A 144,179-nucleotide genomic window follows, 5' to 3' on the forward strand; every position below is an offset into this window, starting at 1 on the left:
GTTGCCCTGGCTTCCTTAGTGCCATAGTGTGGTCTAGGAACCTTCACTGTTATGCTCTGCCTGAATTTACCTTCCCAAGGAAAGTTTCCACTCTCAAAACTTTTCCCTATATGTGGAAAAGAAAAGGGAAAGAGGAAATCTCTAAGATACTATAGAGTAAAAATTGGCAGAAATTATTGACTTTCAGATACTTGGACTATTAGAGGGTTAATAATAGTGGAATCTTGGAAAAGAATATCTCTCACTCCTATATGCTCAAAATATTTCAATTGTTTGGATGGCAGCTTACTCTATCTCTACCTCTCACTGTTCCTATCTTCTTGTCCTTGTTGTTCTGAAAACAAAGACTAGCTACCTGGGGGACTAACTCTTGTTGCCAGATAATGTGGACAGCTGAAAATAATGTCTCAGCTTACTAGAAGGGACAGCATTTAAAGCGAACAAGCATGTCTGGCAACCCTGCAGTAAAATGAGCTACTATTCCTACATTAGTAATTTCCATCAAATTGAATTAGTGCTATATCATATTAGTACTCTTCTCCACTAATGTAACATGAGAGTTGTTAATATGATAACCCTTTTGTATTGTATTAGACAAAATGAATACTCATTGGGTATGAAGGAACACTGTTAATATGATAGAAAACTGCTAAGATGAGCAAAAAGAGCTCATGAAAACTTAAATATAGCTCATTTGGCATTTTTCCCCTCTTTGAATACCTGTCTGCTCTGATCAGAAGAAGAAAAAAGTAGATTGTGCCTTAGAGACCAGGCAAGACATAATCCCAATTCACACCAGAGTCAGGTTTTTGCCTCCTGGGTTCAACATCGTTCCAGTGAATCATTTCTAGATTTGTTTATGCAAGAAGGCAATGCTTCGGTGAGCATGTCTGTAATGTTTCAATTTAAATGGTTTGTCTCCTGATCGATTTTTATTATTTTAGCTTTCTTCAGTCTCTGTAGCCTAACTTTAGGAAGAAGATATTAATGACTTTAACTCCCTGAATCTTCATGAGCTCTGAGTCAACAAAATGATGACACAAGATTCACATTCTTATAATGCCACAGCTGCTTCATCAGTCAGAAGAATTATAACCATTGCTCTGAAAGAGCCTTAATGACACAAACCAAATCTTAATAGATTAGTAACTCAGAGGAACAAACTGTTCTTTTTCATGCATATAGAGAACACTGGTTTAATTGGTGCTGAATTGGATTGTATGCTTAATTTTGTTCATCATCACAATTTTATTTAATTTGAGAATAATAAGATCAGACATTTCTGAAGAGAAAAATAAGGCAAATATTAAAGGTTTTTCATAAGAATATGAATTTCAAAAAAACCTAACTTCTAATCTGCTTCCAATTCTGACTGAAGTAAATCAATTGTCACAGTCCTACTGGACTTCAATAGGTAATAATAAAAAAAAAAAAACCAACAACAGCAATATGGTATTTTATAGTACTTTAAAGTTTGTTAATATTTTAATAAATAATAACAGAATACAAAATTTGTGGGACATTTAAAACTTTAAAAGTTTATTATCTAACTTGGTTCACATGATTACACTATAAGAGAGTGCTATTATCACTCTAATTTCTTCCAGATAAAGAAATCAAGACTGAGGAAATTTAGTGAATTTCTCAGGAACTCGCATTTGGTAAGTGTCTGAGGAGATATTAAAAACTAGGTCTTTCTGATTCTACATCCAGTACTTTATGTATTTTACCATGCTGCCTTTTTCATAATGCCATGAACTGATAGGAGCCAAGATGGTGGATTAGAGGAAACCCAGCTGAACTCTCTCAATATTCCCCTCCAAACAAATATAAATAATACCTCAAATCAAATTTTGGAGTGGCATAACTAACAAAAGGTCAGGGGGAGACATTTTTACAGCCTAAAAATCTTAAAAGGATAGTGAAAGAAGATTTGAACACCAGGTTGGAAGCCTATCAAGAGCCCGCATGTGGAAGCAGCAATATTAGCCAAAGCAACAGCTTTGAGAACTCTCAGACCAGAGATCATAATGGAGTCAGACTACTGGTCAGAAAGTGATTATAGGGGACAATTTACTGGCATTGATTGTAGCTGGCACTGATCAGCATCTCTGTTGCCAATACACAGTTCTGACTCATGGTTCTATGGTAGAGAGGAGCACTGGGGCTCAGTTACAAGGGACTGTGGGCAGATTTCCCAGGCAAAGAGAATATTAGCTCTTATGGTTTCAGGGGACCAGGCCCCCTTCTTGGGTAAGGACAAGAGCACAGAGGAGGAGAAAAGTGACCATACCTCTCTCAGGATCCCACCATCTTAGAAGCATCAAAAACTTGCAGATCCCCAGGATAAGCTCTGAAAACAGGAGGACCAAAAAGCTAGAAGCTTGAGACAATGGCCCCCTATCCCCAGTCAAGCAAAGCCCAACTTTAACATAACGTTCCAAGTTAAAAATTACAACGTGAAAAGAGTAAACAGGAAAAAAAATTGACCAGGAAAAGCTACTATGGTGGCAGTGAAAATGAAGACAAAGCCAAAACAAGATAACAATGTGAAAACAGCTACAAACCCTCAAAGAAAAAATTCTAATTGTACCTAAGTCCAACACGAATTCCTGGAAGAGTTAAAGAAAGAGATAAGACAGGTACAAAAAATAGCCAAAGAAATGAGATTGATGCAAGAAAATTACAGAAAAGAATTACCAGTTTGGTAAAAGAGGTATAAAAAATACTAAAGAAAATAGTGTCTTAAAATGCAGAATTGGCCTAATGGTAAAAGAAACACAAAAATTCACCAAAGTAAAGAACTCTTTGAAAAAACAGAATTGGCCAAGTTTGAAAAAAAAAAAGTACAAAATTTTACTGAAGAAAATAATTCTGTAAAAATTAGAATTGTGTAACTGGAAGCTAATGATTCCAAGAGACATCAAGAAACAATACAACAAAGTCAAAAGAATGAAAAAATGGAGGAACATGCTAAATGTCTCATCAGAAAAAACAATTTACCTTGGAAATAGATCAAGGAGAGATAACATAAGAATTATTGGACTACCTGAAAGCCTTGTTCAGAAAAAGTGACTACACAGCATATTTAAAAAAAAATCAAGCAAAACTTCCCCAATATCTTATATCAATATTATGAAATAGAAATTGAAAGAATCTACCAAATACCTCCTAAAAGAGATCCCAAAATGAAAACTCCCAGGAATATCATAGAAAAATTCCTGAGCTCCCAAGTCAAAGAGAAAACATTTCAAATAGCTAGAAGGAAACAATTCAAATATTGTGGAGTCACAGTCAGTATTACACAAGATTTAGTATCTCCCATGCTAAAGGAGAGAAGTGCTTGGAATATGACATTCCAGAAGCCAAGGGAATAAGTATTCCAAACAAGAATAACCTACCCAGCAAAACTGAGTATACTCCTTCAAGAGGAAAAAAAAAGATATTTAATGACGTAGAGGATTTTCAAGCATTCCTGATGAAAATATGTAAGCCAAATAGAAAATTTAAAAAAGAATTCAAGAGAAATATAAAAAGGTAAACATGAAAGAATAATCACAAGTGTGCCAATAAAGTTAATCTGTTTGGATTCTTCTGTGGGAAGATGATACATGTCACTCCTAAGAACTTTATCATTATTAGAGTAGTTAAAAGGAGTCTACATAGACAAATGCCATGGGTTTGAGTTGATTACATTAGAACAATCTCCAAAAATAACGAGTGGATGAGAAAGAGTGATGCATTGAAGGAAGGAAGAAGGGAGGTAGAATAGTGAAGAAATTTCTCCAAAAGAAATGTGCAAGTAAGGCCTTTTACATAAGAGGGGAAAATGCAGAATGGGGTGTAGTTTATTCAATAGAGTGATAAAGGGGCATTTGAATTAAGAGAGGCAATTATTAAAAGCAAAATAGACAATTTAGGAGGGATGGAATAAAAGAAGAGAGAGTAAAAGAAATTGAAAAAAAATGGGATGGAGGTAAATACACAGTAATCATAATTGTGAATCTAAATGGGATAAGCTAACCCATAAAACAGAAACAGATACCAAAATGGATTAGAAAGAATCAGACAATATATCATTTACAGAGATATACTTGAAATAGAAAGATACACACAGCTAAAATAAAAGGCTGGAGCAGAAACTAATATACTTCAGCTGAAGTAAAGGAGGCAGGGGTAGCAATCACGATCTCAAATAAAACAAAAACAAAAACAAACCTGAATAAGGAGATAATCAAGGAAACTACATTTTATTAAAATATACCACAGACACACGAAAAGTTTTCCTGTAACAATCAAACTGGGATGTCTCTCTTAGTCAGTACCAGCAAGATTCTTTCCAGAGGCATTCTTAATAGGATAAGCCTAAACCTGGAAGATAGTGATCTACGTGAGAGCCAGTGTGGCTTTAGAATGGGCTGAGGAATGGTTGATATATTTGTTACCTGACAACTCCAGGAGAAATTCCAGGTGTAGAACAGAGGTATGTACACCATGTTCATTGATCTGACCAAGACCTTTGATACCATCAATCTTGAGGGCTTGTGAAAGATTATGTCAAAATCTGATTACCTAGAGAAGCCATAGGAATTGTACACCAGTTCCATTATGGCATGTTTACATGGATTCTAGATAATGGACAGTGCTCTTGCAACTTCCCAGTCAGCAATGAAGTGAAGCAGGGCTGCATGCTTATTCCCTTTTTAACATAATGTTTTCAGTGATGTTGGATGCCTTCGATGAGGATGAAAATTGCCTCAGGATCAGCTACGACACTGATAGTAACTTATTCAACTTGAAAAGGTCGAAAGCTAAGACCAAAGTGGAGGGAGAGTTTGCTGTGCAACTTTTTGTTCACAGATGATTTTGCACTCAATGCAGCCTCTGAGGCTGAGATTCATCAGAAACTGGATTGATTCCCACATGTGCTAATTTGGGCCTCACAATCAACACCAAGAAAATAGAGGTTCTCCACCAGCCATCACTGTACCATTCATGCATGGGACCATCAGTTACAACAAATGGAGAAATTTTGAATAGTGTGGATAAGTTCACTTAACTTGGCAGTATACTTTCCAGGGTTGTACACATAGATGATGAGGTTGACACACACATTGCCAGAACTAGCTTAGTTTTGGGAAGGCTCTGAAGGAAAGTGTAGAAGAGAAGAGGTATTAGGCTCCCTACCAAAGTGAAGGTCTAAGGAGCTGTTGTGCTGACCTCATTGTTGTATGCTGGTGAAATATGGACAGTATGCCAGCACTGTGGCAGGAAACTGAATTGCTCCCATTTGTATTGTCTTGGAAAGATTCTGAAGATCACCTGGCAAGATAAGATACCAGACACTGAGGTCCTTTCTTGAGCTATACTACCAAGAATTCAAACCCTAATGCAGAGAGCGCAACTCTGATGGACTAGATACATTGTTTAAATTCTAAATTTATGTTCATCTGAAAAAACTATTTCATGGAGAACTCACAGAAGGCAAGTACTCACATGGATATCAGAAGAAGTGATACAAGGATATTTTCAAGGCCTAACCAAAGAACTTTGAAATCAGTTGGTAGACCTGGGAGACACTAGTAAAGGATCACCCCTCTTGACATGCCCATCTGAAAGAAGACCCTATTCCCTATGAGCAAAGAAGAATTTCAGTAGCTTACAAGAAATATGAGATACTCAAATTTAGAGACATCTCTATTCCAAATGTTCGTATGGACTATTTTTGTCTGACCTGTGGCAGTTTTTTGAGCTCTCATTGGTCTAATCAGCCACAATTGAGCTCAATTGACCTCAACTCAGTGATGTCATTTTTAATTATGAAGAACAAACATCAAAAATTTGACAGCAAGTTCTTTTCTGATATATTTCTCAAATTTGTATTGAGTTTGTAACTGAGTTAAATGCATAAAAAAATAAGTAATTCACCAATTAATAAATGGTCAAGAATATAGACAGGAAGTTTTCAGAAGAATACATCAAAGCTATAGTCATATAAAAATGCTCTAAATGCTTACTAATTAGAAAAAAGCCAATTAAAACAACTCTGAGCTACTACCTCACACCTATGAGAAATGAAAAATTTTCTGGAAAAGATGAGGGAAAAATGGGTCCAGTAATGAACTGTTTGTGGAGTAGTGAATTGGAGCAACCATTTTCGAGAAGAATTTGGAACTGGACCCAAAGGGCTATAAAATTTCATACCCTTTGACCAAGCAATACCATTACTAGGTTTATATCCTAAAAGGATCAAAGGAAAAGGAGACCCACATGTACACAAAATATTGATAGCAGGTCCTCTTATGGCAGCAAAGAATAAAAAATTGAGGGGATGCTCATCAATTAGGGAATGGCTGAACAAGTTGTGGCGTATGATTGGAAAGAAAACTATTGTACTATAAGAACTGATGAAGGAGAGGTCTAGAAAAACATGACAAGACATATATGCATTTATGAGAAATGATGTGAGAAGAACTGGGAGATCATTGTGCATAGTAACAATGTTTTAATGATGATCAAATGTGGAAAACTTGGCCTATTATGATCAATACAGTTATCTAAGAAAATTTCAAAGGACTCATCATAAAAAAAAATTTTATTCACCTGCAAAAAGTGAACTGATGAATTTTGAGTACAAGCTGAAGTATAATTTTGTCATTTTATTTTTTTGAAATATGGCTGACATGGAAATGTTTTGCATTGTTGATATATTACTTGCCTTCTCACTGTGTGAGAGAGAAGTATGAGGAAAAGAATTTGGAATTCAAAATTTAAAAAGAAAGATAATTTTAAAATAAATATTTTTTATTAAAAATTAATGGTATGACCCTATTTCATTGTCTTATGTTAGTGGGGTCCAGAAAATTGCAATGAAATGTGCCATAAGTAGTTTGTAGTTCCTGATTGTCAGAGATAGATATAAAGCAGAACTATGCACAGGGCCCAATTCCCTACCCTGGGCAACCTGAATATACCCTTGAAATGAACTGTGCAAAAGTTCCAATGTTGAGAAGGGTCAGCTGCGCAGATAATTAAATCACAAAAAAAAGAGATACAAGAAAGAATAATGTGTTTGGCTCATTCTGTTATAGATATAGAGATGAAATGGACTTTCAAAGTCATGCAGTCCAATCCTTTCAATTTACAAATAAAACTGAGGTCCAAGGAAGTGAAATAATTTGGCTAAGGTATCTTATGTTGTAAATCACAGAGGAGGGATTTGAACTCCGGTCCTCTGATTCCTAATATATCACTATTTCTACTCCACAACACTATGAAAATTCTTTCTACCTCTTGCATTCTATTAATGTGAACCATCACACAAATAATAAAATAACATCCATTAATGACATTTATAGGGTACTGCAATGATTTAAACTTGCTCAACTAGGTTGCGCAGTGGATAGACTACAAAGCTTAGAGTCAGAAAGACTCATCTTCATGAGTTCAAATCTGGCCTCAAAGACTTACTAGTTGTGTGACCCCGGGCAAGTCACTTAACCATGTTTGCCTTAGTATTCTCATCTATACAATGAGCTTGAAAAGGAGATGCCAAACCATTTCGATATCTTGGTCAAGAAAACCCCCAGTGGGGTCACAAAGAGTCAGATATGACTAGTCAACTAAACAGCAACAATAACAATATAATATTCTTAAAACTCTAGTTGGTGACCTTGACTTGGATTCTAAGATGTGGAAGAAGATGTTTAGTCAACTCCTAGAAATGGAAGCACTGATGATAAAGAGCCAACATGATAAGAAAAGGGTGAAAAGTGGAGAGAGGTGAGTGCCTTCCAGATGATTCATTTAATAAGGGTGCTAAGCCCAGCCATCTTATTGATTTCCCAGCAGATTGCACTCTTCTGGACTTCATCATGCTACCCCAAATCTCATCGTCTTGTATGATCACATCAACCCTGAAATTTCTTTATTACTACTTGCCCCTTGGGGTCCTTCATTGCAGTGATTATAGAAAGTGGCGAGCTCTTCCCAGTACTGCCGTCTATTAATTTCCTACCCAGCTTCATCACTCTTGACTTTGTCATGCTCCCAAGATGAGTAACCTTTGCCCTTCCCCCTTATTCCCACTTCTAGCTCTGCTTTTTAGCTTGTTTTTGCATCATCTTGCTTCATTAGAGTTTGAGCTACTTGAATCAGTAATGTCTTTTATCTTTCTTTGTATCCTTAGCACTTAGCACAGTGCCTAACACATAGTAGGTGCTTACCACATGTTTCTTGCCTAATTCACCATGAATAACTGGTCATGTCAGACTAAACATATCTCTTTTTGACAAGTATAATAAATATTTAGGGGGAAACTATAGGGGGAATATCACTGAAGATGTCAGTATCGATGTCTATATGTGTGTGTGTGTGTGTGTGGTGTGTGTGTGTCTGTGCAGACACACACAAATACACACACATAGAGACATAGAGAGTAAATTTTAGCAAACTCACAAGACAAAAAAAAAATACTATAAAAGCATGGAAAGGACTCTCAGCAAATAATATACCATTAATTCAGTTAGACATAGCCTTTTTCAGCTCTATAGAAACATGCCCGGTCAGAAGGGTGTGTTGGATCAAAAGAATCTGGGATGTGCTGACTTGTATGACTGTGGGCACACTTAACAAGTTTGAGGGACACTTGCTCTTCACACACCTAAACAGCCCAGTAAATGTGGCAAGGGTTTAGGAATTATTGTTCCTATCAAAAGATTGATGGGCAAAAGCTGTGATGTAACTTTATATTGGTGAATCGTATATTCATGACAAAGCAACTCCAGTATCTGGAGGTCATTAAGGCCTATCAGGGAAGTTTGCATTGGTCAGGGTAGTTGGAGAATGAATACATAATGGATACTATGCTGTACTTCCATTACTTTCACTTATATATGATTATAGAGGAGAATTGTACAGTTAAAGTTGTACTGTCAAATAAAAGATTTTTCATTTAGCATTTGGGATCTAGGTGTTCACAAGTAACAATCATAAATTATTAATGTAATAGTAAAATCAGGCAGAATTCTGCTAACATGAAGAGATGAAACTTGTAGATTATACTATCTTCATCCAACTCCCTTTTCTTGAGGATGAAGATAGTTGGGAAAACTTTTGTCACTATATTTAATACACACCTAAAAATAGATGACAGACATAAGCACATACAAATTTAACCCATGCTATGTATATATGGAGAGGAATAAGTCCAGACTTTTGATTTCATTAGTCCAAGGAACTCCTGATGTTGGAATTCTTCACTGATAGTCAAATTGTCTGTAATTTAGAGTAAGAGAGTTTAAGAACAAACAGCCAGAATATGTCATAAGCAGTATTTTGAATCTAGGTTTCCCTGAAACAAAAGCTGGCCTTGTGGCCACTACTCTATGATACCTCTCATATGGGTATGTGCATGTCTGTAAATATACATTGACATATGTTTATAGATACATGCATGTACGCATATAGTATATATATGTATATATACATAGATTTTGAAAAATAAGAATGTTTTCTGTCTATATGATTAACATGTAATATAAAATGTTATGATTTTATGATATAATGACATACTAACATATACTCAATATATGGGATATATTGATTCAAGTTAGAAGTTACCTCAGAAAACATCTACACCAGGTATAGGTGTCATGAATAACACATCTATACCATCACCAGTGGGAAATTATCTAGTCTCCATTTAAAATAACTTCAGGAATTGGGAAACCACTAAACTGCTGAAACAGCATATTCTATTTAGTGATATGTCTAATTCAGGAATTATTGAACTTTTTTTGTATCATGGGCCCCTTTGGAAGTCTGATAAAACTTAGGAACTCCTCAAAATGTTTTTACATGGATAAATTAAAACATATAGGGAACCTATTACTTGAAATAGTCTGTAGACTAAAGGACTATAATCATGTGCTACCTAATAGTAGGTCTAAAAATTACAATAATTTCAAACTTATATTGAAAATAAATGACATATACTAGTATCATTTGTAATATTATATGGAAGTATCTTTGATATCAATAGGTGACAACACCAAAAACACTGTTATTACTACTAAAGTTTCTCCTCTACATTCATAATTGAAGAAAATGCTAAATTTCAGATAAAATATAATGAAATTTAAGATGCAATTTTTATTATCCAAGTTCATGAACATCCTGAACCTTACAGGACCCCTTACAGGAGTGAGGATCCCAGGATAAGAAGCTCTAATTATTATAATTGTATATTTTTCCCTTTTGCAAATCTAATATTTCCCTCCTTGTAACTTTTCCCCATGTTTACTTTCCCTAAGCAAAAAAATACCGTATCTGATCTCGCTTCTACATGATTATATAAATATATGTATGTATGCATATAAAGAAATATATGTATATACACATGTGCTTCAAATCACACGTCTTTTGTATGTGATATACAGAGATACATATATCAATGCATATTTTCAGTCGAAAACTAAAGTCAAAGCTTTCCCTTTTCCCTTTTCTGTTATGAATATAGCATAATGTTGCTCTATTCATGTACAAGTGTCATAATAAACAGCAATACAATATGAATAAAAATGAAATCAAATATCAGTTAGTAATGACATTGTTACTGACTGATTTCAGTGCTTTCAGAATTCATATAAGGGTTGTCTTTATTCTCTTGTGAAACATGAGGTTATCAAAAATCTTTTACCTAAAAAAATAAAAATAAAATAAGCACAACATATGGCATAGAAGTTCCAATGCAAAAAGGAGCATATTGCCTATTAAGTACTGAAGCCAGCTCTTCACTGATTATACATATATAACATACTCACACACGTGTTTATATTTTGCCAAGCAAACAAAAAATAAAAACTGCTGCTAAAGGAACTGGAGAAAAAAAAAACATACAGCAGGTACAGGCCTCCTACTATGACCCAAGCTTTACAACCCACATATATACCATCCTTTCTGCACATGGAATTTCTTTATTGAAAATGTGCTAATAGAGAAAAAAAAATGAGTTAGATTATATTGAGAAGATTTATGTAATAAACTCAGCATTCAACTCTTAAGCCCCTGTTCAATACAAAGCATTAGAAATACAAAGATGAAGTAAGACACATATTCTACCTTCAAAACTCTTTTTATTTTTAATAATTTTATTTTTTTTCAATTAACAAGTCTTTGTTTTCTCTTTCTTTCACCTATTCCCAGCCCATCGGGGGGGAAAAAAGACATTTGTAACAAATATGCATATTTAGGGAAAAACAAAATTTCTTTTGGCGTGTCCAAAACTGTATGTTTCATTTTGGATCTTGAGTCTAAATTTCTGTTAGAAATGGGTAACATAGTTCACCTTTAGACCTCTGTAATTGTGGTTGGTCAGTGCATTGATCAGAGCTCTTAGTACCTTTAAATTTGTTTTTCTTTACAAGTTTTTTTTAATGAAAATAGTGTTTATTTACTTCCTTAAACATCAGTTCAGTGAGGTACAGCAGATCTTATGTTCAAAAAAGGAGTTGTGAGCTATGGACAAAGATAAATACTATGAGTGGCAAATATGTTCAATGCAAAGGAGAGGTTCCAAGTGCTTTACCAAATATGACAAGGGAAAGTTGATATCTGAAAGGGTCTTTGCTGTTTTTGTAAGCTTTCTTTAGGTAGTCAATAATATCATAAGTGCCCAATGGATTATCAATCATATTTTATTCATATTGTCAAACAGATCACTTCTCATCCCATATCTACTCGTGATGAATAACATAATGAAATTTCTATTAATTTATCATTTTCAAAATGTTTACTGTCAGTTTTCCAGTGCTCCTAAAGTCAATGCCAACCAACTTCTTTCAAGAGTTATATATACACATGTGAACCATTGGTTTATATTCCTCTTTTCATTTTCACAGAAATATTACAACAAAGTCAAGAACAAATATTATTTCTCCTTCCTTATGGTGAACTTATTATTAAGGTACAAATCACATCACATTTATGAATTCAAGAATATGCCTTTAAATGTAACTTTAAACTTTAAAAAAAAAAACAATTGCCCCCAAAGAAGCTAGTACCTTGTTTAAGCATTTGATCTAACATTTACTCAAGACACAATATATGAAAAATAGTGGAAGCAGTAAAGATAATTCTTATTCAAAAATTTATGTATTACTGAGTTTACTCCTTCTCAGTGTTTATTGTAAGGAGTCTATTGTGAGAAAAATTGTGCTAATTAAACTTTGTAGTGAGGCAATGAACTCAAAAGAAGATTTTTGTTTACTAATATTAATAACTAATAACAAAGTTCTCTACTGAAGTCTCTTTTCCAATATCCCAATGAATTAGAGTTATTGAAGACTGAGGCAACAGAATGAAAATTTTGGTAGTTCTAAAAGGTTGAAAAGATTTTTAGCATAGCCCCAGTGATGGATTGTTTGTCTTCTATCTGGGAATGAACCTAGTTATACTTGAAGCAGCAAATCTTTATTGGTCATTAAAATGACCAATGGTTGGAGAAATTTTTGATCAAAATACCTATCAATGAGTATTGTAATCAACTGAGAGATTTGGATAATCATTGGTGAAGGGTGTACTCACAATGATGAAATTACAAATCCTTGAAGTAAAACTGGTGATGACCTCTTTGATAGTGATAAGCATCTTATAGTACGTTTCTTTTAAATAAGTTTTATCAAGATGTATATATCTTATATGTGCAATATTGTTATTTTGATCATTTATTTATGGAAAGCTGCTGCTCTAACAGCAAAGTGTAGCATCTGTGTTCATTTGTGGTTCAGAAGCAAAGTGATTACTGTATTATGAGGCAAATATACTCAGAGGTATTACAAAACATGAAATACAACTAAGTTGAGTAAGTTCTTATTTTCCAGGGATGTGATTATCTCAGAGGAGCCACATCTTGTAGTTACCAGATGTTCCACAATAACAGTAACTCTAGAGTTGCTTCGTTGTTATAACAAGAAGATTTTACTGCACAGGGAAAGATTGGCATTTTCTCTGCTGGAAGAAAATGAAATTGCCAATTTAGAACAGCCATTTCAACTGAGCTATGTGGTTTACATTGATTAATCTATCTCATTAGAATATTAACCAGCCAATCAGAACTTAGTTCTAGTCATTTTCTAATCTGTGCCATATGTCTGGGTCATAAAACAACATTTCCTTTCATTCTAGCTCCTATGGAATCTACATTAGAAAAGAAGCTGACCTTTTCCATGAACCATCAAAAGTTCTGATCATGAGTTTGTTATTATTTCTGGAAATTATTTTGGTCTTCTTTTGGTGCAAGAAGGGGACAATGGGTCTAAGTAAAACTAAATTATCGAATTTCCTAAAAAGATTAACAACCCGTTGTCATTTGCTTTTCTGGGTTGGTCAGATAGTAATAATAATACTGATGATGATGATGATGATGATGTTGATGGTTCTATTAATCAATATGGCTGTGACTACCACATAGTAGAACAATTTCCACATTTGTGTTGTTCAGTCATTTCAGTTGTGTCTGACTATTCATGACACCATTTGGGGTTTCCTTGGCAAAGATACTAGATTGGTTTGTCATTTCCTTCTTCAGTTTATTTTACATGTGAGGAAACTGAGGCAAACAGAATTAAGTGACTTGACCAGCATCACACAACTAGTAAGTCTCAGGGGCCAGATTTGAATGCAGGAAGATGAGTCTTTTTAAGTCAAGGCTCTGAGCTCTATCCACTCTGACACCTAGCTTCAAAGGTTGCTGATAGCAATGGGAAAATAAATATAGGCCAGGAGGATTTAAAACAGGAACCAAGGGTAGGCAACAAAAAGGAATGGATAACATGGGGCCTGAAGTAGAATCCAAGGTCAGAATGTATGATTTTAGGCCACTCCATAAAGTATAGGAAAGGTTTAGGATTAAAGAAGATTGAAACTGTAGTTTATCAGCTCAAACAAGGTAGAAGACATTAGAAGGGAAATGGTCAGGCAATTGAGGTCACACATCAACATCCAGAAATACAAGAAAAATGAAAGGACGCAAAAGGAAGAAAAATTAATCAGTTTAATATTCAGCTTAGAAATACGAGACATTGACACAACACAACTGAGGCAGAGCTTTTGCTCCTGGGTAGGACTTTTTCCCCTTACTTTTAAGGAGCTTTTTAAATTATGACCAGATGAAGATCAGGAAGAAAGTACAGTTTGATTGTGGCATGGGGGTTCTGTTCTATAGGCATCTGTGATTTTAACAAAAGAGAGAAAGCTACAACACTTCCAACTAAGTAAAGGGAATAATCAATTCATTGTCCCAGTGGTTATACTTCAACTGCATAGTTCCACGCAAATACATTTTCTGGGCAAAATATTGGAAAATTAGATCTGTCAGTTTTGTCCATTTCCTTCCAACTATATGCAAGATCTTTCATTTTTGTATCTAAAGCTCAGTATACATGAAAGAGGACAGTCAAGTCTGTACTGAACATTCTATTCCTGTGGTGCGGATAATGGGAATAGGTTTCATTATCCCCTCTGAATAAGCTTGCATTATTCATCACTGTCTTCATGATAGAACTACCATTTTCCTCTCCTCATGACAAGAATAAAGTCCAGCTAACTAAAGTTTGGTTAGTTATATGAAGTAGTGATATAGGAGTTCTACTTTCCCTTCATAACCTCTTGCTTATAGGTTACTTGGGGGAAAGTTTGAAAATATATGCAATTTGCCATTCATTTTAGTTTGTGACACTTTTGTGACACTTATTTATACATAAACTTGTTCCCAAACAAATAAATGATGGGCAGTGTGGTTAAGCAGCTCTGAATACTAGAATCAATGAATCTTTTTTTTCTGTTTTATATCTTTCTCTATGCAGATTTGCAATGATTTACCAATGTTCTATAAATTCAAAAAATTCATCATTTTTATTCTTAAAATTTATCATCTATTTATTTTTAAACATTCTTTCGTTTGCAAAATTCATGTTCCAAAGTATCTCTGCCCCTCACACTCCTCCCCCACCTACTAAAAATGCAAGGGGGGTGGGGCGGAGCCAAGATGGCAGTTGAAAAGCAGGGACTAGCATGAGCTCCCCACTGAGACCCTCCAAAAACCTATAAAAAATGGCTCTGAACCAATTCTATAACTGCAGAAGCCACAAAATAACAGAGGGAAGCAGGGCTCCATCCCCAGGACAGCCCGGATGGTTGCTGGGTGAGGTCTTTCTCGCATGGAGCTGGGAGTGGAGCAGAGCCCAGCGTGGGTGGCATGGACCAACCAGACCAGGAGCTGGGCGGAGCATGCTCTAGCACCCTGAATCAGTGAGCTGCAGCAGTTACCAGACTTCTCAACCCACAAAAACCAAAGACAACAGAGAAGGTTAGTGGGAGAAGCTGAAGGAGTGGAAGGAGTTCACGGTTCGGCTACCACCCTAGGGGCAGCAGAGGTGGGGCAGCTACAGAACTAGAGCTGCAGTTGCTTCTGGCCCCAGGCCCACCTGGTGGGAGGAATTAAATGGCAGATCAGAGCAGGAGTGTAGAGCCTGCTAAAGATCTAGGTCCAGTCCGGGTTGGGGGTTCTTGGGGAAGGAGGAGTGCTGGTGTGGCAGAGCTGGCGCATCCACCCAAGCTTGGAACATAGAAATCTTTAGTCTACAAGCAGTCATACCCCACTGAAAAACTCAAGGGTCAAGTTAGTTGGTTGGGACTATGACCAGGCAGCAAAACCACACCCAGATTAAGTCTCAGACTTTGGAATCTTTCTTTGGTGACAAAGAAGACCAAAACATACAGCCTAAAGAAGTCAAAAAAGTCAAAGAGGCTACAACAAAAGCCTCCAAGAAAAACATGAACTGGTCTTAGACCATGGAAGAGCTCAAAAAGGATTTGGAAAACCAAGTTAGAGAAGTAGAGGAAAAATTGGGAAGAGAAATGAGAAGGATGTGAGAAAACCATGAAAAACAAGTCAATGACTTGCTAAAGGAGACCCCAAAAAAGCTGAAAAATATACTGAAGAAAACAACACCTTAAAAAATAGAGTAACTCAGAAGATGGCGGCTGGTAAGCAGGGACTAGAGTGAGCTCCGTACCCGAGTCCCTCCAAAAACCTATAAAAAATGGCTCTGAACCAATTCTAGAACGGCAGATACCACAGAACAGCAGACGGAAGCAGGGCTCCAGCCCAGGACAGTCTGGATGGTCTCTGGGTGAGGTCTATTCCACACGGAGCTGGGAGCTGGGAGCTGGGAGCTGGGAACGGAGTGGAGCAGAGCCCAGCCTGAGTGGCGTGGACCATCCAGACCAGAAGCCGGGCGGAGGGGGCCCTAGTGCCCTGAATATGTGAGCTGCGGCAGTTACCAGACCCCTCGACCCACAAACACCAAAGACTGCGGAGAAGGTTAGTGGGAAAAGCTGCAGGAATGGAAGGAGTTCACAGTTCGGCTTCCAGCCCCAGGGGCAGCGGAGGTGGGGCAGCTACAGCTGTTGTTACTTCCGGCTCCAGGCCCACATGGTGGGAGGAATTAAGTGGCGGATCAGAGCAGGAGTGCAACAGCCTGCTGAAGATCTAAGCCCGGTCTGGACTGGGGGTCCTTGGGCAAGGAGTAGTGCGGCTCTGACAGAGCTGGCACCTCCCCCCCAAAGGTGGAACATAGAACTCGTTAGTCTACAAGCAGTCATACCCCACTGAAAAACTCAAGGGTCAAGTTAGTTGGTTGGGAATATGGCCAGGCAGCGAAAATGCACCTAGATTCAGTCTCAAACTTTGGATTCTTTCTTTGGTGACAAAGAAGACCAAAACATACAGCCTAAAGAAGACAACAAAGTTATAGAGCCTACAACAAAAGCCTCCAAGTAAAACATGGACTGGCCCCAGGCCATAGAAGAACTCAAAAAGGATTTGGAAAAGCAAGTTAGAGAAGTAGAGGAAAAATTGGGAAGAGAAATGAGAAGGATGTGAGAAAACCATGAAAAACAAGTCAATGACTTGCTAAAGGAGACCCAAAAAAATACTGAAAAATACACTGAAGAAAACAACACCTTAAAAAAACAGACTAACTCAAATGGCAAAAGAGCTCCAAAAAGCCAATGAGGAGAAGAATGCCTTGAAAGGCAGAATTAGCCAAATGGAAAAGGAGGTCCAAAAGACCACTGAAGAAAATACTACTTTAAAAATTAGATTGGAGCAAGTGGAAGCTAGTGACTTTATGAGAAATCAAGATATTATAAAACAGAACCAAAGGAATGAAAAAATGGAAGACAATGTGAAATATCTCCTTGGAAAAACCACTGACCTGGAAAATAGATCCAGGAGAGATAATTTAAAAATTATTGGACTACCTGAAAGCCATGATCAAAAAAAGAGCCTAGATACCATCTTTCAAGAAATTATCAAGGACAACTGCACTGATATTCTAGAGCCACAGGGCAAAATAGAAATTGAAAGAATCCACAGATCGCCTCCTCAAATAGATCCCAAAAAGAAATCTCCTAGGAATATTGTCGCCAAATTCCAGAGCTCCCAGATCAAGGAGAAAATATTGCAAGCAGCCAGAAAGAAACAATTTGAGTATTGTGGAAACCCAATCAGAATAACCCAAGATCTGGCAGCTTCTACATTAAGAGATCGAAGGGCTTGGAATGCGATATTCTGGAGGTCAATGGAGCTAGGATTAAAACCTAGAATCACCTACCCAGCAAAACTGAGTATCATGTTCCAAGGCAAAATATGGATTTTCAATAAAATAGAGGACTTTTAAGCTTTCTCAGTGAAAAGACCAGAACTGAATAGAAAATTTGACTTTCAAACACAAGAATGAAGAGAAGCATGAAAAGGTAATCAAGAAACGGAAATTGCAAGGGACTTACTAAAGTTGAGCTGTTTTGTTTACATTCCTACATGGAAAGATGAGGTGTATGATTCATGAGACCTCAGTATTAGGGTAGTTGAAGGGAATATGCATATATGTATATATATATATATATACATATATATATATATATACACACACACATATATATGTTTATGTATATATATAAGTGAATGTGTATGTATGTATATATCTATGTGTATGTGTATGTATGTGTGTGTATGTGTGTGTATGTGTGTATATATATATGTGTGTTTTATATATATATATATATATATATATATATACATATATATGTAAAAGAGAGAGAGCAGACACAGGGTGAGTTGAAGATGAAGGGAAGATATCTAAAAGAAATAAAATGAAATTAAGGAATGAGAGAGCAACACAGTGAGAGAGGGAGATAGGGAGAGATAGAATGGGGTGGATTATCTCGAATAAAGGTGGCAAGAGGAAGCAGTTCTGTGGGAGGAGGGGAGAGGGCAGGTGAGGGAGGAATGAGTGAACCTTGCTCTCATCAGATTTGGCCTGAGGGGGAATACCATACATACTCAGTTGGGTATCTTACCCCATAGGAAAGAAGAGGGAGGAAGATAAAAAAAAATAAAAGGGGGGGATGATGGAGGGGAGGGCAGATGGGGATGGAGGTAATCAAAACAAACACTTTGGAAAGGGGACAGGGTCAAGGGAGAAAATTCAATAAAGCGGGATGGGTTTAGAAGGAGCAAAATGTAGTTAGCCTTTCACAATGTGAGTATTATGAAAGGGTTATACATAATGATACATGTGTGGCCTAGGTTGAATTGCTCGACTTCTTAGGGAGGGTGGGTGGGAAGGGAAGAGGGGAGAGAATTTGGAACTCAAAGTTTTAAAATCAGATGTTCAAAAACAAAAAAGTTTTTGCATGCAACTAAAAAATAAGATACACAGGTAATGGGGCGTAGAAATTTATCTTGCCCTACAAGAAAGGAAGGGAAAATGGGATGAGAGGGGAGGGGGGTGATAGAGGGGAGGGCTGACTGGGGAACAGGGCAACCAGAATATAAGCCATCTTGGAATGGGGGGCAGGGTAGAAATGGGGAGAAAATTTGTAATTCAAACTGTTGTGAAAATCAATGCTGAAAACCAAATATGTTAAATAAATAAATTTAAATTTAAAAAAAAATAGACTAACTCAAATGTCAAAAGAGCTCCAAAAAGCCAATGAGGAGAAGAATGCCTTGAAAGGCAGAATTAGCCAAATGGAAAAAGAGGTCCAAAAGACCACTGAAGAAAATACTACTTTAAAAATTAAACTGGAGCAAGTGGAAGCTAGTGACTTTATGAGAAATCAAGATATTATCAAACAGAACCAAAGGAATGAAAAAGTGGAAGACAACGTGAAATATCTCTTTGGAAAAACCACTGACCTGGAAAATAGATCCAAGAGAGATAATTTAAAAATTATTGGACTACCTGAAAGCCATGATCAAAAATAGAGCCTAGATATCATCTTTCAAGAAATTATCAAGGAGAACTGCCCTGATATTCTAGAGCCACAGGGCAAAATAGAAATTGAAAGAATCCACCAATCGCCTCCTCAAATAGATCCCAAAAAGAAATCTTCTAGGAATATTGTCGCCAAATTCCAGAGCTCCCACATCAAGGAGAAAATATTGCAAGCAGCCAGAAAGAAACAATTTGAGTATTGTGGAAACACAATCAGAATAATCCAAGATCTGGCAGCTTCTACATTAAGAGATCGAAGGGCTTGGAATATGATATTCCGGAGGTCAATGGAGCTAGGATTAAAACCAAGAATCACCTACCCAGCAAAACTGAGTATCATGCTCCAAGGCAAACTATGGATTTTCAATAAAATAGAGGACTTTCAAGCTTTCTCAGTGAAAAGACCAGAGCTGAATAGAAAATTTGACTTTCAAACACAAGAATGAAGAGAAGCATGAAAAGGTAATCAAGAAAAAGAACAAGAAAAAGAAATTTTAAGGGACTTACTAAAGTTGAACTGTTTTGTTTACATTCCTACATGGAAAGATTATGTGTATGATTCATGAGACATCAGTATTAGGCTAGCTAAAGGGAATATGCATACACACACACACACACACACACACACACACACACACACACACATATACAGTTTATATATATATGTGACTGTGTATGTATGCATATATGTATGTGTATATAAACATATATATACATATATATATATATATATATAGAGAGAGAGAGAGAGAGAGAGAGAGAGAGAGAGAGAGAGAGAGAGTGAGTACAGGGTGAGTTGAAGATGAAGGGAAGATATCTAAAAGAAATAAAATAAAATTAATGGATGAGAGAGGAATATATTGAGAGAGGGAGATAGGGAGAGATAGAATGGGGTAAATTATCTCACATAAAAGTGGCAAGAAAAAGCAGTTCTGTAGGATGCGAAGAGAAGTCAGGTGAGGGGGAATGAGTGAATCTTGCTTTCATCAGATCCGACCTGAGGAGGGAATACCATACATACTCAATTGGGTAACTTACCCCACAGGAAAAAAGGAGGAAGAAGAAGATAAAAAAAGAGGGGATGATAGAAAGGAGGGCAGATGGGTGTGGAGGTAGTCAAAAACAAACACTTTTGAAAGGGGACAGGGTCAAGGGAGAAAATTCAATAAAGGGGGATAGGTTAGGAAGGAGCAAAATATAGTGAGTCTTTCACAACATGAGTATTGAGGAAGGGTTATACATAATGATACACATGTGGCCTATGTTGAATTGCTTGACTTCTTAGGGAGGGTGGGTGGGAAGGGAAGAGGGGAGAGAATTTGGAACTCAAAGTTTTAAAATCAGATGTTCAAAAACAAAAAACAAAGTTTTTGCATGCAACTAGAAAATAAGATACACAGGCGTAGAAATTTATCTTGCACTGCAAGAAAGAAAGGGAAAAGGGGATGGGAGGGGAGTGGGGTGACAGAAGGGAGGGCTGACTGGGGAACAGGGCAACCAGAATATAAGCCATCTTGGAGTGGGGGGGAGGATAGAAATGGGGAGAAAATTTGTAATTCAAACTCTTGTGAAAATCAATGCTGAAAACTAAATATATTAAATTTAAAAAGTACATGAGATTAAAAAAGGGAAAAAAAGAAAATGCAAGCAAAATGATATCAATTATATATGTGAAATCATGAAAAACATATTTCCATATTAGCTATATCACAAAAAAGCAAAAAAAAATAAACATGGAAAATTATTCTTCAATTTGCAATCAGATTTCATCTGTTCTCTCTCTGAAGATGAATTGCATTTTTTCATGATGAGTCTTTTGGAATTGTATTTGGTCATCACACTGATCAGAGCAGCCAAGTCGTTCATAGTGGATCATCATTCCCACATGGCTGGTACCGTGCACAATGATCTCCTATTCTGTGCACTTCATTTTGCAACAGTTCCTAAAGGTCTTGCCATTTTTTTTTTCTGAAACCACCCCCTCAATAATCTACTATAGCACATAGCACAATAGTACTCCATCTCAATCATACGCATAACTTGGTCAATCATTGCTTAATTGATGGGCATTTCCTCAATTTCTGATTCTTTGCCATCAAAGGGAAAAAGAGCAGATATAAATTTTTGTCCACTTAGGTCCTTTTCCTTTGTCTTTGATCACTTTGGGGTACAGGCCAGTGATATTGCTGCGTTAAAGGGTTTGAACAATTTCATAACTTTGGGGGCATACTTTCAAACTGTCTTGAATGGTTGGACAAGTTTATTGTTGTTATTTAGTCATTTTCAGTGATGTCCAACTCTCGATAACCCTTTTTGGGGGCTCTTCTTGGCAAAGATACTGGAATGGTTTGCCATTTCCTTCTCTGGTTCATTTTATAATAATAAGAAATAAGAAATATAATAAGAAAACTGAGGCAAAAAGGGTTAAGTGACTTGCCAAGGCTCACATATTAAAGCCAAATTTGAACTGGAGGATTTTTTACTTTAGGCTCAACAGTATATGCACTGCACCATCTAGCTTCTCTGAACAGTTCTTCAGTGTATCTATTTTTCTTCATCCCTTCCACAATTTGTCATTTCTGATAGCTATGAATTGAACCTGAGAGTTGTGTTAATTTGTATTTCTACAATTAATTGTGATTTAGGGCATTCTATATGACTATATATAGTTTTGATTTCTTCTTCTGAAGACTATCTGTAAGACTATCTTTGACCATTTATCAATTGGAGAATAACTTATTTTTATAAATTTGACTCAGTTCCTTATAGATTTGAGAAATTAGGCCTCTACCAGAGAAATTCACTGTAAAAATTTTCAACATAATACCTTTTAGAAAAATGTAGTTTCCCTGATTATCTGTTTTAATTAGGTGTATTTTTGCTTTTGTTTTATCTGAGATTATGATAGTTACTTCTGTCTTCTTTACTTCAGCCTAATCTACTCTAGCCCTTTATTTTAACTCTGTGCATCTTTCTATTTCAAGTGTGTCTCTTGTAAACAACACATTGTTGAATTCTGGTTTCCAATCCATTCTGCTATCCATTTCCATTTTATATTTGAGCTTATCCCATTCCCATTCACAGCTATAACTACAAACTGTGTATTTCCATCCATCCTGTTTTCTTTTGTTTACCCTCTCTCTCTCTTTTTATTCTGTTCCTTCTCAAAAATCTGCTTTGTTTCTGACCATTGCCTCCCTTAATCCACCTTCTTTTTCATTATCTCCACTCTTTCTTTGCTTCTCTACTCTTTGTATTTCCCTATTTGGAAGAGTGGATTCATATACCCATCTGAGTGTGTATAGATTTTCTTCCCTCTTTGAACCAATTCAAATAAGAGTGAAGTTCAAACACTGCCCATCCACCTCCACTTTTCCCTCCAAAATAAAAGTTCTCCCTTTTGTGTTTCTTTTATGTGAGAAAAATTTTCCTATTCTATTTGATCCTTCCCCCTTCTCCCAGTGCGTTCCTTTTTCTCACTCATTTTTTTTTGGAGATCATTCCAACATAATCAACTTGCATCTATTTCCTCTGTCTATGTAAACTCCTTTATCTATTTCAATAAAATTCATAGGAGTTACAAGTCTCATCTTTTCATATAGGAATGTAAACAGATTAACTTTATTGACTCCCTTACACTTGTGTGATCCTAACTCTGGCTCCACAATATTTGAATGGTTTCTGGCTGCTTGCAATGTTTTCTCTTTGACCTAGGAGCTCAGGAATTTGGCTAGAGTATTTCCAGGAGTTTTTTATTTTGAGATCTCTTGTAAGAAGTGATTGGTGGATTCCCTCAATTTCTATTTTACCATCTGGTTCTTAGAGGACAGGGCAGTTTTCCCTGATAATTTCTTGAAATATGATTTCCATGGTCTTTTTTTTAATCATGGCTTTTAGGGAGTCCAATAATTCTCAAGTTATCTCTATTTGAACTATTTTCTAGGCAAGTTGTTTTTCTGATGAGACTTTTCATATTTTCTTTTGTTTTTCATGCTTTAGAGCTTGTTTTGTTGTTTCTTGATGTCTCATGTAGTCTTTAGCCCAATTCTAATTTTTAAGGAATTAATTTCTTCAATGAAATTTTACCTCTTTTCCCTTTAGACAAATTCTTTTTTTAAGGTTTTATTTTTTCAGTATTTTATATGCCTCATTTACCATGTTGTTAATTCTCTTTTCATAATTCTCTTGCATCTCTCTCATTTCTTTTCCCAACTTTTCAACTACCATTCTTATCTCTTTCTTTAAATCTTCCAGGACTTTTTGTTGGGCTTGGATACAGTGAGCATTTTAATTTGAGGCTTTGCTTGTAGCTGTTTTCACATTGTTGTTTTCTTCTGAGTTTATGTCTTTGTCTTCCATACCACAGTGGTAGCTTTTTTTCTGTTTGTTCATTTTTCCAGGATATTGCTTTACTTTGAACTTTAAATTAAATTAAAGTTAGGCTGTGATCACCTGGTTCTGAGTGCACTTTCCCACACTTCAGGTTTTTTAAGCTTCTGTTTTCATAGCTTTCTCTAGAGGTCTGAGAGTTTTTGGTGCTTCCAAGGTGGTGTGATCCTTAGATAGATGTGATCAGTGTTCTCCTGGTCTGTGCTCTAGTCTTTAGCCAGGAAGAACCTCTATTCCCCTGCAACTGCAAGCATTAGCTTTCCTCTTGGCCCTTGATCTGTTACCACGTCCCCTGCTCTCCTGTAGTCAAAAGCTCCATCACTCCTCTAAGCCTTGGAACAGCAACCAGGGCTCCTAATTCCTTTGCATTGACTACAAGCACTCCTTTCTACCCTGGAACTGTCACTCAGAACTTCTTAAAAACAATAGAATTGAAAATTAGCACCAGTTATCTAGGGTGCCAGCAAAGGATCCCTTGCACCCTCTGTCTGAGAAGTTATCCAATCGTCTGATAGTTCCTAGATTCAGAGCTCCTAAAGTTGGTGCTCATGCTGCTGCCACTATTGTAGAAGCCTCCAAAGCCCACCATTACAGTGGCTTGCTACTGTGTTCAGGGATGACCTCCAGCAATTGTTGCAGACATTTGCTGTCAACTTCATAAGTTGTTTCACCCTGGAAAAATGTCTCACTTTGACCTTGTGTTGGCTCTGCCTCTTCAAAATTTGATTTGAGAAGTTTATTTTAAAGTTGTTTGCAAGGGAAAGTTGAGAGAGTTCAGCTAGGATGCTGCCTGTACTCCACTATCATGGCTCTTGATTTCACAAATATTACAGCTGCAGAATCTCAGAGTTAGAGGGGACCCCAGAGGTCATGTAGTACAACTTACACCTAAACAGAACTTTTTCCTAAAACTTTCCCCCCAAATGGTCACTCAGCTTCCATGTGAAGACCTTTAAGTGATAAAGAGCTTATTTCTCCAGAGTCATTTCATTTCCCTTTTGGACAGTTGTATTTTGAGGTTTTTCATTATATTCAACCTGCCTCTGCTTTTCCACAATTCCCATTGCTGCTAGTTTATCTAGTTTACCAACTTAGTACTTGCTATGGCATTTTACTTTGTTCTTTTCAGATCTTAGTTTCCTCATCTGTTAAATGAAGATATTGTAGTAGACAACCTCTGAAATCTTTTCCAATTCTAAACATGTGATCTATGACTTAAGCTTATAACACCATGTTGAACAAAAGAGTGCCAAGGTGGAGCTTCACGGCCCTTACTTAGAATTCTCTTTTTGGTATAACAGTGAACGAGCAATCAAATTTCTTTGGAAATAATTTTTCAATAATTTCTAAATCTACCTGATTGTATCTTTTTTAATCAATGAGTCTACATCTTTGCATTTTATTGAAAAGGATATCATGGGAGAACTTATCAAATGCCTTGCTGAAAGCAAGGTAAATAATATATGGCATTACTCTGATCTACTAATTCAAAGAGAAGGAGAAAAAAGAAGAGATATTACAATAGTTCTTTTTGATAAAAGGGGTAATGGTGAAAACCATGAGGAGAAATTTTCTGATAAATATGATTCCTAACAAATAGAACTGTCCAGAAATGGCAGTTCTAAATGACCTCTGAGATGCCTTCACATTCTCTGACTCTGAATCTATGGTGTCATTTTTCTAAGACAAACAGAAAGAGATAAAAAGAAGTGGAATAAAAAAGAAAAGATCTATAGAGTACCGATTCAAAGCTAGCCTATATCAGAAGTACAATATATTTATCGTTAATTCTGAAATTATTGGATTAAAAAAATCATTAGTATCATTTCATTCATTCAACATAGTGACATTTCTTAGCATTGACATAAAAATAAAATAGACAATGTTTCAGGACTATAATCAAATAATCTCTATTTCACAGAAAAAATAAAATAAATATCAATGTGTCAAATATATGCAAGAAAGTTTTATAATATTTCATTTTTATTCATGGATTTTTAAAACTGCATATCTAACAGCAAATATGCTCTAACCTTGAACATTTCCTTCAATGGGAGCCACTGAAAAATATGTTCTTACTAAGTGAGAACATTTTTACAAAGACTACCAAATTGATTTGCTATTTGCCATTGATCTTGCTGTCAGTCAACGCTTTCAGCTTAACACAGATGAAAAAGGTCTTCAGAGACTGGCCAGGGGAAACAAAATTGACAATTAAATAGCTCCTGTACACGTATGACCTGAAAATGTAAGCAAAATCACCAAGGGAATCATAGAAAGTGATTGATATGGTTTACATTAACATCCAATTTAGAGGGAAAGAAGACAGGCAGAGTAGGAGCATGCCCAGAAGGACATGAATAGACAGATGATGAAAAAGGAGACATGGATCTTTACACAGTTGAAGTATTCAAGGATTTAGATGAAGGACAGGAATTCATGACATTGCAGTAAGCTAAGGTATCGCATAAGAGGAAACAAGACCCCGTAGAAAATCAAATCGGAATATATCAGGCAACTAAAACTACACTTCATACTTAAAGCGGCAGAAATCCTTTTTACTGCAATCAATCAGGTTGGAGTTTTAGATTTGTCAGGTATCCACTTACTCGGGAATATTTCCATAATCCAGTACTGTATTTATGGAGGAATAGAGGCACTTGTTTGATGTAAAGGATATAAGGGTCTCCTTAGCCACATGTACAGAAAATTGACCCAGTAATAATGCATCTAAGGCAAGAAAATTGGAATAAAATAAAGTTTGTAGAGCACTCTTAAATTAAGAACATTTGCTGATCTTAAAATCAGCCCAGTTTCAGGGGCTCAAAAAAAACTTGGCAAGCGTTAGTTCATTCTTCACACCACCAAACTGAAGCAGCTGACAAATCTATGGTTTCTACTTGATAGTGAAAATGAAATGAGACTTACTGAATATTCTTATAAGTTTAAAGAAGCTGAAAATATAGATGATCACTCAGACAATATTTACATTTTGAACAGAGTGTACTAATGATTGATTATGCTATTAAGAAAATACCTGAGATTGAAAAGTAGACAAGGTCATACTTAATAATTCTGTTTAAATCACACTCTTAATTATTGAAAAGGGGGTCTACACCTGTAACTTTGCTTTTGTAGGGCAGTTCTTATATATGAAGTATCCATACTGTGCACATTGTGATATGCTATTTGATGGACAACTTATGAAACCAAACAGTAAACATATGCTGGACTGACACTGAAAATGGACAATGAATTTGGGCCTAAGGATAACTTAATAGGAACTAGACAGCTTAGATGTACTTTTGCAAATTGCAGTATTTTCTAGATGCTAATCTTATTCTTGAAACAAAGGCCAGACAGGGCAAAGATGGCTCAATAGAGGAAGCAGCCAAGGTCTTCCAACATTACACTTCAAATACCTTTAAAATAATGCTTACATTGAATTCTGGAATAACAGAGCCAACAAAAGGATGAGGAAAGGCATTTTTATGGCCTAAGATAACTTAGGAGGTAGGAAGGAGAAGTCTGTGACATGGGGGAGTGGAGAGGAAGGCCTAGAACCTACACAGCAGAAACACCACCTGTGGACCTTGGAAATACTAACAGCAGTAGCAAAAGCTTTGGGAGCTTACAAACCAAAGATGATAAGGAAATTGGGAAACTGGTGAGAAAACAACAGAGGACACCTGTGCTAGCAATGGGCACAAGAAAAGGCTCTGCTTGGCAACTCTATTGTCTATACTCATTTCTGGGTCACAGTTCCAGGGTGGAGCAGAGTACTTGCTGTCCCAAAGGAATAAGGACATTGAAAAGCAATATCACTTGCTGTCCCAAGGGAATAGGGGCTTGAAAATCAGTATCACTTGCTTTCTCAAAGTATCAGGTACAATGAGGAACAATATTGTATCAGTTCACAAAGAAGCAGGCACCCTTAGGAGTAGTAACCCTTTAAGTCACAAGGAAGGATTAACTACATCTCTCCCCAGATCACACCACTTTAGAAGCACTTAAAACTTCCAATCCCCACCCCCTGAACCAGCTCTGCAAACAGCAGTGCAGAAAAAGCCTGAGACTTAGGACAGTATTATAGTACTGCTCCTCCAGAACATAGCCTAACTTTGTCAGAAAGTTCAAAGTCAAGAAACAGGCTAAGAAAATGGATGCACACACACACACACACACACACACACACACACACACACATGAAAAAGGTCAAAAGAGCTATAGACAAAGCCTCAAAAAAATAATGTAAATTTCATACAAGCCCAACAAGAATTCCCAGAAGAACTAAACATTATTTTAAAATTCAAATAAGAATGATGGAGAGAAAATAGGAAAAGAAATTAAATGGATACCAGAAAATAATGAAAGAACAATTAATGACTCAGTAAAAGAGGCATGAAAAAATATTTAAGAAAACACACCTTAAAAACAGAGTTGGCCAAATGAAAAAAGGGGCACAAACTTTCATTGATGAAAATAACTCCTTAAAAAGCAGAATTGGGCAAATAGGGAGAAAAAAAGAGGTACAAAGCTCACTAAAGAAAAAACTCCTTCAAAATTAGAATTGGGCAAGAGGCAACTAATGAATCCAGGATACCTCAAGAAACAATAAAACAAAAGAATGAAACAAAAAACAAATAGAAGAAAATGTGCAATTTTTCATCAGAAAAACAACTGGCCTAGAAAACAGATCAAAAAGAGACAGTGTCCTCAAAACCATGATCAAAGAAAAATCATACTTCAAGAAATTACAGAGAAAAACTGCACTAATATCTTAGAACTTGAATGAAAATGTAAATTGAAATAACCCACTGATCACTTCCTAAAAGAGATCTCAAAATGAAAACTTCCAGGAATATTATACACAATTTCGAGACCTCTCAGGTGAAAAAAGAAAATACTTCAAGCAATCAGAATGAAACCATTAAAATACTGGTGAACCACAGTCAAGATCACACACTATTTAACAGCTACCATGTTAAAGGAGCAGAGGGCTTTCTGAAACATTGATACTCCTTAAGAAACTAGGATTACAACCAAGAACAACCTACTTAGCAAAAGTGAGTATAAATCTTCACAGGAAAAAAAAGAATATTTAATGAAATAGAAAACTTTCAAGAATTCCTGATGAAAAGAGATGAAGAGGACATCTGAATTTCAAATAAAAGACTCGAGAATCACAAAAAGGTAAACACAACTTAGGGTGGAGCTGAGATGGCACAATAAAAGCAGGGACTTGCTTGAACTCTCCCCCAAACCCCTCCAAATACCTGTAATAATGATGCTAAACAAATTTTAGAGCTATAGAACCCAGAAAATGACAGAGTGAAACAAATCTCCAGCCCAAAACAACCTGGAAGGTTGACAGGAAAGGTCTATCACACCCGGCTTGAGTGGAGCACAGTCCTGCATGGGCCACACCAGCACAGACAGGGCTGGAACAGGCCTCAGGGGACTGAATCACTGGCAGCTGTGGTGGTTTCCAGACTTCTTAACCGAGAAACACCAAACACGTTGTAGAAGGTCAGTGGGAAAACTGTTTAGGACCCAGGTGAGAGAGAAGCCCCAGCCCCAGGGTGGCAGAGGTGGTGAAAGTGATTACTGCAGCAGCAGTGGCTGCTTCTGGAGCTCCAGGCCCATAGATGGTGGGGGGATCAAGTGGCTGATCAGAGGGAGATATCAGGGATCTCTTTGCTGGTGTTGAGGAAGTATTCTCTTACTTTGACTTGCTTTGACCAGGTTACAGTCCTGGGTGGCGGTCCAGGGGTGAGGAGGAGCACTGGCATGGCAGAGCTTGTGGTGGCTATGGAGAGGGAATTATAATCACATTTCTGAGTCAGAAAAGAGTGCTTGTAGTGGCTCTCAGACTAGAGCACAGGCCAGGAGAGGAGTGGACATTTCTCCTTTGATCATACTACCTTAGAAAAACTGAAAATTTACAGGTACCTAGCAGTATCTCTGAAAACAGCTTCACAAAACCCCTGAAGCTTAGGACGGAGCACTATCCACTCTGGAAGCAGAGTCCTACCTTGACAAAGAGCACAAAAGTCAAATAATTGTCTGGGAAAATGGGCAAACAGTGGAAAAAACACAGACTATAGAATCTTACTTTGATGACAAAAAAGATCAAAACACACAGCCAGAAGAAGACAACAGAGTCAAAACTCCTACATCAAAAGGTTAAAAGAACAAATATGAAGTGGACACAGGCCATGGAAGAGATCAAAAAGTATTTAGAAAACCAAGTAAGAGAAGTAGAGGAAAACTTGGGAAAAGAAATGAGAGTGATGCAAGGAAATTATCAAAAACGAGTCAATAGCTTGTTAAAGGAGACCACCCAAAAAATACTGAGGAAACTTACACCATAAAAAGTGGACTAACCCAAATCATGAAAGAGCTTCAAAATGCCAAAGAGGAGAGGAATGTCTTAAAAAGCAGAACTGGCCAAATGAAAAGGAGATCCAAAAGATCACTGAAGAAAATCATTCTTTAAAAATTAGAATGGAGCAAATGGAAGCCAATGACTTAATGAGAAATCAAGAAATTATAAAACAGAACAAAAAGAATGAAAAAATAGAAGACGATGTGCAATATCTCATTGGAAAAACCACATGACCTGGAAAATAGAGATATAATTTAAAAATTTTTGGACTACCTGAAAACCTTGATCAAGAAAAGATCCTAGACACCATCTTTCAAGAAATTATCAAGGAAAACAGCCCTGATATTCTAGAACCAGAGGGTAAAATAGAAATTGAAAGAATTGACTGATCACCTCTTGAAAAAGATCTCAAAAGGAAAACTCCTAGGAATATTGTAGCCAAATTCCAGAGTTCCCAGGTCAAGGAGAAAATATTGCAAGCAGCCGGAAAGAAACAATTCAAGTATTGTGGAAACACAATCAGGATAACGTAAGATCTAGCAGCTTCTACATTAAGGGCTAGAAGGGCTTGGAATATGATATTCTAGAGGTCAAAGGAGCTAGGATTAAAACCAAGAATCACCTACCCAGCCAAATTTAGCATAATACTTGAGGGGGAAAAGTAGACATTCAATGAAATAGAGGACTTCCAAACATTGTTGATGAAAAGACCAGAGCTGAATAGAAAATTTGACTTTTGAATAAAAGAATCAAGAGAAACATGAAAAGGCAAACAGGAAAGGTAAACCATAAGGTACTTACTAAAGATGAACTGTTTATATTCCTACATGAAAAGATGATATTTTTAACTCATCAGACCTTTCGCAGTATTAGGAATACACACACATATGCATATGTATACATATATACATAGATAGAGAGCACAGGGTGAGTTGAATATGAAGGGATCATATCTAACAAATAAAATTAAGAGGTGAGAGGGGAATATATTGGGAGAAGGAAAAAGGGGGAAATAGAATGGGGTAAATTATCTCACATAAAAGAGGCAGGAAAAAGCTGTTACAATGGAGGGTAGGAGGGGAGAGGTGAAAGGGAATGAGTAAACCTTACTCTCAACAGATTTGACTTAAGGAGAGAATAACATACATATTCAATTGCATTTCTTACCCTACAAGAAAGTAGAGAGGAAGGAGTGGGGGTGGGGGGTGAGGATAGAAAGAAGGGTAGATTGGGTGAGGGTGTAGTCAGAAGTAAATACTTTTCAAGAAGGACAGGGTCAAAGGAGAAAATTAAATAAATTGGGGGGCAGGATAGAATGGAGGGAAATATAGTTAGTCTTTCACAACATGACTATTATGGAAGTGTTTTGTGTAACTACACATGAATAACCCATATTGAATTGCTTGCCCTTCATTGAGGGTGGGTGGGGAGGGAAGAAGGGAAAGAATTTGGAACTCAAAATTTTAAAAACAAATGTGAAAAAATTGTTTTTACATGCAACTGGGAAATATGCTATATAGGCAATTGGGTATAGAAATCTATCTTGCCCTACAAGAACGTAAGGGGGAATTGGGTGGGGGGTGGGGATGGAAGTGAGGGCAGACTGGGGGAAGGGACAATCAGAATACATGCTATCTTGGGGCTGGGGGGAGGGTAGAGATGGGGAGAAAATTTGACACTCAAAATATTATGGAAATGAATATTGAAAACTAAAAGTAAATTCAAAAAAAATGATGAGCAGAGTGGTTTCAGGAAAAATCTGGGAAGAGGTATAATGAATTTATGCAAAGTGAAGTGAGCAGAACCAGGTAAACATTGTACATGGTACCAATAATATTGTCAGGATGATCAAGACTTAGCTACTCTGATTGATCCAAGATAATTCCAAAAGATGAATGATAAAAAAGGCATACTAGAGAGAGAGGAAATGAACTCTGAGTAAAGATTAAAGAATTCTGTTTTCACTTTCTTTATGCTTCTTCCCTTTTGTTATTATTTTTGCAACTTGGCTAATAGAGAAATATGTTTTGTATGAATTAATTTTTATGATTTATATCATATTCTTGCCTTCTGAAGAGGTGGGTTAGAGATGGTCAGGAGGGAGAGAATTGGAAACTGATTTTTAAAAAAATAAATGTGAAAATTAAATTAATAAATGAATAATAAAGTCCCACATTTAGAATAATTATATACTATTTTCCATGATGTTTTAAGTTGGTGAGTAGGGATGCACCTTAGATATAACAGAACAGAAGTTGAAGTTTACCACAAAAGGGATGTGGCAAGTAAGAGCAGGCTGCTACACATTTATAAAAGGAGTAATGAAGGAGAAACATCATGTAATGTGTCATCAAATAAAGATATGATAAAAATGTACTAGTCTGGTCCCACAGCAAGAACCAAGGATAATTAGCTTCTAACAATCCTATGAAGTGGGATAATTTTACAGAAAGGGAAGATTAGATAAAAGGGGATTAAATGATGATCCAGGGTCACAGAGCTCTTAGGCTTCTGAGACACAATGTGAGCTCAAGTTTTTTTTTTTTTACTCTATGTCCAAAGATTCATATGTCCATTCAAAAACCAGAGAAACAAAAAAAAAAAAAAACTTTTCTTGAGCCTACCATCCCTGCTACTTACACATGCATTGATATTTCTTTGTGTCTAAATTCCTTGAGAAAGCCATCTATGATTGGTGTCTCCACTTCCTGTCCTCTCAATTCCAAACCTTCTGAAATCTGGCTTCTGTTATCAACATTCTAACAAAATTGCTCTTTTCAAAACTGCCCATCATTTTGTTCTAGGTGGTACAATAGGTAGAGTGCTGGGCCTAGAAGAAGACTTGAGTTCAAACCCCATTTCAGGCATTTAACAGCTATGTAATTCTGGGCAAGTTACTTAACATCTGATTGCTTCAGTTTCTGCATCTGCAAAATGAAGGTAGAAATAGCACCTATCTCCCATGTTTATTCTGAGAATTAAATAAAATAAGATCCAAATTTCTAACATATAGGAAGTGCTACAACAGTGCTAGCTATTACTATATTTAGTTTTAAATCATCTAAATTTTCCTCTGTATTTTCATCCCTCCTAGAAAGTCATCCTCTATAACAAATAATATGTTTAAGTAAAAAAAAACTACAAAAACAATCAATATATTTTAAAAAGTTCTGAAAATATTGACAATGTTCCATTATCATATAACTTCTCAAGTCTTTGAGGAGGGTGGGATTGTCTTCTCATGTCTATTCAATAAGACTGTTCTTGTTCTTTGTAATTTTGCAAGATTAATTTTTGATGATTTTTAGTTGTTGTTCTTTCCATTTTCTTTGTGCATATTTTCTTTGTTCTCCTTAATTCACTTGGGAACAGTTCATATAAGATTTTCTGTACTTTGCTAGAGTCAACATATTCACATTTTTTTAACCAAATAGTAATATTCAATTAAATTGATGGACCACAATAAGTTTAGCTTTCCCCCAATCTATGAATAGCTACTTTGTTTTCAATTCCCTGCCATGACAAAAAGGGTTGCCATAAATGTTTTTGTGCATATGAATCTTTTTTTAATTAGTGATTTTCTTGTGGAATGTGACTGGTAGCAGAATATCTATGTCAAAGAGCCACTTTGTTTACATAATTCCAAGTTTCTTTCTGGAATGGTTGTACTAACTCAGTTCCACTAACAATGTATTAGGGTACCTATATTACTAGAATACCCCTCCATGAGCTAATACCATCTTTTGTCATCTTTTTTTTTCACTTTTCCTTGAGTGAGATAAAATTTGAAGGTTGTTTTGATTTATATTTATCTTATCATCAGTGACTTAGAGAATATTCTTCATACGGCTATATTTATTGGAAAACTTCATTAAAAAATTCTCGACCATGGAAAGTCACTTGGTTCTGTGTTGTCTATAAATCTTTAAACTTCTATTTAACAATTCCAATACATTTGCCCTTTCAAAAGCATTTCTTCTTATCCTCAATGCACTCATTTTGTTTGTATGTGTGTGTGTGTGTGTGTGTGTGTGTGTGTGTGTGTGTCTTTATACATATATATATATATATATTTAATTGGGGTAATAAAATTTATTTCATTATATTTTTTTCTATCCCCTTTTTGGCTCAGAAAACATCACCAATCCATGTCTGTGAAAATTATAAGATCAGCTTCTCTTCTATTTTTGTAACATTTTGATCTTTAATATTCACTTTTAGTATCTGTTTTTAATTCATTAGTGGATATTATATAAAATGTTAGTTTAAGCCTAATTTCTTTCATATTGATAAAGTTTTCTCAGCAATTCTTAGCCAATAGAGTTGTTTCCCAAGTAATTGCTATTCTAGGTTTTATAAAATACTGAAGTATTTAGTTTTTTTTTAATTTATGATTCTTCCTCAACTAATCCATTTCATTTATCTACTTTACTAAATTTTCAACTAATACCAAATATTTTGGGTGACTGGTGCTTTATAATATAGTTTGAGTTGTGGAAGCACTATTCTCCATTCATTATGCTTTCTTTTCTTTTTTTAGATCTTTTGTTGTTCCAAATGAATTGTCATTATTTTCTAAAATTTTATAAAACATCCCTTTGAAAGTTTGGTTGGTATAGGATTAAAAGTAGTTTTTGTTATATTGGTATAGCCAAGTCATGTGCATGAACTATTCCTTCAGATATTTACATTGTTCTTTCATTATAGAAAAAACTTGTGATCATAATTTGTTCAATTCTGAATTCATTCTTTTGCTTAGGATTCCATTGGTTTTCTTCATATCTGAGTAGGTTATTGAAATTTCCTCCCATTATTGTGCTACTGTGTTCCTATTCTAGTAATTGACATTTTTTTTCTTTTTTTAAATTTAGATGCTATGGTATCTGGAGCATATAAGTTCAATATAAACATGAATTTGTTTTCAATGATTCTTTCAGCATAATGTAATCCTCTTAATTATATCTATTCACATTGTGAATGTGTGTTTTGATTTCGGTTTTTCAGCTATCATAACAGTGATCCTTTATTAGATTCACTTGAGGCATAGTGATTTTTGTTGTAGTTCTATTATTCTACATATGGCTCTGCTTTTTAGATGTGATTAATGTAAATAACTAATTATGGGGTATAGTTTTCTTATTTAATCTATCACATTTTAAAATTGTATTGTTTAATCTACTCACATTTTAAATTATGAAAGACAGGTTAATATTTTCCTCTATTTGTGTCTCCACTGTAGGATGTTTAAAATTATGATTTTTTTTATTTCTCTTATTCTTTGAAGATAGTAAGTTTTGCTGCAATTTTCTTCTTTAATCTATCATAAGGCAATCTTATGCTCATGACTCTCTTCCCCTTGCTTTTTAACACCCCCTCACATTCTTTGTCATCACTTAGCTTTAGTTATTTTGATTCCTTTTATTTTCATTTTATTTAAATATTGAATTTTCTTTTTTGTCCTTTTCCCTTCTGGTTAAATAGTTAATAAAATCTCTTCTCCCTGACTCTCCTTCAACTTCTTTGTTAGTTTTTTTTTTTTTTAATTTCTAAATCATTTTCTAGGAAAAAGTTTTTTTTTTTACCTTGTTCTGGTCTTTACTTCACCTCCTAGATATTCTAAACTTTTATTCTATTCATGCTTTATCTTTATGTATTCCTTCTTTAATCTCTTTCTGCTGCCAATGTAATCGAAGCTTCTGGAATACAATTTTTAAGTTCTTTTTCTAAACAATTTCTATCTTATTGCCTTGTAGATCTTGCTATCTCTCACCATTTTCCCATGGTTCCTCACTCTTAAGAAAATCAATTTCTGTAAATATTGTTCATCCTTCATTTTTAAAGAGGACCAACGACATCACAATGTTGGGGTCAGTGTATAGTGTGTTTAGCTGTGGTAAATCAGTCTAATATGAGTTCAATAGGCTGTACCACAGGTCAGGCATGAGTAGTCTGTTGGGACATTTGAGATGGAGATGTCTTTGGATTTGTGTAGCTCACCTTTCCTTTCCCCATGCTAGAAACTTCATTGTGACCCTGAATATGTCTCATGTCTAGTCATGTTCACATTCTCATTCTTCAAGGAATATCTCTGAATCCACACCCTTCTGAAACTCTAATTTGCTTTTTCTGTAGTAGAATGTTTTCCTTGGAAACATAAAACATGTCAAAAGAAGTTGTCTCTCCAAGTAACAAATTACTGCGGATTACACCCATTCTAATGTCTCCATTAATCAGGACACATTACATCTCTCCTCCCCAGCATGAGAGTGTTGTTCAGTAGGACCCTTCACACCACTAAAGTGATCTCTGTCCCTTTCTTCCCTCATTTCAGTCCCTTAGTTTGCTACTTCAGCCATTCTCCGTAAGCCCTTTATCTTGCTGTGAGACTTCAGAAGCTATTTTCTTTTAATTGTTTACTGTTGACTTAATTATAACACAACACATATAGCTCTATATTTTCTAGCTTGGTCTTTAATCTTTGCTTTTATGCAACTTCCCATTTTAATCCCATAAAATGTATTGACTCATCTTTGGAGTTGGGGTTGTGAAGTTTATTCCATGGTGTTTTAGGTTTTTTTCTTCTAATGTCACTTTACCTATTTATTTACTTTCTGCTTTCATCTTGATGCCTTTGTATATTTTTAGAAAGAAAGAATAGATGTAAAGAGAGAGGATAGGCTTGGATAAGCAGATCAAGGAATCAATGATATGTGGATAATTAAAATCAGCTTAGAGATGATTTTCTAAATGTTAGAAAGTTTTCTCTACTAGGAAAATTAAAATTTCCTCTCATCAATATCATCTTTATACTTTTAGTTCTGCATTCCAGATTTAAGCAGACTAACTTCAAAAATTTTGTTTACATGACTGGATTTGAAATACTTTAATTATTTTGCATGTTACAGTAGCTACAAACACTGGCATCTACTATATTTAAAAAATACAGAAGTTACATATTGGTAAAAATAAGTTAAAGAGATGTAAAGGTGCTTTAAAAATATCAAGTGGCAGAGAGACCTATTATTTAATATGTCTGGATAAACTGCCTCAGTTTCTCCACTTGTCAAATGAGAAGTTGGACTTAGCTGCTAACACCCCTTCTTACTTTCAATTGATGATGCTATAATCCTTTGATTTGTAATCTCTCTGAGGTTGGTATGTACTGAAATTGTGCAAATTGCAACCTATCCACAACTTCTCATCTGTTCTCATGTCCTCCTGTAAATTCTCCCCAGGATGTCAAACTAAAGTCAATATGATGAACAGTTTCCTCTAAACCTCTTGAGTTTTGTCAATAACAATATAGCATTCAACCTACTAATCTATTATCCTTTACTTTCAGTATGTGATTACTTCAACTCCTTTTCTCTTCATATATCTCTTTAATGGATATATTTTGCACTACTCTATGTGGAAATTTAATCACTGTTAATACACTGTAGCCTATTTTATGCCTACTGTGCATCTATTCATTTATCTATGGTGACATACAATCCTAGCCACATAGCACCACCAGAAGAATATTTGACTTTTAAAAAGATGGAATTTAGTTTCAGGTAGAAGCTTTAGATCAGGGAAAGTGCTATGCATTTTCCAAAATCATATCAAGCCTGCACTTTTTCTTCTGTTCATGTTTGCTTGTTCAAGTTTGGGGCATGTAGATTACCCATCTTTTCTTCTGTCCAATATCCACATTGTAATATAGAAATTCTTTGAGTTGGCTGTCAATTTGACTGTATCTTATGATAAACTTATATAGTATTAAAGGTATCATTTTCATATTTACTTCATTGCTTAAAATACCCATGACATAAATGAAATAATGTTACTCCCTCAACTGATGCAAATCATGACCTTCTGATTGCTGTCTTCATGAGTTCTGTTTAAAATGCTGATAATAATAGTGAGTGCAATAATCTGGTATTCAATAACTTTAGTTAAGTTGGGCCTCACAGAAAAGACATAATACATTGCTGGGCCCATATCTGAAGATTTTTTTTTTCAATTTGTTAGGTCATACAACAAGGGGGAAAATAATGGTATACTGCATAGATGGCTTGTCTTGGAGTCCGCAAGGACTAAGTTTAAGCCCTGCCTCTAACATATCTGTCTTATCCTGGAAAAGTAACTTAGCCTCTCGTTATCCCAGACAACTTTCTAAGGCTAGAAGACCCATGGTGCATGAATTGGTAGAGACGGTTTCTACGTTGGTGATAACCTATAGGAGTACAGTCTGAGATCTTAGAGATTCATGGTTTTGGAGAAGATATTCTAAAGCTTGTATTCTTTGGACATAACTTTAAAGAACCAAAGGTTACTTAGCTTCCCCATGACATGATGAGAACTTTGGTGACTGCAAACTGTTAGCAGTAGATGACAAAAAAGATAAACATACCACATTAACTCTAGAACAGAGAATGTAGTCCATGTGGTTACCTGAAAAAGGTGACATGATATGTGCTGGATGAGTGAGAGTCCACAGGAAACTCAGATATCTTCAGCTAGAGATAAGTAGGAATATACAAAGATCTGAGAAACTATGGATGTATGAGACAAAGTTAGACTAAAGGGAAAGAAAGAGAAACACAAGGGAATTAAGAATGTACATACCTGTGTGGCTGCCAGCAAATCACTTAGTCTCTCTGTTCTTCAGTTTCCTTATTTTTAAAATGAAGAGAATTGGACTAGATGGACTTTAAGAGTTTTTTTCCTGTCTCAAGATCTCAGATCCTATGAAAAATGGTGATTTAAATACAGAAACATTATAGACTTTTTGCTAAGTTCTGGGAAGGTTCAAGAAGACTTCCTTGAAATCTTATAAATTTTGGAAGAACACCCCAGATTTGGAAGACTTTTCTGGGATGATAGATCATTCTTGGGTTCAAGGGGAATTCAGGATACATTAGCTTATTTTAGCATTCCAATGACTTTCTGTGCATCCCAAATTCTAAGTGTGTCACACAAGAGAGATAAGAGTGAGATGCAAGAGCAGGGCTGTGCTTATTACATAATGAGAGGAGAAAAGTCAGGAAGTCACAGGAGTGGACTGGAACCAAAACCAAGACAAACTGGCAGGTGTAAAATGCATTTGATAGCTCTTATCTTTCACCTTACTTCCCATGGTACAATTCTAGGAAAGTTTTCATGCAGGGTTTAAATTTTAAATCCCTTCTTTAGCAAACTCTCCTGAGACCAGCTAGAAATAACAAAGAAAGAGGTTACTCTGTCTGTGAGGCCCACTAAAACCATCTATATTGTGTGTGTGTGTGCATATAATTCATGTTGGATAATGTTATTAATAATATTATTCATGGTATAAGAAGCATTATGACCATTAGCTATGATTTCATCTAAGTCTATAAATTCAGTCCTAGATAAATAGACTGAAAGCTAGCCCATGAGAGAAGATATTTTCCTGGTGTACTAGGAGGGAGAATTTTGGTGGAATATTCCAAGTTCCTGTCCTAACCATTGTAGTGTTTTAAAATTGGTGTCAATTACTTGGAGAAAATTTAAAATGACTTGCCAATAAAATGTGTAAATGGCAATGTTGGGAAGGATAGCTGCCACATTAGAAGAAAGGGTCAGGATGTAAAAAGATCTTGACAAGTAAGGCTAAATCTAAGGTTAAATAGGGATAAATAGGACAAAAGAGCTATCCTCAAAGAGCACCCCCTATAGTAGAGGATTGGGTAAAACCAAAGGGGAACTCCAAGAAAGCCTACATTTAATAAATAAAATTAAATTTAATTAAACAGCATAGAAACAAGACAGAAGAATATGTAGGCAATAATTAATATGAAAACATATGGAAACTTTAGGGAATTGCAAACTCAATATGAGTCAACAGTGTAGAATGGCACCCCTTAAAAGCTCATGTGTTCTTAGAATACATTCAGACAAAATGCAGTGTCCAGAGTATGAGAGTTAATTATCCTGCTGGACACTTTCCTGGTCAGACTACAGCCAGAGTAGCAGTGTGCTTAATTCTTATTAGAACAATATGGTAAAGACACTTTTAAAATGTAAGGCATCCAGGGATAGTTAAACTAGAGAGTGAAGAGATGGAAAACCATGTGCATCAATATTGGCTAAAGGAAATGGATGTTTTTAAATAGGGGAAAAAAGAAATTTGGGGGCAGGCACATGATGGTAGTCTTCAAGTATTTGAAAGGATGCCATATACATAAGGCATTCATTCTGTTCTGCTTGGACACAGAGGGCAGAATAAGGATCAGTGAGTAAAATTCACTAAACATAGATTGAGCCTTGATGCAAGAGGGAAGGGAGGATAGAAACTTCCTAACAATATGACTTGTATAATAATTAGATGGGCTGGTTTGGAATGGAGGTAGTGTATTTCCTCTCATGGAAAGTCTTCAGTTGGAGCCTGGATGACCACTTGTCTGCATGTTGTTAAGTGGTTTCCTATCCTCTTACATGCTGTTTTAGATAACTTCTGAAGTTCCTTTCAACTCTGAGAGGATATCATTTTGAAAAAAGTATACGTATTTAATTTAATAACAATTAAAATAGCAAGGGATTTTTGTCTTCATAAAACTAGAGAACTAGACAAATATAAAGAGATATATTTGTGTGTACATGCATATACATTTGCCCATTTTAAATGGGCAAGAATATCAAGGTTCATGCTAAAGAAGTAAGGTGATGGCGATTTAGCATAAATAATCTTTAAACCCTATCCAAGTCTAGTAAAATCAAAACAATCTGGTGCCAGGAAAAGTTGAGAAATATATCAATGGAAGAGAATAGACATACCAGACAACTAATTAAATATATAAAAGGTTAGTTTTTGATAGATTTATAAAAAAAATCTGAAGGAGGGATAGATTATTTAACAATTATACTTATGAATAATATTTGGCAATTTGAAAAGCGATTTAGACCAATGTCTTAGATCATACATTCTATGAAATTTCAGATAAAGGAAAAAAGGTAATTTCCATATTGGGAAGTATGAACTATTTTCAGTTCAGGTAATAAAAGGAATTATTATTATCTAATAGAAAAATAGTAGATGAAGAATATGTTCATGGCAAATATGACATATTAAAATATGAACATCAAAAATATATAAGAAATTGTGGTTTTTTTAAACTTTGTCCACTATGGATGAATCATCAAATGATATAGAGAATTTACAAGAAAAAATAATTATTTGATTGCTTGTAATATGTTCATCATCACTAATAATAAATTTGAAAAGATGCTCATTACAACAATTTTGTGCTGCTTTCTCATACATATAAAATAGACAGCAAATGAAGGAACTTATCTCTGAAGAGGTTTTAGTATAGGAATTATACTCACCTATTGCCATTAAAATAGCATGTTTATCAAAACATTTTCAGAGGAATCAGGCAGTAAAAATAATATAAATGATCTTACCTTTTGACTTAATTTCAGTGTTAATATACTTTGGAAGTGTTATAACAAGTTATATATACATGATTACCATAGCCTTATTATGAATGAATGAAGCATTTATTAAGCACTTACTATGTGTAAAACACTTTGCTAAATTCAAGGGATATAAATAGATAAATAAAATATCCCTGATCTCAAGAAATTCACATTCTAATGGGAAAGATACCACATATGGAAAATTTCAACTGCAAGTGACATGAAAAGGTCTTATTTCCCTTATAGTATAATAGCAAAATAGATACTAATACTGATTGTTTAATGTTCTTTCCCTTGATATATCCATATCAGCTTCTTATGTCAAATCATTTGACAATGTCAAAGAATTTGGAGACAAGAACTTTTTTTATTCTAGGACTTCCATAAAGCATGTGCAGTCACAGAAGTTGGAAAATAATCTATATGTCCGATGAGAAAAAGTTGTCTAAATAAGTTGTGGTACATTAATGTAATAGTGTATTAAAATGCAATTAAGACCAACATATATGAGCCATAAAAATTGAAAATATTTATATGAAATAATGCAAAGCAAAAAAAATCAGAATCATTAATATGAAGTAGTATGTTGGTAAGCAAAGTGAGCTCTTAGCACTCAGTTCAACCAAGTGCCCTTGAAGAGTTTGGCTTTTGTTTCCTTTGATTAATTCGGTATATTTCATTGGGTCTTACTAGGTGCTAAGCCCCAGGCCCCAACCCTTATTAGGTGCTAAGCCTATGTGGGTATGAAGCTCCCAGGGTACTAAGGGGAGGTGCTAACTCAGGAGCCAATCATAGGAGCCTAAGTTCTGGTCATTCAGATGATATTTGATGATGTCTGAAATGGTATAAGAAGAGAAGACAGAGCTATTTGCGCAGGGCTCTCACTCTTGGTGGTGTGGAGACTCTGGGCAGCTATAGCTAAGAGCCCTCTAGCTTGTAAACCTGGACACTAGGAATTTGTTAAACTCTGGTAACTATATAATATATATATATATATTGGGATTTGAAAGGTCTGTCTGTCAATATTTTTAATTTGTTTGTATTTGTTCTGAAGTTCAAGATGCTAGCTTTTTCCCCTGAACTAAGTGAATGGTATTTGTATGCTGAATTAAAGTAAGCTTGTCAACCCCTTATCATTGCTTTTCTTATGAAGGCAGATCAAAAGAACCTGGGCCTTTGCAGCATGCTAGTAGTGTGCTTGTTGTTGGGCTTGTGTTGGTCTTTCACCCCCACAACAGCTGATAGCCAGATTGTTGAAACAAGTAGGACAAACCAAAAGAACAATAACAACAAAAAGAAAAAGAAGGAGGAGGAGGGGGAAGAGGAAGGGGAAGAGAAGGAGGACGCAGAGCAGAAGAAGGAGGAAGAGAAGAAGAAAAAAGAAGAAAAAGAAGATGATGAAGAAGACAAGAAGAAGAGGAAGAAGACAACAACAAGATGAAGAAGAAAAAGAAGAAAGAGGAGGAGGAGAATGAGGAGGAAGAAGAGAAGGAAAGGAGGAGGAGGAGAAGAAGATGATGATGGTGATGAAGATGATGAAGAAGATGAAGAAGACAAGATGATGATGAAGACAAAGTAGAAGACAAAGAAGACAAGAAGAAGATGAAGAAGGCAAGAAGAAGATGAAGAAGAAGACCATAAGGCTACTGTGTCCATTATAAAGAAAATGATGAGAACAAATAAATAAACACAAAATCTTCCTGAAGATTTAGAGGAAATGACTAAACAATTCTAATTCAATACACTTCAAAATTAATTTATTTGCCAATAATTATTGAATATGTTTATTTGGCCTTCTTGATGTTTAATTAATGTTGCTCCTTTAATAAAATAATTTTAAGACAATGATTCGATTTGAAATGAATACTCATACTTACCCTACTATGATCTGCTCTGATATGAGGTCATGTAGACTTTGTAACTCATAGAAAAGAGAAAAGTCATCAATGAGCATCTATTAAGTACCTGTTATATGTCAGGCATTGAGCAAAGTAATAGGAATACAAACAAATGGGAGAGGGGGAAAGGGGAATGAATATTTGTTGCCTATCCTCCCGAAAAGAAGAAAACAGATAGAGACAGACAGGAAGGCAAATAGGTAGTCAAATAGACAAATGATAGTAAATATATCTTCTTTGTTTAGCCAATTGTGAGGGAAGAAGCAAGGCTATTGTTATAAATTCCTATCAAAGTAAGATTAGGCTTTGGCTGACATATCTATGGTGATGAATTTAGCATCTCTCACACAAAAATCAGACTAGTTAAATCTGATATTATCATCATCAGAAGGTTGATGACCAAATAATATTTTAAACTACGGCACCTTATAGAGAGCATCTGCTAAGGTATACAAGGATTTTTATCTGTGATGATTACAGGAGTATCCACATAGATGAAATGTGGGATCTTTGTAGTTGTAATAAAAACAGGGATGGTTTGACTATATTATGAGTATTTTGAAATATGATGCATTTAGAAAGTGAAAGCAGTGGAATTTTTCTTTGAAACTGGTGGGGGTGCAGAAGAAGATTTCATTTACTTAAGATATTTAGTCTTGTTGAAACTTTGAGAAATTTAAGTTATGATGCCTCTGGAGCCATCTGTATTTGAATCAAGTATGTTGCTTAAACAAGAAGAGATAAAGTGTTCCTCCTAAAACATCTTCCATTTGTCTAACTGTTGTCTCTTTTCATTCATTGTAACTAAGTACAACTGCCTATCTGGAAAATCATCAAATTAATGCACAAGACATTAAAAGAGAAACAGCCTTTTAAAATCTATTGAAGAATAAAACATTAACATTTATACATTCTTAAAAAACACTAATTAGAATTTTGCTGATGAATATTTTTCTGCCTCTAAGTCAACAATAAATTAAAAAGTGAGCACTACTTTAAAGGAAATTAGGATACCATGTAACAATAAAAGAAAATAAATACCGACTGATTGCCTCCTGCCTTTTGGTGTTTCTCTATCACATTCTGTCTTTTCACATATAGCAAGATGTAATGAAATGGTTTATTTCTTGTGTGATTAAAGTCACAGCTGTTACATCTTATTGGATTATTTTAACAGTCACATTCTTCCATTCACACCTCCTACCCCATTCTTCATTGTAAGGATATGACACTTTATCTACAGGACCATCTCAAAGGTAGTCCAAAAGAAAAGTCAATAAAACTACTTTAAAGAAGGTAAATTAAGGACTGATGGTGATGATAATGACAGGCAGTTTATAGCAAGGATAATTTGTATAATGCTCCACATCATTTTGAATAAATGTTTCTTTCATATGTCTTTGGAAAAATTGAATTTCTAATTCTACCATATAATCTAGGAAATAATTCATTTTGTAATTACTTCTTCACATTAATCAGTATTATGTAATTTTGGTTTATTAGGTATTCTAACAGATTTGAATAATAGAATCTTAGGTCTGGAAAGGATCAAAATCATTTATTCCAAACTTCTCATTTTAAAGACAAGGAAACTGAGACTCAAAGACATATTATAATTTTTATGAGTTCACACAAGAAGTTAGAGACAGAAAGATGCTTAAAATCCAGAACACTTGATTCCTAATATAGAACATTTACAAGATGACATCATTAGCTATGTCTATGTTTATAATGGTTGAAACTAAGGGTTTTCTTTCTCAATTATCATGTGCCCACTTTTTGGAGGGGGGAAGGTAGAGCAATTGGGGTTAAGTGACTTGCCCAAGGTCACACAGCTAGTAAGTGCATCAGGTGTCTGAGGCTTGATTTGAACTCAGGTCCTCCTGACTCCAGGGCCAGTGCTCTACTCACTGCACCACCTAGATGCCCATGTGTACCCATTTTAAAGGAAAGTATGGCTTTATCACCTGGCATATTCCTCTTTCTCCATAATACTTTTTTAATGAGTAATCTGATTTTGTAAACTTATATTTAACCTCTCAGTGGCCAAGGCAAGTCTAAAATCATTTCAGATAATTTACTAATGGGCATTGTTGGAGGGAATTTTTATAGGGAATCCCCAAAATTGATGAAATCAGATAGATTTTAGTAGACAGATAACTGGTCCTAGGGTCAGAGAATCTTGGTTCATATCCCACCTTCTGACAATATTTTGTGAACTCTAATAGTCATTTAACTTTTATCACCTGAAAATGAAGGGTTGGCAGATCATCTGAGAAGTTCCTTACAGCTCATAAAAAAACCTACTTAAAATCTCATCTGAAACAGGTATATAGTAATAGTCTAGGAACTTCCTTTTGTCACAGTGGTGTGGTGGTGGTGGTGGGTGTGTTGTTGTTTTTGTTTTCTCCCCCCATGACATTTTCACAGATGAATAAGTGATCAATAGTGGAGAGAGTTTCCACACATGAATTACCAACATTCATGAAATCAGTCAATATGGAAAGAGTTATCAGATCAGGACTTGGAGGAGCTGTATTCAATTTCCCCCTCTCAAAACTGTGTGATCTTGGGCAAGTCATTAATATTAGCATCAATTTCTTTTTCTGTGAAAGAAAGTTAGACTAAATGCCCTCTGAGGTTCCTTTCATTACTATATCCATTATCCTAAACTATTCATGTTTGAGGAAAAGTCTTCTAGAACAGAAAATGTTGATGTAATTCTCAAAGTCATACATAATTTTTAGTATACACAGTCACATAGTTTTGTTTTCCAAGTAATGACATCTGGAAGCTATTTATCAATAGTAACTCATCAAGAAAAGTGTCTTATCTGAGGAAATAGAAAAATATATATATATATATGTGTGTGTGTGTGTGTGTGTGTGTGTGTGTGTAAAGCATGACTCAATAGGGTAGGCAGCTGCCTGGAATTCGGAGGATCTAAGATTTTATAGTGATAGTAAAGATTATTACCATCATGATTACTACTGAAACCACAGCTAAGCTCACAGTCACTTCAAAGAAATGCATTATTCTTGCTTCCAGTTGGTAGTGCAAAGGATTCACTCAAATATATAGGCCTGGAAAATCATACAATCACAAGAGTATTACCATTTGTATGTATTTAAAAGCTTATTTTGGGAGGAGTCTTAAGAGAAAAGAAATAAAAAAATCATATTGCCAATTGTTTACTTGATGGGCAGCAGTTTGGAGAAAGAACAATAAGAAACCAAGAGAGCTATTACCTGATTGAAAGGAGACTTCATTCTTCTAGAACAGATACCCATGGGATCTTGGATAATGAATGATGAGGATCAGGGTCTGATCCTTCAGGATGAAAGGTTTTTGTTTGTTTGTTTGTTTGTTTTTATGGTCGTTAGTACAAAGTTGCAATAAACTTCAGAGCCAGATTCCAGCTCATCGGATTTTTTAGTATGTGAGAATCACCTCCTAGTACCTTTAATTATTTAGGCCATTTCCTGCTTGAGCATTAATCATGAATTGGAGAAATTAATAGATATATAACATAATGAATAATTCATGGCCTAAGATATATTTTGCTACCTGTGTTTCTATAAAGCTGGAGCAATGAAGTAAGCCAAGTCACTTAGAACATTTATGTGCCATCTAATGTTGACAGCACTCTTACCCAATGCTGCTTTGCAGGTAATTTTGTATATATGTTTGATAGCTTGGATTTTAAGTAAAATAACTTAAAATGCAAGCTGACTTCATTAAAGTGGCAACATACTAGTTAAAGAAGTAAGGTTTTGATACCAAAGTGTATTCTGTACCAGTAGGCACATATGAGCAAGTGTTTACTAAGCAGCTGAAAACAGATGGCTTTTTTTTTCAAGGAAAAAATTCTTGGAGGCCATTTTGAAGCAGTGTAAGATTACATTTCTGTGTTATCTTTCAGATGTCATAATTCCAAAGGTGAGCACTATGAAGATCAATATTAGTTCACTAGAAGGCCATAATAAGTTTAAAATATAACTGAATCATGCTAGATTTTAATGCATTATAATGCTGTTATTCTAGGCATTTCTCTTTTTTATTGAAATAGTATTTCTTTTTTTCCCAACTGTATGTCAGGACAATTTTTCGCATTCATTTTTACAAGATTTTGAGTTCTAAATTTTTCTCCCTTCCTCCTTAGCTCTCTTTTTCCAAACACGGTAGACAATTTGATATGAGTGATACATATGCTATCAGGTAAAACACTTCTATTAGCCTGTATTAGTTGTGAAAGAAGAAACAGATCAATAGGAAAAAATAAGGTAAAAAAGTTTTAAAAAGTATGCTTTGATTTGCATTTAGTGTCCATCAGTTCTTTTTCTGGATGTGGATAGTATTTTCCTTCCTGAGTACTTTGTATTTCTCTTACATTATGTGGTGCTGTGAAGAACTGGGTCATTCAAAGTTAATCATCACACAATGATGCTGATAATGTATACAATGTTTCCCTGGTTCTGCTCATTTCACTTTGCATCACTTTGTACAAGTCTTTCCAAGATTTTCTGAAAGGGCTACTATAAATGTTTTTGCACATATAGGTCCTTTCCCCTTCTTATGGTCTCTTTGTGATACAGACCCAATAGTGGTAATCCTGGATCAAAAGGTATGCACTGTTTGTTTGACCTTTGGGCATAATTCCAAAGTAGTCTCCAGAATGGTTAGATCAGTTCACAAGACCAATGATGCATTAGTGTCCCAATTTTCCCACATCCTTTCTAACATTTATCATTTTCCTTTTCTTTGTCATATTAGTCAATTTGGTAGGTGTGTGGTGGTATCTCAGAGTTGTTTCAATTTGTATTTCTCTAATCAAAAGTGGTTTAGAGAATTTCTTCATATGTCTATAAATAGCTTTGATTTCTTCATCTGAAAACTGCCTGTTCATATCCTTTGACCATTTATCAACTGTGGAATGACTTGTATCCTTATAAATTTGACTTAGTTCTATATTTGAGAAATGAGGCCTTTATCAGAGAAACTTACTGTAAAGATTGTTTCCCAGCTTTCTGCTTTCTTTCTAATCTTGGTTGCATTGGTTTTCTTTATGCAAAAACTCTTTAATGTAATCAAAATTACCTATATTATGTTTTGTAATGCTTTCTATCTCATGTTTGATCATGAACCTCTAACTCATTTAACTGGCTCTTTAAGAATTTGGATGCTAGTTTTTTTGTTTGTTTTGTTGTTGTTGCATTTTGTTTTGCTTTGCCTGGGACTTCTGGGAGCCAAGATTCTGGAGCAAGCAGTAGATCACTGTCCCTCTCCATTCTTATCACCCAACATTCATAAAATAGTGCCCCAGAAGAGATCCTGGAACTGTGGAGCCAGCAGAAAAAATGGGGTAGAATGGTCTTTTTGTACAGGAGACTTAGAGGTTTGGCAAAAGAGGTCCATATCATTTGGGTAAAAGAAGAGCACAGTCTGGAACTGGCAGTGGCCCAGGAAGCTGGTGGCAGTCTCCACCTCAGCAAACCAGTGGGAGATCCTGAGCCTCAGAGTGGTGGAGCAGGCAAATGGCAACACTAGGACCCCTCCCTAAGCCCTACCATGTGCCTTAGCCTAGCCAGGGGAACTGGCAGACTCCAGCTCTGAGAGCCACCACATGCTTCAGTCTAGCCCCTGACAGGCATGTGTCTTCCAGGAGCCAGACTTTCCTGCGCTTCTGCACAGCCCCAAATGGGCAGGCTTTCTCCAGTAGAGGACTTCCATGTGTCTCAGTATAGCCATGGGAAACAGAGAAAAACCCCACCTGGCCTCTCCAGACACCACCACTACAACCCTGTAGCTCAGCATCAGAGATGTTGCTGTATAGGTAATTAAGGTGGGACTCTTTTTATTGTTGTCTCTTTTAGAATGCTAAAGTAATCAAGTGCCTTTGATTAAGTGTTACTAGATGCAAAGCCCTAGATCCACACCTTTTTGCTGATTAGGTACGAAGCCTTCAGGCCCTAAGAAGGGTATATAAACTCACAGGTTAGCATTTTGTTTGGGGGCTCTCACTCATTGGAAGAGTATTAGTGTGGAGACTCTGGATAGACATCAAGGAGCCCCCTAGCTTTGAAGAAAACTCAGATTTTGGTGCTTCTCTTTTTGGTAACTATGTATATGATGTCTTGATCAGACAAAGCCTGTCTGTTGAATTGTGTTATTTGATCTGTTGATGTTTTGTTTGTAATTTCTATTTGTATTTGCTCTGAAGTTCAGGGTGATGGCTTTTCCCCCTGAACTAAGTGAATGATATATGTATGTTTGATTAAAGTGAGATTGTAAACCCCTTAAAGTTGCTTCCCTTAGAAAAGCAAATCAAAGAACCTGTGCTGGCAACTCTTGTTGCTGGTCTTATTGGGTCTTACTCCACTACAACAGCTGCTAGCAACATTGTTGCTACAGTTTCTAGATCCCTACACCCTCTAGTGGCCAGCACCTGAGGCCCCAGGGCACAAAGCTTGTGACCAGGTCCCTGGTTCCCACACAAGAACTTTGGGATAGTGCTTCCTGTGCTTCAGCAGGAGAGCTCAATTTTAAAAGTCAGGAAATAGGCAAACAAGATGAACAAGAAGCAAAAATGAGCATTGACCCTCAAGAACTTTTATGATGACAGGAAAGATCAAAATACATACTCAGAGGAGGACAACACTGTCAATGTACCTACATCTGAAACCCCAAAGAAGAATATGAATTGGTCTTGAGCCCAAAAAGTCTTCTTAGAAGAGGTCAAGAAGGATTTTAAAGGTCAAATAAGAGAAGTAGAAGAAAAATTGAGAAAAGAAATGAGAGGTATGCAAGACAGAGTCAATAGCTTGGAAAAGGAAGGACAAAAATAGAAGAAAACAACTCCTTAAAAAGTAAAATTGGCCAAGTGGAAAAGGAGGTACAAAAGCTAACTGAAGAAAATAATTTCTTCAAATTAGAATGGGCAAGTTGTAATATCAATTAGGGTGGGACTTTCTTACTGTTTTAAAATGATTAATTAAGTATCTTTGATTGAGTCTTGCTAGGTGCTAAGCCCCAGGCCCAAACCCCTATTAGGTGCTAAACCTATGTGGGTATGAATTGATAACTAAGGTGGGGCCCCAGGTGGAGCTAACTAAGGGAGGCCTGATTAGATCTTTGCTTCTAAGCTTGCCCCAAACCCCTAATTACTAAGTGCTAAGCCTATGTGGGTGTGAAGCTCCCAGGGTCCTAAGGGGAGGTACTAACTCCAGAGCCAATCATAGGAGCCTGACTTCTGGTCACTCAGATGATGTTTGATAATGTCTGAAACAGTATAAAAAAGGGAAGACAAAGCCATTTGTTTAGGGCTCTCACTCTTGGTGGCATGCTAATGTGGAGACTCTGGGCAGCTGTAGCTAAGAGCCCTCTAGCTCATAAACCCGGATGCTGGGACTTTGTTAAACTCTGGTAATTATGCATTGGGATTTGAAACAGACAAGGTCTGTCTGTTGATGTTTGTAATTTGTTTGTATTTGCTCTGAAGTTCAGGGTGCTGGCTTTTCCCCTGAACTAAGTGAATGATGTCTGTATGCTGGATTAAAGGAAAATTGTTAACCCCTTAATGTTGATTTCTTTAATAAAGCAGATCAAAAGAACCTATGCTGGCAGCATTCTTGTTGTTGGGCTTGTGTCAGTTTTTCATTCCCACAGAGCAGCTGCTAGCTGGATTGTTGAAATACAAGTAGAAGCTAATGATTCTATAAGACATTGAGAATCAGTCAAACAAAATCAAAAATGAAAAAATAGAAGAAAATATGAAATATCTCTTTGAAAATCAACTGATATGGAAAATAGACCAAGTGATATAAATTAAGAATTACTGAAATGCCTGAAAGCTGCAATAAAAAAAGAGTCTGGACAGCATCTTTCAAGAAATTACCAAGGAAAACTTCCTTGAGGTCCCAGAACAAGAGGGCAAAACAGTGATTGAGAGACTCCACCAATCATCTCCTGAAAGAAATCCCAAAATGAAAATTGCAAGGAATATTATAGCTAAATCCTGCATTTATCAAGTCAAGAAGGAAATACTGCAAGCAGCCAGAAAGACATAATCTAAATATCATAGAACCACAGTCAGGATTATGTAAGATTTAACAGATTATGAAATGAACAGGGGGCTTGCAATATGATATTCTAGAAGGCAAAGGATCTTGGATTATAACCAAGAATCAACTACCAAGCAAATTTTTAGTGTAATCTTTTAGAGGAAAAGATGGATGTTCAATAATTCCTGATTAAAAAACAAACAAACAAATAAAAAACCTAAACAAGCCAGAACTGAACAAAAAATTCAATCTTCAAATACAGGACTCAAGAGAAGCATAAAAAGGCAAACAAGAAAGAAAAAATGTTATTCAATAAGGTTAAATGGAAAGATGAGACTTGTAATTCTTGAGAACGGTATTTTTATTGTGGCATTTAGAAGGGGTATACATAGACAGAGGGTATGGATATAAGTTGACTTTGATGTGACAAAAAGTAATTAAGGGGTAAAAAACAGGATTGTACTGGGAGAAGAGGAAAGGAGGAGACAGAAAAGGGTAAATTACATCACCAGAAGAGGTGAAAAGACCTATTGCAGTAGAGGGAAAGAAGGGAGGGAGCTGAGCATTGTTTTAGCCTTACTCTCATCAGATTTGTCTCAAAGAGAGAATTAGATACATACTCAATTAGGTATAGAAGTAGGAGGGGAAAGGGAAAAGAACAGGTAGGGGATGGATAGACTGGAAGTCAGAATATAGGGAAAAAGTAGTAGGGGAAGGAGGAAAGAAAAGGGAGAGGAGCTGATAGAAGAAAAGGCAGTTGAGGGAAGCAGTGGTCAGAAGCATAACACTGTTGAGGAGATAAAGGGGGAAAGTAGAGAGAAAAGCATAAAAGGAGGCGGAAATAGGATGGAGAGAAAGACACAGATATTAATCAGACTGTGAATGTGAATGCGATGAACTCTACTATAAAATGAAAGTGGATAGCAGAGTGGATTAAAAATTGTAATACTGCAATACGTTGAGATGCACATAGAGTAGAGGTAGAATGATGGAGCAGAATATATTATGCTTTAACCGAAGTTAAAAAAAAGTGGGGGTAGCAAACATGATCTCAAACAAGGCAAAGACAAAAATAGATCTAATTAAAAGATATAAGGAAGGAAACTACATCCTGCTAAAAGGTACCATAGACAGTGAAGTAATATCAGAACTAAACATCTGTGCACCAAGTGGTATAGCATCTGAATTCTTAGAGAGGTTAAGTGAGTTACTTGAAGAAATAGAAAGCAAAACTATCATAGTAGGGGACCTCAACCTCCGTCTCTCAAAAGTAGATAAATATAATCACAAAATAACCAAGAAGTTAAGGAGGTGAACAGAATTTTGGAAAAGTGAGATATGGTAGACCTCAAGAGAAAACTGAATGAGGACAGGAAGGAATCTACTTTTTTCTCAGCAGTACATGGCACCTGAATGAAAATTGACCATGTACTAAAGCATAAAAACCTCACAATCAAATGCAGAAAGGCAAAAATATTAACTGCATCACTTTCAGATCATGATGCAACAAAAATTACATCTAATAAAGGGCCATGTAAAGATAGACTAAAATTAATTGGTAACTAAATAATCTAATGCTAAAGAAAGAGTGGGTCAAACAACAAATAATAGAAACAATAAATAAACTTCATCCCAAGAGAATGACAATGATGAGAAAACATACTAACACTTCTGGGATACAGCTAAAGGATTTCTTAGGGGAAATTTTATATCTCTCAATGCTTACATGAATAAAGTAGAGAAAGAGAAGATCAATGAATTGGTCATGCAACTAAAAAAAGCTAAAAAAAGAACAAATTAAAAATCCTCAATTAAATAACAAGTTAGAAATTCTGGAAATCAAAGGAGAGATTAATAAAATGAAAATTAAGAAAATATTGAACTAATAAATAAAATTAAGAGCTGGTTTTATTTTTAAAAAATCATAGAAAAACTTTTGGTTAATTTGATTTAAAAAAAAAAAGAAAGACAAAAACCAAATTACCAGCATCAAAAATGAAAAGGGTGTGGGGCAGCTAGGTGGCACAGTGAGTAAAGCACCAGCCCTGTAGTCAGGAGGACCTCAGTTCAAATCTACCCTCAGACACTTGACACATTCACTAGCTGTGTGACCTTGGGCAAGTCGCTTAACTCCAACTGCCCTGAATTTCCCCCTCCAAAAAAAAATAGGGTGAATTCACCACCAATGAAAAGGAAATTAAAACAATTAGTTGGAGCTATTTTGCCCAGCTGTATGCCAATAAACCTGACAATCTAAGTAAAATGGATGAATATTTACAAAATACAAATTGCCCAAATTAAAAGAAGAGGAAATAAAATACTTAAATAACCCTAAGAAATTGAACAAGCCATCAATGAACTCCCTAAGAAAAAGTCTCCAGGGTCGGATGGATTTACAAGTGAATTCTACCAAACATGTAAAGAATAATTAATTCCAGCATTATATGAACTATTAAAAAAACAAAGAAGGAGTCCTACCAATTTTTTATGATAAAAATATGGTGATGACACCTAAACCAGGAAGAGAAAAAAGAGAGAAAGAAAATTGTATACCAATCTCCATAAAGCATATCCATGAAAAAAATTTTAAATAAACTATTAGCAAAGAGATTATAGCAACTTATCATGAGGATAATAAACTATGAGTAGTTGGTGTTTATACAAGGATGCAGGGCTCTTTCAGCATTAAGAAAACTAACAGTTCAGGAGCCATGATGACTGAGTAAGTGCTCTTATTATACCTCCCTTGCTGACTTTGAATAATCCAGAGAATAATGCCCTAGGAAAAACCCTGGAATAGAGGAGCCAGAATTGGGGGTTCAAAAGTCTTTCAGCTTGGGAGGTAGGGAAATGGGCCCCTCTTGTGGTGGTGGAAAGAGACCAATGCAGGAAGGGAGGCATCCCAGCAAGCCCCACCTCAGCAGACTAGCAGGAGTTCCTGACCCCCAGGTAGGGGTGGAGCCAGCAAGCACCATCACCAAGACCCCAGGAGTGCCTTTGCACAGCCAAGGGAATTGGCAGACACCAGCACAGACCTACAGCTGAGACCACCCATGCTATATAGCTTAGCCCTAGGAGAAAAGGAGACTTCCAGCAGCCAGACCACCCCTTCCCCACAACTCACTCTGTGACCCCCTGGGGGAACTCAAAAAGATTTCACTGTACCTTGATCCTTGGCACACACCAGCCAGCTTCAGATAGGCAACAGCAGTATATAGCTTCTAGCTGGCAAAACCAGAGGCCACAGCACACAAAGTCAGTAACCAGGCCCCTAGATCTCAACAAAAGAAGTTTGGAACAGAACCACCTGGGCCACAGAAGCAGAGATCCACTTAAAAAGCCAGGAAAAAAAGGGAACTATGAAGAAGCAAGATAGAAAAGTAAAAAAAAAAAAAAAAAAAGACCATTGGATCATATTATGGCAACAGAGAAGATTGAAATGCAACTTCAGAAGAGGACAGCATTGACACTATACCCACATCTGAAACCTCAAAAGGGAATATGATCTGGTCTTAAGCCTAAAATGCATTCCAGGAAGAGCTCAAAGAGGATTTTAAAAGCCAGATTAGAGAGGTAAAAGAAAAACTACAGAATAAAACAGGAGAAAGTGATTCTTTGAAAAGTAAAATTGAACTAATGACAAGAGAGATGCAGAAGCCATCAGAAGAAAATAATTGGTTAAAAACTAGAATGGGGTGGGGCAGCTAGGTGGCACAGTGAGTAGAGCACTGGCCCTGTAGTCAGGAGGACCTGAGTTCAAATCCGGTCTTGGACATTTGACAGACTTACTAGCTATGTGACTTTGGGCAAGTTACTTAACCCCAATTGCTTTGCCTTCCCCCCTCAAAAAAAAAATTAGAATTGGGCAACTAGAAGTTAATGGTTCTGTGAGGCATCAGGAACCAGTCAAACAAAATCTAGAGAATGAAAAAATTGAAAAAAACATAAAATATCTCAATGGAAAGACAACAGACAACTGGCCTGGAAAATAGATCCAGGAGAGATAATCTAAGAATTATTGGTCTTCCAGAAAGCCATGATGAAAAATAAAAATAGAGGCTGGACTGTATCTTCCAAGAAATCATCAAAAAAATAAAACTGCCCCGAAGTCCTAGAACCAGAGGGTAAAATAGTCATCAAAAAATTCCACCAATCAAGTAAAAACTCCTTGAAATAATAAATAACTTTAGCAAAGTTGCAGGATATAAAATAAACCCACATAAATCCTCGCCATTCCTATATATTACTAACAAAGCCCAACAGCAAGAGATAGAAAGAGAAATTCCTTTTAAAATTATTGTAGATGCAATAAAATATTTGGTAGTCTACCTGCCAAAACAAACCCAGGACCTATATGATCACAATTACAAAATGCTTTTCACACAAATAAAGTCAGATCAAAATAAATGGAAAAACATCAGTTGTTCATGGTTAGGCTGAGCTAATATAATAAAAATGACAATTTTACCTAAATTAATTTACTTATTCAGTGCCATACCAACCAAACTACCAAAACTTATTTTACAGAGCTGGATAAAATAATAACAAAATTCATCTAGAAGAACAAAAGGTCCAGAATATCTAGGGAATTAATGAAAAGAAATGGTAGGGAAAGTGGCCTAGCCATACCAGATATTAGACTGTATTATAAAGCTGCAGTCATCAAAACTGCTTGGTACTGGCTAAGAAATAGAGTGGTAGATCAGTGGAATAGGTTAGGTACACAAGACACAGTAGTCAATGACTATAGCAATCTCCTCTTTGATAAACCCAAAGAATCCAGCTTCTGGGTTAAGAATTCACTATTTCACAAAAGCTACTTGGAAAACTGGAAAATAGTATGGCAGAAACTGGGCATAGACCAATATCTTACACTATTTGCCAAAATAAAGTCAAAATGGGTTCATGATTTAGGCATAAAGGCTGATACTATAAGCAATTTGGGAGAACAAGGAATAATTTGTCTGTCAGATTTATGGAGAAGAGAAGAATTTATGACCAAACAAGAGAGCATTATGAAATGCAAAATTGATAATTTTGATTATGTTAAATTGAAAAGTTTTTGTATAAAAAGCCAATGCAACTAAGATTAGGAGGGAATCACAAAATTGGGAAAGAAGTTTTACAGCCAGAGTCTCTGATAAAGGCTTCATCTCTAAAATACACAGGGAACTGAGTCAAATTTATAGGAATACAAGTCATTCCCCAATTGATAAATGGTCAAAGGATATGAACAGGTAGTTTTCAGAGAAAGAAGTTAAAGATATCTATAGTAATATGAAAAAATGTTCTAAATCACTATTGCTTAGAGAAATGCAAATCAAAATAGATCTTAGGTACCACATCTCTCCTGTCAGATTAGTCAACATGACAAAACAGGAAAATCATAAATAATGGAGAGGATATGAGAAAATTGGAAAATTTCTACATTGTTGGTAGAATTGTGAACTTATCCAGTCATTCTTGAAAGCAGTTTGGAACTATGACCAAAGGGCTATAAAAAAAATGCACACCAGGGGTAGGTAAGTGATGCAATGAGTAGAGCACTGGCCCTGGAGTCAGGAGGACCTGAGTTGAAATCCAGCCTCAGACACTTGACACACTTACTAGCTGTGTGATCTTGGGCAAGACATTTAACCGCAATTGCCCTACCTTCCCACCTCCAAAAAAAAAAAAAGAAAGAAAAAAGTGCATACGTTTGACCCAGCAATACCACTTCTAGAGGTGTATCCTAAAAAGGTCACACAAGTGGGAAAGGGACCTGAATGTACAAAAATATTTATAGCAGCTCTTTTCGTGGTAGCCAAGAATTGGAATCAAGGGGATGCCTGTCAATTGGGGAATGGCTAAACAAGTTGTGGTATATGAATATAATGTAATAGTAATATTCTATAAGAAATGGGGAGCAGACAGACTTCATAATAACCTGAAAGGGCTTACATGATCTGATGTTGGGTGAGGGAAGCAGAAGCAAGAGAGCATTATACATGATTACAGACACACGGTATCTGTGATGACTAATTTTGATAGACTTAGCTATTCTCAGCAATACAAGGTTCAAAGACAGCTCCAAAAGACTCATGATGGAAAAAGCTATCCACATCCAGAAAAAGAATTATGGGGTCTGAATGCCGATCGAAGCAAACTATTTGCTTTTTTTTTCTCTTTTTTTCAGTTGTTTTTCTTCTTATGATTCATTCCATTGGTTATAGTTCTTCTTTACAACTGTACTAATGTGTAAATAAGTTTAATGTGAATATATATGTAGAACCTATATCAGATTAAGTGCCATCTTGGGGGGAAGGAGGAAGAGATGGAGGGGGAGGAAATTTGGAACTCAAAAACTTGTAGAACTAAGTGCTGTAAACTAACAATTTTTTAAAAATGAATTAATAAAAAGAAAACTAGCGGCATAATTGACAATATCAATAACAAAATTGACAGAAATAATATGATTACTTCAATAAATGAAAAAAAAATCTTTTGACAAAATACAACACCCATTCCTGTAAAAACACTAGAGAGCATAGGAATAAGTGGAATTTTCCTTAATATAAGTAATATCTACCTAAAACTATAATCAAGTATAATATGTAATGGGGATGAGCTAGAAGCATTTCTGATAAGATAAAGGGTGTAACCAGGATATCACCACTGTTATTCCAAATTGTACTAGAAAGATTAATTTTCACAAAAAGAGAAGAACAAGAAATTGAAGGAATTAGAATAGGCAATAAAGAAGGAAAACTATCACTGTTTGCAGATGATATGATGGTATACTTAGAGAATCCTAGAGAATCAACTAAAAAAAATACTTGAAATAATTAATGACTTTAGCAAAGTTGAGGATATAAGATAAACCTACATAAATTATCAGCATTTCTATATATTACTTACAAAGCTCAGCAGCAAGAGATAAAAAGAGAAATTCCATTTAAAGTAATTGAAGACAGCATAAAATATTTGGGCGTTTACCTGCCCAGACAAAGCTAAGAATTATATGAACACAGTTACAAAATACTTTTCACACAAATAAAGTCAGATCTTAATAATTGGAAAAATATCAATTGCTCATGGGTGGGTCAAGCTAATACAGGGTGTCCCTAAAGTCTGGACACATAGAAAAATTGATGACAATGTGGAGTTATTGCATTGAGTTCACAGGAATCTTGCAAATATCATCAACCTTTGCATCACAAATGGTGGAAATCATATTGAAGATGTTATTTGTTAATATGCCAATTAAATAAAATGTTGTTGAAAATTTCATTCATTTCATTTCTTGAAAATATTCAATTCCACCTAAATTAATTCACTTATTCAGTGACATACCAATCCAAAAATTGTTTTATAGAGCTAGAAAGAAATAATAACAAAATTCTTCTGGAAGAACAAAATGTCCAGAATATCAAGGGAATTAATAAAAAGAAATGCAAGGGAAGGTAGCCTAGCCATACCTGATCTTAAATTGTATTATAAAGCTGTAGTCCTCAAAACTACTTGGTACTAGCTAAGAAACAGAGTGGTGGAGACTTCCAGGAACAGAACCAAAATGGCAGCTGGAAAGCAGGGACTTGTGTGAGCTCCCAACCACGTCCCTCCAAACACCTATAAAAAATGGCTCTGAACAAGTTCCAAAACTACAGAACACACAAAATAGCAGAGGGAAGCAGGGATCCAGCCCAGGACAGCCTGAATGGTTGCTGGATGAAGTCTATCGGACACGGAGTGGAGGGGAGCAGAGCTCAGTGTGGGTAGCGGCAGCACCAACCAAACACGGAGCCAGGCAGAACAGGCCCTAGTGCCCTGAATCAGTGAGCTGTGCCAGTTATCAGACTTCTCAACCCACAAACACCAAACACAGGGGAAAAGGTTAGTGGGAAAAGGTGCAGGGGACAGAGTTCACAGTTCAGCCACTGCCCCAGGAGCAGCGGGGGCGGTGCAGCTACAGAATTACAGTTGCAGTTGCTTCTGCCCCAGGCCGACCTGGTGGGAGGAATTAAGTGGCAGATCAGAGCAGGAGTGCAGAGCCTGCTGAAGATTTGCATCAGGTCCAGGTTGGTGCTTCTTGAGGAATGAGGAGTGCTGGTGTGGCAGAGCTGGCTGTATAGAAATAGCTCTGAAATCAACAGCGCATCCCCTCAAGCTTCGTACTCTTTGCTCAACAAGCAGTCATACCCCCATGAAAAACTCAAGGGTCAGGTAAGTTGGCTGGGAACATGACCAGGCAGCAAAAACGCAATCAGATTCAGTCTCAGACTTTGGAATCTTTCTTTGGTGACAAAGAAGACCAAAACATACAGCCTGAAGAAGTCAAGAAAGTCAAAAAGCCTACAACAAAAGCCTCCAAGAATTTTGAACTGGTCTCAGGCCATGAAAGAGCTCAAAAAGGATTTGGAAAAGCAAGTTAGAGAAGTAAGGAAAAATTGGGACAAGAAATGAGAATGATGCAAGAAAACCATGAAAAATAAATCAATGACTTGCTAAAGGAGACCCAAAAAAATACTGAAAAAAGTCAGTCTTTATTACTAAATCATGAACCCATTTTGACTTTATTTTGGTATATGGTATAAGATATTGGTCTATGCCCAGTTTCAGCCATACCATTTTCCAATTTTCCCAGCAGTTTTTGTGAAATAGTGAATTCTTAGCCCAGAAGCTGGATTCTTTGGGTTTATCAAAGAATAGATTGCTGTAGTCGTTGACTTCTCTATCTTGTGTACCTATCCTATTCCATTGATCCACGACTCTGTTTCTTACTCAGTACCAGGTAGTTTTCTAGTACCAAATTGAATAGTAGGAGTGATAATGGACATCCTTGTTTCACCCTCATCTTATTGGGAATACATCTAGCTTATACCCATTACAAACAATGTTGTTGGTGTTTTTAGGTAAATGCTACTTTTAAGGAAGACTCCATTTATAACTGTGCTTTCTAGTGTTTTTAATAGGAACAGGTGCTGTATTTTGTCAAAGGCTTTTTCTGCATCTATTGAGATAATCATACGGTTGCTAGTTTTGTTGTTGATATGATCAATTATACTGATAGTTTTCCTAATACTGAACCAGTCTTGCATTCCTGGAGTAAATCCTACCTGGTCACAGTGTATTATTCTCATGATAAGTTGCTGCAATCTTTTTGCTAATATTTTATTTAAAATTTTTGCATCAATATTCATTAGGGAAATTGGTCTATAATTTTATTTCTCTGTTTTGACTCTACTTGGTTTGGATATTAGTACCATATTTGTGTCATAAAAAGAATTTGATAGGACTCCTTCTTCCCCTATTTTCCCAAATAGTCTATAAAGTATAGGAATTAATTCTTCTTTAAATGTTTGATAAAATTCACATATGAAACCATCTGGCCCTGGAGATTTTTTCCTAGGGAGTTTATTGTTGGCTTGTTCAATTTCTTTTTCTGAGATGGGATTATTTTGAAATTTTACTTCCTTTTCTGTTAACCTGGGCAATTTATGTTTTTGTAGATATTCATCCATATCCTTAAGGTTGTCAAATATATGGGCACACAATTGCGCAAAATAATTCCTAATTATTGTTTTGATTTCCTCTTCATTAGAAGTGAACTCACCCTTTTCATGTTTGATAGTGATAATTTGATTTTCTTCTTTCTTTTTTTTAATCCAATTGACCAAAGGTTTATCAATTTTATTGGTTTTTTCATAAAACCAGCTCTGTTTTATTTATTAATTCAGTAGTTTTCTTGATTTCAATTTTATTAATCTCGCCTTTGATTTTCAGTATTTTTAATTTGGTATTTAATGGGGGTTTTCAATTTGTTCTTTTTCTAGCTTTTTCAGTTGCATGCCCAATTCATTGATCTCTTTTTTTTCTATTTTATTCCTGTAAGCATTTAGAGATATAAAACTTCCCCTAAGAACTGCTTTTGCTGCATCCCATAAGTTTTGGTATGTTGTCTCATTATTTTCATTCTCTTGAATGAAGTTATTAATTGTTTCTATGATTTGGTATTTGGCCCACTCATTCTTTAGAATTAGATTACTTAGTTTCCAATTAATTTTTACTTACTTTTCCATGGTTCCTTATTGCAAATAATTTATATTACATTGTGATCTGAAAAGTATGGTTTGACTACTTCTGCCTTTCTGCACTGGATTGTGAGGTTTTTATGCCCTAGTACATCATCAGTTTTTGAGTACGTGCCATGTACTGCTGAGAGGAAAGTATATTCCTTTTTATCCCCATTCAGTTTTCTCCAGAGGTCTATCATATCTGCCTTTTCTAAAATTCTGTTCACCACTTTAACTTCTTTCTTATTTATTTTGAGGTTAGATTTGTCAAGTTCAGAGAGGGGGAGGTAGAGGTCTCCCATTATTATGGTTTTGCTGTCTATTTCTTCCTGTAACTCCTTTAGCCTCTCCTCTAAGAATTTGCATGCCATGCTACTTAGTGCATATATGTTAAAAAATGATATTGTTTCATTGTTTATGGTGTCTTTTAGCAGGATGCAGTGTCTTTCCTTATCTCTTTTAATTAAATCTATCTTTACTTTTGCTTTGTCTGAGATTAGGATTGCTACACCTGCTTTTTTTTACTTTAGCTGAAGTGCAATATATTTTACTCAAGCCTTTTACCTTTACCCTGTGTGTATCCCTCTGTTTCAGATGCGTTTCTTGTAAACTGCATATAGTAGGATTATGGTTTTTAATCCATTCTGCTATCTGCTTCTGTTTTATGGAAGAGTTCATCCCATTCACATTCACAGTTATGATTTCTATCTGTGTCTTTTTCTCCATCCTATTTCCCCCTGTTTATGCTTTTATTTCTCCTTTTCCCCTTGCATTCTTCAACAGTTTTGCTTTTGACTGCCGCCTTCCTCAGTTTACCCTCCCTCTTGATTCCCCTCCCTTATCTTACCATTTTCCACTTGCTACTTCTTCCCTCCCTTCTGACCACCCCACTTCCTTTTTTCCCCCTTTCCCTTACTACTGCCTGTAGGACAAGTTAGATTTCTATACTTATCAGGGTATGTTATTGCCTTCTTGAACCAGATCCGATGACAGTAAAGCTCAAATACTGCTTTTCTCCCTCCCTTCTTTCCTTCTATCATAATGCATTGTTGTGCCTCTTCATTTGATGTAATTTACTCTTTTCTACTACCTCCTTACCTCTTCTTCCATAACCCTCCCTTTATATATCTTATGTTTTTTATCCTTACATCAGTTATTTTGTACAGACATCCACAGTCTATGCATATTCCTTTCAATTGTCATTATAGCTGTACTATTCTCAAGATTGACATATATATACATATATACATATATATATACATATATATATATGTAACATACATAAGATAATATTATCCTATATAAAGATGTAAATAATTTGCCCTTGTTGATTAATAAGGTTTGTTTACCTTTCTATGTCTCTCTTGAGTTTTGTATTTGGAGATCAAATTTTCCATTGAGCTCTGTCCTTTTCATCAGGAAGGTCTGGAATTCCCTTATTTTGTTGAATGTCCATCTCCTTGCCTGAAAAATTATGCTTAATTTTGCTGAGTAGCTGATCCTTTGTTGTAGTCCCAGCTCTTTTGCCTTTCAGAATATCATATTCCAATTTCTCCTGTCATTCAATCTAGAAGCTGAAAAATCCTGTGTGATCCTTACTATAGTTCACGATATTTGAATTTTTTCTTTTTGGCTGCTTGCAGTATTTTCTCCTTGACTTTGTAATTCCAAAATTTGGCTATAATATTTCTTTGTGTTTTCAATTTGGGATCTCTTTCAGGGAGTGATTGGTGGATTCTTTCAATGACTATTTTACCCTCTGGTTCTAGGACTTCTGGGCAGTTATCGTTGACAATTTCTTCGAAGATACCGTCAAGGCTCTTTTTTTTCGTATTGTATTTCCGGTAGACCAATAATTGTTAAATTGTCTCTCCTGGATCTATTTTCCAGGTCAGTTGTTTTTCCAATCAGATACTTAACATTTTTTCTATTTTTTCATTCTTTACATTTTGTTTTACTACTTCTTGATGCCTCATAGAGTCATTAGCTTCCACTTGCTCAATTCTAATTTTTAACGAGTTGCTGTCTTTGTTTTGCTTTTGTGTCTCCTTTTCCAATTGGTTGATTTTACCTCTCAGGGTGTCATTTTCTCTATTTAGATTCTGAATCTCCATAGCGATTTCACCAATCTTATTCTTTAAGGACTTGATTTTGACAGTGTTTGTTTTTTTTGTTTTCTATTTTTTCATTTTTCTTTTACCTCCCTGATTTGGTTTTTAAAATTCTCCTTTAGCTCTTCCAGGAATGCTTTTTGGGCTTGAGACCAGTTCTCATTCCCTTTTGAGGTATCAGATGTGGGTACAGTGTCATTGCTAACCTCTTCCAAATTGGTGTTTTGATCATGCCTGTCTCCATAAACAGAATCAATAATCCTTGTTTTTTTTTTGTGTTCTTCTTCATGTTGGTTAGCTTTTTCCTGGCTTTACAGTGAATTTCTGCTTCTGGAACTCAGGGCTCTCTGTCCTAGGTTTCTTGTTCTGGGGATTGTGAGTCTAGTTACTGGCTTTGTGTATTACAGCCTCCAGTCTCCTGAGGTGTGGGGGAGGGGTCTGGCTGCCTGGAGTCTCCTCTTCCCCTGGGGCTGCTCTCCAGAACTGTTGCTCTTCAGCAATGGTCTCAGCTGTTTGTTGTTTGTGCTGGTGTCTGCCACTTCCCCTGGGGGTGCAAGGGTATGTCTGGGCTCCTGGTGTTGACCCCTGCTGGCTCTTCCCCTCTGGGACTCAGGAATTCGAACTACTCAGCCACTGAAGCCCCACTTCGATATCCTCTATTCCAGTGTTTTTTCCCTAGGAATTCTCTGGGTCAGGGTGGGGGGGGGGGGGAGGGATTAGAGCCATTTAGCTGGCCTTTATGTCTCCTGGAAGTTCAAGAAGATGCCTCTCATACCTTGGGCTCCAAGCCTCAGGAGTTGATGTCTTACAGCTGGTGGCACTGTGCTGCTGCCTCTTGTCGCTTCCACAGACTCCCGTAGGGAGGCCTGGGGATCTCCACCGGTTTTGGGCACCCAGCTTTCTCCCAGCCTGTCTCACTGGCTGGCTTCAGCAGCTGTTTCCACTTTGGTGCCATCTGGAGCAGCTTCGCACACCAAGCACTCTCCCAGCCTACAGATTCCTTCCATTGTCCTTTCAGACTCTCCTGGCTTGGAAATTTGCCCCACTCAGACTGCTCGTGGTTTCTAACTCTCTCAAATCTGTTCAGATTCACTTTTTTATAGGTATCTGACAGAGCTGGTGAGAGAGCTCCAGTAAGATGCTGTTTTCACTGGCCATCTTGACTCTGTCTCCCAGTGGTAAATAATTTGAAAGTATTATACTTAATTTTGCTGAGTAGATAATTCTTGGTTGCAGTCCTAGCTCCTTTGCCTTCCAGAATATCATGTTTCATGACCTCCAATCCTTTAATGCTGCAGTTGCTCAGTCCTATGTAATCTTGCTCGTGACTCCCCAATATTTGAATTGTTTGCTTGTTTGTTTTTGCTGGCCACTTGCAATACTTTTTTTTTTCCCTTGACCTGATAGTTCTGATATTTGGATATAATGATCCATGGAGTTTGTATCTTGAGATTTCTTTCCTGAGGTGATTGGTAGATTCTTTCAATGACTACTTTGCCCTCTGGTTCCAGGGTATCAGGGCAATTTTCTTTTATAATTTCTTGAAAGATGCTGTCCAGATCCTTCTTTTGATTACAGTTTTCAAGTACTTCAGTGATCCTGACATTTTCTCTCTTGGATCTATTTTCCAAGTGAATTGTTTTTCCCATGAGGTATTTTATATTTTCTCCTATTTTTCATTCTTTTGATTTTTTTAATAGATTCTTTATTTCTCATAGTCTTTAGCTTCTCTTTTCCTAATTCTTTTAAGGAGTTGTTTTTCTCTGTTATATTTTGTACTTCCTTTTCCATTTGGTCAGTTGTACTATTTGAGGAGTTGTTTTCTTCAGTGGATTTTTGTATTTCCTTTTCTATTATTCTCTTGTATCATTTTTATTTCTTTATTATTCATTATTTTTTCATTATTCTCGTATCATTTTCATTTCTTTTCTCAGTTTTTCTTCTACCTCTCTTATATGATTTTAAAGCTCCTTTTTGAGCTCTTCTATGAATTCTTTCTGGGCTTGAGACCATTTCCTGTTTTTCTTTGGTGTTTTGACCATAGGTGTTTTTACATTGTTGTCCTCTTTTGACTTTGTGTCTTGGTCTTCTCTGTCACTATAATAGCTTTCTATGGTGTTTATTTTTTTCTTGGGCTTTTTTTTTGTTTTGTTTTTGTTGATCTTTTTTTCTTGGTCTTTTTCCTTTCTTTTAAAATTGATCTCTGCTCCCAGAGTGGACAGGCCTCTATCTCAGGCTTCTTGTGCCAGTGACTGCAAGCCCTCCTGTTTACCTGAAACTGTGCTTATGTTGCCCTGAGGCCCTCCTGTCTGGTGTTTCAGTGGGGTGGTTCACACTGCTGGAGACCATAGGGGCCTGGCGGCTTACCTGGTGCTAAGCCAGGGTCTTATAACTAGTGTCTGGCTTGTGCTGAGGTCATTGGGGTGTTTTTTGCATTTTCCCAGCATACACTGAAGCACATGGTGGTCTGGCCACTGGCTACCTGTTTGCCTAGGGTTATGCAGAAGCATGTAGAGGTCTGGCCACTGGAGGTTGCCTATTTGCCCAGGGCTAAGCTGAAGCTAGTGTTTTTTTTTTGTTTGTTTGTTTTTTTTATCTTGGAGCTGCTGTCTGCTCTTTCCCTTGACTATAGTGAAGCAAGTGGGGGCTCTGGTGTTGGTATTTGCCTGCTCCACTGCACTAGGGTTCACGATCGCTTGCTGGACTTTTGAGGTGAGGCTTGCTGCTGACTTGCTGAGATGCCTCCTGTCCAAGGCTAGGTTTCTCTTTTACCCAAGCGAGACTGAGCTTTCTTGTCAATCTTCCAAGTTTCTTGGGCTAAAAGATTATTTCACCCTTTCTTTTTGCTGGTTCTACTGTTTCAGGATTTGTTTTGGGATGCTTTTATGGTTGTTTGGAGGTGAATATTGGAGAATTACAGCTATTGACTGCTTATGCCAACATCTTAGTTCCTGGAATTTGAATTATTCTGGGTATCTCTTAATAGGGTACATGGGACCCTCATTCTAGTTGCCTAAACACCAACCTACTTTGTGACTTAGAATAACTTACCATAGATAAGAGTAAACAGAAGAGTTTAGCAACATGGCTAGAGAGTGCAAAGAATACATGAGGAGACAAAACAGCATGGCCTGATCATGAAGTGATGATTCCAAAGCCAAATGGAAAGAGAAATCCACTTAAAAGTGTTGGTTATTGGTCTCACTTGCCACTGTGGGGCAGAAGAGAAAGGTACTGAAAGGGCAGATGATTTCAAAAGGCTCTTTCACCACCGACTAACTTCAACAGAGTCTGAACTGGTCTTTGTGTCCACCTTTAATATCTCTTCTGAGCTCTAGTCTTGGATCAAAAAGTCCATGTTCCAATAACCTGTTTCAAATGTTTTCAAAGCAGAATTCATTTTTTACCCCCAAACCCACCCCTATTCTGGACTTCTAGAGCCATTCTTGATTCTTCATTCTTCCTCACCATCCTTGTCCAGTCAGTTGCTAAATGGCATTGATTGTACTACCACAATCTCAATTGGATCCATTGCCCTTTTCTACAGCATTATAACTACCCTAGGTCAGTCCCCTATCACTTCTATCCTCTATGATTTCAGCAGCCTAATAATAGTTATCTCTAACTCAAATTCCTCCCTTTGTAATCCATTATCCACACTTTTACCAAAATGATGTTTCTAAAACATAGGGTTGACATGCCACTGCTCCACTCAAGAAGTTCCAATGCAAGAAGCTGTTGCCTCTAGGATAAAATACAAACTCCTCAGTGTGATATTTAAAGTCCTTCACAGCCTGTTGCTAGCATATATTCCAGGCTTATTGTGCCTTATCCTTTACACACTCAGCATTCCTGAGCTAGCCTAGTAGTTATTCTCCATACATTATAAATTCCCCTTTTCCTTCTCTGGCACTGTCACTCCATTGGAGCAGGTCCTCACCACTTCATACCTGCACTATTAAAATAATCTGCTGGTTTGTTTCCCTCAAGTCTCTCACCACTGCAGTCTATCCTCCATTCACCTTTCAAATTAATCTTCCTAAAATAGAGTTTTGAATATATCACCCCCTACTCAATGAACTCCTGTGGCTCCCTAAAACCCTCAGCTTCAAATATAAAATAATCCATTTGAAAGCCAGAGATCTTTACATAATTTTATTTTGTTTTTATATTAATTCCAATAGACTATGAGCTCCTTTAGAATATGAATTGTCTTTTGCTCTTTCTTTGTATCCCCAGTGCTTAGCAGAGTACCTGGCACAGAGCAGTTGCTTAATAAATATTTATTGATTGTATTCTGCCCAGCTATCTCAGGGTAGCAGAGGGATTAAAGTGTAATTTGATTAGCACTGACATAGGGGTGAGAAATATGATATTCATTTTGTATGAGTGCAAAAACATTTTACAACTTTATTCATATTCCTTTTTTTTTTAGTTTCCTGTTGTATCTTTATTAAATACTTTTCTTGCTTTTAGATTCATGTTTATTTGTTTTGTATGGTCTAGAATAGAAGTGACCTTGGTGGGAATTGGGCCAATAGTTTGGATAATCAATTATCTAAAACAGTACTCTGAAAGTAATAATAGCTTCCAGCATCACATGGAAATCTGTAGAAGCTCAAGGACACATTTGTAGAGGCTCATTCAGAAATGGGTTATTAGATAAACCATAATAGCACAGTGAATGTAGAATTTAACAAAGTTTGGATTTGTATGGAGACCTGTGGGGTCCATTAAAAATGTGCAATTCTGTGTATGGTGGGGGGAGTCATCCAAAAGCAAGAAGACGGATTCAATTTATGCCTCTGACACATACAGCAGCATAAGCCCCAGCACATCAGTTAACCACTCAGCAGAGAAAACAACTGTCATTTGCATAGGAGGTACCAATACACACTGCAGAGAAATTTCCTCATCTAGAGTCCCCTATGGTGATGAAATGACAGGCTCTTTCTCTCTCTCATATACACACACACATACTTACATATAACACATATATAAACATGCATACACATATGCATACATATATTAGTATGTGTACTTGCATATGTTCAAATGCATATTTGTATGTGTTCACGTGTACCTGTATGTGTGTAGACCTACCTATATTTGTCATTTGTCCATCTGTGAAAGCAGGATTCTGATTATATAACACAAAACCCCAGGTTATTTTTTTGGCTAGGTATTTGGTAGATGTTAAAAATTGTATCATCTACAGTGATGTGTGGCATCATTGCTACAGGCAGATGATGGATAGATAGAGTGATATAGACAGACAGGTAGATAGGTAGATAGATAGATAGATAGATAGATAGATAGATAGATAGATAGATAGATAGGTGGAGGTAGATAAACATATAAATAAATGAACAATTTGGTGGTTATAGCCCAGAAGTTGTATAAAGAAGTTGCTTTTCTAAAACAAGAATGGAATATGTATACTAAGGTTTGGGGTGTGTGTGTGTGTGTGTGTGTGTGTGTGTATGTGTGTGTCCTAATGGGTATGACAGTTTTGCATTTACTTAACCATGAGTTCTTACTCAGTAAGTTACCTGGAATTCTAAGTCAAGTGCTCTCACCATTATGCTCTCTATCAATTCAAACTTCTCTATAATCCTTAGCGATCCTGCTTTCAGATAAATAATGTCCCCCACTACTGTAGAAAAAACACAGGCAATGCTTTCTAGGAATTCTTGAGAAGCATTAGACAATAGATCTAGATGTCATTGTATTAGCAACAGGTAAGTACAGCATAGGACATGAACTTCCGAGTGGTATAGTGTGACACTGCCCAATCTGAGTTCAAAGCAGCTTCCATACAAAGCAGCACACTGTATTATGGTGGTTACATATTTTATAGCATTTGGAACTTTGATAGTGATTAGCTTTAATATAGTACTTCATATTTTTAAGAGCTGATATTAACAAATATCCTCTCATAGTAGCGCATAGTTTTCTAGTCCTTCAAAGATGGTTTAACATAAGCTCACTGGATCTTGACAACAAAAAGGGCATGATGAGAGGCTCTGAAAACCCCCTTGAACTCTCCTTGAATCTTTCCACTTGATCTGGCATTCACCTGAGGTTATAATCTCTTCAACTGGCCTTTCATTTTTGCTATGCCCAATTCTCTGTTTCCCTTAACCTAGCCCAGGCCTCCATTGTCTGTTATCTCCTGGGCACCTTCAACTATTTCCCACCCTTGATCCTATCTAAACTCCATTCTCTTGGTTCCTAGGGTCCAACCTGTAGTCACCCCAGCCTACTGGCCATTCTTGTCAAGATCCTCCCTAAACCCCTCCTCCGATCACCCCAGACTACTTGGCCAACCCTAGGTCCCTCCCACAGTTTTTCCCATATAAAAGATCCATCTTGCTCCCATGAAAGTGTTCAGATTCAATCTGGCTGGCTTGCCAATACAAGCATCACAAATGCTCAGATTCCTTAAGAGTCTAGCCGACATGACAGATTTTTAATAAATCTTATTTTTCTTTGTCTGAAAGAAGGCTTGGGTCAAATTCATTCTTGCAGGACCCTCGTGTCACTATTTCAGGGTCTCAGCACCCCTAAACCTCAACATGCGAAGGAGGGCTGTTATTATTACTGTCTTCATGCCATAGATAAGGACACATGTGAAATCAGAGTCAATGTCATCATGGTCCTCTTCAAGAACAAAGAACAAACCACAACCTGTGAGTAGTCTGAGCTGCCTGAACGGGGACCCAGCTAGCCAGTTCCAGTTGGGTAACTCAGTTTGTCCTCTCTTGTCCTCTCCTCTACTCTCCTCTCTTCCTCTCTTCTTCTCTCCTTTTCTCTCCCCTTACTTGAGAGTGTTCTGCCCAAAGGAAGGGAAATTTTTGGTGGTTAAAAGCTACTTAGTTAACTTGGGGTTTACTGGCTAGGTTTCCTTCTCAATAACCAAGCTTTAAACCCTCACTCTGGATTTCATGGTACCATTTAATGGTGATTTTTTGGGTCCTTCTGGCTCAGATTGAATGTAAATTGTAACTCTTTCTCTTTTGGGCAGCAAGCCTGAACCCTTCCCCTCCCAGTTTGATTTTTATTCATTTTTTATTAAAGAGGCCATCCCTTGATTTACTTCTTAAAGAGGTCTATTCATTGAATGAGCATTGCCTTACTCAAAAAGAGCACTTGAAAAGACCTTAGCTTAAAAGGGCCAAGGTCTCGCACTGCATCCTGGGCTATCTCCAGTCATCCTGATTAATATCTGATCACTGGATCCAGATGGCTCTGGAGGAGAAAGTGAGGCTGGTGACTTTGCACAGCCCTCCCTCACTCAAATCAAAGTCAATTACAAGTTATGTCATCACCTCCCTGATGCCACAGTCCTCTTTGTGAACAAAGGACAAACCACAAGGTTGCATGCTCAGAGAGTTTTCTCTTCCCTCCTCAAGGCTCCATATGTATTCCTTCCCCAATTCCAGTCTTCACAATTGAGGCCTTTGCCTCATAATTTACAGAAAAAAGCAAATAATAAAGAATACTCATTGATAATTTACATTTCTCCCCTCCTTCTTGACAACTATCATTCATCACATCCAAGTCTTTTGACTTCAGCTTCCACCATTCCACCATTTCCTCCTTCCCTCCATTCTCTGATGAAGACAGAGCCCTTCTCCTCACAAAGGTCAACCAACCCCTGTCCTTTCACCTTTATCCCATCCCTTCACCCTTTTCTAGCAGGCTGATCCTGCTGTCATCCCCTATCTCTGTCTGATCTTCAACTTTTCCTTTTTCTTCAGGACTCAGGTCAAGAGCTACTTTTAAATGGAGCTTTCCTCGATCCCCCCACATCCCTCAATGTCACTTTATCTTAAAACTATTTTGTACTCATTTTTATGTACTTTGTACATTTTTACATACATACATTTTTTTCTCTTCCAAAAGAATGTATGCCCCTTGAGAGCAGAGATTTTCTTTTTCTTTTTGCATTTGTATCCTCAGCACTCAGTGTAGTGCCTGACACATAGTTCTTATATACATGCAGATGGACTGATCTTTTTGCAGCTTTTGACACCACCAGTCACTCCTTTTTCTTTGTCTCCATCTTCTTCTTGGTTTCTACATGAGTTTATCCTGCTTCTTCCCTACAGATAATCTACCTTACAGAATTTCTGATTTGGAAGGGAATATAGAAGCAATTTGGGTCAACCCATACCATAACAATATTCTACCTACCAAATTGGTTAACATGACAAAAAGGAAAATGGTAAATGTTGGAGAAGATATGAGAAAATTCAAACATTAACGCATTATTGGTAGAGCTGTGCCTTGATCCATTCATGCACATTCTGGAGAGCAATTTGGAACTATGCCCAAAAGGCTAAAAAAATGTACATACCCTTTGACCCAGCAGTACTACTAGGTCTATATCCCAAACAGGTCATAAAAATTGGAAAAGGATCTATATGTACAAAAATACTTATGGCAACTCTTTTTATGGTGGCCAAGAACTAGAAATTGAGGGGATGTCCATCAATTGGGGAATAGCTGAACAAGTTGTGATATATTAATGTAATGGAATATTATTGCACTATAAGAAATGATAAGCAGGCAGACTTCAGAAAAACGTGGAAAGACATATGAATTGATGCTGAGTGGAATGAGTAGAATCAGGAGAACATTGTACACATTACCAGCCACATTGTGCAATGACTGACCTTGACAGACTTAGCCCTTCTCAGCAATGAAGGGATCTAAGACAACCCTGAAAGACTTCACGATGGAAAATGCTATCCACGTCCAGAGGAAGAACTTTGGAGTCTGAATATAAATGGAAGCACACTATTTGCTCTCCTTTTCTTTTGTTGTTTTGTCTTGTTTCTTCTTTCTCATGGCTCCTCCTATTAGTTCTAACTCTTCTTTACATCGTGACTAATGTGAAAATATATTTAATATAAATGTACAAATAGAGCCTATATCAGATTGCATGCAGTCTTGGAGAGTGTGGAAGAGAGAATGATAGAGAAAATTAAAAACTTAAAATCTTATGGAAGTGAATGTTAAAAACTAAAAATAAACCAATTAATTATTTTAACAAAACAGCATTCTGTTGTGAAACACACACATACCCACCCCCACCCACCCCACCCCCACACACACAGGCACATCGGTGGTCATTCAGGATTTATTTGAAGACCTCTAATGAGGGAAACCCAACTTCCTACAAAGGTAGCCAGTTTCATTTTTGCATAGATTTAAATGTTAGGAAGTTCTTTCTCTTTTGCCTGTCTGCACCTACTATGCTTTGCTCCTCTGGAGACAAGAAAAGCATTCAAATCACCTTGTGGTAAGTTACTTCTTTCTGTTATCTAACATTTCAGTTTCACTTTTCTATTTCACCTCTCTCTGCAATATTAAATTGTGCTCTCCATGCTGCATCTCAGATTTTCAGTGATGGTGATAAGTTACTTCCATTCTACCTATAATCCTACAAACAAACCTATCTGTCTTAACCTTTTTTCTCTACACTCCTTTCCTGGATAATAAAGCTACTCCCACATCCTCCCCTCCCCCTATATGGAGGTATCCTCCAAGCCTCAGTGCTAGATCATAGCCTCTTCTTTCTCTATAATCTTCCTTGACGATTTCATCTGATGCCAAATACTCAATTTTCACATTTACACTGAAGGCTACCAAATTCACTTATATATCCTGAATATCTCTCTTTGTTGCTCTCCAGTCCCATATTCTCAACAAATGGCTGACATCTTCACTGGCACCTCATATGCAACATGTTCTAAATTGAGCTCATCATTTTTCTCTCAATCTTCCCTTTTATGAAATTTAACCATTTCCAGTGAGGGTAACCTCATGCTCTCAATCACCCTGGTTAATAGCTTTGGGAAAAACAAAAACCTTTGACTTTTCCCTCTCCTTTCCTCTCCATCCCCTTCTTTCTACCCACCATGTTGCCAACTTAGTTCAAATCCTTAATACCACTTACCTATTGCAGTGTTGCAATAGGTATCATTCCACTTATTAGTCTGTCTTCTTCCATTCTCTTTCCTTGTTCATCCCATCTTCACAGCTAAATAATCTTCTTAAGGGATTCAGGCCATAATGGTGATTAAAAATCTTGAGGGTTTTTCCCCCATATTATCTCTTTGATAACGTATAAGATCTTCAGTCAGGCATTCAAGGCCACCAACTCTTACCTGAATGTAATGCTTTCTTTCCCAACTCAGTGCATTTGAAAAGGGTACCCCTCCCCCTTTCCTGTAATACACTCCTCCCTTACCTCTGACTTTCAGGCTTCTTACTTTCCTATGCCATTTGATAGACACAAAACAGGTTTCTTAGGCTCCAATCTATCCGTTCTCCAATATATCCTACAAACTTCTGCCAGAATAATTTTCTTAAAGCAACACACAGATAGCATCATTCCAAAAAAGACAGAAACAAAAATAAAAAAGTGACTCCGCATTACTTGGCGTATGATATGTAAAGTCCTTATACTAACATTCGAGACCCTTCACAATCTGTATGTATTATTCTTTCCAGTCTTACCTGATTTTCCAATACCCTATCCAAACTGGAATAATTTCCAGTTATCTTTTCATCCTGTTCTTTCATATATTCATATTTTTGCTCATATTGTCCTGGAATGGACTCCTCCTACACACCCATCATTACCTGCTGAAACACATACAAACACACACACACACACACACACACACACACACATACACACACATACATATACACATACACACACACACACATATACATATATATGCATATATATTTTTAGGCTCAACTCAGATACTACCTCCTCTATGAAATTATGCTTCAGTCCCAGGCATCTACTTTGCACTTCGCACATTTTTATTTAATGGTTATTTCTGTGTTTGTTGCTCCTGCTATTCCCCTCAGTTCAATTAACCTCTTTGAGGCATGTTCACTATTATATCTTTGTCTTCCAGTGTCAAATACGGATTTTTGTAGACAGTAAGCGATTAATACATGGTTGTTGACTGGAATTTTACGTGCTTTCTACTAGGTTAATCAAATCCCCCCACTTCCCTAAAACACCTAGCTTTCCCCTCAACTGGTTGACCTCTGATGGCAGTTTTCCTCTGTAGATATTTAACACTTACACAGTTTGTATCAGGGCAAACTCAAACTATTTCCACCATATTTTACTTTCAATTTTTATTGACAGCACCTATAGGTCCTCTGCTCAATTACTTCCTTGGCTGAGGGAGAAGAAAGGTTTACCCTTCTATTGACCGTTACCATAGACTCTAGTTAATTATCAGTTATGTTGACATCTCACACTTGATGTGCCGTGTTCATTTAGTTGCTCCCCCAAGGAGTTATATTTCATATTGCCGTAGGACTTTAAATATAGAGAAATTGAACCATAGAAATTTTAAATGACATTTTCAAGGACATAGGCAGTATCAGGAATAGTGTTTTCTGAAGAGTTCACAATATCCAATCCATTGTTTAATTGCCTCTATTTAAAATAAGAATCTTCACTTGGTAATGATAACATCAACAGTAATAATGTCAATAATCTGATGGTACAAGATATATTTCCATTTTAACCACTACTTAAATTATTCATATAAAATAATTATTATATTTTAGGCTTGATTTGTTTTTTTTCTTTAAAAGGGCTTAATAGAGACATTGACTTTCTATGACAGTTAAAAAGCTGAAGTTTCTGAGTAGGTATAAGGGAGGGGATACAACTGCATCCTCCTCAATTTCATTGCACTTCCACCTAGGGTAGCTGCTAGCTGTTTTTGTTTGTTTTGACGTTGTTTTGTTTTGTTTTGTTTTTGCTGGCATCCCATCCTCCTTCAATTAACAGTGCCTCTCACAACTTGTTACCTTCTTTCTGCTTCAGATATGTTTTGTGCATTCCTATTGTCAAAATATTAGGACACACCCTGTTTTTCCAGAGTTAAGGCCCAACAAGCAGGCTGTGCCCAGAGCTTGGCATAAAAGTAATCCTTTGCACTCACCCCCTAGATAATCTCACACTCTGGCAAAATGTATTGCTTTGACCAGCATCAGGTGTTCTCCCTATTTCTAGGAATCTGAGAGCCAGAAGCAGCTGATGTGCTGCAGCAGAAGGCAATCAGTCACCCCTCCTGACATCTGTACTTGTAACCACTAAGTGAGCCAAACCAGAGGCTGCACTCCTGTTTCTGCCGTTCTAACTGGTTCTGCACCCCCTTGAGCAATGACAGGGCTCAATGCCCCTTATGTAGTGATTAAGAACTGTTCCCACAGGACTCAAGAAAACCTATATTGTCCCCAAAATGCCTGTACATGTGGGCCTTCTGTGGGAACTGTTTGCTGAAGATTTAAGGATAACTGTGTTGGCTTGTGCCTTTTTGTGGTTTTCAAGCTTATAAGCCCTACCCCTGTCCCAGAATGTTAAGTTCCCCTACTTGGGGAAGGGGGGCAGGGAATTCAGTTTGCAAACCTGTTTTCCTCACTTTGATATCAATTAAATTGCTATTTGATTCCTGACTCTCCTGTCTCTAGGCTGCTTTGTTTGGTTCAAGCCACCCACAGGTTGGAGACCAGTCCAGCCTGTTGACTTTTTCATCATACTATAAGTTCCTTGAAGATAGAAACTATTTTGCTTTTGTCTCCTGGTTAGTAGACATTTACTAATATTCATAGAATAATGGCAAAATAATGTTTTATTAATTTTTAAGGTATAAAAGAACAAAGAAAAACAATCATACCACAAGATATAGTCATGCTCTATATGTGTCCCGCACTGAGGAATAAAGAATGCTTATATCTAAATAAAGAAATGTAAAGTTGTATTTTAATAAAAATGTTAGAAATTCAATTCAATTCTAGATATATGCTATATAGCTTTATGAAGATAGTGAAAACTGAGTCATTATGTCTTTACCTAAAAGAGATCCAATAAAAAGGAAAAGGACCCATATATACAAAATACTTATAGCATCTCTTTTTGTGGTGGCAAAGAATTGGAAATTGAAGGGATGCCAATAAATTGGAGAATAACTGAACAAGTTATAGTATATGATAGTGCTGGAATACTATTGTGCTTCATCATTTATTAAAATGACGAAGGGGATGGTTTCAGAAAAAAAGTGGAAGACTTTTATGAACTGATACAAAGTGAAGTGAAAAGATCAAGAGGAAGAATATACACAATAACAAATACTACTATGGTAATCAATTGTGGAAAAACTTAGCAATTTCTGATTAATAAAAGGATCCAAAATAATTCCAAAGGACTCATGATGAAAAATACTATTCACCTCTATATACAGAACTGATGGACTTTGAGTACATGTTAAAGCATATTTGTTTTTCTCTTTTTAAAATTTCTCTTGCTTTTTTCATAGCTTGATTAATGTAGCAATATGTTTTACATAATATCATAGGTATAATGGATATCATATTTCTTGCCTTCTCATTTCCAGGGGGAAGAGGGAGGAAGAAAACAGAGAATTTGGAATGGAACATAAAATTTCAAAAAATTAACTTCATTTTTTTAAATTTAATATTTTATTTCCCCCAGTTATAATTTTGAACATTCATTTTAAAAATTGAAATCCAAATTTTCTCCCTCCCTTCCAAACCCACCCCCTGAGAAGGCAAGCAATTTTATATAGATTACACACGTACTATCATGTAAAAATATTTTTACATTAGTCATGTTGTAAAAGAAAACAGACTAAAATAAAAACCCAAGAAAGTGAAAATAGTATTAAAAAGTATGTTTCAATCTGTATGCAGATTCCATCAGTTCTTCCTCTGGGCATGGGTAGCATTTTTCATAAGTCCTTCTGAGTTGTCTTCGATCATTATATTGCTTAGAATAGCTAGTCATTCACAATTGATCATCTTACAATATTGCTGTTACTGTGTATAGTGTTTTCCTGGTTATCTTCATTTCACTTTCATCAGTTCATGTAAGTCTTTCCAGGTTGTTTTGAGAGCATCTAGCTCATCATTTCTTATATCACAATAGTATTGCATCATAATCATATACAATACATTCTTCAGCCATCCCCCAGTTGACAGGCATTCCCTCAAATTCTAATTCTGTGCCACCAAAAAAGAGCTGCTATAAATATTTAGGCATAATTCCAAGTTGCTCTGCATAATGATTGAATCAGTTCACAACTCTACCAATGGTGCATTAGTGTCTCAATTTCCCCACACCCTCTCCAACTTTTATCATTCTCCCTTTCTACCCTATTAGCCAATCTAATAGGTATGAGGTAGTACCTCAAAATTGTTTTAACTTGTATTTCTCCAATCAATATTAATTTAGAGCATTTTTATATGACTGCAGATAGCTTTGATTACTTTATCTGAAGACTAACTGTTCATATTTATTGATCATTTGTCAACTGGGGAATGGCTCTTATTTTTATAAATTTGATTCTTTGCTCTACATATTTGAGAGATGAGGCCTTCATCAAAGAAACTTGCTTTAGTTTTTTTTCACAATTAAGATTCCTAACTATATTTCCCTCAATCCTATTTCACTCTCTGTTTATTCTATTTACTCTGTCTTTTCACCCTGTCCCTCCTCAAAAGTGCTTACTTCTAACTATTATATCCTGCAGTCAAGCCTCCCTTTTTGAGCATTAGCCCCTTTCTCTTATCTCTTTCTCCTCCTACTTTCCTGTAGGGTAAGACAGATTTCTATACCCAATTGAGTGTGTATGTTATTTGCTCTTTGAGCCCATTCTGATGAGAGTAAGATTCAAACATTCTCTGCTACCTCCCCCGCATTCCCCTCCACTCTAATAGCTCAATCTTGTCTTTTTTATGTGAGGTAATTTACCCCATTCTACCTTTCCATTTCCCTTTCTCCCAGTGCATTCCTCTTTCTCACTCCTTGATTTCCTTTTTAAAGATATCATCCTATCATATTTAGCTCTCTCTCTCCATAGATAGATAGATGTAGATATAGATATAGATAAAGATATAAATATAGATATAGATATAGATATATGCCTTCTAACTGTCCTAATAATGAGAAAGTTCTTATGAGTTAGAAGTATCATCTCATGTAGGAATGTAAACAGTTTAACATCATTAAGTTCCTTATGATTTCCCTTTCCTGTTTACTGTTTTTTGCTTTTCTTATATTTGAAAGTCAAATTTTCTATTCAGCTCTGGTCTTTTCATCAGGAATGCTTAAAAGTCCTCTATCTCATTAAATCTCCATTCTTTTCCCTGAAAGATTGTATTCAGTTTTGCTGGGTAGGTGATTGTTGTTTGGAATTCTAGCTCCTTTGCCCTCTAGAATATTGTGTTCCAAGCCCTCTGAACATTTAATAGAGAACCTGCTAAATCTTGTGTTATCCTGGCTGTGGCTGCATGATACTTGAATTACTACTTTTTGGCTATTTACAATATTTTCTGTTGACCTAGGAGCTCCAGAATTTGGCTATAATATTCCTGGAAATTTTCATCTTGGGATACCTTTCAGGAGGTGGTCAGTGATTTCTTTCAATTTCTATTTTACCCTCTAGTTCTAGAACATCAGGGAAGTTTTCCTTGATAATTTCTTGAAAGATGATGGCTAGGCTCTTTTTATTTTCATCATGGCTTTCAGGAAGTACAATAATTTTAAATTATCTCTCCTGGATCTGTTTTCCAGTTCAGTTGTTTTTCTAATGAGATATTTCACATTGTCTTCTTTTTTTCATTCTTTTGCTTTTATTTTATTGTTTCTTGATGTCTCATAGCTTCCACTTACTCAATTCTAATTTTTAAGGAATTATTTTGTTCAATAAAGTTTTGTACCTTATTTTCCATCTGACCAATTGTGCTTTTTTAAGGAGTTCTTCTCATCAGTGAATTTTTGGATATCTTTTTCAATTTGACCAATTCTGCTTTTCAAGGAATTCTTCTCCTTGTTGGATTTTTGTGCCTCTTTTACCATTTTTCTAGTCTACTTTTTAAGGTATTATTTTCTTCAGTACTTTTCTGTGTCTCCTTTACCAAACTGTTGATTCTTTTTTCATGATTTTCTAACACCAGTTTCATTTCTCTTCCCTATTTTCCTCTACTTCTCTTACTCAACTTTTAAAATCCTTTTTGAGCTCTTCCATGGCCTGATACCTATGCACATTTTTCTTGGAGTCTTTGGATGTAGGAATTTTGAATTTGTAGTCTTTTTTCTGTGTGTGTTTTGATCTTCCTTTTGACCATAGTAACTTTCTATGGTCAGAAATTTTTTCTCTTGTTTGTTCATTTTCCCAGGCCATTTCTTGATTTTTAAAGAACTTTGATGAGGGGCCTGATGTACTCTGTATCTCTGATGTACTAGTGCTCCTCCTCCTGGGACTGCCACCCAGGACTGCACTCTGGATCTAAGTATGAGCAAAGCAATGGCATCCTGCCCCCAGTATCAGCAAAGAGACCCCAGTACTCTCCTTCTGACCTGTTGTTTCATCCCCTTATTGTTTATGGGCTGAGAGCTCCAAAAGCAGCTACTTGTAGTTGCTAATTCATTTACTCCCAAGGCCTGCTCCTGGTTTACTGGGGCATGGTCTGCACTGGCAGGACTTTCACTGGACTGAACTCCACTCTCAATCTAGTGTGATGACAGACAATTCCTGCCAAAGTTTAAGTTTTCTTGGACTGGAAAATTGTTTCACCCTGTCCTTTTGATGTTTCTGCCACTTGGGGATTTGTTTTACACATACATATTTTTTTAACCACTTAAACAGTGGTAAAGTTCTATTTCTAAATATTTACTTTGCCTCATTCCTATCTATAGCCTTCTCTAGACTGTTGATTTTAGCTTGTTCCCAGCTGTTAAGTTCCAAGTGTTAAATACCACATTAACACCATCTTGCTGTTTACTGGGAGTAATAAGTTCCTGACCTGGTCTTTTCTGTTGCTTGGCCTAATTAATCTTTTCTGTTTTCCAGAACCAGCCTATACTTGAGCACTTCCAGGTTCTTTAGATAATCAATTTGAATTGCCTTTTATATTAGTGAAATGAAATATAGCTCTGGATGCTCCCAAGTCAATTCCAATTCTCAATAACTCTTATTTTCTATTTGAGACACATATAGTAATTTATAATGAGACCTCTTAAAAGAACTTGACCATTTTGTAACAAAACCAGACATTAGGTAAATTTGACTTATCAAGTGCACTAAATATAAGTGAGATTAAAATAGATGTTTTCACATACATCATCAGTTTAATTTTCATGCTTTCTTTATGATACTGGTAAGAGATTCTCCAATTTAGTGATTCAGTGTACCCTGAAAATTATAAAACATATCTGCAACTAGAAGAGTAATTTTATGAATATTCGGAGTTGGTAGGAAGCTTCTGTATGAGCCTTTTCCTGGTATCTTCATCCTCCAATTAGTAGGGATTCTCACAACCAAAATTACCTTCTTTCTGCCTCAACTGTATCCTGTACATTCTTATATACATGCATACTGACTCCCTCATTCAAATATAAGTTCCTTGAAGACAGAAATTCATTTTCTTATCTGCAATTCCTCCTGACAGTGCCTGGTCCTTGGGAGACACTTACTAAATGCTTATTCATTTATTGACTGCTTAACCCTACCCATACCAAATAAAAAATTCCCATTAAAATATACCCAATATGGAATCAATCAACCTTTGATTAAAGACCACCTGAAAAAAGAAATTCACTACTATTCAAGAGAATACATTCTACTTTTGCATAGCATTAAGTATTAGGATTTATTTTTTTCTGTATCAAGCCCAAATTTGCCTCCTTGCAACTTTCACTCATTGTTTCAAATTCTGCCCTCTGAAAACAGAGTAAATCTAATCACTCTTTCAGATCCTTTTTTTTAATCCCCAAAGGCATGAATTAACCTGTTCCCCATGCTCTCTGTCTTTTCTTCCAGTGAACAATCTCTAACTTATAAATGTCCTTTCTAACATGTGGCCTCTAGAAATGAAACCAATGTTCCAGATCTGGTCTCATCAAGAAAGAATTCAGAAAAGCTATCATCTAATTTCCCTTTGAAACTATCTAAGTAACTCTTAATATGGTCAAAGATAATATTTATTTGCTTATCTGCCATATCACAATGACTTTGTGGTCCACTAGGAATGAATAATCTTAACACATTCTTCCTATACTTTCTTCAGGTTTTTGTTTGTCTTTAGATTTCCTGGGTGCCAGTATAGCCCTCAAGTGGAGGAGCCAAAGGTGGCTGAATATTTAGGAACTCACCTTAACTCTCTCAAATTTACCTCAAAACAACTATAAAATTATAACTTAAAATGCATTCTGGAGTGGCAGAACAAACAAAAAGTTAGGGTAATATAATTTTCCAGATAATTCAAAAGGTAAGCAGGAAAGGCTTGTGTTACTCAGATAAAAGAGAAGTGCAGTCCAGTGCAGGTAGCCTCCAATCAAGCCAGAGGCAGGCTGTACCCCAGCAAGCCAGTGGGAGGAGCCCTGGTGCAGGCCAAGAGCAAGGCCTTGCGGCCCCAGGACATCAGTCCAGCAGCCAGGTTCTGTGGTCTACCCCAGCTCAACCAGCCAGCACTAGGCTCCAAGCCCCCAGTGCAAGAAGCCTGGGACAGTGCCCTTCACCCCAAAAGCAGAGCCCAAATTTAAAAGTCATAAAATAGGCTGGAAAAAATAAGAAAAAAAAAGGGGGGGAAAGGACCTGAATATAGAAAGTTGCTACAATTACTAAAGGAATATCAAAACAGAAACTCAGAAGAGGACAGCAATGTCTAAATGCTTACATGTGAAGCCTCAAAGAAAAAGATGGTGGAGAAAAGGCAGGCAATTGTCTGAGCTCTCCCCAATTTCCCTAAAAATAACTTTAAATCATGCCTCAAAACATATTGTAGAGTGGAAGAACCCACGAAATGTAGGGGTGAAACAATTTTCCAACCCAAGATAACTTAGAAGGACTACAGGAAAGATCTGTCTCACTTGGGTAAAAGGGGAGGGGAGTGCAACCCAACCAAGGAAGTATCCAGGCAAGTCAGCGAGAGGCTCCTAGACCCAGCACAGATCAGTAACTGAGGCCCTATATCCAGGCTCAACAGGCCAGTGGCACAGCTGACCAGCTGTGAGGCCTTCAGATCCAAAGCAGCAGCATCATTTAGGGTGTTCAGTAATGTTTTGGGGGTCGATATAATAAGCAAAATACCACCAGAAAATAAGAACATTCTAGAGCTCATCTGTAAGGAGTCCTGTTTCAAATTGGACCTTATGCAACATTTCTTCCCCTTCATTGAATGTTTCTCTTTCTTTTGTTTTTGCCTTATTTGATTTTAATAATTAGATGGTCATTAAATAAGTTATTCCCATGCTTTATAAAAGAATTTTGTATGAATTTAAAACATATACAAGATATTTATTTTAAGGAGAGCACCTTTAAGACAGATTTTTGCTCTATAAAGTCAAATATTCTTTGTCATTCAACAATTATTTGAGTCAATAAATTAAAGTAAAAATATGTTATACTATAGAAAAAATGTGTGCCAAAGCTTTATCATAGTTTTATCAAAAAAGGTCTTGGATTCACATATAGGCCATGCTTAGAAAGTTTTTAAAAATAAGATAAAGTAAACATAAATCAGTCTGGTTAATAAAAACTATTTTAACATATCTTCATGAGTTTCTATTTCCATAAGCCTTTCCATAACTAATAATCTGGTTCTCAGTCTCTTTTGTCCATTTTTTCACTTTCTCTCTTTCTCTCCTTGAGATATCTGGTTAAAATAATATGTCCATGGCCCCAGTCTACCAGACTATGTTTATAGCAGTACATATGAATAACAACTCATATTCAGGACAAAAATTGTATCACAGAAATTGAATAATTGCCTATCTACTCTGTGAAATTTTTATATTCAGGTCCTAAAGAAAATGCAGAAATGTTCTAGAAAGAATTCTGTATTAATTATCTGCAAAAGAGATGCCTTGAAAAAGGTTCTCTAAATTCCAGGACACTACCAGCCAAGGCTTTTCATGAAGGTAGTGGCTAGGAAACCAAATGAATAATTATAAAGAAATACATGCCTGGAACAAAGGAATTATACTTGGAGGCAAGAGCATATGATAGGACAATTAAAAAGTGGAACTTTCCTCTAAAAAATGATGAATTATAAAGCCAGAGAAGATAGTAAGGGATCCACAATATCTTGAATAACAAAATGATGATAGGTACAGAAAAACACTAAAGAATAAAAACTGAATAAAATAGTAAACATGTTTTCAAGTTAAATGAGCAGAATAAGTACAATAAAATAATGTCTTTTTAATGGGTATTTCTAAAAATAAAGACACAAAATATCTGTAAAATAAATATATTTAGGGTACCACACAATATATAATGCATGTATAATGCAATGTATAATGCAATTGTAAGCATATAAACCTTTTTAGTAGTTTTTTTATATATGCCTTCTAACTTTCTATTAATATTAAAGCACTGTAGGAAGTATATCATAGGTACAAGCCCCCAGCTCTGCTAGTTCATAAGTTCATTTAGTAGGCCAGAAATTTAAAGCCCATGAGAAAAAATTTGGGCAAAGATGGAACATTTGGCCCTGCCCAAAGCATATACCATTGTGGGAAACCTTCTGCCTAGGTCCTTGGATGCAGCCTTTTGACTGAGTCCACGTTTTATAGAACAAATCCTTTTGGATTCAGTCAAAGGGCCGCACTTGCGGACCTTGAGGGCCACATGCGGCCTTAAGGCCGCAGGTTCCCCATCCCCCAGTATACTATTGATTCCCTTATTCCTTCCTGTGACCAGTTAGCCTTTTATTAAATTTTCATTAACAATATTAATGGCACAGAATTGCCTTGTAAAATGTGTTTATGACTTTCTCTGTGAGGAGCTGCGACAGTACATAAATACTTAAAAAAATACACTTGAGTGTTAATCATCATGCTGAGGCTTTCAGAGAGTTTAAACATTCTCCTTGGCCCATCTTTAAGAGGACTAAGGACATTTCCCTGGCCTGGGTATTTATGAACTCATTCACAATTCTTTGAAGATGAATGATTAAGTCTCAGCAATTGTGGATGTAAGGATTGATTCCAGCCAATGTCTATATTGATGTAAATGGAAACAAATTTGAAAAACTTAGGCATAGTGACCAATAAAATGACCAGTCACAATGGTAGAAGAATGATTACAAATCATACTTCTCTGAAGAGAAGATAGACTAAAAGTAAAAAAATAAACAGAATTTTTCATAGACAAAAGATTGCATTTTTAAATTATCATTATGTAAGGTCTTTTTTCAAGGGATGCTATATGACTTTTGAAGAGATATAGGATGGAGGGGAAGAGCTAGTGATTGTAATGTAAAGAAAAGAAAAATACATTAAAATACACAAAAGATAAAAGAGAGAAAGCAAGCAATGTGATGTTAGTACTATCATATTAAATGTATTATAGTCTTTAAAAATGAAAAAGGAGTACATAAAAATTTTTTCAAATGTAATTCTACTTTGCTGTTCTTTGGTTAAGTGTTTTGACACTCGTCACGTTAATTCATAATGAAACAAAGAAAATTTACAAAATAGAAAATTCATTATAACTGTAGAAGATAATAGGAAAACTGATATATGGAATATTTAAAGTCCTAATTTTAATAAATTAAAAATGACAATTAAAGCCACCTGCTTTGCAGATTATCAGCCTCCTTCCTGATCTTATTTTAGATGGATATTGGTGATTTTTATTTTCTGAAACTCATAAAACAATGTACTGACAACATTATCTATACTGCATTGTATTTTTATTTAATTTTGTTAAACATTTCCCAAAGACATTTTAACCTGGTTTGGGTCATAGTCAGGAGTTTTGTAGGCTAAAATATCTTTATCTACAAAAAAAAAGAAAAAAACTGCAGTGACCTAATTGAAGACATTGAATTACAACTTCCATAAAGCCTCAGAGTAGTTGAGAATATATAATTTATAACCATTTGATTCTCCACTTCTGTACAATCTCTGTAGCAATAAAAAAGAAGATGATAATTATCCACTTCTGAGAACTCCTTGAGGAAGATATAATACTACTATGGTTCAAACAACTTGGGTGGTGATAATGTTAAAAAGTAATTTTTTTTTCTTAAACCTGCGTGGCACTCAATAAGATATAATAATACTGCTATGATGTATATTCATGTGTAATCTATATTCTATGCATCAAATTATGTCTCCTGTTTGTTGAGTGATATGCCTTTCAGATGAACGAGGAAGATCTAGGAAGCGAGTGCCATTTAGGTCCTCTGACACCAGGACCAAAATGGAGTTCTAAACACCAAATCCCCAAATTGCAATCCTAAAATCTCTTTGAATGTCAATAGTTATTCCACAGAAATCCCAGAAGATTCTTTAGAAGGAGAAACAATAAGCATATCTTTTAAAAATTTTCATCTTAATTAGTAATGTTGGCATAATTTTCACCTATGAGTTTCTGTTTATAACCAAAATGAGTGACCATCTTTGAAACTACCTAGTCCATCTGTAGAAATGATCAAGCAATAGGCTGCATAAAACAGTATGAAGTCGGTCAGAAAGAATTTCCTAGATGAGGGTCTTCTTTTTTTTTTTATTCACAGAATCTCTGATTAGAATGGACCTCAGGCCAGCTAGTCCAACCTGTACCCAGCCAAGAATTCCCTCTTCAATATACATGACAAGTGTTCATCCTATCTCTGCTCACAGACTTCCAGTCATATAGAAGCCACTACCTCTTGAGGCAACTTTTACAGAGCCCTAATTGGTCAGAAGTTTTTCCCTTACATCAAGCACAAATCTGCCTCTCTCAAAACCTGCCTTTTTTCACCTTAGTTCTGCTCTCTGCGGCCATGTAGAACAAGTCTAATGCCTCTTACAGAGAACAGATCTTCAAGAAATTGTGTCTTTCATGTATAGCCTTAAAATCCAGCGATTATTCAAAGTGAAAGATACCACAGTGAATTAGGCTGGCATTGTGGATATCACAATTATTAAATAATAATAAATTTTGTTTTTTACAAATTCATATAAGTTCTACGACCTTTTTTATCCCTTTAAAACACAAATATAAGCCAGTATAATACATTACTACTTTTGGCTATGAAGCCAAATTATTTACTATTGAGTGACTTACAGTTTCATGTTCTAAATGACACCCCAGTGGCTTGGAGGAGATGAAGAATCAGCTAGTTAATCCCAGTGGGTGGGAAGTTTATACCAAGTGAATTTGCCTTATTATAATGATTTTTTAAAAATCATACTTGTTTAAAGTATAAAGATGCACATCCCTTCTGCCATGTGAAAATGATAGAAACCAACAGAAGCACCAACTATAGAAATATTTCTGATCAAGGATTTTGATGAAGAACTCCAAAGGGACTTGCTTTCTATTAACATAAGAAACCAGTAGTCTGGATTCACAGTGCTTCTTGTGGTTATTTAAAATGACTGAACAAGGATTTGGAAAAAAATGAATAATAGTAAAAATGACTTAAGATTTTACATTAAAGTGTCCTAGAGGTCTAAAGTTGTGGCAATATTCTTAGTCTCCAGCTCAACAGTGGATTGACAAGTGAGACACTAGGCTCAGCAAGGATCCAGCTGTCTTGAAGTAACATTTTCCTTCCTCACATCACACTGAAAGATGCACTTTGTAGGGACACCAAGAACGAAGGAAAGAATTTCTGAGGCCAAAAGTCATAACCTAACCCTGAGTCTCATGTGTTCTCTACTTACATGACATATCACCTTTGTGCTTTAAATTTGAACCCATTCACCTCAGGAACAACATATTTACCTCCTACCCTAACTGGGGAGACATTTTTGTAACTTCTATTTTCACTATAGGTGAATTATTATAAAAACTAATTTATGTCAACTTATTGATCAGCACTGGAGGGGGCATCATGCTGGATGAGGTTGGTAAGTGACAGTACTAGTATGTCACAACTCCTCAGGTTTACCTTATGATGGAACCCTGAAGAGAGAAGGAGTCTCTAGACCAACCAATTCAAGGGGAGACTGAGAGTGAGTATTATAATTGCATCACTTTCCAATTTGGAATCATAAAACTAAATCACCTGTTTTATAGAGTTGAGTGTAATTTGGAGTAGTGGATGAAAGAAATAATATTTAATTATGAGGAGAAAGAGAGACATAACTGTTACTATTATGAATCCTATCATCCCACTTGATATCACTTCCATATCTCCTTGTATTATTCAGTAAGTTAATTAGTTAGATGGATAGATTACATTATAATATACCCTATTTTATTCAGTCATCTCCGATTAACTTTTTCTACTATTACAATAAAGTCATTATTGTAAGAAATGGGAGGAGGAGTTTTGTCTCCACAGAACTAAAGGTGTGCTTCCCTGCCCTCCCCCACCCCAGCTTTAGCAGAGACCAGGCCTCAAGGTCGGTCAGGTGAGAGGTCAGAGGCTTGTACTCATGTGCATACTTTTTGAGAAGGCAGTCTGGGGGATTAGAGAGGCCAAACCCACTTGAACCTGTTCAAGCTTATCTAGGGTCTGGTCTTGGTCAAGAATCCAGGCCTACTGATTTGCATCATTTGCATATGTTAAAGAGGGAAAGTAGGGGAAGTAAAAGAATATAGTTTAATCCTAAACTAAGACAAGGAAAATCTAATTAACTTCACTTTTGCTTCTGTATCCTTATTACCCTATTTATATAAACTGTATAACCTAGGAAAACTATGTAAAAAACAAAGATTGTAAACTAACCATGACTCTAGCAGGAGTGGAGGGAATGGTTACCCCTGCTCCTGCAGCTGTATCCCTGTGAGTGTTCCCGTGAGCACTACACCTGTTCTCTCGGGGAGCGTAATAAAATGCCTTCCTCTTCCCACTCTGGTCCTGAATTCTTTGGGTGTGAATGGGCAAATCACATGGATTTTCCTAAGGTCAAGTGAAGGGAAGCAACAGGCAGTGGAAGCTCGCCAGGCTTACTCCTGGATCTTGTCTTGGGGTGTCCTGTGATCCCCACTGCGGTGTTAAGAGGGCTACCACTCTGGATTCCCTTGGGGAACCCTGTGGTCTGCATGGCCTTCTTAAGGGGACATCACATGGGACTTCCGGCCCTGTCTCGGGAGCCTTGTGATCTTACTGCCATCCTAAGGGGCCATCACTTGGGTCTTCCTTAGGGTCTAACCCCTAGGAGGCCCTGCGATCCCCACAGATTAAGGGATGGCTACCACTTGGTCTTCCTCTGGGAGTCCTGTGGTCTGTACAGCCTTCCCTAGGGATTATCACAGGGTTCTTCTTCAGGACTTTGGCCCTGCCTAGGAAGTCCAGTGATCCCCAAAACCACGTTTCTCACATTATGAATGTTTTTATATGCATAAGTCCTTTTTCCATCGTATTTTAAAGAAAAAAATCCTGGCAAAGGAATGGCTGGGTCAATTTTGCTTTTACTTTTTTTTAATCTTTTTTTTTGGAGGGGGGAAGGCAGGGCAATTGAGGTTAAGTGACTTGCCCAAGGTCACACAGCTAGTAAGTGTGTCAAGTGTCTGAGGCTGGATTTGAACTCAAGTCCTCCTGACTTCCAGGGCTGGTGCTCTACTCACTGCACCACCTAGCTGCCCCAATTTTATTTTTACTTAATGTATATGTCCATATTACTTTCCATAAGCTTTATAACAGCTTACAGTTGCCTCAACAAAATATAGACATATCTAGGTCTCCAACACAAATCTTTAATTTTATCCTTTCTATTTTTATTCAGTGTTTATAAGGTGATATTTCCACCTATTTTCTACTTGTTTGATTATGAAGAAGTCTGATAATCTTTTTATGTGATTCATATAGTAATAGTTTGTATTTCCTCTGAAAGTGGTCTGTCCAAAGGAGGTCAAAGGCAGAAAAAGTATTCCCATACATATCAAAATATTGACAGCCGAACTTTTTGTAACAGTGATGAGGGCACAGTCTCTAGGAACCCCTTGAACCCTTGAACTCTCCTTGAATCTTGCCACTCGACCTGGCCTTGGCCTGAGGCTATAACCATTAAGCCCAAATGCCTACCTTGCCCAGTCCTCTATTGTCCAGCTGTTTCCCACCCTTAATCCTGTTTCCCATCCTTAATCCTGATCAAAATATCTATACCCTAGCTCTGTTACCCTAGCCCTTTATGGTCTGTCATTTCCATATAGCCTTCAGCTATTTTCCCCCATCCTGGAGTCTGACCTCATCCTTAAGTCCCTCCCTAGACCCCTCTTCTGGTCACCCCAGACCACCCCTCAATCCCTCCCACAACCTTTGTGTATATAATCTCCATCTTGCCTCCATGAGGTTGGTCAGAACCAATCTAGCTCAGATGGGTCTGGCCCTTTTTCCTTACAGGCGTCGCAAGGGGTGGGATCTCTCCGGGCAGGCTTATTTGGCTAACTCTTAATAAACTTTGTCCTTTCCCTTGGCTGAGAAAGCTTGAGTTGAATTCTTTCGGCAGGACCCGGCGTGTCGGTACTTTGGGGTGTCGAGCACCTCTCACCCCAAACCCTCATCAACAGCAAAGAACTAGAAACAAAATAGAAGTACATTGATTGGAAAATAATAAAATAATTTTTATTTCATATATACATATATTCATATATACATATATATTGGAGAATGTCTGCAATTCAAAAAGCAATCAATATGAAGATTTTAAAGAATCATGAGAAGACATGAACTAATGCAAAATAAAGCAAATGGAATCAAGAAAACAATATATAGAATTATAATGAGTAGTATACTGGAGCCAGATTAACCAACCTGCAAGAGCTTTGTTTGTTTATTTTCAATGTGAGCATTTAAACCTCAGAAATAAGTAATGATTACAAAGCAGGGCTTGATTTATTATTTTGGTGATTGCTAGACTTAAGGAAGCTTTAGTAATTTATGTTAAAGTTGTTAAACATTTACCAGCACACCCCTGGCTGCGACAATGTGAGTAAAAGAACCAAGGAAAAATTAAATTGAAAGCTGTGTAATTAAAGGTGATGGGGTACAGTCTCTTGGAACTCCCTTGAGCTCTTCCTGAATTCTTCCCACTTGTTCTGATTGTTCATGCCCAAATAACCTAGCCTAGCCCTCCCTGGTCTGATTATCTCCAAATCCCCTCTAGCCACTTCCCACCCTTGGTCCTATCAAAGTATCTATAACCAAGTCTGTTACCCTACCTCTCCATTGTCTGTCATCTCCAGGTATCTTTCAACTATTTCCCACCTTTATTCCCATTCCTGGAGTCTTATCTCACCCCAGTCACCCTTGAATGATGGGGTGCAATCTCTGGGAACCCCCTTGAACCATCTTTGAATCTTCCCACTAGATCTGGCCTTCTCCTGATGATGAGGGCACAGTCTCTGGGAACCCCCTTGAATCTGGAATACAGTCTCTGGGAGCCCCCTTGAACTGTCCTTGAATCTTCCAACTGGATCTGGCCTTCCCCTAAGGCCACAAGCCTCACATTATCATTAGGCCCAAATCTCTACCTAGCCTCGCCCTTTGTTGTCCAGCCACTTCCCCACCCTTGATATATAGGTATCCATGGCTTCGGCTACTTCCCACCCTTAATCCCATTACCTCACCTTGCCCTCCTTGGATTTCCCCTCAAGACCCTCCCTAAACCCCTCCTCTGGTCACCCCAGACCACCCCCCAATCCCTCCTACAATCTTTGTGTATATAATCTCCATCTTGCCTCCATGAAAGTGCTCAGATTCAATCTAACTCAGTAGGTTGAATCTGGCCCGCTTGTGGAAACAGGCGTCACAAGGTGGGGGGGGATTTCTTAAGACAGCCCATTATGGTGAATCCCTAATAAACTTTGTCTTTTCCCTTGGCTGAGAAGGCTTGAGTCGAATTCTTTCGGCAGGACCCGGTGCGTCAATATTTTGGGGTGTTGAGCACCCCTCAACCTTAAACCTCTTCATATATGGTGTGTTGGCCGGGAACGACTGCTAATCTCAAGTTCTTCTCCAGCCAGGACTGGAAGGTAAGCCTCTCCCTAACCCAAACCCTTTCTCGCTCTCCAAGCATTTTGGAAGTGCTTTTCGGGCCTGACTTCCCAGGTCCCAGTAGGTCAGACAGCTGTTTGCTGTCTTGGACTCAACTCAGCCTGATGCTCTCAGTTCGGTCCAGTGGTTTACGTTCAAGGCCTTGGACCTGGGCACACCTTCTGAAGCATAGAGGACAAGGACGGACACCCTATCCGGAAGTGCGCCCCAATTTTCCCAATTCTCTCAGCGCTAGGGAATGGGAAAATCTCAGGTACCTTTTTGTGTTTGTTTTTTCCTGTCTTGCTTTGTTCCTTTTTGAGGCTTACTCCCAGATCCTCTTTGCAGAGGAAGGGACTTCCAGCCCCCTGGGCACACAATGGGTCAAACCTCCTCGATTCCCAAAAATTCGCCCTTAGGCTGTCTTTTACAAAATTGGAAAAAATTTAAGTTCTCTAAAGAACTTAAAAAGAAAAAGCTGATATACCTTTGCAATACCGCTTGGCCACAATATCGCCTAGAAGACCATGAAGAGTGGCCTTATTTTGGGACTTTACAATATAATACTCTTTTTCAGTTAAATTTATATTGTCAGCGAGAAGGAAAATGGACAGAAATTCCTTACATAATGACCTTCGTGGAGCTCTCTCGGAACCCCGTTCTCAGAAAAGATTGTAAGATGCTCATAGCTAGAGCCCCCCCACAAAGGGGCAATGGGGGTCAACAGGACATTTTGGATAACCCCTTCCTTATGGCCCCCAGGGCTTCAGCCCCAGCCCCTCCTCCTGTTCCCCAACCTCCTCGGAGCACCTATGTTTCCTGTGCTCCCCCTTCCGTGGCCATCCCCTCTTTCTCTTGGTTTCCTGTAGTGCAACCCTCCTCTTATCCTGCCTCCTTCAAGGTCCAAGTCTCCTACCCTGCATCTCCTCCCATGGCCCCTGCCCCCTTGGCGACCCCTGCTCAGGTCCCAGCCAAGGGTCTTGTTGCGGTGCCTCCCTCTATGGCCCCTTCCCCTGAAGGGACCCCTACTCAGGTTCTGGCCTCACAGCCTGCCCCTATTTCAGGCCCTGCAGTATCTACCACCATGGGCCCTACCCCTGAGGCAACCCCTACTCAGATTACAGTCTCGGGCCCTGCCCCCAAGGCAGTACGTCCTCCCCTGGCCCCTCTCTCTGAGGTGGCTCCCACTCAGGTCTCTTTGGTATCTCCCTCTCTGACCCCTACCCCTCCTCAGGTACTAGCTGATCTCCCTTGCCAGGCAGATGCCCTGGCCTTGCAGTCTAATCTACCTCAGCCAGCAGCTCCCAACCCCTCCCTCACCAGAAGCGGGACTTCTTATGTCACTCCGCAAGCTCCAGGTCCCACAGCGCCTTCAAGGCTTTTTCCCCTGAGAGAAATGCCTGCCTTCCCTGCTGGGACAAGGAGAGTGCATGTTCCATTCTCCATTTCAGATCTCCTTCAAATTAAAGAAAAACTGGGGAGATACTCAGAAGATCCCACTAAGTTTACTGAGGGTTTTAGGGATCTGTCCCTGCAATTTGAACTTTCTTGGTGTGATTTGCATATCCTTTTCTCTACCTGTTGTACCACTGAGGAGAAGAGGAGAATATGGGAACATGCTCAAAAATTTGGGGATTGTTTGGCTAGCAATAATCCCATAAAATATCCCCCAGGTACAGCTGCCATTCCAACTAGTGACCCAGGATGGAATTATCAAAGGAGTGAGGATAGAGAAAAGAGAGACCATATGGTAATTTGCCTGTTAGAAGGCCTAAGAACTGCATTTCAAAAGCAAATAAATTTTCAAAAAATCAGGGAAGTTACTCAGGGAGAAAAGGAAAACGCTGCTCTTTTCCAGGCCCGGCTAGTAGAAGCTATTAAGAAGTATACACATTTGGATCCTGATTCTGTTGAAGGGGCGGCAATACTTAACATGTATTTCATTAATCAGTCTGCCCCAGATATTAGGAGGAAACTGCAGAAATTGGCAATGGGACCCCAAACACCTCAGGTCCAATTGCTGGAGACGGCCTTTGGAGTCTTCAACAATAGAGACCTGGTTGCAGCAGAGGAAAGGAAATGCAGGCAAAGAGCTAGAGACAGAGAACACGCTCAATTCTTGGCTGTTGCCATGGCCAGGAAAAGATCCAAGGAGCACCCCTCCAGGGAACCTCCTTGGAAGCCCAGTGGCTTGGGCAGTGGGGAAACCTGCTTTTGATGCCACAAGGAGGGTCACTGGTCTAAGGAGTGCCCCTCTAGGGCACCCCCCTGGAAGAAGCCTCCAGGATCCAGGCCTCTAGGACCGTGCCCAGCATCTAACCAGGAGGGACATTGGAGGTGTCCCCGAGGCTGGAAAAGTGGTAGAGCCTCCTCCCAGTACCCTGTCCTCCAGTCTTCTCAAGACTTGGAAGGAGGGGAAAGCCTGGGGCTTGGCTGTGCTCCCACTTTCTCCACCTCTCTCGCAGAGCTCTGGGCAAAATCGAGGCAGAAGGTAAGGTTACCCACTTTATCATGGCTATGTTCTCTTGTTTTAACTAGTGGCTCTGGCCCCACATGCCCCTCGACCCATCAGGTCATGGGCATCAAGGATCTGTTGTCTGAACACTCCTCTGGCCCTGCCCCCTTGGGAAGGGACCTGATGGTGAAATTGGGAAGCCAATTTTCTATAGTTAAACCTCATAACTCCCTTTTCCCTCTGTTTCCCAGACCTCCCCATGTTCCCTCAGAGGTGTGGGAGAAAATTGAGCCAATTGTTTGGGATCAGGGAATTCCTGGGCAAGCTACTTCTGCCACCCCAGCCATAGTTCCCCTCCATAGCCTTCAATATCCAATTAAGCCCAAGGCTTGGGAGGGACTGCAACCATTAATTGGCACTCAAGGCCCCAACTCACTCCCTCTAGAGTGGGGCCCCTACCCAGCACAAGCTTCTGGGACTTTGAAAACTAAACTGACCACCACTCCAGCATTAGCTTTACCTAATCTAGAAAAACCTTTCACACTCTATGTTGATGAAAGGAGAGGACAGGCCTTGGGAGTCTTAACCCAGTCCTCTGACCCCAAGCCAGCTGCCTGTTTTTCAAAACAATTAGATTCTCTGGCTGCTACAGCCACTCTAATTGAGGAAGCTTCTAAACCTCTAGCAGACCAGCCCCTAGAAGCTCTGACTTGCCAGAGCACCCTGGAAGCAGAGGGCCGCCAGTGGCTGGCTAACCACAGGCTCACCACATATCAAACCTTGCTCTTAGATACCCCCGACCTAATTTGGATGTGCTACACACTCATGAACCCCGAAGCAGTGTGGTACACAGAACAAGTGATTAGGGGAGCTAGGTATGAAATAGTCATCTTTAATTCCCACCAGGGATATTGTCCTTTCTCTGTACTCCTGTACTGTCTGTTTGCTGCTTGTTTGCTTAACCTCTTTGCCAAGTTTGTCTCCTCCAGGCTCCAAGCCATCAACTTCCAGATGACTGTGTACCCCTTGAACTGGACCCATCGAGACCCCTTGAACTGGACCCATCGAGCCGGGAACAGATCTACGCCCCTTGCCAGCAGGAAGCAGTTTCAGAAGCTGAGATCTTCGTCCCTGACCCCAAAAGAATTTGGGTCCTATTTGTTTGAGGGGGGAATGATGAGGGCACAGTCTCTGGGAACCCCCTTGAATCTGGAATACAGTCTCTGGGAGCCCCCTTGAACTGTCCTTGAATCTTCCAACTGGATCTGGCCTTCCCCTAAGGCCACAAGCCTCACATTATCATTAGGCCCAAATCTCTACCTAGCCTCGCCCTTTGTTGTCCAGCCACTTCCCCACCCTTGATATATAGGTATCCATGGCTTCGGCTACTTCCCACCCTTAATCCCATTACCTCACCTTGCCCTCCTTGGATTTCCCCTCAAGACCCTCCCTAAACCCCTCCTCTGGTCACCCCAGACCACCCCCCAATCCCTCCTACAATCTTTGTGTATATAATCTCCATCTTGCCTCCATGAAAGTGCTCAGATTCAATCTAACTCAGTAGGTTGAATCTGGCCCGCTTGTGGAAACAGGCGTCACAAGGTGGGGGGGGATTTCTTAAGACAGCCCATTATGGTGAATCCCTAATAAACTTTGTCTTTTCCCTTGGCTGAGAAGGCTTGAGTCGAATTCTTTCGGCAGGACCCGGTGCGTCAATATTTTGGGGTGTTGAGCACCCCTCAACCTTAAACCTCTTCACTGAGACCTTAAGCCTTCCATTAGTACTAGGTCCAAATCTCCATTACCTTTGCATTGCCTCTAGCTACTTTCTACCCTTGATTCTATCAAAATCCCATTCTCTTAGTTGCTGGAGTTTGACCTCTAGTCACCCCAGTCCCCACAAGATCCTCCTTTGACTCCTCCTCAAGACCCTCCCTAAACCCTTCCTCTAGTCACCCCAGACTACTTGACCACCCTTAGATCCCTCCCACAATCTTTCTGTTTATAGGATCCATCTTGCAGGATACACCCTTGGCAGGACCCGTAGGTATTTTGGGGTCTTGAGCACCCATAAACCCCTAAAACATCAATATATGGTTTCCTAATAAAACCTCAACATAGGTATTTAGGGATGAGAAATTGAACCTTCTTCCCTCATTGCAAAGGTGTGTTTATGGGAGGTGGTAACTGGGGAAGAAGGCTACTACGGAGGTCAGGGAACCATATGTTTTTAGAGCCTAAAGCTCTAAAGGAAATCCCAACATGCCCAGTCCTGCCTAATGAATTCAATTCAAGCCTTCTTTCAGCCAAAGAAAGACAAAGTTTATTAAAGATTTGCCAAAACAGGCAGACTCTTAGGGGCCTGAGTATTTGTGATGCTAATGCCAGTGGGCTAGATTGAATCTAAACCTATCTAGATTGAATCTGAGTGCCTTCATGGAAGCAAGATGGATCTTACATACACAAAGATTGTGGGAGGGATCTAGGAGTGGCCAAGTAGTTTGGGGTGATTAGAGGAGGGGTTTAGGGAGGGTCTTCAAGAGGAGCCTAAGGAGGATCTTGATGGGACTGGGGTGACTAGAGGTCAAACTCCAGTCAGCAAGAGAATGGGATTTTTCTCTGATCAAGGGTGGGAAGCAGTCAGAGGCAATGGGGAAGTAACACACAATGCAGGGCTAGGCTATTTTAAGAGTAACAGAGATTTGGGCCTAGTGATAATGGAAGGCTTATGGCCTCAGGCAATGGCCTTCCAGAGGGAAGATTCAAGGAGAGTTCAAGGGGGTCACAGATTCTATACACCATCAGCTATTAGTGTCAAATATTGTATACTATCAGATACAATTGATGTCTAAGTTTTGATGAACTATTTTTTTCTTTCTGCTTCCTTTCCTTTCTTCCTTCCTGTCTTCCTTCCTGTCTTCCTGTCTTCATTCCTTATTCTTGTTTTTCTTCTTGTACTTCTTGTTTTCCTCCTCCTCCTTCTCCCCTTACTCCTCCTTCATGTATGGCTCAATAAGTATAGGTGGAGAAAGGTGTATTTGGAAATGGAGATACTATACAGAACAAAAGATGTCAATAAAATTTCAAAGTAAAAAAATGAAGTTCTCTTTTAATACCCTTTGGATATTTTTCCATTGAACAGTGTGAAGTAATTGACAATTATTAAATCCACTTCTTAAGAGCACACTCAAATTATCAAAAAAAAGAGGATTTTTTTAATAAAAATTTGACAATCTTCAATTTGGGTAAAAGAATTTGAAAAAGGGATTATTGTTTAAGTGCTAATAAATCTGAATCAAAATGATTTAAAACATACAAAATAATCAGACTCTGAAAATAATATGTGTTTAACCTAAATAGACCAATAGCTAAAAGAGGAGAAGAAAAAAAAAAAGCTACTTTGCAAAAAGACACTATGCCCAATGAGAGTCCCAAGTTAATTTGGCCACTCTTTTAAGAAACGATTGGCTCCTAGTCTATGTAATATACAATTAGATTTTGACATACAACATGACTATTTTTGTGATGCTTGATATAACATCTACTATTTTTAATCATTTTCTTTTAAAAGCAGGTCAATTCAACAAATCAAAAAGTATTTATTAATTCAGGCATTATTAAATAAATAATTTTAGTTCCCGTAATAACTAATCCATTGTATCATCATGTAATATTAGTTTTATAGACAAAAATCTCTATTTGTATCTTATTTGTGCCCCAGAATATAACTGAGTATATATCTAATACTCAATCTACAACTTCTTGCATTTTGTGAGCAATTTGTTTTTCTTGACTTGAGAAATGTGAATCATTCAACATAATTACCTTCTTTTGGTGAAAAAACTTGGCAGATATACTTCCTGGAGGCATTATTTGTCTCTAAAATCTTGTAGAACTTTAAATATTTAACAAATGTTCATCTCATTCAGTAGAGCATACTAAACTTTGGAGAGCAGATAATTCTCTGAGTGTAGCCCATTTCTCTGATCATCCCTATCTTCTCTGAGAAGTCCACTGGGAATCTATCTGATGCTTTTTTTTTTCTTTAAATTCTTCTCTCCTTGAGATTGCATGATTTTTTTTTCTTCCCTTAATTCTTGGCTTTAACTAGGATGTACTTTGGATATTTAAAACTTTGTTTTGTAGGTTATTGCAGATTTTTATTTACTCATGTATTCTTATTTCTTTACATTAATTTTGGAAAGTTCATAAATATTTATTGAAAAAATTGCCTTTAATATGTTTAGATTCTTTTCCCTCAAAATTATCATGTGAATCCATTTCCAAAACACTAGAAAATCATTACTTTATTGTATTCAAGGGCCCAGGCTTCTTCATTTAATAATTGCCCAGAGAGTTTTTTTCAGCCCATGGCAAACCCCTGTTTCTCCAGTTTATTTTCGTCTACAGATCCACATCCCTCATGGTACTTCCAGATATAGGAGCCCTAAAGGCAAATCCAAAATAGGAAAATCCAAAAGGATTTGAGCAATGGCAGGATCAAATGGAATTAGTCCCTTTGATGAAGTATTATAATTCTATGGGCTAATGAGCAATATTATAATGGAGTTCTATTACTGTACAATAGCTTTTAAAAATGTGACTAAATCATATGAAAGTAAGTTGAGAAATATTCCTTATTGAACATGTTACAAAATGAAATAAATAACAATGCCAATCAATCTGTTTTTTCATTGTTGCTAATGAGAACCAGATTCATTAGAGAGAAAATTTTATGAGATGTTCTTCATGTGAATATTTACTGAATTCTATACTTTGCAGACTAGAATTATTTACCTTATTTATCCAGATAGATAAGTAGATAGATAAATAGATAGAAAGATACATACATACGTAGCTATGTAGATATACAGATAATGTACATATACACTTTGTGAGAGACACTGTGCTAAGCAAATTCTAGGAATATAAATACCAGAAAAGAAGCAAGTATCTAATTTTAATGAGTTTAAATTCTAATGCGGAAGACAAAACATAAAGGGGAGTCGAAAGGCAGTTGCTGGAGGCTAAGGGTGTCCATGCTGGGCCAAGGCTGCAAGTGAGGAAGTGGAATAACCCAGGAAGTAAATTAGAAAGGGAATGAAGTCAGCATGGCTGGGTCCCTCATGTAATGGTCATGGCAACCAGAGATGCACCAGTCAGCTGAGCAGAACCCAGATCAAAAAATCTTGAAGCTTTTTAAAATCCATTATAAAGTATCAAATAATCTACAAAAGAATAAGGATGCAGAAAACAAATAAACCACATAATGTAACTGTAATAAAAAGAATTCATGTAGCATACCCTCTTGATTTGAATAATAATAACTGGAATTTATATAGCACTTTAGATTTTTCAAAGCACTTTGCATATATTATCTCATTGGAACTTGAAAGCAACATTGTAAAAGTTATATAATCCTGGTACTAGTATTATTCTTATTTTAGAGACCAGGCAGCTGAGGATCAGAGAGTGGTCCATGGTCACAGAGCAGGAAATAATGGAGGATAAAATCTGAATTTTATGGATACTTTGGACTTGAAGTCCAAAAAGCTATCCACTAAGCCACAGTGTTTTTCATTGCTAGAATATAAATAGACCTATACAGTGTTTCAGCCAATAAAGTGATCCTAAAATTAGTAGCTGTCACATTTTGTTTTGTTTTTAATTGACAGGTACAACTTGTTTTCCAGAAAAAATAAATGTCATTGATACTTTAAAAGTATTTACCTTCTCAAAGCTTTTATTTAAAAAAAAATATTATTGCTGCTAATTTTAGAAATATTTCAACTTGACAATTCCTATCTTTTTTTCTTTCTAATCACTAGAATATAATCCAGGTTGAGTTAGCCTCTGAGCTTCAGATCCTTTATAAAACATTAAAAAGCATTGCTTGGTACTCCTTATGTCATGTTAGAATATTTTTCATCTAAACATACATTCTGTTGTTTTTATTATGTACATTAATCATCATGAATATAAGCATGATATTTCCATGAATAATAGCATAAAAATACACAGAAGTATTTCTCTGTACATTCTGCAGAAAAAGGATGTCAGTTCTCATGCATTCTTGCATCTTTTTAACCACAGTTATGAATGGAAGATGTTTTAGGTCATTAGAAATAATGAAGGTTAGATAGAGTACTTATCTATATCCTCAAGAAGATAGGCTGAATGTTTAGAGATAAATATATTTGAAATGCGAAGGATAGATGATATTAAGTAAATTAACATATGTTCATATAAAATAAACTAGAATCACTTTTTTTCCTTCTTTTAAAGTTCATTCTGGGTAATTTTAGGAAAAGAGATGTGCACAACTTGATTTTATATCAGAATTCAATAAATTATCTCTTTTCTCCATTATTTGTTTTAGATTAAACATGATTAATTTCATTAATTTTATACATACATCAAAATATTTTTTTTTTCTGATCCATTAAATTATTTACAGTTGTCACCAGTCAATTTAGTTTCATTTCATAACCATTTGAGGAATTTTAGGCTCAGATAACATTTAATTGGATTCCTTCATTGGAATGTTATGGGTAATTTTATTGGTATAATGAACTCCCAGAAAACAACAACAACAAAAAAAAGCCTTGTTTCAATTTAAAATGGCATATTCTCTGCTATTTAAAGTATTAGAGAGTTACCTAAGGAACTAAGGAGTTAAGTGATTTACCCAGGGTCACACAGTCAGTATATGTCACACAAAGAACTTAAACCCAGACCTTCTTGAATGGCAAGGCCATCTCCCTATTCACTGTGGACACTTCCTCTCAAGCAATAAGAGCTGAAGTAAATATTGAAAACTGTGACCTCTCTGGTTTTTTTCTTCAATAATTCTTCAGAAACTAGGAATAATAATGTAATTGGTAAAATCACCCCATACAGACCTTATCTGCAATGGAGCACCCAAATTAATCACTGTACAATTTATTTTGCATATGGAGGGAGGAGAAAAGCAAATTTGTTCAGTCATAGTGATTATATATGTGTGTATATGTGTATGTGTGTGTGTATGTATATGTATACATGTATGTCTATATATTTCTGAGAAGGGAGTCAGGGTTGTATTGAGGTATTGGTTAATTGCTGAATACTTCATTAAATTTGGTTGTCATTTGAAAGTTGTTGGACCATAACTCAATTGCCATTTGCTAACAGACTGATTGCTATGGCAATACCTCATAAATCAAATTAACTTTAAACAGGTTTATTCATCCCTTTACATTAATTTAGACAAAGACACAAACACACATACACACGTGTGTATGCATGTGCGCACGCACACACATGAATTGCTAAAACTTATTTACTGTATTTGCAAGGTAATATGAAGGGTAAAAACATAAAGTTTCACTGACTGAAAGAACTAGATGCGAACTTTTAATTTTTTTTTCCCTTTTTTAACCCTTTCAAATCCTCAGAAAACCACTTACTACAGTGATGGGGCAGGTACTGAATTAAATATCTCCCCAGTTGATTGTCAAAATTAATGCATTCCTAAATCATTGATTGCTACCAGGGGCTCATTTAGACCTAGACAACCTTCTGATTGTACTTGAGATTAAAACCTTAATTACACAATATCACTGTTTCCCAAAGAGCCTCAAATTTTATGTTGTTTTACACCTACAAGAAAGGTCATTGGGGTTGTTTTAAGGAAATTGTATGGGTTCATCCCAGTCAAACTACTAATCTTGCTTTTTTGAAGCCTCCCTTCTAGAAAACCACTAGCTCAGGGGAGGTAAGCAAAGACTGATTCAAATGCAAATATACCTACTTAAGCAGATAAGCTCTTCTGCTTAAAAAAAAAATGATAAATGAGTTTCCTGGGAATGGTGACTGTCTATCAGCTTGAGGTGAGTCAATCAGGCAGCAGCTAAGCTATTGAACTAAGGATCTGCATTAATATTAAGCAAATGTCAACATGCACACCAAAGAATAAAGAAAAACAAAAATAGATCTTAATGGACCATTAACAGAAATAATAGAAATGTTTAAACTTTTCACATCTAAGCTGTCCCTATTTAGCTCATCCTACATTTCTGTGTTTCTTTTTTTATAATGCATACAAACCATTATCCTTTAAACTCATATGCTCAGATAGTCGGGGAAATCATTACAAAAGTTAAGTAAAGTGCCAATATGGAATCAGAGATTCTGCCACTATGTATAATCCTCTCCTCCTTCTGACCCTCCTCCTAAGCTTAGAATATGCCCTCAGTAAACCAATTTCATTTTGAAACAGTGGATTAATCTGTTAAAATAATAGATGTAATGTGTTTAATAATCATACAATGCTAAATAAATGTCAAATGCTATTATTAGTACATGGTATGAAACACTTCATTTGTGACACCATGACTGACTCAAATCAAATGGATCTTGTCCTGTGAAAAGATAAAGGGATTCAAAGGAGGGGGAAGGGGAGGCGGTGTAGCTGAGTGTTGCACTTACAACTACAAGACTGAAAAATATCTCCTTTGTGTAAGCTAGATGGAGGATGAATGGAATGCCACAAAAAAGACTCCCACTGGGTGAGAAGGAATGGGTAGGTTGCTTTTTATGGTGGTAGATATAATGATGTATGGACAGATGGATGGATGGATGGATGGATGGATGGATGGATGGATGGATGGATTGACGGACGGATGTAGATACTCCTAAATAATTTTGAAAAATCAACCAATAAATTACACTAGAACTAGATTATCACAGACTAAACTATTTCCCCCAAATTTATGGGTATAGCATTGATCCATTAAAAAAAAAAGACCATTATACTCTCTAAATTAAATTTAAAAAAAAAAACATCTCACTATATAGAAATTTGCTTAAAAAGTCTAAATCATAAGGGATCGGAATGATGTACATACTATCCTTGTTTTCCTACCTGCTGCTGAACTTTTATCAAGGATGCTTTTGATGGAGTTCTTGGGTGCTTGCATTTGGACCCTAATTCTAAGATCACATTTCTCTTTAGCCTCTGCTTAAGTGCCTGTGCTTGGACCCCAGTTCCAAAATCACATCCAGTTCTAAAATCACATCTCTCCCTAGCCTCAAAATACTGTCTCAGACATTTCCTCTCCAGTTCAAGGGCAGCATACTCTAGCAAAATACTTCTCTCTCCTCCTGATACTGCGGCTAGCTGCACCTATAGATTTTATTAGTTTGGACTCCCTGTGTATGTGCTGAACTGACAATGTACTGAGTCATAAAGATATTCACTCCTCATTGGCCTATCCTGTGCATGCTAGACTCAGATGTGTGTATGTTCCCTTACACTTATCTTGTCTAACAAGACATTGATGGAAGCAGCCTGAATATTTCCAGTTAGCTCTGACCTTTAGTTGACCTAGTGATGTTTCAGATCCAAAACCATACCTCCATGTAGCACCTCGTCGCGCTATTTCCCACTGAATTCTGGGTAAGGTACAGTACATACAAAAAATGCACGTTCCTTTAAGAACTGACCACCTCTAACTACCCCCTAATCCCACTCCAAAATACCTAATTAACATATTTGCCATGTTTCACCCCAAAATTTGCTAAAAACTTTAACTGCACCCCTCTAAGGTTTCAGGTTCCCTAAGAACTCTTGCCCACTGTAAAGTGTAATAAATCTTTGCCACCTTGACCTGAAGAATGCTTGGGTCCATGAATTTATTCCAGATAGCCTCAACCTTCTCTGGTACTTGAGTCCTTGAGGGGTACTCCCCCTCAACTACCCTGTCTGGGAACTCCAGTCTTGGGGTTCCTGGACCTTGTCTCCCAACCCTCAACACTTTCTGTGAGCCTAGAGAAGGCAAGCTTATATCTTAATATCTTGAGATTCAATAAAAAAGCAGCTATTTAATCCATATATGTAATATTCTATAGAACATTAAATATAAAAGAATATTAATGGGACAGCAAATTGTAACGGGACTATTTATCTGTACTCCACAGGAGAAAAAATGAGAAGGCTAAGTTGGGTAACCATAATCATAAGTTAAAACATAAATTATCATGCTACAAATATAGGCCTCAAAACACCCTTGAGAATTCAGCAAGTAAACTATACCGGTAATATATTAAAATAACTAGTAGGAGTGTTGTTCAAGATGGCCAGGATATAGCAATGACCCATAAAAACTTCAGAACAAGGTTCTAATAGATATTGCCATTCCAACTATTCATAATTTCCAATCTCTGTGGAACACAAAGGTTTAAAAATGTAGGAACTCAAAGGAATTAAAAATCATGCAAAAACAGGATGAAGAAAGTGTCATTCACACTGTGATTTTTTCACATTGACAATGTTTTAAGGATGTTTCCATCAACCTATGGAAGATGTGTTTGTGTCTTCCTCCATGCCAAGCATAACTCATTCCAAGTTAATGGTTCATATTCAGAAGTAGAATGCAATGAAACATTTTGGAATCGTATAACATCAAAGAAGAGGAAGAAGAGGAAGAAGAGGAAGAAGAGGAAGAAGAAGAAGAAGAAGAAGAAGAAGAAGAAGAAGAAGAAGAAGAAGAAGAAGAAGAAGAAGAAGAAGAAGAAGAAGAAGAAGAAGAAGAAGAAGAAGAAGAAGAAATTTACATGATAATAAAAAGGGGATTCAATAAAGATGCAACACTAAAGGGGGCTACAATACACCTTTGCTTCTACACTTGTGGTGTAAGTAGAAAGAAAGATATATGGATTCACATAGCAATGGGGACCTGGCAAGCCAGGCAAGTCAGTGTGGAGCACTGACAGGTTGGGTATTTCATGCCCTAAGAGGCAAGGTAACCACTTCAATAGCTCAAACCACCCTAGTTTCTGGAGTTGGAGTGGGGGAGGATAAACAATTGAGATGTTATTTGCCCCTTTGAGGAAAAACTAGCCTAGTACAAATGAAACAAATGTTGTTCCCTACTACAAACCCTAATACTCTTATTGAAATAAAAACAAAGTTTTATCCACCTATTCCCTAGACTGCAGAACAGGAAATATAAAATAATAGTAGAATAGGTACTTATCCCAGGACCATTCCTTTTTATCCTCCATCAACAAAAATTAGAATAATGACATTAATAATAATAATAATAAATAATATTGTCATGCAAACAGACTAAAAGAGGAAGATTATATTGGGTATTCCATTCCACTAACACTTGAAAATGATTGCTAAGCCAACATTAATATTTACTAATGATAAATGATTCTGCAGCAGTGACAAAAAGTTATAAGAAAAAAGAGAAAAAATAATGAGACAGAAATCTTGTGAGTGTCACAGTTTCAATTGAGAAAGTGTAGTGCTACCCAGGTGATAGATGTGTCTCTCTCTAAGCAGACATATTTGGTAATATTATCATTAAAGTTTAATTTAAAATTCCCTACATGTGATAGACCTCTGAGTGATTCTAGCAGTGCAGGATTATCAAAATAAGAGTTTTGAGGAGAAAACATCACCTTATAAAATGCACTCCAAAGAACCATGAATAATGGGAGTAGGCTAAGCGAAGAATAAAAGCAGCCAAATCTATTGATACGTGTAGATAGTCACATTTCAAACTACATGTATAAAATACTCACCAATGTGGAACTGACACCATTTTAAAATAATTCTCCAATCACTGGGGTTGCCATAGTTCATTTAGAGAAAACCATGTATTTGTTGTTTTGTTTGTTTGTTTGTTTGTTTTCTGTGCTACCACTTCTTGGGTTTTATGCTAGATAAATGAACCCAAAATATAGCATGGTTTTTAAGTCATTGGTTTTCAAAATGTGTCCCATGGAGCTCCAGAGATCCAGAAGACATCCTCAGAGGTTATTGGAAAGAATATATGGATTGCTGAGAAACATTCCACATTTCTGTCACCTCCGTGATTTCTAGACCTATCCCAAAATTAATTCAAGGGTCTGGATTCTACAGCCTATAACACAGTAAAAGGGTTTCAACAAAATATCTTCCAGACTTCTCAGAAAGTATGAATGTGAGTGTGTCAAAAATAAAATGACAAAGTAATGCTAAAAAAGAAGCATTCTATTATTAATTTACTTTGTTTTAAAAATCATTTTCAATGAATTTTTCTTATCACAAAGAATTTTTTTTAATTTCTGAGAATTGCAATCATTCAAGGTTACTACTAGCCTAATGAATACTAAAAGGGTCAAATTATCAGAGAAATGATCTGTTCATGAACAATTTCCTTACTATACTTGGAACAAACTGTCTGTTTTATGACCTAAAAGAGTTTTATATCTTAAATAACATCTTTCCCTTGAATAGCTGCTGGGAGTGGTGAAACAAAAATATTCTCCATTCATAGTCACACTTCTATAAATTTGTTTTCAGTTTTCTGAGGTTTAATGAAAATCTTCAATTCACAGCTGTTTTTTTTTTCTCAAACAATATGACAACAGCATAGGGCAAATCATATTTTAACTTATTTTGTAATTTTTTTAAGGATTGTTTTAACACTGATTATCCTTATATCAACAAGATCATCAAGCCTGTATCTTCCCAGATATCTTGGTTTAAATAGGGGGAAAAAGTGATTACACACTATCATAATAAATGTGAACATGTATATTACATATATATATATATATATGTATTGTGATGGTGCATGAAAAGACAATGACACAGTAGATATGTAATTCACTGACACAGAGGAAAATAGTTGGCAGAGTAGATAGAGTGTTGAACTTGGAATGAGGAAGCCTGATTCCAAATCTGGCCTCACATTCTTATTAGCTCTGTCATCCTGGGTAAGTCACTAAACCTCTGTCTGCCTCAGTTTCCTTATAAAAGTCTTATAATATCACCTATATCTCAGAATCATTGTGAGGATTAAATGTGATGATATTTGTAAGGTGCTTTTTAAGCCTTAAAGTGCTACATAAATACTAATGATGACTGATGACAATGATGAACTCAAATATGAGGAGGCAAATCTTACTACTATGTGACCTTGTGATAGTCACCTAAACTTCTCAGGCCTCAGTTTCCTCATTTGTAAAATGCACATTTTTGTTCTAGATAGCCTCTTCAGACCAGTAAAACTGTAATTCTATGAAACTCCTTCTACTGACATTTTAGCATTTTTTTTTTTGGAGTTTATAGTCTTAAAACTTTCCTAGGGAACTGAGAGAAGAAGTAATTTGACCAGGGTTTCACAACCAGTATGTGCCACAGGTAGGATTTCATCCCAGATCTTCCTTGGCTTTTTGAGGCTAGTTTTCTATCATGCTATCTGTCCATGTGAAAGTGATAATATTTAACTGTGACAAAAGTACAGTATATACACATGTATGTATGTATATATATACACCAATATATGTGTGTATCTATACATGTATACATACATGTATACACATGTACGTATGTATGTATATACAGATACACATATCAATGTGTATCTGTATAAGTAACACAAACACACACACACACACACACACACTCATTTCACAGAACCCCAGGGACATTTGGATCATGGCACTAGTGTAAGTAGCCTACATTAGTTGCAATCATTTCTGTATAGGTTTACAGTAAGTCAGGATATCACATCACTATGAATCAACAATCTGTTTATAATGTTGACTACTATGTAGAACACAATTTCAGCCACCATCCCATTGGAATCGTCTTTTTGATTAATGTGCAAAAGAGTCCCTCTATGTGCTTAGAGAAACCACTTATTCATTCAAACTGGGCAAAGAGAATCTCTCTCCCTCTCTGATTCTGTCTGTCTGTCTATCTGTCTTTCTCTCATACACACACACACACACACACACACACACACACACACACACCCCTCTGCCTCTCAACTGGTTTCTTCCCTACCCTACTTGATTCAAACAGGCTAAAGTCTCTCCATCCTTAAAAAACAAAACAAAACAAAGAAACAAACAAAACCCTTCACTTGTGGCTACCATCCTCTCAGCTTTTCCATGAAGAGCAGCAAGACCAGCTTAACTCCCTGGAAGGTAGTAGCCACTGAGCACTTTCACTTCCTTTTTGCTCAAATCCTCAATCCTTTTTGAATCTATTTTTAACTGCTCCTCATACATAATATTCCATTGTTATCTCTGCTACTGCACCATTTAACTTCCATACCTGGATTGTATTCTCTGTTAATGTTAATTATTGAAGTTAATACTTTTGTTAACCTTGGTCTCTACTTCTTAGAACCTTTAGTTTAAAGGCTCACCTCAAGTGCTGCCTTCCATACAAACCTTTCTGATGCCTTTGGCTTCTTCCCAAAAATAACTCTATGTTGTATGTTGTATCTGTATTACACAGGTCTACACAATTTTGCCTGTGTATCTCCAACCTAGCACACTGTCTGGAACATAGTAAGTTTGTAATAAATATTTTTTGACTGGTTGATTGATAAGCTTGATAGCGCTGAAAAAAAATGATGAGGGAAAAAAAATCTATATGAACAAATGAAATGGGCAAAGCCATCAATTGCCTTTAGCTGTAACGAGTTCTGGCAAACTTGGTCACCTAACCATCCAAAATTCTTTTTGATGGTGTATGAAAATGCTAATTCTTAAATGGCTGGGATGGGGTTGTGGGAACTGGATCCAAAAATCTTCTAGGACCATGTCTCTGAAAGTAACCCAGAAAATTTTCCCTTGTTGAAGGCCTCACTCTGTAATTACCTTAACAGAACAGACAGAATGGTGCCTGGCCCAAGGATTTTTGTTCCTGGTTGGCCCAAAGACTCTTCCTCCTGCCAGATCCCCAAAGTCCATGCCTCTGATAATCCTCTCAATGTCTGGTATACTCCCTACATTTTCCCATCCATAGCTCCCAGAGACACCTGGACCCTTAGAATACCTAATGAATATCCCTGGAATTCCTTTCCCATGCCCCTTTTTCTATATAAGCTCCAGATTCACCCCCATTAGAGTATAAGTTCCCCAAAGGGACTTCACCCACTTCTATTGGCATTATAATAAACTGTCTCTTGACTGAAAGATGTCTTGAATGTGTGAATTTGTTCCAGGCAACTCTGCCTTGACATTGTTGGGGTCCCGATACCCCTAACCACACCCCAAAACTTCACTGTCAGAAAAGCTCTTTTATAATTAAGTCACTTGTAGGGACCCTGGGCAATCTTAGGATGGTCCCAGACAAAACTGATTTTAGTAAATGGACCTAACGACTCCACTTCCAGGACCTTTTTTCTTTTCTGAGTGGTAACTATTCCACCTGATTTAGAGACATGAAAAAGACTTAATTTTATTTCACGTGACAACCTTCCAAACTTTTGGAGAAAGCTATTATGATATGTAAGATTTCTCCTAAGAAACTTCTAGCTTAGCCTCTTAAATAGGACAATATAAGAACTATCTGAGGATAAAGTTATCACCCAAGGAGATCCAATACTACCCAGTGTGGCTCAAATTAAAATATAATTGGAAAATATTTAGCAAAGTAAATTAAAATACAATACATGGTTTTCTAAGTCAATATGTACCTGCAGCAGTCCCAATGTATGGTTAGTGGCCCCATTTCTATTTGAATTTGAAAGTATTGTTCTAGAGAACTAAAAGTAAAATATTAAGTACCTTGTTGCCATGTATTTTGTCCAATTCAGACTTAGAGACCACCTCTCTCTACGTCTTTCCCCATTGCTACCCTCCTCTTTGATAGGTACACTTTTGTGTTGAAATATACCACTTTTGGGGGATTGCAATAATAATATGGACTCTGAAGCCTGACAACCTTTTAATCAGAATGGAAATTCCCAATCGTACCTCTCTTTTGCAATGTGAAGGGCATTTTTTAAAAATCCTGGCATCTTTGCAGATATTAAAGTTTGTTATTAACGATATTTTCATATTATTACCCCCTCCCTTTGTCTTTTGACAAACTGAAATTAATCTTCTTTGCTTATAGAAGCATTACTAAGAAATTTTCAATTCAAACATGAACAGTCTGAATACCATTAACATTTAAAAATATAGTACAATACAAACTTAGTCAACAAGTATAGCTGGGACATAGGTTTTCTGGGGAACCAGATAGTCTGTTTAATCAAAGGCCCTAAACAGTTTGACCCAGTTTCTGTTGTCATTTGATAGTCTTTCTATTACTTTCTCTCTATATATAGGGAAGCTAGATGGCATGGTGGATAAAGTGTTGGGCCAGGAGTCAGGAAGATCTGAGTTCAAATTTGACCTCAGACACTTACTTTATGTGTGACCCTGGGCAAGTCACTTAGCCTCTATTGGCCTCAATTTCTTCATCTGTAAAATGGGCATAATGATAGCACCTACTTCTCAGGATTGTTGTCAGGATCAAAGGAGATAATTTTATAGTGCTACATATAGAAAGTGCTATAGAAAGATTAGCTATCATTATTGTTATTAATAATTATGATCATACTGTTATTTCTCTCCTATCCTATTCCTGCTATTGATCTCTTCTCTTTCATTCTCTGACCTCTTTTGACCTTGGCTATCTATAGGGTTCATGGTTAATTTCATTTGGTTGATTGTTGCCTAATCAGAAAATTTCAAGCTTTGTATCAACTCTTCTTAGAACAAGAAATCCTTGACTTTAACTTATGCCTTCTCAGTATGTCAGTAAGACCAAAAACTGAGGTTTTCCTAGAAAATAAATTCTGCCTAAACAGTTTTCTTAGTGTTGATCATTTTTTAAAACCGGCTGTTGTACTTAAGGCATGAGCAACAAACATTTATCAATTGTTCCAGAAGGTACAAATACTAAACCTCTCACTTTTCTGTTAATTTGCTATCCAAACCAAAACATTACCGGACTCTTAATTAATCTTCACTGTTTACATAACTGCTTTACTGTCTGAGGCAAGAGGCAAAAGAAGTGCTAAGTCTTCACTAGCTAAGGTTACATAATCAATTTCCATTCCCCCAAGACAGGACTAATAGTACATAGGATTATCACTAGATACAGCAGCTCCTTTAAAAGACAGAAGCTTTCAAAGGGAATCTAATTATAATGGAGTAGTTATGAGTCACAAGCCTATACATCTATACTGTTGGATTGTGTTTAGAGGAGTAGAAGTGTTTTCAACTACAAATGAAATGTGGGATTAATTTTACATTGACTCAACTAATTGTTATTAAACATGAAAGAAGTTAAAGCAAAAGACACATCACGTGTATTTGTTCTAAAAAGAGTCCTAATTGGTCAGACAACAATGTGCTTATTAGTTGAAACCTGCTTATCCTTTGCTAAATCTAAATCTAGTCATGTCACCTTTAAGAGCTACAATAACTTATCTGCTATGGAAGATGTAAAGCAAATATTACCTTGCAATACCTAGTAGTCTAAACATGAGCATTAAAAAACTCATTTTTTTTATGTAGTCTTATTCGTTGGCAATGGCACAAACCTCCTATATACTACTCCTTTTTTTCTTTTAATTGCATACAAAGTAGAAGAATTCTGAAAACCCTGATTGTACATAAGCTCATAAGATCATGGCACCATAGATTTAAAGCTAGAAAGGATCTTCTAGGTCATTTATTCCATTTTTATATGAACATTTCTAATTTTAACTGGTGTCATGGATTAATTTCAAAAAGAAATTTAATTCATTTTATTTCTATATATCTAAAAGTCAAATCATACGAAATTTTGCATATCACTGTAAGGTCTTCAGAATACTTCTACCACAACAAGTAGGTAGTATTTTTTAATGAGAAAATTGAAACACAGGCACTGAAGACTATGACCCTAAATAATGTGACCAAGGTCACATTACTAGTCAATAATAGAGTCAAGTCTCAAACAGAGATCTTCTGACTCCAAGTCCAGCAGTTTAATTAAACCCTGTCACTCTGTTAGAAACAGTAATGGTCTAGAAACAGCTCTATTCAGCTCCCAGGAGTCAATTGTTAAATTTTCAGTGTGAATTTTTACACCTTGGAGATCAGTAAATTCTGCAAATCAGGGCTTTATTTATTGTGCTGTTGATTGTCTGCTCTAGACTTGAGAAAGTGATGGAGAAAATGTTAATGCATAGTAAATTTAAAGTATGTCAAACTATAGGCTACAAATCTAAGGGTGGTATGAATAAAAAAGACTACCAGCTTTAGTATTGTTGAAGACTCAATCTACAACACATCAACGATGTTGTTACCAGTCATTTTATACACGCTTTACAGGGGCTTCCTCCTACTGCTGGAAACATGAGCTTATACCCATTCAATAACAGTTTTTTTTGCCTTTACTTTGTGACTGTCTCTGCCTTTGTGTTTCAAAGTTTCAGACATCAATATTCCATGGGCTACAGAAAGCCTGAATCCAAATGCCAGCTATTCCTCTTCCTACCTGTGTAATTTTTTGGCAACCCATTTAACCACTCAGCCTCAGTCTCCTCACCCGGAAAATGAAACAGTTGGATTCAATAACCTATACAGATCCCTTACAAATAGTGATTACAGATATTGCTATAAATTTCAAATTTTATAAGCATGTTATCTATACCTTTTCTAAGTCATTGGATGGCACTGTGTCAGCCAAGAGAGATACGTTCTTATAAGCTGACAACAAAACACTAAAGATAACTGAGCCCGGCGTTCAAATATTCTTAAGACAGCTAGTTGTCTTATCATCAACCTCATACTGCTCTATTTTTTCTGAAGAATATCGTGTAACGATTTATCAAATATGTGGCTAAAATCTGATTAAATTATTTGTACAACATTTCCCTGACTTGTAATTTTTAACCCTGTCAAATAAGGAAATATCAATCTGATATAAGTTCTTGATGAAGACTTCTTGGTTCATGATGATCACTATTTCCTTTTCTGCATGCACACTATTTCTCTGTAACAACCATGCCAGGAAGTGAAAGCAAGATCCCTGAACTAATTTTTGTAGATTCTACTATCTTCCCTCTCTTTTATTTTTGCTTGTTTTTTAGACAAGAAACATCATTTTTCTACAATCTTCAAATATCAATGATGGTGGCTTAGCAATCATATCTGCTAATTCTTTCAATGACTGAGGGTGTAATCTATTTGAGTAAAGTGATTATATCCAGTCTCATGTCTCTATGATGACAGCCTTTGTTGTCCTACTCTTACTATGAAACTTTTATGAGTAATATGTTACGTGCTTCTCATGCCTACAATATACCTTTCTACTTGCCCCTTGAGTATGAGTAACTTTTGTTCTTCAGAGACCTTAGTAGACTATGCCTTTCAGTCATGCAGCATCAAGAGAAGAATACTGTTGTTTTAAATGCCATGTCTTTGTTTAAAGGAAAAGCTGGGACCTATTAAAATCTTTGGACAAATTCCCAAAGGCAATCCAGTCATTTTTCCTCCTCCTGTTCATTTACAATTTAGCATATTGCCTTTTCATGGTATGCATCTAAGATATATTCACTGATATATCCACTCTATAGGATTTCTATCCAATTTTGTAACATATTATGGATAATAGATATTATTATGCCACTCTATTCGTTTTCCTAGATGGATAATTAGGCTGACCTGTTTTAAGTTTGTAATGCATTATGAAAACTCTGCATTATTCTGGGAATTCATGCAATCAGAAAAATATCATTCTTAAACAACAGTGTCTAGATTATTTAATCTATAGGAAATCTCCATTTGGACTTTACACTGCACGTGTTTCTTGATAGCAAACATCTTTTAGGAGCATGAGTCTTCCATCACTATATTTCATTTGATAATAATCAGGGGGTAATCACATAGCTATTTATATACATTTCAAGCAATCTAGTATAGTATAGTTTAACATAAAAGTGGTCTATCATTATTTTCAGGGTAAATGACTTAATCTTTTATTTGACATTTAAAGATGTTCACGACCTGATACCAACCTATTTCCCATATTGATTACACAAAATTTCCTTCAATTCACTCAATGCTTCAGCCTAATTGATATACCTGTCTTCATAAAGTATTCCATGTCCTGTCTCCCACCTCCAGGCCTTTCAATGTCTGAGATGCTTCCCCTCATCACCTCCACCTCTTAGAACACCTAGATTTCCTCCTAGATATTCTCTCTTCTCTTTTCTTCAGAAACATTGTTCTCTCTTAGTTCTCTTCCTACCTATGTAATTTGTCCTTCTGAATCTCCTTTGCTGGATCATTATTCATGTCCTGATGCCTAGGCATGAGTGTTCTGCAGGGCTCCATCCTGGGCCCTCTTCTCTTGCTGCATTTTCTCCCTTAGTAATTTCATAGGCTTTCATTAGTTCAAGAATGAGTTCTAAATTTGATTGCCAAATCTATGTATTCAGCCGTAGTCCCACTTCTTAACATGTTACACATCACCGACTTTCTGCTGAGTATCTCTTCTTAAATATTAGATAGACACCACAAACTCAATATGTCAATATAGCATTGATTATCTTTTCCCATTATTCTCCTCTTTTAAACTCCTTATTACTATTGAGGTTGCCATTTTCTTGCAAGATGATCAAATCCACAACTTCTAAATTATTTCTGATAGTACAGTTTTCCTTAACTCCCAATCAATATAGATCAGTTGGCAAATTTCAATGATTCTACTTTTCCAACATTTCTTGAATCCATCCTGTTCTCTCCACACACATTGTTACCAGACTAGTGGAAGACATCATCACTTTTTGTCCACACTACTAAAGTAGTCTCTTAATAGATCTCCTACATCAGAACCCTTCCCCACTTAATTCATTCACATTACAGATTCCAAAGTCATAATCCAAAGACATAATTAAGAATACCTTTAATATATCATCCAGATCCTGGAAGATGCTTAGACACTGATGGCAACAGTATTCTTTAAATTATCATTTGTGTTCATAATAAGAAGGCCTTTGTCTAGTTTGGGTGGAAATAATGAAAATAGAAAGGCATGATGTGAAAGAGATTACATACCTGTAATTAACTGATTGGATATAGGGGGTAAGAGGGAAAGATGAATAAGAGATAATACTGAGGTAAGGTTTAAAATATCAATGAATAGTGATGCCATTGACAGAAATAGGGAAGTCATGAAGATATGCCTGTTTTTGGAGAAATATACCGTTTGGATTTGGATATGAGACTACTCTACTCTTACTATGTGGCATAGAAATTTGGGAGATAAAAAGAAAATGTGAGGATAGGCTTGTCCATAAAAATAACTCTAAAAAGCACAATATTTTTTTCTTTTAATTATTTGGTAATTCCCCAAATGAATAGTTTCTCACTTTAATTTATTTTAAAAAGATGAAATGATGGTTTTTAATTAACATTTTCTAGAGCTCTAGACAAATAGATGGTTTTCACACTTCTTTTGACATTCTAATAAAACCCTTTTTCATTCATATATGCAGAAAAATGGAGTAGTTATCACATTTCCAATGTGTAAGAAATTATAACTTTATGTCATATTTCTGTCATAACTTTTTCCCAAATTTTCATTTCTAAACTGTTCATATCCATATTTACATGCTAACACTATTCTAAATTACAGTATTTAAAGTTGCTGGCTTTCTTCAAGAATAATATCAAATGCTACATTCTTTATGAGGACATTCCTTTCTCCCCCAAAACTAAAGTCCTACTTTTAAATGTGACTTTTCTTTTACTCTAAATCCACCTTAAATGAACCTAATGATTTACATGATGTCTCCCCAACTAGAACATAAAGTGTTTGAGTTCAGCACTGGCTCTGCCATGTTTTTGTGTATCTGTAGAGCTTAGCACAGTGCTAAACAGAATAAGAATTTATTAAATATTTTTGATTTATTAATACTTCACAAAATGTTTTTAATTGAATTTATTCCATTTTTAAGAGGAAATAGGGCAAAGTAACTACTATGCTGGGCTTAGATTCAGGAATGGATGAAGTCAAATCTCTCCCCTGACAGTAATTTTAGTTGTTTTTTTTAAATTAATTTATCTTAAATTTAAGTACTAAAACAAATATACCCCCCATACCAAGAAGGCATGGATACACACACATACACACATACATATACATATATATAGACATATATACCAAAACATATATATGTACATATAACCCTACATATACACACTCACACACACATACATACATAGATATCTATAATCATACTCAAACGTAGATGAATACATTCATATGTGTCTATGTAAGACGATACTTGTTTGTCCTGTTTCTCTGAGGATGCATAACATCTTCCTTCATTGGTACAAGTCTTTCAGTATTTTTCTAAATCCACCAACTCACAGTTTCCTATACCACGGCAATATTCCAACCTTATATTATCTACTTATTTTAAATAATCTAAAACAATATTGATTAATATGCCTGACATATAGTGTAGTTTTCCTAATTTTCTCTTTTGATTAAATCTATTTTAGCTTCAACTTTCTCTGAGATTATGATTACTACCCCTGCTTTTTTTAACTAATAAACTCTACTCCTGATCTTTATTTTATGCTTGTATCTCTTATTTCCTATGCCTCCTGACTCCTCTACTTTACTTCTACCCGCTACCTTGCCCTCTTATTACTTAAACTACCCCCTCACCAAAGATTCCTCCCTTATTCTCTCCCCCCTCCTATTCCCCTAGCTGTTTTTTTTCTTTCTGAATTTAGAAGACATTTATGCTGATAGATAGATAGATAGATAGATAGATAGATAGATAGACAGACAATCCCTCTTTAATCCACTCCTATGAGCCCTCCTCCCCCACCTAAATCTTCTGTGTTAGTTCTTCTTGCATCTCATTTGTATGAGATAATTACTCTTTTTACCTTTTCCTAGATAGTTTACTTTTTAGTATCACATCATACTCAGCTCCAATCTTTCTTCTAACTCACTAATTACTAATAACAGTCTTAGACATATGATTTACATTTCCCAGTACAAAAAGTAAACAGTCTGTCCTAATTTTTTAGTCCCTGGTAATTGTTCTTTGATGTTTACCTTAGATTTCTCTTGGATCTTCTATGTAAAATTTTCTATTGATTTCACATCTTTTTGCAACAAAATCCTGCAATTTTGGCAATTCATTGAAAATCCTTTTTTTTTCATTCCAGATTATGTTTAATTTTGCTAGGTATAATTTCAGCCACAAGCCTAGTTCTTTTGTTCTTCAATATATAGTGTTTCATGACCTGTTGCCCTTTAGTGTAGCCACTGCTAGGTCTTGTGTGATTCTAATTATGACTCCACAATATTTGAATTGTGCTTTTTTTCTTGTTGCTCATATTTTCTCCTTGAGAAAAGGGTTTCTGAATCTAGCTATGATATTCCTGTGGGTTTTACTCATAAGTTCTCTTGCAGGTGGTGATCAGTGGATTTTTTTTTTCTATTCCTACTTTCCCCTCTTGTTAGCACTTCAGGACAATTTTCTTTCTTTCTTATATTATTGTATCAAAATTCTTTTTTTTTATCATAGTTTTCAGATAGTGTGATTAGTCTTATGTCTTCTCTTCTTGATCTGTTCTCTAGATCAGTTGTTTTTCTTACGATATTTTCCCCATTCTCTTCTATTTTTTTCATTCTTTATATTTTGTTTTCTTATTTCTTGGTCTTTTTCTAACTTCCCTAGCTTCTCCTTGCCCAATTCTAATTTTCAAGAATTCATTTTCTTCCTTAAGATTCTAAATCTCCTTTTCTAGTTGGTTGACTTTCTTTTCAGAATCTCCTTATTTTTGTTGGATTGTTCTTATTTTAAAAAAAAAGACATTCTTCTATCTCTCTCATTTGATTTTTAAAGTATTTTTTAAGTTCTTCTATGAATTCTTTTTGGGCAAGTGACTATCTGACATTATACTTTGGGGCAGGAGAGGTTTTTTTTTTTTTTTTTGGTTCAGTATCCTCCTATAAAGATGAATCCTGGTCTTCTCTACTCCCACAGTAACTTTCTATGGTTAGGTTCTTTCTCCTTTGCCTACTCATTTTTAAAAAATTATTTGTAGCAGCTTATTGTTGTAGTCACCTCCAGTCGCGGGGTATGGGGGATGATGTCTCTGGCTTTAAATCTTCCTCTCTGGCCTGGAATTGAAACCAAGACCTCTGATATTCTTTAAGTGCCCACAACTAGTGGTGACCAGTTCCACTGCTTCTGCAGTCACCTGGCATATGCTATTTCCTTCTCACCCAGGGCCATGTCTCAGCAACACAGTTGGGCCTATAATCCCTTATTAGTAGAGAAGCCACTTAATTTTTATGTGCCTCAAGCGGCATTACATATACTAATTCACAGAAAGATTGCGCTACACTTTGGTATAGAAAAGTTCCGCACTGAAATTTCTCCACGTTGACATCCTGGATCCTTCCCATAGTCACAGATTCTATTTATAGTTATATTTATATTCACTTGAGTAATGTCTACTCATGTGATTTACAAACCTATGTATGTTTTCTAATGATATACCCTTTATTCTACAGACTGTTGGTGAGCACATTTATCATATTTAGGCATATTTTAGATCTAAAGAAAACTAAAAAGAAAAGGTGACTATTTGTGTTTTAGTAGAGAGACCATGTACTTACTAGTATTGAATAGAGAGGCCATGTATCTTTTTAAAGTAATATTTAATATTATTCTTTAAATTCACTCTCCATGAAGAATTGAGAAAATATATCTCCTTCTTTTCTAGGCAGAGTAGAGGAACCAGGGATATGAAATAACTGGTATTTTGTGAGATTTAGCTCAAGTGTGAGTTTAGTTGAAGCACTTTCCTCCTTTCTTTTTAAATTCTTCAATACAAGGAGCAATTTACAAGATAGGAATATAGGGAGGAATATATTCAGAAACAAAGATTATACAAAAACAAACTATCAATAAAAATTTGCGAAGGCTAAAATGAAAAAGAACTTTAGAAACTTCCTCTTATTATTAATGCTAAAAGTTCAAAGGGCTTTTAGTAGTGGTATTTCAAATTCTTCCAAATGCAGTGATCATTAACACACATTTCCCTTTATGAATTATTCATAAAATTTAGAAATTGAAAAACACCCTAACCAATAGAGTTAACCCTCTAGACCTTGACTTTAACTGGATATAATATTATTTACTGATTCCCCTTTGAAAAAGCCACTACATGTTTTTTATGTGAAAACAGTATTCTGAAAATAAAATATAAATTCTGCCACATACATTTTTGATCCAGACCTGTGATTTCAACAGAGGTAACACCTTTTTTACCAATGGGCACTAGGGTCTATTTTTTTTTTGGCTTTTTTTATTTTATTCTTATTTATTTTATTTTTTCTAATTTATGGAATAAAATGAGCATTTTAATAATAATAATAATTAAAAAGATGATTGCATACAAAACTGCAAACCTATTATGTACAGCTTGCCCTTCCTTTTAAATAGATAATTAGCTTATCATGTAAATTTCTTCACCCCCCCCACTCTAGAGATGGATGCCATTAGACACAAATAGATATATATGAAAATTATCCTCTACATACTTCTATTTATCAGTTCTTTCTCTGGATACAGATAGCATCTTTCTTCATATGTTCTTCATTTTCAATGTGTGTACGTATAATAGTCAAAATGACTTAGCTGTGCAAAATTGTTCTTAAAACAATATTGCTATTACTGTATACAGTGTTCTGTTGGTTCTGCTCACTTCATTCTTCACCATTTTGTGGAAATCTTTGCTTGCCTTTCTAAAATGAATAAACTAGTCATTTCTTAAGCACAGTAGTCTTTCATTACAACCACATTCTACAACTTATTCAGCCATTCCCTAATTGATGGGGATTCCTGCAATTTCCAGTCCTTTGCCACCACAAAGAGAGCTGCTATAAACGTCCCATTCACAATCAAAGTAATAAGTACAATTTGTGAATTTCCCTCCATCTTATTTTTACTATTTTCTTTCCCTGTTACTTTATCTTCTCCCCCTACCCTCCTACTTCTCATCCCACCCACCCCTCCAAGAGTATCCAAGAGTCTCCCATCCTCCAAATCACAATCCACATACTCATCCAAAAGTCCCCCCCCTTTCTCTTTTCCCACCTTCTCTCACTCATTGAAAATGAGTAAGCAAAGGAAAAAGAGCCATACCATACATAGCTATTATGATGTGAAAAAAAAAAGCTGCATTCATATTCACAAGACAATGAGGTAAAATAAGCCACTCCTACCCTAAAGAGTAATGTCAAATGGACAATCTTGAAAAGAGTTCTTGGAAGAACTTTAAAAAGAATTTTTAAAAATCAAATGAGAGAGATCAAAGGAAAAAGTAGGGGGAAAAAAGCAATCCAAGAAAATTCCAAAATGAAAGTTAACAAATTGGGAAAAGAGGTCAAAAATCTTAAGAAACTAATTCCTTGGAAACCAGAATTGTGCAAGAGGAGTAGAGTGATGTTATGAGACATTGAAAATAATAATACTAGAAAAAAAGCAGAAGAGAATATGAAAAATCTTATTAGAAAAACAACTGATCAGGGAGAGACAATCTAAGAATTGTTGGACTACCTTAAATTTACACACACACACACACACACACATAAAAGAATCCAGATACAATATTATAAGAAATTACTTAAGAAAATTAACCTGAAGTTCTAGAACAAAAGGGTAAAGTGGAAAAAGAAAAAAAAATCTACCATTCACCACCTGAAAGAGATCCCAGGAGGACTTATAGGAATGTCATAGACAAGTTTCAAAACTCTCAGGTTAAGGAGCATGCAACAAGAAAAAAAACAAATAAATACTGAAGAGATACAGTTTGGACTTCACAAGACCAAGCAGCTTCTTCTATATTAAAAGACCATAGATCTTGGAACATTATATTTCAAAGAGCAAAAGAACTTGGGTTGCAACCAAGAACAACTCACCCAAAGAAAGTTGAATAGAAGCATGAATGAAAAAAAAATGAACATAAGATGCACTGAAAGACTGTCAAGTATTTGTAACAACAACAACAACCAAAAAAAAACCCTAGAATTCAATGGAAAATTCAATAGGAAAGATCCAGAAGAAATATAAAGAGAACATTAAAGGATAATCATAAGGGGCTCATTAAGATCAAACTGTTTACTTCTTATATATAAAAATACTTTAAGTATTCTTAAAACTGTCATCTTTCAGAAAGGTTGGAGCTAAGTTGTGCTTGATGGGGTAATTTTTTAAATTTTATCATTTTTATTTAATATTTTAGTTTTCAACATTGATTTCTGCAAGATTTTGAGTTACAAATATTCTCCCCATTTCTACCCTTCCCCCATTCCAAGATGGCATGTATTCCGATTGCCTCGTTCCCCAGTCAGCCCTCCCTTCTTTCATCCCACTCCCCCCCATCTTTCCCCTTACTTTCTCATAGGGCAGGATAGATTTCTATGCCCCATTCCCTATATATCCTGTTTCCCAACTGTATGCAAAAAGCAACTTTTTTTTTAAGCATATGCTTTTAAAACTTTGAGTTCCAAATTCTCTCCCCTCTTCCCTTCCCACCCACCCTCCCTAGGAAGGCAAGCAATTCAACATAGATCAAACATGTATCATTACGTAAAACACTTCTACAATGCTCATGTTGTGAAAGGCTAACTATATTTCCTTATGGGGTAATTCTTAAACAAAATTCAGTAGGAAAAACAAAAAGGAGTAGTTATTTCATAAAATGGGGCATGAAAGTAAGAACCGATAGAGAGAGAGTAGGTAGAGATGGAGGGCAGGTAATGTTGGAACCTTACTCTACTCAGATCCGGCTTGTTGAAGAAAAACCGTGTACATCTGAAGGAGAGTAGAAATATTCTGGACTTGTAGAGAAGTGAGAGAACTGGGGGACTCTAATGGTCATCAAGGAAGGATTTTTTTGCTATTCTGCTCTTAAGTGCTTTTAATGAGTTTGGCCTTTGTTTGAATGGGGCAGGTAAAGTCAGATTTTTATTGCCTTGGAGTGTTTCTCAGCACTAAGACAATTGAGAGACATTGATTGGAAACCGCGAATACAGTGGTACTAGTGATTAACTAACTTTCCCACACCCTAAATGGTGAGCCTCAAGCCCTCAGGGTCTTGAACAGGGTATATGTACTGAAAGGTTAGAGATTGACTTTTGGGGGCACCCTCATTGAAAGGGTGACAATACTCTGGGCAAGCCATGAAACAGCTCCCTTTCTCCTCCCCCCCCCCCCCCCCCCCCCCCCCCCCCCCCCCCCGCCAGCTTTGATAGAAAACCCAGATGTTGGTGCTTCTCTGGTAACTATGTATTGCTATGGATACACTGGTTTGTGTAGATTTGCTCTATTTATAATGTATGCTTGTAATTTCTGTTTGTATTTGCTCTGAAGTTTGGGGGAGCTGATCTTTTCCGCCTGAACTAAGTGAATGACATATGTATGTTTAATTAAACTGAGTTTGTTAACCCCTTAAAGTTGCTTTTCTTAGAAAAGCAGATCAAAGAACCTATGTTGGCAGCCCTTCAGTGTGCTCTTGTTGTTGGTCTTACACAGTCACAGTAGCTGCTAGCAACATTGTTGTTGCAGGGATGCTATGTAGGAGGGATTTTTGGAAGGGTGGGTAGATTAAGATTTAGGAGGGTGGGAGAAGAGGATAAGGGAGGGACTCTTAAAGGTTGGGAATAATAAGGAATAGGAGGGTAAAGGGAAAACATAAAGTAATGGGGATAGGGTAAAAAAAAAGAGGCTAAGAAGGACAATAGTGAGTAAAAATAAGATGGACGGAAATTCACAAGTAGTAATAATAACTTTGAATCTGAGTGTAATGAACTCACCCATAAAACTGAAATGGATATCAGAACGGATTAAAAATCAGAATCCAACATATGTTGTTTACAAGAAACACATTTAAGAATGAGAGATATATGCAGAGTTAAAATGGAGGGTTTGAGTAGAATTTGTTATGTTTCAGCTGATGCAGGAGTAGCAATTATGGTCTCAGACAAAGGCATGGCTAAAATAGCTTTGATTAAGAGAGATAAACAGGGCAACTGTATTTTGATAAAATGTACCATAGACAATGAAGCAATATCAATGCTGAGCTTATATACATCAAATACTACAGAACCTAAAGTTTTAAAAGAGAAGTTAAGTGAATTATAAGTGAGGATGGTTCCTGTACAAAGATTGACCACATATTGGGACATAACAACTTCGTAGTTAAAAGCACAAAAGGAAAAATACTAAAAGTATCCTTTTCAGATTACATTTAAATAAAAATTGTATTTAATAAGGGACCACGGAAACAAGATTAAAAATTAATTGGAGATTAAACATCTAATCTTAAAAAATGAGTGGGTTAAAGAGCAAATCATAAAAAGATATCAATAAATCATGGAAGAGTGTGACGATAATGAGAAAACACATCAAAACCCATGGGATATAGCCAAAGCAGTGATCAGAGGAAAATTTATATCTTGAAATGCTTACAATCAATAAAATAGAGAAAGAGCAGATCAATGAATTGAGTGTGAAATAAAAAAAAAGGGGGAAGCAACCAAAAATCCCCCAATTAAACACTAAAGAGAAATCTTAAAAATTAAAGGTGATATTAGTAACATTGAGTGTTAAGAAAAACATTGCATTAATAAAATTAGGAAAAAAATCAATAAAATAGACAAAATGTTGATTAATTTTATTTTTTAAAAGGAGAAGAAAATCAACTCACTAGTGTTAAAAATGAAAAGGTTGAATATACCACTAGCAAAGATGAAATTACAGTAGTTATAAGGAGTTTTTGCCAATAAATTTAACAATTTAAGTGAAATGGAAGAATATTACAAAAATATTGCATAGATTAGCAGAAATAGGAAATAGAATGTTCAAATAGACATATTTACAGAAATAAATTAAAAAGCTATAATTAAGCTTCCTAGGGAAAAAAGAGCTCCAAGACCAGATGGATTTACTAGTGAATTCTATCAAGCATTTGAAGATTAATTAATCCCAGTGTTAAATAGATTATTTGGAATAATAGGAAAAGAAGAGATCCTACCAAATTCCTTTCATGAAACAAATATGATACTGATGCCTAAACCAAGAAGAGTAAAAACAGAGAAAGAAAATTATAGACCAATTTAATTGATGAAGATGGATACCAAAATCCTAAATAAATTCTAGCTTAAAAATTACAACAATATATTATAAAGATTATATATTATGATTGAGAGGGATTTATAACAGGAAAGAAAGGATGGTTTAACATGAGAAAAATTAGCATAATTGATTATATATCAATAATAAAAGGTTTTTTTTAAAAATCGTATGATTATATCAATAGATACAGAAAAAAGCTTTTGATAAAGTAAAACACTCACTTCTACTAAAAACACTTGAAAGCATAAATGGATTTCTTTCTTAAATTGATAAAAAGCATTTACCTAAAACCATCAGCAAGTATTACACATAATGGGGATAACTTAGAAGCCTTCCCAGTAAGATCAGGTATAAAACAAGGATGTTCATTGTCATCAATATTACTCAAAAATGTATCAGAAATCCAATCAATAGCAATGAGAAGTAAAATAAATAGAAGGAATCATAATAGGAAATGAGGTTAAGAAATTATTTCTTTTTGCAAACGATCTAATGATACAATTAGAAAATCCCACAGACTTAACTAATTTTAGCAAAGTAGCAAGATACAAAGTAAATCCATATGAATTATCAGCGCTCTTTATATCACAAAAAAAAAAACTCTGAAAGAAGAGATAGCAAGTTTAAAATAACACTGAACAGTTTAAAGTACCTAGGAGTACACCTGCCAAAAGAAATTCAGGAACTATATAAGAAAAAAATGGAGAAATATTATAATAAAATGACAATTTTAATTAAATTAATTCGCATATTCAATAGCACCCCAATTAAATTACCAAAATGATTTCACTGAATTAGAAAAAATAATAACAAAATTCATGTGGAAGAACAAAAAGTTATTTTTTTACAAAGGAAATAATGGGAATAAAAATGTAAAGAAAGGCAGTTTAGCAGTATGAGATCTTAAACTAACTACAATTATTAAAACTATCTATTACTGGCTAAGAAATAGAAAAGTAGATCCGTGGAACTGAGTTGACACAATTTACAACAGCAAATAGATATAGTAACCTTGTATTTAACAAATGTAAAGTTGAGATTTTGGGATAAGAATTCATTATTTGGAAAAAAATGTTGGGAAAGCTGGAAAGCAGTCTTGCAGAAATTGGGTAGAACAATATCTTACACTATTTACCAAGATAAGTTCAAAATGGATACATAAGGAGAAATAATAGAAGAAAATTAGAAGAACATGAAACATGGTACTTATCAGTCTTATGGATAGGCAAACTATTTATGAATAAACAAGAAAAACAGATCAGAGTGAGGTACAAAATGGATAATTACAATTACTTTAAGTTAAAAAGTTTTTGTACAAACAAGGCAAATGTAGCCGAGATGAGAAGGAAAGCAGAAAATGGAGGGTTTTTTATAGACAGTTTTTCAGATAAAGGTCAAATATCTCAAATTTATAAATAACTTTTTCAAAACTAGAAGAATATGAGTCATTCACCAATTGAGAAATGGTCAAAGGATATGAACAGATATTTTCTAATGAAGACATCAAAATAATTTATAATCAAGTGACAAAAGGCAGTAAATAACTATTGATTAGACAATTGCAAATTAAAACAACTTTGCCATGTCATTTTGCACCTATCAGATTGGCTAAAATGATTGAAAGTTAATGCAACAAATGTTAATGGGCATGTGGAAAAATTGGGACACTAATTCACGATTTGTGGAATTGTGAACTGATCTAACCATTTTGAATAGCGATCTGGAATTATGTGCAAAGAGTTATTAAACTGCCTATACCCTTTGATGCAACAGTACCACTACTAGATCTACATCGGAAGATGATTAAGGGAAAAGGAAAAGAACCTATATGTCCACTACTTATCATTAAATTTTATTTTTAAATTATTAAATAAAACAAGCATTTCCCTAACATAATACAATAAAAATGATGATGGCACATAAAACTATAAATCTACTATGCACAACTTGGATTCCTCTCAAATATTTAACAAAATTACCATATGCATTGCTTTTTGTTTCTCCCCTCCTTCCCCTGCCCTACCCTAGAGATGGCTATCATTAGACCTCTATGTTCTAAAATATTCATTGCAGTTCTCTTTGTAGTGGCAAAGAAATGGAAATTGAGGGGATGCCCATCAATTGGGAAATGGCTGAGCAAGCTGTAGTAAATAATTGTGATGGAATACGACTGAGCTAGAAGAAATGATAAACTCAACGATATTAAAAAAATCATGGATAGACTTGCATGAAATAATGAAGAGTGAAATGAACAGAACCAAGAGAACATTGTATACAGTAACACAATATTAGTTTAAGAAGAACTTTGAGGAAATAAGTCATTTTCACTATTATAAGTATCCAAATTATCTATAATGGACCTAAGAAGGAAAAGGCTATCTGCTTCTAGGGAAAGAACTGATAAATAGAAGTATATAGAATGATTTTACATATATAGCCATATTTGTGTTTAATGGTAGCCATCAGTGGAAGAGAGATAAGAAAAAAACAAAATTACATGATAACTTTCTTATCTATTTAAAAAGAATAGCTAGTTGTACAAAATAGATTTGCAGTTTCATGTGCAGTTTCTTTTTAATCTTACTACGTCATGGAAATGTTTGTTTTGTCCCATAAGTTAAAAATAAAATAATTTTTAAAAAAAAAATTTCTGGGGAAAAACAATTAAGTTTGCAAGAGGCTGTATTTACCATTTGTAAGGGATGTTGGAATGTAATTTATTTCGTGTATGGATTGGAGTAAGTGGCTGCTGAGGTCCCTTCCAATTCTTAAACTCTTTAATGATGTGAAATAGCCAGGGTTATACAACCATAATATGTCAGAGTGGGTAGTTGAACAAAAACCTTTCTGATTCCAAAACAAGCTCCCTATCCATTAAGACATACCATCTGCTTTACACTTATACATTGCACTCAATTATCTTTTTAATTTAAAAAAATTCCATCCATTTGGTAGTATTTTTTCCCCAATTACATGTCAAGGCAATTTTTAGCATTCATTTTTACAAAATTTTGAGTTCCAAATTTTTCTCTCTCCCTCTCTCCCCTCTACTCTTTTGAAAATGGCAGGCAATTAGATGTAGGTTATAAATGTGCTATCAGGCAAAGTTATTTCCATATTAATCACAGATGTAAAAGAAGAAACAGATCAAAAGAAAAAAAAAGATAAAGTTTAAAAAAAATGCTTTGATCTGCATTCAGGTACCTCTCCCAGTTCTTTACCTGGATGTACATAGCATTTTTCTCCATGAGTCCTTTGTACTTTTCTTGGATCATTGCGTGCTGACAAAAGCAAAGTAATTCATAGTTGATCATCACACAGTGTTGCTAATATTTTGTACAATGTTTCCCTGGTTCTGCTCATTTAGCTTCGCATCTGTTCATGAGTCTTTCCAGGTTTTTCTGAAATCTGCCTGTTCATCATTCCACATTGCACAATAGTATTCCATTGCATCCATGTAATATAGCTTGTTCAGTCATTCCCCATCTGATGGGCATACCCTCAGTTTTCAATATTTTGATACCACAAAAAGGGCTGCTATAAACACTTTGGCACATGTAGGTCCTTTTCTCATTCTTGGGTTTTTTTTTTTTTTTTGTCTCTTAGGGATACAGACCTAGTAGTGGCATTGCTGGATGAAAGGGTACTCACAGTTTGTCTGGTTGACCTTTGGACATAGTTCCAAATTGCTCTCCAGAATGGTTGGATAGTTCACAGCTATACCAGCTGTGCATTAGTATCCCAATTTCCCCACATCCTCTCCAAAATTTATCATTTTCCTTTTCTGTCACATTAGCCAATTGGATAGATATGAGGTGGTACCTCAGAGTTGTTTCAATTTGTATTTCTCTAATCAAAAGTGATTTAGAGCACTTCTTCCTTTGCTTATAGATGGCTTTGATTTCTTCATCTGAAAATTGTCTGTTCATATCCTTTGGCCATTTACCAATTGGGGAATGCCTTGTATTCTTAGAAATTTGACTCCATTCTCTATTGAGAAATGAGGCCTTTATGAGAGACACTTTCTCTAAAGATTATTTCCCAGCTTTCTACTTTCCTTCTAATCTTGGTTGTATTGGTTTTGTTCGTGTAAAAGCTTTTTAATTTAATATAATCAAAGTTATCTATTTTGCATTTCTGTAATATTCTCTCTTGTTTGGTCATGAATCTGTAAGTCATTTAACTTCTCTTTTAAGAATTTGGATGCTATAGCATTGGTGCATATATGTTTAATTTTGATATTTCTTCATTGTCTATGGTACCTTTTAGCAAGATTTAGTTTCCTTCCTTCTCACTTTTTATTAGGTCTATGTTTGCTTTTGCTTTGTCTGAGATCAGGATTGCTATCTGTTTTATATACCTCAGCCACAGCACAAGAGATTCTGCCCTTTATCTTTACTCTGAGTGTGTGTGTATCTCTGCTTCAAATGTAGTTTTTGTAAACAACATACCGTAGGATTCCATTTTTGATCACCTCTACTATCTGCTTCCATTTTATTGGATAGTTCATCCCATTCACATTCACAGCTATGATTACTAATTAGACTTCCCTCCATCCTATTTTTCCTCCTGTTTGTCCTCTCTCCTTTTACTTGCCCTCTTCCACAGTGCTTCGCTTCTTTCTATTACCTCTCCCAGTCTGCCCTCTCTTCTGTCAGTTGCACCCTCCTCAACCTTAATCTCCTACCCACCTACTTTCCTGTTGGTGAAGACAGATTTCTAAATTCAACTGATTGTGTATCTTATTCCCTATTTGAGTCAATATTGATAACAGTAAGGTTCAAGCAAAGTTCATCTCCTGCCCTCCCATCTTCCCCTCCACTTCCCCTTCAGATCAAATCATGTGAAATAATTTACTCCATTCTACCTCTCCCTTCCTTCTGTACCCATTGTATTCCTCTTTCTTGTCCCTTAATTTCTTTGTCATTCCCTCAAATTCACCTTATTCCCATGCCCTCTGTCTATATGTATATGTATTTATATCTACATATGTATATATGTGCATATATATATATATATGTATACACACATATATTCCTTATAGCTGTGCTGTGAGTGATACAATTTTTAAAAATTACAAGTATCATCCTCCCATGAAGGATGTAAACAGTTTAGCTCTATTGAATCCCTCATGTTCTCTTGCTGCACTGATATTGCCAAAGCCCTGATGTCTGGTGCTGTGTTGAGCAGGTGGGGTTAAGCTTGGCTGGCACTGCAGGAATTCTTAAGAGTCTGACAATTTTGTGGTGCTGAACTAGGGTCCTAGTGGGGTTGTCTGGTGTGTTCTGAGACCCAGTGGGGTGTTTCTGCATTTCCTGGGCTACACTGAAGCACATGGAGGTCTAGCCACTGGAGAGTACCTGTTTGACCTGGACTGTGCTGAAGCACAAGGAGGTCTGGTTGTTAGAGGATACCTGTTTGCCTTAGGTTGTGCTGAAGCAGGTGGAGGTCTGGCTGCTGGAGGATGCTTGTTCGCCCAGTACGCTGAAGTACATGGTAGTTCTCAGAGCTGGAGTCTGCAGGTTCCCCTGGATATGCTAAGGGCCATAGGGTGTTCTTGCGTTAGCCTTTGCCTGCTCCACCATACTAGGACTCAGGATCTCCCACTGGTTTTCCGAGGTGGGGCTTGTCGCTGGTTTGTTGGGATACTTCCTATCCTGGAATGCCCTCTCCTTTTACCTGACTAAAACAGACCTTTCTTGCCATCCTTCAAGACTCCCAAGCTAAAAGACCACTCCACACCATCTTTCCGCTGGCTCTCTGTTCTAAGACTTGTTCTGTGGAACTATTTTATGGTTGTTTGGAGGTGAATACAGGAGAGCTACAGTGATTTACAACTTATTTTGCCACCTTGGCCCCTAGAAGGATAATCAGTTGTTTTATTTTTCTAAGTTGTTGACTCTTTTTTCATAATTCTCTTGCATCACTCTCATTTTCTCTCCAGTTTTTCTTCTACCTCTCATATATGATTTTTAAGCTCCTTTTTGAGCTCTTCCATGAGTTATTTCTGAGTTTGAGACCACTTCCTGTTTTTCTTTGGGGTTTTGCCCATACGTGCTTTGACATTGTTGTTCTCTTCTGAGTTTTTGTCTTGGTCTTCCCTGTCACCATAACTTTCTGTGGTCAGATTCTTTTTTGTTGTGGTTGTTTTTTGCTCATCTTTTTTGGCCTTTTTATTTTCTTTTAAATTTGATTTCTGCTCCCATGGAGGAAGGGCACTGTCTCAGACTTCTTTGGCCAGGGACTGCAGAACCTGGCTGTTTACCTGGTGCTGCACTGATGTTGCCTTGAGGCTTACAGGGAACCCTCTTGTCTGGTGCTTCACTGAGGAGTTGGGTTGGTTGTCACTGGTACTGCTGGAGGCCATAGAGGTCTGGCAGCTTACCTGGTCCTGAGTCAGGGTTATGATGTTTGTGTCTGGTTATTTCTCTGTTTTCCCTAGGGCTACAATGAACCAAGTGGATGTCTGACCACTGGAGGTTGCCCATTTGCCCAGGGCTATATGGAAGCACATGGAAGCCTGCCTGCTGAAGATTGCCTCTTTGCCCAGTGTTGTGGTGAAGCACATGAAAGTCTGACCTCTGGAAGTTACCTGTTCACCTCTGGCTATGGTGAGGGTGAGACATGTAGGGAGTATTTGTGTTGGTGTTTGCCTGCTCCTTTTTATTAGTAATTAAGGTGGGACTTTTTTTTTTTTTTTTACTATTTTCTCTTTTAGAAATGCTAAAGTAATCAAATGCCTTAGATTAAGCCTTAATAGATAAAAAGCCCCAGGCCCATGCCCTTTTGCTAACTAGTTGCTAAATCCCAGACCCACACCCTTTTGCTGATTAGGTGTGAATCCTTAGGGATATAAGATCCATGGTTGGCCTTTGACTTTTGGGGCTCTCAGTCAGTGGAAGAGTGGTATGGGACTCTGGGCAGCTGCTTTAAGAGCCTCCCAGGGTGTTCAACCCAGATGTTGATGCTTTCCTGGTAACCATGAATTATGATTTGGTCTGTTTATATTGTGTATGTTTGTAATTTGTTTGTATTTGCACTGAAGTTCAGGTTGTTGGTTTTTCCTCCTGAACTAAATGAGTTATATTTGTGTGTTGAATTAAAGTAAGATTGTTAACCCCTTAATGTTGCTTTCCTTAGTAAAGCAGATCAAAAGAACCTGTGCTAGCTGCTCTTGTTGCTGGTCTTGTTGGGTCTTATACCCCTACAGATGTTGCTAGCCAAATTGTTGCTATATCCACCAAACAGGGGCTCAAGATCTCCTATTGGTTTGCTGAAGTGGAGCTTGCAGCTGGGTTGCTGAGATGCTTCCAGTCCTGGATTGCTTTCTCCTTTTACTGATTATGACAGGCCTTTCCTGGTGATCCTTACAAAGATCTAAAAGATTAGTCTAAAAGATTGTTTCACTTCATCTTTTTGCTGGTTCTGTTGTTTCACGATTTGTTCTGGAGCACTATTTTATGGGTGTTTGGAGATGAATATATAATTTTATCTTTTTAGATGAAATTCATTGCATATATTGCACTATATAGCTGAAATGAAGACGACAATAATGGCATGGCCAAACTTTTCATGACTTCCAACAATACCTTGCATAGATCTTCATACAAGAAAAAAGTCCTACTTAATTATTTATTGAATTAAACTGAAAAATGTTTCTAAACTGATGAATGTTTCTAAAACCAGAAATAACTTTAGTTATTTAGTAATTTAGTAATAGAGGAAATGCAATTTTGAATTTATTGTAATACAACTATAACAAAATATTTCCAACATGAATATCATTGCAAATTCATTTTGTAGGTTAGATACTATCATGCCATTCATAAACTCAAGGTTATACCTTTCAATTGGCTATTGTTCAACAAACAGGAGAAAAAATAATAGATGGTGACTATGTTTAACACTCAATTCTTATTCTTTTTTTTTAAATTTATTTAATATATTTAGTTTTCAGCATTGATTTTCACAAGATCAATTCTTATTCTTAAGGTTCATTTAGTTTCTTAAAAAAATTAACTTGGTTTTAATCATCATTAGCTAATATAAGTGCATTCCCTCCAAGATTATCTCAATTTATCCTGACCATATATTGTTTGCACATAGTTGTTGGCATGCTATCTCTATCCTATGGGCTATGAGCTCCTTGAGAGCCGGGACTATTTGTTGTTATTTGTTTGTTTGTTTGTTTTGTTCATTCGGGGAAAGGGGTTGTTATTATATCTCATGTTAGCACAGGGTTGGGAATATAGCATTTAGTTGGCTTGTAGAATTGACCTGTTTTTTGAAATGTAAAATAAAAGAATAAAGCAATTATTAATTGAAGAAAAATAAAAGGAAGAAAAGTAAAACATCACTTTTACAGGCTCAAATACATTAACAATCCTCCCTGAAGACTAAACCTAACAGCTAAGTTTAAAAAAATGAATAAACAAGTGCTGACACAGGTATCCCCTAATCAATTACTAGTTGTTGAAAGGCTTTAATACGTTCATAGAGTGGCACACACACACACATACAGACAGACAGAGAAATCCACATTTGACTGTGTAAATTTATTTTCAGTTTAAATATAAAATATATACAAAGTTTATTCTCTCTATCTAGTGATATATAAATTGCACATGCCAAGAAAGTAAACATGTTCAATTATATCCATTACCTGAAAATATCTTTAGTAGTGGGGTATGTATCAGTAAGCAAGATTCATGACCTTGAGAAAAACCATGAACATGCTTGTGTGGTTCAGAATTGCAAAGTATGAAAAACTCTCTAGGTAGAAGGCACAGGAAGTATAATATATATTTAGGCACCAAACAATCAAATCCCAGAACCAGTAATTCCAATTTGATATAGCAGTAATTGTATTCCAAAACCATCTACCTCAATGGAGCAACAAGGAGATTAAAGCAAAGTACTACATCAAAGAGGAAAGTCGTCCTGTAACCTCCCCCCCCCCCCCAAGGCCTTCCCATAAACAATCACTCATGAATCTTGTCTGCTTGCCTGAGTCCTCTCCCCTCTCAGTCCTCTGGCCTGCAGCATTCTGGTTTCCACTTTCCCCTCATCACTCTCCTCTGCAGCTCTGTGGGCTCAAAGTTCTTGCTCCTCCTCCTTGGTCTCAATTCTGAATCCTGGATTCTCTTCTGACTTCCGAATTCTTAGATCCCAATGGTTACCTGGTGGGTGTATATGTTCTTTTTAGTGCCTGAGGGCTTCATGCCCAAAGATCTTTAATCACTGATTGGCATCACATAGGTATGGCCTGCCTCTCTTAACTGGCCGCACCTGAGGCCTATGGGGGGGCGGGGCAGTGGAAGATCTTCAATTGCATTATCACCACAGGGTGTCATGTTCTGGGCATCAAATGGGGCCAAAGATAATGCTTTGAAAAGTCTTGAGCATCACATAGGACTTTTTGTACATTTCTAAAACAATCATGTATAATTACATATCATAGTCATGAATTTATGTGCGGTATACCCCACTGCAGTACATTTAAGCACCTTTAGATGGATACTACATGTTTTCTAAAATTTCTATCTTTTCCCATGCTTGAAGGGTGCTCTAAACACTACTTTGTTGATTCCTTAAGAGGTGTATTGAATTGAGTTGAACTGAAAAGTCTAGAATTAGGATACGTAGATCAATATTGTGATCGGAGCAGAGACCAGGAGTTTCATTCTTTCTTCCACATTATTCTGCCTTGGCAAGCCTTTATTTTTTCCTCATCTTTTGCTAAAATTCAACTCTGATACCTTATTTTACTGTGGAAGTGATCATGTGTTCTCAAAGGCTATGCCAGTGAGTTATAGACTCTTCGAGGTTCTAATGAGCCACAAAGGTTTTTGATAATAGAATCAATGTGCTATATTTATATCCATTAAATACAAAAAGTTCATCACCAGAAAGTCAGTGATAAATTACTGATTTAGTAAGGCATGGGCATGTTTTGATCTACAAATATATGGGAATATCAATGCAAATGCAATAGAAAGTTATGGATCTATTGAAATGCAAACTTCAGGCTTTATAGGAAAGACATAATGGATTCATTGAAATGTTGTTCTCATCTCTACTAGACTGTAAGCTGCTTGAGGAGGCTGAAATTCTTTTCATTTCACCTCTATAAACTCCTTTCTGTATACCTAATAACCATGTTATAAATTATTCATTAATTCAGATTGCTAATGCTTTCTAGTTATCTTTTTAATCTATTATTGAGGTAGAACAGTCTAGTTCTTACTTATGCCCAGGGAGGATGTATTTATTCATTCTTTAGTTCCTTATTTGAGTTTTTATTATATAATACTTTTTAGCCTTGTAGAATATATTTACATAAGGTTAGGATCACCTGAGTAATCACTCACACAATCACTTTATGCTACTTAAATAATTGACAAGAGGCTATATATACTCTGAATTACTCAAGGAGAATACTCCATTCAATCAAATGACCAACAAAGTCTTGACATAGGTGGGAAAAGTCCTTGATCAGTTAAGAAATCCATGAAAGCTATTGGATGAAATGGAGTATTGTTGCACAGGTAGCACATTCATATTGGTTGAGGAGAATTGATCATCCCATGTGGGGCATACATAGAACAATCAATCTAGTTTGGAATTAAGCACATATAAATATCTCTCAGCTTAGTGGTGGAAGCCAATCCAACCAAACCCCTGAGGAAGAATATTTTGGGGAGAGAAGAAAACAGCATCTTACTTTCTCTCTTAACAGAGGTGGACCTTGTGACTTTTGTAGAAATAAATGATTTGTTGCAGAAGACCTGGGTTCAAATGCTGGCTCTGTTACTTGCTGTCTGTGTAAATGCATGGCAATTTCTTCGAGTCTCATTTTCCTTCTTTCTAAGATCCTTTTCAATTCTAAATCTATGAACTTATGACCTATGAACTAGCTTTGTCCTTGCCTTGAGTGTGTAGGTAACAAAATCAGATTCTCTTTGTGTGTGTTCTGGCCATAATGCAAAATGAGAGCTGTAGAAACCTGTACTCTTGAATTCAGTTGATTACTAATTGCTTTATCTAGTTCTGTTTTTCCTGAGTAAAGCAAGTAATCAACATGAGAAAGGATGTCTGTACAATCCCCTTGGGTTATTTCTGAGCAGGCCCTTTTCCCACTTAACTCATACTTAAAATAATTATTTTAAACTTTAAACTTTACTTAAAAAAAATTTAAGTTACATAATATTTTCAGTTCATTTCCCTCCACAAGAGAATAAATTCAACATTAGAAATTTTATATCAGATGGTTAGTCGATGTCAAATATAGTCAGTCCTCTGAATTCTCACTTTATTTTCCTAGGATACTAGCTAAGAATCTTTACAGAAGAATGGATAAAAAGCTAAACTTAGAATCCAAGAAAACTTGAGCTCAAATCTTGCTTCTCATGGCTTCTCAGGGTAAGTCATTTAACTTATTTTAAGCATTTTCTAGGCAAGTCTCTGAGGCTATAAGTAGTAGAGTCATATAAGTAGTAGAGTATAGCTGTCAGTTGATAGAGGGAGACACTTTGGATAAATGAAAATAAGGTGAGTCCCTATTCCTCTGATACCAGTGAGATACTGTCTTGATCGAAAATGAATATTTCCATTACTACTAGTCTCATATTCATTTAAATGTTCATAAAAAAACAATATATATAGCAATGAAATGTTTTCATTATTCTCTAAATGGACCATTTTATTATAGAATTCAACTCAAAACATATAGAAATTATATAAGGATGAAAGGCTGATTTGGATAAGGAAGACCTGACTTCAAATCCTGCCTTAATCTCTTACCAGATATGTGGCCCTGTTCATATAGTTTAACCAATTTTAGGCTCAGTTTCCTCATTTGTACAATGGGAACAAAAATAGCACCTATATGACAAAATTGTTTTGAAGATCAAATGTTCTAACATATGTAAAGCAATTTGCAAACTTTAATAAATTACGTGAATGCTAGTTTGATAAGAGGTAGTGGTTGTAGTAATAGTCATACTAGTAGAAGCACTACCACTAATAGCAATAGTAGAAATAGTGATCATGGTGGTAGTGATGTGATTAGTAGTAGTAGTAGTAATATTACTGTTAAAGAAAGGAAGTAGATTCATAAGAATGTTTTCTGAAGAGAAAAAATGGGACTAGAAAATTATTATTATTATTATTATTCCTTAAAATAGCTCTTGATTTAACAAAGTTTAAGGTTTTTTATCTTTTTTGTTTTGCTTTTTTAGATCATTATCACAGCTCCCACTCCGATGGATGAATCTCACATCCTAGAGCATGGTTTTAATTCTCCTTCTGGGATCTAAGGATGCTTCTAAGGATTTGAAGATATATTCTCTAATGTCATTGGTCCAATCTGTCCCTCCCCTAAGATGATCATGTGAGAATCACTTATAGTCAGCTAGCTTTGAACCTTGAGCCTTTAGAAAAGTGGATTTACTAATATTACAGAGTGAAAACACTTGGTACAGAACATTCATGTTCTACTCTTCTTCCTCAAGGTCTATGACACCCTCTCCCACAAGAACATTCAAAGTCTGTAGGAAAGTGGGTTCAAGTTTAGAGCATATGTGTGGTAGAGATAACTCAAAACATTTGGTTTACGAAAATTATTTTCTCCCCTTCAAGGGGCCCTCAATAAGTTCCCTAGGCATGGTGTAGTTTGTTTACTGAATTCCTTTTGAATCCATCATATTGATGGATACTTTTAATCTGTTCTTATCTCACAATGCCAACGCTGATCTGGGGATGCCACTAGAACACTCATAGAAGGGAGGGGGAGTCCAACATTATTCTGGCACTTTGAAGCTAATAAATTTCTCCTCTAGCCAAAATGGTATATGAGGGAAGGAGACCCAAGAATGAAGCTAAGACCTCTCTTCCTCCCATCCCCTATCCAAATGGTTCTTTCTAAGGGGTTTTTCTGTAATTTATGATCATTCCAATTCTTGAATGATTTGGGTTTTATCTAGCTTTACAACTGAATACTAATATTGTGCAAATTCACTCCATTTTAAAGGACTTCTCATATTTAACATCCATGAACAATTGATTTATTGAGCATCTTATTAAATTAAGTGACATGGGATGACTTGATTAAGGAATATCAATTGACTCCACCCTTGTATCTGTAAAAGTAGTCATAAATAAAGGAATAAAAGAATTATGCTAAGTAATTCTTATAGCTTGATTAGTTAATGACAGCACCTAATAATATTAACCATGAGGGAGGAAAAAGAAATGTTATGAGTCCTTCTTATAGACTAGACTTTTTTTTTTAAATGGAAGATACCTGATAAATCATTTTATCCAATTGCCTTATTTTAATAAGTGTGAAATTAGAAGCTCAGATTGGTTTTATACCCTGCCTTAGGGCATCCAAAAAGTTGACAACAAATGTAAGTTTAGAACTCAAGTCTTCTCACTCATGGTTCAGTGATCTTTTCACCACAATATGATGCTCTTTTGAGGAATCATTTCATTTGGTCCTAAAAATTATCCCACCTCTTAATATATTCTTATGCAAAATCAACTGCCAACCATGGGCTAACCACTTGGAAGGCAGTTCTGTATTTTAAATGATTTTTACCTTTGGCACCATTTCTGTTGATTTTCTCAATAGGCAAGGACTCCTAATTGAAAGTGCCCATAGGATAGTACCATATTACAAAGAGGGACAATGTGCCCTACCCATTAGTTTCCCACACCCTCACTACCCTGCTGCTTTATGACTAGTAGCATCACAGATAAGACAATTAAGAAAAAGGGAGTTGGCATTCTGCATAAATGCCAGACAGGACAATGCTTCCAGAGCTGGCAGAGCATGGGGTTAGGAAGTAAGGCTGTGCTCCAGAATACAGACTTTAATCTTAGTGGCAATGACATAAAGGAAAAAAGAGGCAGATGTTAAAAGGATAATTTGGGGCAATATGGAAGCCTGGCAGTCAGCTCAAAAAATGTAAATTAAATTAAGTACAGAAGGGTAACTGCATCCTTCAAAACAGACTCGGGCAGAGAACTTTAAATAGTGAGGAAAAAAGCCATTAGACTAGGATACATTTTCTCTGTAAGCTGCTTTTCCCTTACAGTGAATCTCACTAAAAATTATCCATTGTATCCATTTCTCACTTCTGTTAAAAATCACCTGCAGCTCTGTAGAGTTCGCAGTCTTGTGGAGATAATAGCAGTAGGGGGGAGAGCAGTTAGGATATGATGAAGAGAACAAGAATAAGCTCCATGAGAATAAGATAACAGACCAATTGTAATAGTTGGGAAATTAACTCCATGGAGAGAAAACTGGATGCTGCACTTTAGCTGCTGCAGTATTCGCAGATGAACATTCTATTTAATCATTTGTTTTCTCTTATACATAAACTTCATAGAAATAGTCTTTGGGACAGAATTGAGGTAGAGAGGCTAGAGAATAGTATGTGGTATCCCTGGAACCCCCAAATAGTTCAAGATATGGGAAGATTACTTAGACTTCTTTGAAGCTTGACTATAAGTCATAGAAACTGTGCCTGAGAGAGACAAGTATTGAAAAGGAAAATGACACACGTGCTCAAAAATATCATTTAATTTCTAATTGATAAATATATATATATATGTTTAAAAATCATTTATGGTTTTGCCTTTAAGCCACATTTATTTCCAAATATAGGCCTCCTCATCTTAATCCAGCCTGTTCTCTTATTCTTTTTGTTTTATTTTTATTTTCAGTTCCAAATCATCTCCCTCCCTCTGGCCCTACTACCACCCACTGAGGAGGCAAGAAATACAATATCTATTATACATATGAAGTCATACCAAAAAAAATGCATTAGCCATGCTCTGAAAAAAAATCAGAAAAATAAAGAGAAAAATGTGCTCCAAACTGCACTATGAGTCCATAAGTCCTTTATCTGGATACAGACAGCATTTTATTTCATGAGATCTTTGGAATTATGGTGGATCATTGTAGTGACCAGAGCTACTAAGTCTTTTATAGTTAACAATCTTACAATATTGCTGTTACTGTGTGGATTGTTCACCTAGATCTGCTCACTTCTTTTGCATCAGCTAATATATCTTCCCAGGTCTTTTTTTTCTGAAAAAAAATCACCTCAGTTATTTCTTATAGCACAATAGTATTCAATTACATTCTCATACTATAATTTGTTCAGCAAATGTCCAGTTGATGGGTATCCCCTTAGTTTCCGATTCTTTGCCACCACAAAGCAAACTACTATAAATATTTTTGCACATGTGGGTCCTTTTTTTTTTCTTTTGCTAGACCTAAGCAGTTTTGCTGGGTCAAAAGGTATGCACAATTTTATCGCCCTTTGGGGATAGTTTCAAAATGTTCTCCAGAATGCTTGGATTAGTTCATAGTTCAAGTAAGAGCATTAGTGTATATATTTTCCCACATCCCCTCCAGCGTGTCCTTTTCCTTTTCTATTATGTTAGCCAATTTGAGAAGTGTGAGGCAGTACCTCAGAGTTGTTTTAACTTACATTTCTCTAAGTACTGTTGATTTAGAACATTTTTACATGATATCGGTAATTTTGATTTCTTCTTCTAAAAATTGCCTATTCATTTCCTCTGACCATTTATCAATTTGGGAATGGCTAACAGTTTATGTATGTGTGTGTGTGTGTGCACATGCATGTGTATAAGCATACATATACATACATATATATACATATACACATATGTACACACCCATATATATAATATATACATATATTTAACTCAATTTTCTATATATTTGAGAAATGAGAACATTATCAGAGAAATATGCTAATTTTGGCTGCTTTGTTTTTGTTCACACAAAAACCTTTTAGTTTTATGTAATCACAATTATATATTTTACCTCCTGTGAGCTTTATCTTTTGGTTGGTCATGAACTGTTTTCTATTCATAAATCCAATGGATGATTTCTTCCTCGCTCACCTAATATGTTTAAAATATGTATCCATTTTGAGCTTATCTTAGTATATGATGTGAGATGTTGGTCTATGCCTAGTTTCTGCCAGACAGCACCTCAGCTTTCAAGAGATTTTGGTCAAATAGGGAGTTCTTGCTACAGAAGTTTTGGCTTTATCTTTGGTTTTTTGAATCAGTAGGCTACTGTTCTCTTCTGCTTCTGTATATTATGTCCTGAACCTATGCCATTAATCAGTCACTCTATTTCTTATCCAGTACCAAAATGATTCATTGATTAGTTCTTTGTGGTAGGGACAGCTAGGTGGCACCATAGATAAAGAACTGGGCTTGGAATCAGGAAGACTCATCGTCCTAAGTTCAAATCACTAGCTTTGTGACCCTGGGTAAGTCACTTAATCCTGTTCACCTCAGTACCCTCATCTGTAAAATGAGCTGGAGAAGGAAATGGCAAACCACTCCAGTATATTTGCCATAAAAACCCAAATGGAATTACAAAGAGTGAGACATGACTGAAACAACATAACAACAAAAATTTTGTAATATAGTTTAAAATTTGCTACTGCTAGGACCCCTTCTGTCAATTTTTTTTTCATTGACTGCCTTGATGGTGTTGTCCTTTTGTTCTTCCAGGTGAATTTTGTTATTATTTTTTCTTCTTCTAAAAATAATTCTTTGGAAGTTTGATTGTTATCTGTATATTGAATAAGTAAATTAATTTAAATAGTATTCTTTTCTGTTATATTTTGCTAGGCCTATGCATAAGCAATTAAAAAGAATCCCTACTAAATTCTTTCTATGAATTGTTTTGATACCAAAAACTAGGAAGAGTAAAAACAGAAAAAGAAAACTATAGAGCAAGTTCCTTAGTGAATACTGATGCAAACATTTTAAATGAAATATTATCATATAAACTTCAGCAATATATAGCAAAGATCATACACTATGAGCAGGCTGGTTATATACCATGAGTGCAGGGATAGTTCGATATTAGGAAATCTATCAGCATAATTGACTTTATCAATAAAAAATCCCAACCATTGGATTATATCAACAGATGCAGAAAATTTTTTGAACAAAATACAACACTCATGCCTATTTTTAAAAAAAACACACACACTAGCAAACAAAAGAATAAATGTATTTTTTTTCTTTTAAGATAAGCGATATCTCCTTAAAACAAAGAAGGATTTTTTTTTCCAATAAGACCAGGGATGAAGCAAGAATGTTTTTTTTTTTCTCATCATCATTATTTTTTTATTTAATATATTTAGTTTTCAGCATTGATTTTCACAAGAGTTCGAATTACAAATTTTCTCCCCATTTCTACCCTCCCCCCTGACTCAAAGATGGCGTATATTCTGGTTGCCCTGTTCTCCAGTCAGCCTTCCCTTCTGTCACCCCACTCCCCTCCCATCCCCCTTTCCCTTTCTTTCTTGGAGGGCAACATAAATTTCTACACCCCATTGCCTGTGTATCTTATTTTCTAGTTGCATGCAAAAACTTTTTTTTTGTTTTTGAACATCTGTTTTTAAAACTTTGAGTTCCAAATTCTCTCCCCTCTTCCCTTCCCACCCACCCTCCCTAAGAAGTCAAGCAATTCAACATAAGCCACATGCGTATCATTATGTATAACCCTTCCACAATACTCATGTTGTGAAAGCCTAACTATATTTTGCTCCTTCCTAACCTATCCCCCTTTGTTGAATTTTCTCCCTTGACCCTGTCCCCTTTTGAAAGTGTTTGTTTTTGATTACCTCCACCCCCATCTGCCCTCCCTTCTATCATCCCTCCTTTTTTTATCTTCTTCTTACTCCTTTTTTTCTTGTGGGGTAAGTTACCCAACTGAGTATGTATGGTATTCACTCCTCAGGTAAAATCTGATGAGAGCAAGATTCACTCATTCCCCCTCACCTGCCTTCTCTTCCCTTCCTACAGAACCACTTTTTCTTGCCACTTTTATCCCAGATAATTTACCCTATTCTATCTCTCCCTTTCTCCCTCTCTCAATATATTCCTCTCTTATCCCTTAAATTGATTTTATTTCTTTTAGATATCTTCCCTTCATCTTCAACTCACGCTGTGCCCTCTCTCTCTCTCTCTCTCTCTCTCTCTCTCTCTCTCTCTCTCTCTATATATATATATATATATATATATACACACATACATATAATATATACATACAAACTCATATATACATCTATATACATAAACATATATATATATATATATATATATGCATATTCCCTTTAGCTACCCTAATACTGAGGTTTCATGAATCATACACATCATCTTTCCATGTAGGAATGTAAACAAAACAGTTCAACTTTAGTAACTCCCTTGCAATTTCTTTTCCTTGTTCTTTTTCTTGATTACCTTTTCATGCTTCTCTTGATTCTTGTGTTTGAAAGTCAAATTTTCTATTCAGCTCTAGTCTTTACACTGAGAAAGCTTGAAAGTCCTCTATTTTATTGAAAATCCATATTTTGCCTTGGAGCATGATACTCAGTTTTGCTGGGTAGGTGATTCTTGGTTTTAATCCTAGCTTCATTGACCTCCGGAATATCATATTCCAAGCCCTTTGATATCTTAATGTAGAAGCTGCCAGATCCTGTTATCCTGATTGTTTTTCCACAATATTCAAATTGTTTCTTTCTGGCTGCTTGCAGTATTTTCTCCTTGATCTGGGAGCTCTGGAATTTGGTGACAATATTCCTAGGAGATTTCTTTTTGGGATCTATTTGAGGAGGCGATCGATGGATTCTTTCAATTTCTATTTTGCCCTGTGGCTCTAGAATATCAGGGCAGTTCTTCTTGATAATTTCCTGAAAGATGGTATCTAGGCTCTTTTTTGATCATGGCTTTCAGGTAGTCCAATAATTTTTAAATTATCTCTCCTGGATCTATTTTCCAGGTCAGTGGTTTTTCCAAGGAGATATTTCACATTGTCTTCCATTTTTTCATTCCTTTGGTTCTGTTTTACAATATCTTGATTTCTCATAAAGTCACTAGCTTCCACTTGCTCCAATCTAATTTTTAAGGTAGTATTTTCTTCAGTGGTCTTTTGGACCTCCTTTTCCATTTGGCTAATTCTGCCTTTCAAGGCATTCTTCTCCTCATTGGCTTTTTGGAGCTCTTTTGCCATTTGGGTTAGTCTATTTTTTAAGGTGTTGTTTTCTTCAGTGTATTTTTCAGCATCTTTTTGGGTCTCCTTTAGCAAGTCATTGACTTGTTTTTCATGGTTTTCTTGCAACCTTCTCATTTCTCTTCCCAATTTTTCCTCTACTTCTCTAACTTGCTTTTCCAAATCCTTTTTGAGCTCTTCCATGGCCTGAGTCTTTGTTGACTTCTTTAGGCTGTATCTTTTGGTCTTCTTTGTCACCAAAGTAAGATTCCAAAGTCTGAGACTTTGGGTGTGTCTTTACTGCCTGGCCATATTCCCAACCAACTAACTTGACCCTTGAGTTTTTCAGTGGGGTGTGACTGCTTGTAGACTAAAGAGTTCTATGTTCCAAGCTTGGGGGAATGTGCCAGCTCTGCCACACCAGCACTCCTCCTTCCCCAAGAACCCCCAATCTGGACTGGACTTAGATCTTCAGCAGGCTGTGCACTCCTGCTCTGATCTGCCACTTAATTCCTCCCACCAAGTAGGCCTGGGGCCAGAAGCAACTGCAGCTGTAGTTCTGTAGCTGCCCCACCTCTGCTTCCCCTGGTGCGATAGCCAAACCGTGAACTCCTTCCACTCCCGTAGCTTTTCCCACTAACCTTCTCTGTTGTCTTTGGTGTTTGTAGGTTGATATGTCTGGTAACTGCTGCAGCTCACTGATTCAGGGTGCTAGGGCACGCTCCGCCTGGCTCCTGGTCTGATTGGTCCGCACCGCCCATGTTGGACTCTACTCAGCTCCTCTCCACTCGCAGATCCATGCGGGATAGACTTCACCCAGAAACCATCCAGGCTCTGCTGGGCTGGAGCCCTGTTTCCCTCTGCTTTTTTGTGGGTTCTGCAGTTCTAGAATTGGTTCAGAGCCATTTTTTATAGGTTTTTGGAGGGACTCAGCAGGGAGCTCACGCTAGTCCCTGCTTTTCAGCCGCCATCTTGGCTCCACCCCTGAAGCTTTTTTTTTTTTCTGGTGCTCA

This window comes from Trichosurus vulpecula, chromosome 4 (genome assembly GCF_011100635.1).
Source record: "Trichosurus vulpecula isolate mTriVul1 chromosome 4, mTriVul1.pri, whole genome shotgun sequence".
NCBI classification, from domain to species: Eukaryota; Metazoa; Chordata; class Mammalia; order Diprotodontia; family Phalangeridae; genus Trichosurus; species Trichosurus vulpecula.